This window comes from Diorhabda sublineata, chromosome 8, assembly GCF_026230105.1.
Source record: "Diorhabda sublineata isolate icDioSubl1.1 chromosome 8, icDioSubl1.1, whole genome shotgun sequence".
NCBI classification, from domain to species: domain Eukaryota; kingdom Metazoa; phylum Arthropoda; class Insecta; order Coleoptera; family Chrysomelidae; genus Diorhabda; species Diorhabda sublineata.
The window spans coordinates 21,426,877-21,571,055 of NC_079481.1; the positions used below are offsets into that span (position 1 = coordinate 21,426,877).

General features: G+C 31.5%; 3 protein-coding genes across 3 annotated transcripts; 2 read left to right on the plus strand and 1 right to left on the minus strand.

The window, feature by feature from the left end:
- Positions 1 to 6,913: 6,913 nt before the first annotated feature.
- LOC130448167 (odorant receptor coreceptor) lies at positions 6,914 to 59,513 on the minus strand. The gene is made up of 11 exons (XM_056785412.1): positions 59,315 to 59,513; positions 42,988 to 43,160; positions 40,695 to 40,829; positions 38,409 to 38,545; positions 29,157 to 29,440; positions 26,716 to 26,809; positions 25,508 to 25,712; positions 16,012 to 16,111; positions 14,615 to 14,719; positions 10,028 to 10,183; positions 6,914 to 9,378 (listed from the first exon to the last, which is right to left on the minus strand). The coding sequence occupies exons 2-11, from the start codon at positions 43,158 to 43,160 to the stop codon at positions 9,328 to 9,330; spliced, it is 1,440 nt and encodes a 479-aa protein (XP_056641390.1). The 5' UTR covers positions 59,315 to 59,513; the 3' UTR covers positions 6,914 to 9,327.
- A 17,324-nt stretch (positions 59,514 to 76,837) lies between these two features.
- LOC130448169 (alpha-tocopherol transfer protein-like) lies at positions 76,838 to 115,694 on the plus strand. The gene is made up of 6 exons (XM_056785415.1): positions 76,838 to 77,133; positions 105,799 to 105,947; positions 108,977 to 109,136; positions 112,222 to 112,477; positions 113,597 to 113,810; positions 114,806 to 115,694. Exons 2-6 carry the CDS (start codon positions 105,809 to 105,811, stop codon positions 114,955 to 114,957), a joined length of 921 nt encoding a protein of 306 aa, XP_056641393.1. The 5' UTR covers positions 76,838 to 77,133; positions 105,799 to 105,808; the 3' UTR covers positions 114,958 to 115,694.
- Positions 115,695 to 120,463: 4,769 nt separating this feature from the next.
- Positions 120,464 to 131,015, plus strand: LOC130448277 (facilitated trehalose transporter Tret1-like). Its single transcript, XM_056785563.1, has 2 exons — positions 120,464 to 120,605; positions 129,648 to 131,015. Exons 1-2 carry the CDS (start codon positions 120,464 to 120,466, stop codon positions 130,985 to 130,987), a joined length of 1,482 nt encoding a protein of 493 aa, XP_056641541.1. The 3' UTR covers positions 130,988 to 131,015.
- The last annotated feature ends 13,164 nt before the right edge of the window (positions 131,016 to 144,179 follow it).

Here is a 144,179-nt window from a genome sequence, read left to right on the forward strand (position 1 = left end):
CGCGAAAAATTCATTTTTTTACCTTTGACCTTGAATAAAATTTTTTCCATACACGGAAATGATGGGGAACATATATTTCATTTTCAATTGTATTTTAAACAATTTTACTGATTTTCAGCTAGATGGGAATTTATGTAGCTTCACTTTTATTTTTTGGTCTAATTTTACCGGATTAATATTCTACAGGATATCTAGTAATTTAACACAAATAGTAGTGCCCACCGTTTACAGAACTTTTGTATAAACCATTTTCAGTATTATTATTAATTTATAACCTAATATCATGAAATTTGGTAAATAGTGAATATTCTATTTGAGTATATTCTTCTGCAATTGTTTTGCAATTATTTCCCACTACCCTCACTACAATTTATACAAAGTAAGAATGCGAATAAAGGGCCGACTAACTTTTTGATAATTGCAGTAGAATCGGTGAAGGTCTTCTATGTCGTGACTCTATCTACGTAATTGATGTAAATTAAATAATTGACCGTATCAAAAATTGAATTTGACATGAGCTTTGTTTACTTCTTTTGGATTGAATGTGTATCTATTGTTGAAATCAGTTCTCCTGAGAACTGAATTGACTTTTATTTAATTTTAAATCGGTACGTACGGATATAATACATCATCATCATGTAAATTTTTCACATTTTATTATAGCTGAAATACCGTGAGACGGAAAGATTACATTGATTATTTTACTACAGAGTAAGTAAATGAACATATGAAAAATTAATACAATACCGTCCCATGTTCATAACCTTTAGATTAAACCTTACACTTGAAATAGAATTAGGGAAACTCAGGATTACACATCATAGTGCACCATTTGCTTAGAGCGTGGTTCTGAACAATGAAAGTTTCAGAATACAAAAAGTCCTTATATTTTTAATTTTAAGAGATAAATTATAGCTTCTACATGTGCTGTTCACTAAGTTGTGTACTATCTGTGTGTTTACTAATTTATGGTTAACTGGGTATTTCTAGGAACACAAAAATTATATAAAGAGATTTTAAAAAACATGAACTTACAAGAAAATCGATGGAAATTCACATCTAAGAGTAGAGAAAATCAATGTGAAATACCAGGTACTACTTAGATATAGAGTTTTGGGTTCCAACTAGAACTTTTCAAAAGTTCGTCTGTATTGTTTTGGTTTCTAGTACCTATATGTGTTTGAATTTGATTTCTGTTATGGATATTCTTATTTGTGTATTGCCTAAATAATGGTGATATATTTATCAAAGTATTGATTTTCAAGTTGTTTGGGAATCTTTATTTATGACCTATAGCCTATCCAAAAAAATGTTATACTATAAATCAGTTCAGTTCAGTTCAAGTGTAATTTTAATTTAGTTATGATAACAATCAGTTGCTATACTAAATATTACGTCACTTTTGTTAACTACATACATATGTCATCCTAAAAAAATCAGCTCTCCAATAATAAGCCAGCATGGTTAATATTCATTTTGGATTTTGTAACTTATACACTATACACACTAGTACAGCTAAATATGTGGATGTTAACGATATAAATAAAATACAAACAATTGAAAAAGTAAGATTTCTATTTCAATTACCAATTCATAAACGCCGAACTTTGGAATATTAATCATAGTGATTATTTTTGCTGAGTTGTCAGAAATTTTGATTGAATATATATGAATATTGTACTGACGTTTTAGTTACATGATGGAAGACCTCCATAATTTTTACTTTACACTACTGACGCTGTCTGACGCGTGTTTGATAACGTTATCGCTTTCAGAGTCTGAAGGAAAACTGACCAATTAACCAAGTAATCGTTTTCAGAAACTGAGCGCGTCAGACGGTGTAATTGTTAGTGTTGATGTAGTTTTAGTGTGAATATTGTGTTCAGTATGAATGTCACCAACGATTCTGGAAATTTTACCTTTGTATATACTTTATATATCTTTCATATCTCATCATCAACAATACTAGAATTGGAAAATAAAACCGCTCAATTGTCTATTGGTGCAAATGCTGAGAAAATTCCATTGCGGTGCTTCAAACAACGTCTATTAGATCATGATAGGCGATGAATCATGGATCTATGCATTTGAAATAACGATCGACTGACCAAAGATTATAATGCGACTGATTGGGTCTTTCAAGACGAGCCAAATCCAACGAAAGTTGTACTAGAAGTGGGAGAATAAAACCATAAGCTTTATATAAGTGTATTTCTCAACAGCGTTATTAAAATATTCCCCTTCTTGAAATCAGATGAAAATAAATTTAAAAAATATAATTATATATTCTAAATAATAAGACACATTCGAATGCACCATTATTTTTCCTTAATCTAAAATTTTAAGTGACTTAATGCAGATTATTTCCAAACTGAAAGTTTTTTTGATACGCCATTTTATGAATAAGAATATCTCATTGTCACAATCATCTTATATAATAGATCAGGAAACGTTGTGGAGTATTAAATTTGCAATATTTCCAGAGGAATTTTTAAGTTTTTTTTTGACAATACAAAAAAACTAGAACGAGGACGATTCAATTAATTCCAAGAAATCTATAAGAATATAATAAGTATTTATCACTCCATAAACTGTAAAGTATATTATAATGAAATTAGAAACAATTATGATGATCGTTGTCATATATAGGTCCCAGCGGAGCAAAGGGCACCTGTCGGTATTTCAACAGCTGTGGTAAAACGATGAGGACGCTATCCATCCTCCAGTTTTGTTGACAAGACCTCTCCATTTTCTTCTCTTTTTTTTTCGTTATTTCCCTAGCCTCTGTCTATGTTAAATTTATCTGTTGCAGTTCTCTCTCTACAGTTCTTCTCCATATTTGTACAGGTTCTACCGGTTCTACAGGTATTTCTACAGGTTTATTCCTCTGGTTTACTCATTATTTAATTAATTACAACGTTGAACAGGGATGGCGATAGAACATATACTTACCTCACTTCATTTTGATTTGCCGGGTTAATTGTTTTTCGTGCCGTATCTTGGCTGCGCAATTGTTATTAAAAAGTCGTATTATTCTGGTCCACTAATCTGATAGTTCGCACGCTTCTAAGATTTTCCACATTACTCCTGTGTGTATGTCAAATGCTTTTTCGAACTCTATAAAATTTAAACAGATACTAGTATCTTCATTCTGTTCTTATAATTGCTGCAGTATTATTCTCATTGACTCAATATGGTCAATACAAGAATTACCACTTATTAATCCATCTTGATTTTTTTGTATTTTGTCGTTCCGTGGTAGAAAAACAATAACTATATAAAAGTGTCTCTTGCCTCCATCCAAAAGTATTTTCACAAGAAATATTCAATACAAAAAACACACTATCAATAAATTTATAATTTTGAAATGATATGGGTTCAATGACATGTTGATGTTGCCGGTAATGGGGAATCTGAATAAGCCGTGATTGAGATTAAATTTGCCTTTTTTTCAAGACTTACTCGAAGATCACATGATGCATAATTGAATATATACAGATACATCAGACACTCAAGTTGAAACTGGATGCATATCATATTACAGAAACAAGAATAGAAATATGGCAATGAAACTCCCAGCTCCACTATTCTCTTTGAGGCATATCATTAACATCATCATCATTCTTCTATTATGGAAGAATTATGAAAAGGTACTCCTCATTTGAATGGAATTAAAATATTCTTCACTTAAGAAGGCATTGTCCATTCGAAGGAGAGAAATGGCTGCAAAATTCAACTTCATGATGTATATTATAGAGAAATTGAATGAGCTGTATGTACAATTGCAAGAAAAAGGAAACATACATTATACTCTGCTAGAAGACGTTTTGTTTCGAAATTCTAAAGCAGTATCGCAAGAAACCAGAGTAACTTTCGAATCGAAATACGTCAACATAAATAGACAGCAAGCAACAAACGCAAATACCCTGCTCCTCATAGTACATCATCTGAAACTCAATGCAAAAAAAACATTGAACCGTTTGCAATCAATGCTGCTTTGCTTAAAATTGGTTCGCTGGATTGGAAAGCCACTTGTGGAGTGGCAAATTTACAGAGCTGAAGAGGAAGTTAGAATAATTGGAAGCTCATGAAAGGGATTCACAAGCAAATATTAAATGCTGCAAGTCAAGATAATCATATTTGATGCTTAGAATGTAGGCATTTGAAGAGCTGAAGATCTTTAGGTGAACATATTCATGCATGTAATTGCTCCACGTAAGAAGTCAACTAACCCATAGCAATCTGGAGGCTTGCGTCTGTAAACTGAAAACAAGCTATAAGCCAGATTGAATCAAAATTTCAGAAGGCGTGCAATTCCAATACTTATATTGATGTAACTTTTCAACTATCTATCAGAAGTAAAGCATATGGAATAATAACACTTTGCAATTGTAGATAAGATCCATTCCGTGTAAGTATCTCTCATTGAATTAAATTATCAATTTTATTATTATATGAGAGCTAGCAGAAATACTTAATATTTTTGCCTTTATATGAATAAACATTATCTCGCACTAAAAGTGATTGATTTCCAATTAAAAATTTTTTGAAAATTGGGAATTTTTGTCATTTGTAAAGTCGTGGTCTAGTTAAAAAGAAGAGTCGCCCAAGTTGTCCACCGGTGATATCTCAATTTGATTTTGGACACTGTATGATTTAGAATTAAGGACCAATTGGAAAATGTATGAAATCGGTCAGAAATTATGACATTTTTCATAGAACTAACGGTAATTTTAGAACCTAGGTTAAAACTGGAGAAGTTTAAACTCTAGCTTAAACCAAGAAGAAACAATATTGCTCAATTTTACAAGTCACAGTTGAACAGATATTTTTCTGCCGGTTATCATTAGCGTGGAAATATATAATTTTCTTGATGTTTGTTTTCAACTTGAATTGATTAAGAGAGTTGTAGAAACAAAAATAAACAGAGATCAATTTGCAATTGCAATTTCTTTAAAATAACGTAGTGCTTTTGGTTGAACTTGTGAAGAAATACATAGAAATGTTTTCGATACCAGCAAAACCAATAAGTCGGGCAATTTAAATATTTGCTCTAGGAAGAATAACTTTTTGTGTTCTTGGTGCGTCGACAATGTTAATAATTTCTTCATCATCATCGTCGCGTTCATCAAATATAAAGTGTAAATCTTCAATAATTTTACCAAAACCCTTTATAATATTGTCAAAATGTAAACAATTTTCATGTTAAATTTGAAGTTTAAACTAGTTTCAGACCGCCGTTAACGTTTAAGCCGTATATAAATCACATGTATATTTGAATATATGCTTAAACTGACGTTTGAGGTGTGAACTTCATTTGTAAAGTTGGGCCTACGTGCAATGAATAAAAAATTTTATGTAACATCTGCTTAAACACTTTATGGTCGATCGTTTTTGTTGAGCGCATTGCACCGTTTCAATCTATGATGGAATATATTTTTACAGTATATATGAATGAAATGGTTCGTCCATCTGTTCAAACGGTCTTTTAATTTACACATATAACTGACACAATCAACTTCTTTTCACTTTAGTATTTTTGAGGAGATTAATCGAGATTTTATTCGCAAAATTTGATACTCCACCTAAAATATATTTTTCTAGGTAAGGCATTCTCATAATCGAGTTTTGTTTTGTTGGAAAACTCTAATAACTTGAGTAATATTTGATAAAAGATTTTAAAAGTATTGGTGTGAATGATGGGTTACTAATCATGTTCTATTGATATATATTAAATAATATATATTTAAATTTCTTTAATTTCTTGGACCTTTTGATATGTTTACGTTTCAAAATATTCTTGATTTTTGGTCCCTTCTATTTTGAAATTATTTGAAAAAACTAATCTATATCAAGTTGAATTCGACGATGGACGTATCAAAATGTGTATCATAATTTGGAAATAATTGGAAAATTAGTGGTATCACAATATATATTTATATATACTAGAAGAAACTAAGAGACTTTGAGCATACAACAGCTATAACATTACTCTAATAATATCGCTTATGATACAAAAAATACAAAAGGCTACATACAATAAATATAAATAAATTTAAAGTTAATTTTTCAGCATTGAATTATAATCAACCCATATTTTTTTTCAAAAAATAGGTATTTTCTTAAATTTATTTCATGCATCGATCATCGAGTTGGTTATCAGGAAATCTTAATCGAACTTACTTCCTGTATATACTCTCTTTAATTAGATATGAAAATTTAAGCTATATAGCCGTTAAATGATATTATTATTATACTTCATTCACAATCGCAATTCGAAACTGACTTAGTTAATATGATAGTGTAAGCAAGGAAACACAAGAAAAAGTATTGTTTTCATATAATTTGCAATCAAATTGCGAGTTTGTTGCCTTTCCACCTTTTTAATATACACATATTGGTCTTATTGGCATGGTGTACGACCAAAACGACATCTGATGGTTGCATCGGCAATAGTATAACATTTTGTAAGATCCGTATAAAAATTAATATGCATTCCAAAACACTCAGAGAGTGTTTTTTGAATAAAATAAGTGATAAAGAAGTTTTTGGTGAAACAAGTAATTATAAAAATGTTCATAAATAGCTAATAAAAAGTTTCAGAAATCCTGAGGGTTAACCAGTGAAATGTGAACAGATGTGAAACATGACAACTGCAACAATGAAAATAAATATTTGATAGTAAAAATTATTGTCTGAGATGAAATTTAGACAACTATATGTGTAGTTATTTAAACTTCACTGATACAATTTCACATGCCCGTGTAAGATTATTGCATATTACAATTTCACATTTAATACTACATTTTGCTGCTCTTGCATTAATAATCATACAAAACAAATATACCAAATATGAAACTATGAAATATTTTCTCCACACTACATCTTTCCATTTATTTATTATCCACTTTTTTATTGGAAATATGTTAAATTCATATTTACTGTTTTTATTTTTGCAATCAAAATCACAATAACTATTATGAACATTTTTTCATTTAATTTTTACGTGCTTATTCATATTGAGAGCATGATTTAACGATAATTTCACCATAACAAGTACTGTGATCGATTCATTATATAATTATTTCACATAATTTTCATAATAAATTCACTGAGTGCCAAGCTAAGTAACAATTTGTATTTGTTATTACTAATATTACCAAAGACAAATTATTGTTCTAACTTTTTTAGTGAAAATTTATATCCAAATTTCTTGAGAAATGTAGATATTCACACTCTACTATTAATTGTTATTTTTATTGTATTTATTCACCGTATTCCTTAGAAACTTCTGGTATAGAGGTTTTTGAATTTTTAATATGTACATTTTCGTGAAATAACAGATAATTTGTGATTGTGAAGTTGCAGCTTTCGATGCTGTCATACTATATTTTGTTTATTTGAATTAAAATTACTCCGTTTTATATACATGAAAGTATAGCTAAACGAGAATAATAATTTTGAGGGCATTTTAAGTAAATTCTTTTTAACCATTCTATTCGAAATTGTATATAAATCATATTCCTACATTACCTACTTTTAAAAATAAATTCACTGTGTGTCGAGCTAACCTTTTTTTTTGAAAATCCAAGTATAGAGTTTTTGCAAAATATATGAATTGTCGGAAAAAATTATGAAATACTTTGAGATTTTATTGTGAAGTTGCAGCCTTAATTTTAATACTATTTTGTGTTTACTTCTGTCATTTCAACCAATGAACTGAATTTACAATGTATATTTGTGAGACTAAAACAAATTGGAGCTCAAAAATTTGTTGACAAAGCAGAAGCTCCCACTTTTGATTCATTACCGGCAAAATCTAAATTGAGATCTGAATGGTTACAAGTTTTTTAATGGGAGCATATATCACGACTATAAAGAGTCTAAATAGTTTAAATAGTCTAAATAGTTTAAGAACACAACCAAAACCAGCAGTGACGTATAAACGTGTAAAACGTAATGACGACGAAATGAGAGACTGGAAGAAGTGGTCTATACCGGTCCATCTATGGTCTATACTGAGCTAGATGACAGATGACAGGATGCACAGACTTAATGTGCAATCGGTTCTTACTTTGAAAATATAACTGTCAAAAATACAGACTGAAATATATCATATAGGGATTGCTTTAATATGTTTCTAATACAATAATATTATTAAAATTAAGGAATTTCGGAAATAAATGTATGAATACATAATTTGTTTGTACTAAAAAAGAATTTTCTATATTTCGTAATTTGCCCAAATTGTCTTTAAAATACTTACTATAGTCGTAATAAGACTGATATCACTTGCAAGGGATGAGAAAGTAGGTTTCTTTTTCATTTATTATGTGTGAAAGTATGAAAATGTTAAATTGAATTTGTATATCGGACAACTTCCGGATCACTGTCAAAAACCTTAAAAATCACTGTAAGTTCGCACTTATTTACGTTTAGCCTGTTTTGACGCTAAAGTAATGAATGTGTATAAATTTAATGTGAACAATCTGGAAATAAATTGAATTTCTTAAAATTTGAGTGAGATCGTTATTTCATAGTTTCTTTCATCAATCTCAATTCTCAAGCTTCCAGATGGAGTCTGTATTACAAAATTGGTAGTTACGATGAAAGAGAATGTTTTTTTAAATATCATTCATATTATTGAAGGTTCATAATGTAAGCAAAGAATTAGAAATATATGTCTCAAATGCTTTGAAGCCTCTTGAAAGACCTTTGTTCAGTTTCCGAGTATATTTTATTATTTTTCAGTTTGTTATCTACAGAGTACAACGTCATATTATAGGAAGTCAATGTTAGATAGCTGCTAGATTTTCGCAACTCCAGCGCATTTGCCAGATATAATGAAGTGCTTCAAGTATACTTCCCTACTGCTATATGTTTTATAACAAATCTTTTTTCAGTCTCAGGGGATCATCATATTATCGGGACAAATATAACTATTTGAATCTTAAACTCCAGGGATTTTCACGTACTTATAGAATTCTTGTTTTTGTATAACATCATTCCTCAAGTTGAAAAATACAAAATTACGATTTTGACGATTTTTGACTATGACATGGACATTCACAGAGGATTTAGCTTCTTGGTACTACTAAAAACGAATCCTACTACAAAATTCTATGGTGTAGTAGTCCGCACAACGAATGACAATTTAACTGGTCTATTATATGTAAATACAGTTTAATAATTCCTATTTAATATTGATATCTAGCTTCTATTTTCAGAAAATATTATCCTACTCCTCTGTAGATTTCTCATTTTATGATTCAGGTACTTATAAGTAATATATAAAACATATCCGTATCATATAAACGCTTTAAAAACTTATTTAAGTTGCACCAAAACCATGAAGTAAGTAACAACGGCACCAAGTACCTGAAAGCAAATAAATATCCGATTAGAAAGAGTATATTTTAGCGATGCTGCTTGGTAAGAGAAGGCGTGCTCTGTTTACAAATGAAGGTACTTATGAGAATATTTATCTACTTTGATACTTGTGTTAGGTAAAAATCACGACAATACTGTAAACACGAACTATGGCTTCCCCGACGATAGATACTGGTGTCGTCGTTCAAATCAGCCACCCAAATAATCTCGGCTAAGAACAAAATCCGTAAGCAGCAACAGATAATTACCATCGATACCGATCTTGAACAATCTGAAGTGTTTGATGATTGAGTTTAATGCAGCAAAGATCCAGGCTCCTGTTATCATAGCAAATTTGCTGGTTGGGTGTTGAGATTGAGAGCTTCCAAAGCACGTCTTTTCCAAACACTACGGCATACAGAAGATCAAGATCAATATCCATCAGCATCTCCATACCACTGGAAGTACTCGAGTGTAATTAGGTTTACCTTCTTGTGCTTGCGTTTTACATAAAAAAGAGAAAGAAAAGGTGTGGTTTACGAGCTGTCGTATCTATTTGTCTATCAAAGCTTCGAAGACTTTAGGTACAATATGATGTAATTCAAGAGAATCTGGGAAAAGTTTAAGTAATTAATAGTTAAATCGGATTGTTACTCACCGAAGCGAATAAATCCAATGATATAGTGAAAAATTTAGCACCAGAGATAGACATTGCCTTCTGACATTGTTGACAGACGATTTGAACGAATGTCTTGGCTTCTTCCGATCCATCGTACCAATGACAACTGTATGCTGCTTCCATAACAGACGAGCTCTGAGAAAATTATTAAGTTTAACTTACTTGAATCATTTTCCATATAGTATTTCATTAAGTTAAAATTATTGGAGCCGGAGGCAAATATATTTTGCCCTTTCACTATACGAACTATACTAATTACTAAGAATGAGACGGACTCGTCGATTCAGTTGGTAGAATAATCTTTTTGCAGTCTCCTTAATCACTTCAGTACTAGCACACAATTTTCCTCCTCCATTCCATAGAAACAGCAGCTCAGTTCAGATTCGTGGTGATATCAGATTGTATCTGTGATAATCGACAGTCCACTGTGATTAGGCTTAACGATTTGATTTGGTGGTCATACTGTTCAGATTTGCACACTAATTTGGTTATTATTGAGGAGCGAATTCTCCGCGGTATGTGTTCATTAGCACGGTTTGCATAACAAAAGAGTACCTTTATGGATGGTATATGCTTCTTCATTTCCTATGCCTTTTATACTCCTGCTACCGACAGATCGCCTTTTTTGAATCTATCCGCAGTAGATACCATCATCTGAAGACAATTTCACTTAATTTTTGTCAAATTTCTCTCTAGACAGAGGCTTGAACCTCAATTTCTTGTCAATTAGCTACTTCCATAGGATCCTGTCAGAAGCCATTATAATTGTATCCTGTGCCTCCAGTTATTTCAGTCCATGTCATCTTGGTAGTTTTATCCCGTGTTTATTTTATCGCTTAGTGCGTCTTGATAGCCTACACGCGGATGCAGGAGGATCCCTGAGGCAGCCGTCGCTACTCCCCCTGTTTTGACCTAAGTACTAGGTCTCTTGAGTGCCGCTGTAATAGCTGTTTTTTATTAGAGTATATTTCGAAAGCTCCCCGCTGACAGAAGTGGTTCCTTCTCATTCTGTTCAGTGAAAAAGTGTTTTGTAGTGTACCGTGTATTTGACATTTGTTCCACTATTAGACAAATCCGTTGTTCTGATATATCATAATTTATTTAAAATAAAATCCTTTTCCGTGATATTCAACAAATCTTCTGGTAGAGCTCAAGTTGATAAACCACCGCATGAGGTTTTGGACCCAAGGATGTTCTCAGTTCCGATTCTCTGTCACCTTACACCTTACAGTCAAAATTCCTGATCCGACTTCATATAATGAGACCGAAAATACATAACGGCAAAAAAGCGTACTGTCTTTGCTATCGGTTGATCATGGTTTTCTAAATATTACTCATTTTGATAAAGGATGCTCTAGACTTCATAATTTTCACAAAGTAATACCATTGATTATTTATATTTGTGCCTAGGTTTTTGTAGCTACTTATTTTTTCTATTTGCTCTTGATTCACTGTAGCTAGTTATAATAGTTTTACTACTTATTATGTACCTCGTCTTGTTTATCTTTAAGAGTATATTACTGGCTATATTCTGTAGATCTTCTAGACTCTCTGCAGATATGCAGATATCATTTGCATATTTTCTATTATTGTTTAATCCTCGGCTTTAACAGAAATTCCAAAGTGTCTGCTTTCTAAAGCCGTTTTTACAACTTGTTCTGAGTAAAGGTTGGAGAGTAAATATGTCTCAACCCTCGTGGAGTTGTTATTTTTTCTATCGGTTCATTTCTAACTCTAATCTTAGCTGATTGGTTATAATAGAGGCGGTGCATCATTCATATTGATATTAGCTTGCTGTGTTAGGTGCTGCCGAAAGCTTTCCTGTAGTCAATAACGCAAACGTATACATCGTAGATGACATCATGACATTGTGGAACAATCTCTTGTAGTTGTGTTTTAATATTATTATATATTTTATTCTAACCTAACCTAACTGAAACAAAATCTCTCAACAAAATTATTTATCTGTATGTAATACATAAATCGCACTGTATCAAATAATTACATAAAGAGACTGTTTCTCGGAAATTTCTAGATCACTAGATTTTTGATTATAACATAAATTCAATTGCTTCTACTATAGAACAGTGATATGTACAATAAAACACAGTTTTACATGATATTAGAAGCCCAAAAAATGATGCAAACTGCAAGTAACTATCAGAAGTGGAATATTGATTTCAATTTGACACAATTAAATTTCATTTCCACTAATGACCCTTGATCTGTTAGCAGTCTATTTTAAATGTTTTTAGAATAATTATAAATATTATCTTAATCAAAAGCATCATAGCAGTAACCGGTGTTCTAATATTCTAAACTAAAAGAATTCCGTTTCGTCAAGCCTTTCTTATATGAATACAAAACATGATTGCGTTTTAAGAATTTTCAAAATATGAATACTTTGTTTATAATTATTTCTCAAGTTGACAAAAAAATAAGAATAAGTCGAAAGGCATGTGCATATTTTGTTGTGTAATTGTGGAGTTTGATTACCACCAAGGACCCAACTGATGCACCACCATGAACTCATAAAATTCAACTTCAATAACTTGAAACTCAGTTGTGGGCTTGTTTTGACATAAAAAGAGGTAGAAACCGGGAACATAGACGGAAATTACTAAAGAATGATCATAAACCTTTTCTATTTTACTCATTACGTTTCAGAAAATAAATAAGAAATGCGAATTTACCCTGAAATAAGCATCTTAATTTACTTGAAATAAAAGAAAATTATAGAAGATAATTTAAATTTTGTGAGCACTATATATAAAAACCAAAGTTAAAAAATACTAGAAAAATTTACCACCACAAATTTACAAAAATTCACTTTGATTTTAACGTTGAATAGGAATAATTGTAAAATATAAATAGAGGACGTTTTAGAACAAATAAGAATATTTGATTGAAATGATTGAAATAGAGTGGAAGGTTCACAACAAATCAATTTCTCCAAAAACTTGAACTCACAGTTAACATAAAAGTGACTACTGAGCATCAATACAGGAACAAATGACTATTTTCTTAAACCATTTTCATTTTCTTCTGTTTTGTTACTTAAAAAAAATCATTATAAACCACGTATGCGTTTTATTTCAACTTTTATGTATGTATACAATAAGGGTTCCACGAGGTGTTAATTAATAATCATCTACTTTGTTGAAAAAGTAACACACAAAAAATTTCAACGGAGGTAAATTTTGGGAACTGCTTAGATTATCACATAAGTTTTAAATTCACTAACAGTACCTTAAAACATATCGTATTCGCGGAGTGCTTTTTCAGCGTAAAATTGAAATTTTAAACAATGAAGGTATATACCCAATTATAAAAACTTATTTTAATAAATTTTCACCTCTTTAAGGATTTCTCTAAGAATTCAAAAATATTTATACCATAAGAGTGAAAAACCAAACACTATTTTACGAAGGTGTTTAATTGTTTATAAGATGTTTGTTTTGAAATTCTTTCTGGACCAATTATCTTTTCACACACAATCATCTAGACATCATTCCGGATATGAAGAGCCGATCGAAACTTGTTGACTAGACTATAGTATCCAACTGTAGTTGGATACATAAGTATATCTTTTTTGAATCGAAAAAATGGAAAGTAATTTAAAAATGGATTGCCTGTAAAATTCAGAATATATGTAATAATCTTCTCAATATTTAGAGCTCAATTAACCGATCAATGTGAATAAATTTTCTCCTCAGTAGGTATCAGCTTTTTGCCGACAATCAGGATCAGGATTGTATCGTGCAATCAAGGGAGATTATACCTTTGGTCGCAGTAGATTTCCTGAATATGTTCTGTCACCAGATTCATGCGCAGTTTAAAATTGTGCCGCGGTGTTAATGTGTGTTCGAGGAGCACAGATTTCTAATTGAGAACGTGTTCTGCATACGTCCAATGTATCCTAGGACATTGTTAAGGATTTTTAATCTGGCGCATGTGCATTCATCCTTTTTGTGATATTTATCACGAAATATGTGTTTTTTTATGTAAATGTATTTAAAAAACATGGTAGTTCACTTTTTAGGTACTTACATATATTAAGAATAAACCTTCGGTCAGTTAATTATATGCAATTTATTCTCCTAGCTGGTTATGAATTCAAATTATAATTTTAGATGTTCATAAATCGTTTATAGAGAAATGTGTGTTTAGAACATATTTTGAACAAAGCATGCGCATTTATACGTCCAAAAGATATTCAGAATATGTCCAAATTATCTACGAACGAAGTTCATGATTTTATTTTTATACATATTTTCGTAATTTTTCGTTTTCACTTTGCTTTATATATTTTGTTAGTATCTTCCTAAGTAGAATGGTAACCAGCTTAACTACTAATACTTGAGTCAGTAAAATGATTTATTCACATTACGCGGTCTTTCCATATTTTTAAATTTGATTGATTTTCAACTTAAACAATTTAAGTAGAGAAGAACTAGATCAAAGCTACTCTTACCGACATAATACTGAATTGTCATTTTAAAAAAAAAATATCAAATATCTTAAAAATTTGGCTACCTCGTAGATAAAATACGAATTTTTACATACCTCTTCAATTAGCCTATTACCAAAAATACAGAAATGAAATACTTGAGCCAAAGCATAAACTAAGTAACCAATCACACTTGCAGCATATGGATTAACACCGTTTATCTAAAAATAAAAAACTTAATGAGACTGCTACAAGTAGAAAACGCTTTATTTTAAAACAGGAACAAACTAGTAGATAAGTGCATTTTTTGTGGCATATCTATATACTTTATAGACTTCAACGACGTAGTTTTATCACCACTCGAAAGCCGTTATTCTTTGATAAAATTTATTAATTTTGACGGAAATTTTCAAACGTTCTTTAAAATTAACTCAATATGTACGAGGTGTGGTTATTAAATAAACATACTGAGGCTGTCAGCCTACAGCAATAAAATTCCAGACCAGAGTAAGCTGTCCGGAGTCCGTTAAAGAGTTTCTGTGCAAGTCTGTCTAAATTTGGTAAGTGAATCCCTAGTAAACCAATATGAACACCCTGCATATACACCGTGGATACAGGGTCTTTCTAAATTCAAGCGACAAAATAAAGGATAATATGAAATCAAGATTAATCTTTCCTATAACAGAGTCTACTTAGCTCACCCTTTTCCAAATATCACCCTTAAAAAGGTGGTAAATAAAATTGAGCTTTTTTTTCTAAACGTGTACGGCAATCCATGACACCTGGGCAACGTTAATGTATTTAGGCTAGAGGTAGTTATTTTCAGCATTTATTATGAATCGTTTTACATTTTACATCTTTACTCAATTTATTGCAAAAATTATAAATTATGGTGCTCATTGTTTTCTCTGCAGCTATTGGTTTTGGGAAAAAAATTAAGGATAAACAATATTTTAAAATCGAACAAGGATTTTATTTCAGAAAACCTTATCTCGAAAAAAGTTTTGATACAAAACAAAGTGAGGGTTGCACCATATAATTTGACAGGAAAATAAGAAAAATAACCATAGTTAGTCGCGAGTGCACGAAAATTACAGAATTTCTAGCTTTACTCAAATTTTAGAAAAAAAATAAAACAATTTTAATCGCCACTTTTAACGGTAATATCTCAGAGTGAGGTTGGTTAACGAAAGAAATTTCCTCCTAAATTTTGTCGTATGTAGTTTATGTTTTGTCAACTCTCAATTTTACGAAAACTGTTAAGCAATTTGAAAATTTCTTTATTTATGCTGCAAGTAAAATTAATATAACTATGAAATTAATAATACATAGAAAGTATTTCTAAAAAGTTGCTGTATTGGAATTTTAAAAATGTGAAATGGCAACTGACTCATATTTTTTCAACGTTTATACTAAAAAATATCAGTTTTTCCACGATTTTGCATTGAACAATTGATTTTAGCTTCAGTTATGAATTATGAAAACATATGTTGATATGATCTGCTTGGATTACCTTTGTAGCTTGATATGCCAGAAGTGTCAGCATGACAGTTGATGTTAACATATGCAGTAAAAGCGCTACACCATAAGCATCTCCAATTGCAGTTACCAATCTAAAAACAAAAATTTAAATCAAAAAATCCAAAGCCAAAAAATAAAAATGAACTATTAAGTAGTATTTACATATCTTCTTCAAAACTTTTAAACTACTCAACTCTGCTATTTTATTGTTTGTATATAACTGCTGTGAGAATATAGATAGGTTTTAAAAATTTTGTGAAAATAGTAGATTCATTGTTAATGTCTATTAAGTTTATATATACTATCCAGCTATTATTTATAATATCCATTCAATTTTGGCAAAGTGCTGAATGACACAGAATTAATGACATTAACTAGCTATTATATATAATAATTTCGAAGACTTGGTTAAAGAAATAAACGAGGAGGTACAGGTGACAATAATAAAATTGTATTTCAATGTACTTATAATTATAATGTTTAAAATAAGAATTATAATAATATTACCATAGATAAAATTTTAACTTTAATTAGCACAGTCAAATAAAGTACTTCAACTTTATATAGTAAATTTTTTTACACGAGGCTTGACTTTTCACATTTGCACTTATTATACATTAATTTTCCAGTACAGTTACAATGCTGAAGTACTTGGTCGCCAAGATGTGATTTTTTTGCATATTTTCTGATGGTAATTTCAACTGTAATAAACTGATTTGAATCCCATGCTTAGTGCCTAATTCATACAATCCTTCCACCTCCTGAGAAATTATGACAGCCATAATGTTTCTATCATCGGCTTTGGCACGGTCTACATCAGGAACTTTTACCTTTACATTATCACCTGTATTAACAACAAGATAATTTAGGGAGGTAGAGCTAATATGTTACCTGCTTGTTTTTCAGATACTGTCCGACTAATTTTCTGATTTCTTTTTATCGAGAGCAATTACTATTTATTACCTACAGTAATTCTTTGCCTGTTGGTCTCTTTATCAGGTTTTCCTATAAGGTTATTTGGTATTCCATTTTGCGATCTAGTGTTTAAAATTGTTGTTCGCTTGTTATTGTTTCCTATTTCAACTTGTTTTTCATAAATAGAAAAAAGTGTAATCCTTCAGACTATTTCGTCGTCTTGTCCTACAGATGGCCCTTGAGATTAGGTCGGGGTTTATCATTTATGATTGTTAATTCTCTCCATATTGCCCAGACATCTTTGATCACTTTGTTAGAAAATTCTGTTTCATTACCACTTTGAAAAATACTAGGCGCACGAAACGTAATATAATGTCTAGTAAATGATACGGCACCTCTTCTGCTTACTTGATTTTTAAAAAAAGGTACTGTATGATTTTGACACACCATAATGAATTTCTAGTCACCATTAGCTTGTGACTTCATGTCTATCATATCAGCTGGGAACATTGAATTATCTATTGACTAATAATCGATTTTATAACAAGGTCTTTTTTGGCAAACTGTTTTTTTCTGACACACAGATTCAAATACATTGTATTCAGAAGTTAACATTTGTACAGGGTCATTCACGACGAGCTGAATCGATATGTATATGGGAAAGTATTGAGACTAGTGTTCTGAAAATTTGATTGCACATCTAAATAGTAATCTTACTATTTGAATCCGAGGGTGAATTTTACTTCAAATTTTGGTTTATATCAGATAACAGATATCTAGAAATATTAGAAAATTATTTACACTGAATATGAATTGGATTCAGCTATGGTATTAGCACGATGGAGCCCCACTGTACGCTTGTAAATAACTTTTTTCACACTCATTTGGTGGACCGATGGATAGCACACGATGGACCGCATCAATGGCCTCCCCGTTCACCGGATATCACTTTATTATATTTTTTTCTTTGGGGTCGTATGAAAGATATCGTGTATGCTTCGCCACTAACTTCAAAAGAAAACTGTCAGGAAATAGTTCGGAATGCATTTCGAACTCTTTCACCGCAAGAAATTCGAAACGCCACTCAGCACAGGTTTTTAAGAAGAATCCATAAATGTTTGGAAGTTGGGGGCAACCATTTCAAACATTTACTTCAGTTTAATTTTTAGTTTTGTTCGTCTCCTCTTATTGTAGTGTTATTGAATATCTTTTAATTCACTGAAGTATTTTAATTTTTGATACGTTAAATTTTGTTTTTCGTTCTTCGCCATTTTCAAGTTACTACAAAAACTGTTAATTTGAGATATATGAATTTACTTACGAAGTCCCCTTAATTTAAAGCGTAGAATCCAATGGTGAAGAGTAAAATGGGGGATGCCATTTGAAAAAATTAAGTTTTAAAAGTTTTTAGATAGCGAAATTAGACACAATTTTCTGAACACCCTATATAAATTTTTGTTAAAGTTCTCACAGATTTTGAAAGCTGTAAGTGTTATTTGTTCAAATCCCAAAAATATTGGACCTCACTCACTTAAACTTAGAAATATAATTTTATTAATGGAGGGCTGCATGTGTCCAAAAATTTCGAAAATGTGAAATAATTAAAAAATGGTGGACTTTAGGTATACGACGCCTTATATAAAGTTATATTGCAATTTCGTGTAGATTCAAAAAATTTAATAATAACCATAGCATTCCGTTTAAAATAACGAGGTTTGGGTCTACTTCTGGTATAACCGAAAGTTTTAGAAAACTGAAATTATTTTAGCTGAAGCGAGCATTTCGAAAAACCCATGTATATCTTAATTTCCACTATTATCGTTATGACACTACCACCGTGTCCAATACTAATATTACAGTCGTTGATTATTTCAAAAGGTTTATCTAAATAAGCTTAGTAAATAATGGGATTCCTTTTGTTTTTAAACGTAATTATTAGTTTTTCTTACGTTCCAAGTTGACAATTTGTATCTTGCCAGCCGCTGGTAATATTCAGGTTTTCTTAGTATTTTTGTTCTTTTATTCTATTACTTTTGTAATTAAAGACAAATATTTTTCTTATCTTATCTTACTTTTATAATTAAAGACAAATATTTATTGTTTGTAAGCAACTGATTATTTTTTCTTAAGTTTATTGAAAACGTTTTTGTACTTTCTCTGCCATCATCAGACACCAATACAAACGTAAAATATAGCGGGAATTGCGGCACACGTGGCGCGAACTTTTATGACAAAAAAATATTATCATGACAGCAACGATCCCGCCATGAGCCAACGGGATGCAGAGCGGGAGGAGTAACAATTCAGTTGAGCCGCATATATTACTTTGGCTCGCCCTGGAGCCGGCCCTGACTGGATTTAGTGGAATCTCAAAATTCGGCAGACTTCAATGTTTGCTTTTCTATGTAACTTTTTATTATAGCAGGGGGCTTAGTTACATTGTTACTTTTGAATAATTTCTAGGAAGGTCTATTCATTTATTTGTTTTGTTTCTTTATTTTCTAGAACTCTTTGAATTCTTTTGGGATATATAGGAGTTTCTGAAATGCAGTATATTTAGTTTTATAATAAATAGTCGTAGTGAACAGAGAGAAATAGAGATTAATCCAAGAATCTAAACAAATTATATAAGTTAGTAAAGTGATATATGAATTATTATAAGTGTAGTGTATTGTGTTCAAATGAATGAAGAATCTAAGAGACAGCGTCTCTTAGATTCTCTTCATACCTGACACCAATGTAATGTTTTTCTACTTAATTAGTACGATATCTACTCGTGAGATGAATTAATAGATAATCTCTCTTACGTTCTTAATTTATTGCAACACTATTCTTAACATTAACTTCACTTATCACTATTACTTAACTAACATGAATAATTTATTTATATTCTTCGAATACCTTCTATTTTGGTACTTTCTAAATAAACTGCGCTGCAGAAACTCCTTACATACCTATATCCTGAAAATAATTCCAAAGGTTCTACAAAATAGAGAAACAAATGAATAAAAAGAGTCTTCCTAGAAATTATTCAAAAGAAGCAATGTAAAAAACCGCCTGCTATAATAAAAAGTTTTATAATAAAAATTCGCCGAATTTTAGAATTCCATCAAATCTAGTTAGGATCAGTCATTATGTATAATAACTGATCACAATGACTGTAACATATTTATTCGTTTTAAAAACGTTTGAAAGCAAAATGGTGAAATATCCCATAAACAATATCACACTCATATATAAAAGTTGTAACCTATGGTATCTTTTTCGGCGAATTATGTCTAAAAAAATGATGAAATTAAGTTAGCTATTATTGAGAAAGTATAAACTACGATCTCTCAGATGAAACCAATAATCGAAGTTATCAAGTTTTTTTTCTAATTTACTTTACATTATTATTAACTCATCTACTTTGCACCTAGGCAATGACATCTCTTTATTTCTTTGTCCAGCAAAAGAAGTAATTTTTTTGGACCACTCTCGATTGTTTCAGTCTATTATTTATATGGTTTTAAGCATACGGATAAAGCAATCATTTGTGAAAAATATTTTTAAGGAAATATTAGTTGAATAATTTACTGTTTGAAACCTTGGTAACTTTATCACAACAGAAACGATTTTAAAAGGAGAAAAGGGATCAAAATCAAATACTTAACCGGTACATGGTTCTCCAATGCGCGATACAACAAACAATTGCTTTTTAATGGTTCCATAGTTATAGCTAATGTGATATATTCATTTTATAGCACTAATATAAATGTTGTAATAACTATGCTGTTTTTATCCTTCTGTAAGCGCCCTTTGTAGCCGAACCTTCTATGTTAGGCCAGAGGCGGGCAACTTGCTTTGGTAATGTGATAAATTACCTAAGTGAAGAAAAGTATCTAGTACTACTAAATATCAGTGGCGCAGAAAACTGCAAATAAAGAGAAACAAAACTGAAATAAATAAATAAAATTCATAACACAAAAGTTTTAGCTTGTACCACCGATGGCACACATATGGTTGCAGCACCGGTCTCCATATACCACTGGTGGTACACGCCGACTTATTTTTAATCTGCAGTTTCTTGAGCCTTTGATATTCATTGCTTGATACTTAATCTTACTTAATTGAGTTCTTAGTGTGTATTAGGGAATTTCTTCAAAACCTCATCCACTGTTCACTTAGAAATAAAATCAACAGCATTAAATAAACATGAACATAATGAAAAGTTTGAATTTGATTTCAAACACACCAAAATATTAATTCAAAATAAAAATTAACAAAAATTAACAATCAAAGAAATGATCTTCATAAAACAAAAGAAATTATCAGTTAAGGATATATTGGGCATAAAAAACTTTATTATAATTTAATAAATTAAATTGTCAAACTTATACATCGTTAAGTATCTGAGGAAGGTAAACTAATATCTAATATTACCCTTCTCTGTCACATTATGTTATTACTTTTTGACATTTTTGAAGAAAATGATTTTAACAAAAATTTTATTTTATATTTTTCGTATTATGTCTTTTGATAAAGTGAAATGTCAATTTAAAATAAAGTCCAAATAAAAATGAATGGCGGAATTTATTTGGAAAATAGATTCCGCTGTTCTTTGAAGGAGAAAACAACTACTTTCCTGGCTAATGCCTCGAATATTGAATTACACCTCATCTGAAGAGCGGGATATCAATCGACCTTTTTGTCGATATCAACATTAGGGATGTTGAGGCAATAACCAGGAAAGTAGTTGTGAATTTCGAAATAATTTCATAGATGTATAGTAGAAATCGTTTATTTTGATATACAATTCACTTAGTGCAACATATGTGCCCATGACACTGCTTCACTTGCTTCACATCGAAATTCAAATGTGGACAGGTTATAGCAATGGTTAGAAATATAGCAAATTCGAGTCTACATATACCCACGTGTCCTTTTACAAACAGACGAGAAAATTCCGTCACAATAAACGAGCACGACATTTAACAAAGGATTGAAATTAAATATATTAGACCCCTTTGGTAAATAAATTTTCTTGGAATAACCTCTTCACGAGAAGAAAGCTTGAGATTACACCAAGAAACGCATATTGGATAATCAGGAAGAAGAACTGCACCTTTTTGTAGAGAATATAAACTGTTAGGATATAAGACAACTTAAATCTATTTATCTATGAATATATAGAATTAGCTGCGCGGTTCAGCGTCTACTTCAAATATAAATATCATCAAGAGATTTAAATCAAAAGTTGTGCAAATTATAACAAATTCTTCATAGTATGTGTCCAATAACATCATTACAAGGGATCCACAAGTTCTCAAAAGAATTATCCCGTACGACATTACTAGCGGTTTTGTTTTGAATTGACTAGAAGTGTTGATTATGTAATGCCCTCTACGTTAACTGTTATATTCGAACTAACTTCACCAATTTTGATTGATCGACTTCTAACCTAACATGTTTTGTGGCTCTCAAGTAGTTCCTTAAATTAGAGGAAAAACCACAAAGTTCTCCCACAAGACATTTTGCTTTATTCACCTTTGATTTACACTATAAATAAATTTGGTAAATAAAAAATATTATCGACCCAATAACTCCGGTATAACACAATTCATAATTTATTGAAAATATATAAAACTTTAAACGCGTCCTAATACAGAAATAGGAATATAAATAATGTTCAAAATAGTATTTAAATATTACTTGGATGGTATTGATTACGCAAAAGTTACGAATACTCATCATTCTGAGGCATTTATGATTTGATTATAATGAATGGTATAATCATAATCGATTTTAAATGATCATGACAATGAACTAAAACCCCACTATTTCTACAAAAATGAACAGTCGAGCGCTTTGGTCTGAAATTTAAATAAAGCAAATTACTAGAGAACGTTATTTTACAGTAACGATAGAACAGAATATCCGAGGGATCAGATATGAAATAAAAAAGGACGTTTTCCAGCTTAAAAGCAAATACCGTTATTTTACGAGGATTTAGGTTTTGAAAAAAAAAATGTGTTCCGGATGGATTTACGAATGCTTAAAATCATCTGTTCAAAATATGTCAGGAATGAAAAATGAAAATCTAGGGAGATACCGCCTGCTTTTTCTGAAACTTGTGTATCTTTTTTTACTGAAATAGAAAGGAATGAGGATGGGAACTGTCGACTATAATCGAGACAAGGAAGTAGGTGAGACGTTCTACTCTTTGACACTCAGACTCGATTATGAGTATGGCTACTGCATTGCTATCTACCGGAATCATATTCTTGAAACTAAATATATTCCCTCTCCTCTGTTTTCTTTCAGCTGCTTTCTATTTATTTCACAATGCTACAAATATATGTTTAGTTGTCTAAAAGATCTTCTAATGGAACAATTGTATAATAGCTGTATGTGATTCAAATTAGCCCGAACAAATCACTTGTCAAACTTACTACGATAGCATGGGAATGTCCCTTTGTTATGATACGAAGTTTTGATGTAAACAATTAAAAACAAATATTTATAGGTGGATATGGATTCATTGCTTTTTTAAATACTTTCCATTAAGATCAATAACCTTTTTTCCATTTCGATAGAGGTACGTCAAAAACATGTAATTTGAACGCATTAACCCCTTCTTCAGGGGTAGAAAAACGTTGACCTGGCAATTTATTTTTGATATACAGGAATAAAGAGAAATCATTGGATGCTAAACGAAGATTACGGCGGATGACCCATCAATTCGATGTTTTGACTGTTCAAAAACGATTTCCTTTGAACTGATATGTGAGAGTTCGCATTGTCGTGGTGGAGAATCATTTGTCTTCTGTGACTGGTTTCCCTGATTTTCTCAAAAACTTGTGGCAAGCAAATGCTGGTGTACCATTAAGAGTTGACACACGATTATTCGCTCGAAGTGCTTCGTTGCGAACAACTTTTTTTTATTCAGAACTCCTAAATCTCACAGTATGTCAAATGAGGATTTTTCAGTATCAATTCACGCACAGCATCGATATTTTTTGGCACAACAGCCTATTATGGACAACCTTCACGATATTCATCATGTAGAGAAGTGCGGGCACGATTGAATTCGGAAAACCAGTGATACACAGTGGCTCCAGATGATGCTTCATCATCAAAGTCGAAGTGAGTTGATCGGCACGTTACTGTTGGCTTAATGCACGTTAAAAGTTGAGAAAATCATCGCATGAAAATGCTCGCGATTTAATTCCATTTCTTGACCAAGATGAATGTTTCTTTTATCTATAACCAACTCAAACTGCACGCGTATGATAACAAATTCTGAGTACGTTCACCATTGAAAATGTCAAACTTTTGTTATTATATATATTTGTTCCTATTTTTCGCATGTTATTGTCGTCTATTAGGGTATTTCTGCTTGCGCTTACAACACTTTTAAATTTACACTCTACACTTATATGGTGTTCCCATGGTAACCTATTAACCATAAACGTCCGCGTAGGTTGTTGGTAATTTACGAGCATTATTGCTTTTTTAAAAATGGTGCCCGATGAATCAAATCGCCTTTTATTTCATTTCTTGAATATCGAGAGTTCTGTTTACAATATATATTGGAAAATGATCGAAAATGTGCGAATTTTATAATGTAAGTAAATTCAATTGTACTTGAATTGGGCTTATAATATGTAAGAAAGACTTGATAACTACTATTTGTTGCCTGGTTTGAAGTCGGTATCATACAATACGTCCAACGTTTGCGCCATTATTCACCTTCCAACGTTGGCTGATATGGTACCAAGGCTAGAACATTACCGAAATTTACTTAAAGAAACAAAGACGTGGCAAAAAAGTGATCAATAGCATACAAAGATATAAATTAAATTGGAATATACTGGCAACTTTGCTTTTCTATTCAAAACACAAGAGGACAAGAAGTGTGTGTAGTTGTAACTTAAGTGTTGGATCCAACTTCGTTGCAATGCTGTGCACTCCTTTATCGCGGGTCTAAGTAAATTGAGTTCCCATGACTAACGTTTCAATATCAGCGTTAGAAGCAAAACATTAACAATTAACAATTAACAATTAACAAACAATAACTTGCACATTACGACCACACGATACGTCCAATCATACCAGCTTCCAACGTTGGAAGCATTGGACGTATTGTGTGATATCGTCTTAATATAAATATAATGTAAAACAATAACAAGGTATGTGAATGCGGTTATTAGTTATAGCCAAAACGCGTTACGATTCGAGAGAAAGCTAATAATATGTTTTTCAAGTTTGTGTGGCTTGATGAATTACATTAATGATAAAAAGCTTTCACGATAAACCGCAGTATTTTTAATCACCCCCGGAATTATTTAATCCATGAAAGCGTATCATTTTATAAAATAATCGCCAAAAAATTCACATAAATAAATCAAACAGCACCTGTGATACGAACAATTAAAAATATACATAAATATCACCTCGTCTATAAATACACTCTTGTAAGTTGGTAGCTCTCCTAGCTTTCAGATAATTATAAATGGTACAATTGATAGAGACTAATGTATTTCATAAATGTCGTTGAATCAATTAACATTGAAACCAATCTTTAATCTCACCTAACAACATGCTTATGTCTTTCGACCCAGTATTTAATAGCCGATCTAACCATCAACTCCTGCTTTTTAGTTAATCCATTGGGTCCTACACCGCCTCCACCCGGACCAAACGTTTGTAATGCACCACTTCGGAAGTTCGCCCCCAGTTCTTGCCTTGTATTATAAATTCCTTTGAGATTAAGCTCCTCATTTTTCATATTATAATCTAAAAATACCACAAATATAATAAAATACGAATAATTACTACAATTTTGATCTTTAATAAAATAAGCAAAACGTTCAATTTTTAAAAAATCTCGTATCTACTACTCCATTTATGTATAGAAGCTACTAATGCCTTCAACAATAGCGATTAGTATCTCTAGGAAACAGAAGGAAATTTTGTGGTCGAAGAGTTTGATTAAGATTAATATTATTTACTAATAATTTTATAATAGTGACACCTCATTTTACAGTCATTATTTTCTCGATTATTTTGTGAGACACACCGGAGAAAGTTCGTAAGAAAAATGTTCTAATGTACGATGGTATAGATGGTCACACACCGGAAATATTAATGAAAAAGTAGATCTTAAACTAGAAAGAAAAAACTTGCTGCTGTCTTAGTACCTCATTGCTAATTTCATGCAATTGATTTTTGATGTGATAAACAAATGAGACACTGCATTGCAATAAATGCACAAACTGTGTGAGTATAGAAAAAGTCGTTGAAAAATAATGATCATATCTAAATAATACATCCAAATCCCTTTTTGAAAATGAGAAAAATACCTAACATAACATATTATATATTCTCCATTTAATGGGGGATTGAGAAAGTGGGAGTGGGGTGTTTAACACATGACAGATGTTTGTATCGTAAAACTATTCTCTCTTAGAACAAAAACTGCCATGCTTTACAATTTTCTAAAAATCTAATGAATACTGCTAAAAATATATAGGTTTGAGCTGTTCTGTAGTTCACACTGTGTATACAAAGCCAGTAATTAGGAATGAGTTACCCTATCCCACTCAAATGAGGGAGATTCTGAAAAATTTCCATTGTTTTCCATGTGGCTTTACGACACTGTTAACGAGGATAAAATTTTTCGAAAATTATTGATTTATTTGCGTATATTTCTTGGTATCTAACAAAACTTCCTGCAGAGAAAATCATCTTCATACCCATTTAAAACACTTACCTATTCATATCCATTTAAAACACTCACCGTTTTCAATGAAATTGTCCTGGGATGTGGCGCTTGTAGCTCTAAATAAATCAGCACTTTTTGGAACGTAGGTATCTAATGACGCCGAAAGTTCCTGAAATTAATTCCCTTACTTGATAATATAATTACTCATACTGTTTTCTTTTGATTATTGACTTTTGGCTAAATAGACTTTGCTCACTTGAGCATCGGGAGTGAAGGTGCCAACCGTCCTGTTTTCCCAGAACATGTCCTAGTTTTTGTAGTGCTCTGTGACGTCCTGAATAGTTTTTCAGCAGCGTCCTAGATTTTTAAATTTTAATATTCGCGCGCCCCTTCTCAATTTTTTACGCTACGAGCGGCCTCACGGCTCGCAAGTAATTGCGTTGCCGCGCAACGAGCCACTTACATATTACAGTTACTACCATCATTTAAATTCAAAATTTGGTGATATACAGATCAATAAATTAGTCATCAATCTCTTTGAGAGAATAAGAAACAAAAATATGATGAAACTTACCTGATTACAAAAAAATTCGGAGATTGTTGCACAAATACAAAATATTTGCATTACAGAAAACTATTACCGTAAAATTTAGGAGAAAATGAAGATGATTACTGACAACCCATGCAACATATCATTTGGAATATACAATTCATATCCATTTAGACATAAAAAGTAGAAGTTTGGAGTGCATGGAGAAATTAATTTTTATAAATGGTTAATAGATTAAGTTAGTCACGAAATATTTTTATTGAGATGATTATGTTTACTAATGAATGTACAAGTGCTCAGATGGGAATTACAAATACTTATGACATGATCAGAAACTTGAGAAACATTAGTCAGTTAAATTGCAGATTATTCATAATTTTGAAAGACAATTAACCATTGTTATTGTTTGAGCAAATTATATCAGCAACTATATTGAATTTATTTATAGAATCTTAATGCAAATCACTAAGAAAAAATTTTTAAGGAAGATAGATAGATTAAACTCACCTCACCGTTACAAACTGTTTAAATGAATAAGAACATTATATCATCTATTTGTTTACAATTCATTCAGGTACTATGCCCGTCCTCATCCCCGTATTATTTTTTTTGTTCTGTATCAGGGACATGTAACCACTTGTACATAATACCTTTCATTCAGATTTAAAGGAGTCAATTTTTTATTTTTGATCAGCTAGATTCGTAACTTGGACCACTATGTGCTGGCCATTCCTTCAAATCACATGACAATAAAGAATATTGGTAGTAATAAATATGAAGATCTCTTGTTACTACTTCATTGGGTATCATATTGGAACAAGCCATACTTTCAATTAATGCTATAAGGTGATGATAAATTTGACTTTCCAGGGTAAAAAACTTTCACGAGTTAAATAAATTACTGTTATGTTATTTTTCAATTTTTGAATAGTATTTTATGTTTGTTTCTCCAGGAATTAATGGAAGATGATGATCATGAGACTACAGTTTATAAATAAATTATGGATCAACTGGAAACAAAGAACAATTTGTTCACTTGAATTGTGAGTTAAAGCCATAAACTTGTCTATATTGAACACATGAGAATTTACCAGGTTTAAGAGAAGCCCATATTAAACGTTCAGTGGAAGTTAATATTTGGACAGATATTTTGAAAAATCAAGTTATAAACTAATATCCATTGACGAAACTCTTAATGAAGTATGAAATTTGATAATCCTGTAAATTGTTGCCTTAATTAGTCAATTTATTTTCTAGCTCTCTATATGTTTTTTCTTAAAGTGACATTAGGTTTTAGTAGATTGTATGTAAATGTTGAGGAGCTAAAATAATGCTTTAGATACGAGAGGAGATTAAATCGTCTCCGAATTTCTATCCCGTTTCACATTTGCCGAGCTGAAAAAATTAAATTCAATTATCTTGTCACTCAAAAAGCTGATATTTGACAGATTTATGTACACCTTCACACACCCTATGCAGAAGCAATCAAAATGTGGCACTGTATTCATCGAAATCATCATATTATCGTATTTCTTAATTGGGTCACCCTGTATATATTATTATACTATATTTTAACTCACATTTGTTGATCTATTAAAAAACACAGAAATACCAATTTTTTGCTTAATATTTACATTGATGGTAAATTTTATTTAAAATATTTATCAAAAAAATTATTATTTGAATGTATTCCAAATTGCTAGTTTTCTCTCTCTCTCTCTCTCTCTCTCTCTCTCTCTGTAGATATTGTCGTTCCAACTATATGATCGTAATAGATCAGTTATATAAAACATTCATTCTATTTCTTTTGTGGTTTAGTCTTGACTAAATATGTAGCACACCACAATTATTATACATAAAGAAATATAATTATGATTGTATTTGCATTTGGGTGAATCTTACGTTGTAGATTATTACTTCCTCAAAAAATGACCGTATTTCGAAATAATACATTCTAAACACTTACCATGAGAGGTTTCATAATTTCCTTCAGATGTTGTAATTGTTCGCAAGCGAATATAAGCCATGAACAAAAAAGACTGTCCAGTAGATTTGCATGCATCAAAGAGAAAAAAACGTAATAAATTTGAAAGATCAATGTTATGTAATAAGTCATTCCGGACATCGCATTCCAAGGATACCATGCTTTCACTAATAACCGAGGAATTTCTTCTACGATTGTCTCATTCTCGTTATCAGGATCTTTTATGTTATGAACGCTCTCACCTACGAAAGTGATGCCCGTCCAAGCTACGGATAAATTATTATCAAGTTATCATTTTAGGACGACCAACAAAATAATTTATAAAGCTAGTTTTGTAATATAACAATCAATAAAATATCAGTGACCGTTGAGCAACGTAATTTTGTAAGGAAGGAATCTGTCAATTTAACGAAGCTAATGAATTAAAGAGTTTAATGAATATTAGTATGAATAAATTGACAAAAAATGTTAATCGTTTTGAAGCCGTTCAACCAGATTGTGTGCTACGACTGAAGAGACACGTCAATCGCTATAGCGCATCCCATATCTCCTTTCTCTTTCTCTTTGTCTTTCAAACTCTGCGATATGACTATTTTTTTCGTCGCCACTCTATCCATTGAACTATTAAATTGTCACCCTATTGTTTTCGGAAGCATCCTAAGCTTACCACATCTTAATGGTAATGTTATTATAAGATTGCTACTGCTGATAAGCTCGTTCTCTTCCTTATTCTACCCAGTACTCAGTGATTTACGTTTTATATCTTACATGCTCTTCTTATGTCCTGACTTTTCTTTCCATCTAGGAAGGATTTTTCAGTTCTTCTATGAGCTATGCTCACCCCGATTGTGTCCAGTGACTGCCTTGTTTTACCTGTTTAACCGTATCTCTTACACCTCTATGAATTCACAGTATTGTTTCAAATATATACATGCAAGGCAATGGCATAATCTCGTAATTCGTGGAGAGTTCACTGCAATGTACTTGATTCTTTGCATTCTAAATAATACGCAAAGCAGTCTTCCGAAAACCCTTTGAACTTTGTTAGAGTTTTTAGCATAGTGTTTCCCTCAATTGATACCAGAAATCACTCCCACCAATTTTACAGATTTCCCTCTGGTATCTCGTTTTGCAGAGCTAAATAATATTATTTTACTTTTTACAATTTCAAGTTGTTAGAAACTAACCAAGATTTAGCTACCTCTAGATTCTCGATACTGACATATTCATTCCCTTACTCTTGGAATGTGAAGTTTCAGAGACGCCGGTGAATTGTTTATTATTGTGGTTATAACACTGAACTTTGAGGAACTCCATCGTTTACCAATATCCGACAGCTGTTGTTGCTTACGTATTGTTGACGATTTTTCAAATAAGATTCAAACAGCTTCAGCTATCTACCTCGGAATCCTAGTGTTTAATCTTATGCAACAAAATGTCTAAATACACTCATTCAAAGTTTTTAGTTAGATCACGTATAATGATATACGTGTTTTATTAACGCTAATTATGTTAGCATGGGGATTAGCTCGTAACATACGGGGCTTTAGAACTTTTAATGTACCTACGTGTGGGAGCAAAGTTTTTCGGATCTCACTAAATCTAGTGGAACAAGATGCAAAATTAATAACATGTGTTATACCAGGCGAAAAAACACGGATTTACAAAGAAACTAATTCATAATCGGTACAGCGGAAGCATTTTCACTCGCTAAAAGCAAAAAGATTCGACAGTCGAATATAATAAGAATTAAAACTACTATTTGAAATGCAAGATAAGGTAGATAATAATTTAAAACTATTCCAAAGATTGTGAGATTTCAAATTGATTTTAGTTTTCAAAGGTTCACTTGACTATGGAAAGTAGCAAGCATCTAACTTCAATAATGTAGCATTTTTCAATAATTTACATTATTAGGTACTCTAAAGACCCTGTTCACTTACACTTGTTGCATGGCTTAGCTATAAAGTCGAATCTTTTATTGGAAAAATAGAAAAACTGTATCTGAGTTTGTGGAGCAAGCTTACAGCAGAAACCCGAATTTGATTAAGTCACGTCTCAATATCGAAATGTATAGCGATAATTTGGATACATTAGCTCAGTGATTTCCAGAGTGGTCTAGGTGTACCCCCAGGGGTGGACGGAAAGCTCTAAAACAGGAGTGTAATTGAATTCCCATGATTTTTTGACGAGCTGGTAATATGTTGTACATGACCAACTAAAACTAGTAATACGTATTTTGAAAGTGGTTTTGCATTAGGGAAATCTGCGCTACTTAGTGAATAGGTGGTGTTGCAGGATCGACCTCTAATAGACAATTAGTCGAATATGGTTGTCTCTCGTACCATACATGTAGTATATAACATGCTGCTGAACTTGCATAAATGATCTCCACGAATGTACTCAACTAGTTGCGCCTAATACAACTCGATAAAATATATGGAATCGTCTCGGGATATAGTATAGACAAAACAATAGAAGGGTGATGGATCCATAACTATGATGTAGAGAAGAACATACAGAAAAAATTAAGACGCAACGGTCAGCAGGAGATAACCGTATTTTGCGATGTCGCAGTAGTAATTTTCTCAGATTACCTGCAAATGAAAGCCACAATTTCGGTTTCTAATTTACGGCAGGCAATAAAAGAGAAACGCGAAGAGAATTTTCGTAAAATTCTCTTGCATGTCTGTCATTGCAACAGATGCAACAGTTCAAACAAGCATAGAATTAGCTGAGCATCCACTATATCGTCTAGATCTAGCCCCAGCGATTACTGGCTGCTTCCAAGACGCGAAGACCATTTGTTTGGTACATATTTTCTTCGTATAAAGAAGTCAACTGCCACAAATCAATGGGTTGCAGAGCTTTGACAATATTTCTTTTGAGGCGCATTAAAATGCAGGATCATTGATAGAAAAATGTTCTAATAGAAACTCTATTAGAAAATAAAAAGTATAGATTAGGGCCCGAGCAAAAACCGTTAATTATCAATCCTTTGAATATTTTATGCCTTTTTTATCAAGATTTTAATTTTTTTAAATTCCAATAAAAATTATTTTACTCTTTTTTCTCTTGCCAAAAAAAATTTTTTTTTTCTCGTTGTTGATTTTTTTCTTCCTTCCTCTTTTTTTTTAAACAAACTTTTTTTTTTCTTTTAACCAATGATATTTGTTTTAAAAGTTAGTTACTAAATTGTCATTTCTAAATTTTTAAATTATTGTGACTTTATTCAAATAATATTATTCTATAATTTTTTTGTTGTATTTATTTCATTCCTATGTTATTAATTTTATCATTGCAGTTGTCAAAATTTTTATATTTTATCATTTATAACCTTAAAATTTATGTTGGTATGTCACACAAATTTTTGAAGTTGGTGCTCCTGTTTTTATCTGTCAATTTATGGATTAAATTCTTTGATTATACAGGATTTGTCAAAATTAAATAATAATTTAGAATATAGTGTTGACCAAAACTTAATATAAAGAATGTTATTTATTTTATTGTGATAAACTGCTCTAAATAACCGAATAACAGAACTGAACTTATTGCTTTATTTATATCTTATTATTATTTAATAATTTATTTTGAATATATTCATACCATAACAATATATATATATATATATATATATATATATATATATATATATATATATATATATATATATATATATATATATTAGAAAGTACAGAATAAGCTAGCGAAATTCAAATTTACTAAACGCTTCACATTGGTCGTGAAGTCAAATGACACGTAGTGATGAGGTCCAAACAGGGTGTTGGTTGGCTGCTTTGCAATAAAAATCCTGTTTATTTTTGTGTTCCTGAAGCGTTTTTAGATTATGATTATTTTACTGATATTCTGGTGTCCATGATGACTGCATATTTTGCATAGAATCAAGATTTGGCATTAGCTGAGGTCAAAGGAGTAGATACATAAAAATGATCATGGCGACAAAACAAACCTGGACAAAATACTGGACGTGGCAATTGATGTCATCTAAAGCACGCGAAAAATAGAGGCGTTCAAAACAAGCCAAATTTAATTGATACTTTTTTGACAGAATATATATTTTTTATTGAGTTATAGAGTTAAAGAGTGAATAAATAATATAAAAAAATACATGCATATTCCCTATTATGACAGTAGTACATTTCTGGAAAGTCCAAAGATAGACTTTGCTTTGGAAATTCATCGATCTAATTCTCTTACATACAAGGTCGACTTTTTACAAAATTGAACAGCATATGAAGAATGCTAACGTTTCACAAAATACACCAAACATTTCGATTATCGTATAGCTTTTCTTATATGTGAGCACTACTGTATCTTTTTGTTGCTGATTACCAAATTCTTGTTGTTTTCTTCTTCTTTTTTTTCGTGTACTAATAACTTTAATAGAAAGTAATTCCTCGCCGAATGTTCTGTTTTTTTTTTCAATAGAATGGGAGGTCGACAACAAATTATTAATTTCTTTCTGAACTTGAAAGTGGCCATAAAAGTCACAATAACTAATAAAGAAAATATGAGATATTTGACGTTAGAAGTGAATGGGCATCTTACACTCAGTGATAGAATATAAACATAAATGAAAATTACAATTAGTTAAATGAACATGAAGTTTTCATGTTTTTCAATAATGGATCTTTCTAGTTGCAATTCAAATGAGAGGAAATTCTTGATTGATATCATTGAGACTGATGAATAATTTTTCGTGTCATAAATTCCAACACAAGGTGTAGTGATATTCATCATTATCATCATTAATCCTTTTTTAGAGGGGGATTATTCCTCGTTTCCTATTTTTGTTTTCGTTATAGTTTATCGTTTGTCTTGGCTGCTTTTATTATTATTTTCCATTCCTTTTGGTTCCGGCATTTTCCCCTTCAGTTCTCTATATTAAATACTCTTAAGTCTTTCTCAGCCTCGTCTTCTCCTTGGCCACAATAGGGTCCATTCCGTTATTCTTTTGATCATTTCAGTTGGTTTTCTTCATATTATATGCCCAGCTCAGTTGAGTCTTTGTGTGTTTATGTATCTCACTATATTTTCCTTCTTCAGCTCTTTATCTAGCTCTTCGTTTCTCTTTGCTCTTCTTTCTCCCCCCTGTGTAGTGTTTGAACCTGTCATTATTTTTATCTCGTTTCTTTCAAGTTCGTCTTCTTTCCTTTTGTTGTTTAATGTTTTTTCCATCGCATACGTGATTACTGGTCTTATTAGGGTTTTGTACATTTTTATATGTTTTTGATTTTTAATAGGTTTCTATTTCTTCTATCCTTTTTTTATATTCTTTCTTTTATCCTGTCTCTAGTTGTTTGTCCCAACGTTATTCCTATTCCTTATAGTTAAAGTTCGATACTGTTTCATAATTTTAATAGTTAGTTTTCAGTTAGTTTGCTCTCTCTTCTGGTTTTTACCCTATTTTCATATATTTTGTTTTTACTGCATTTATTTCCAGTCCGTAATTGCTTGCTTCTTCTTTTAATTTGTTGATCACCTTTATTAATTCTCTTTGTCCATTTGTTACATGATCTGCGTATGCTACTATCTATATTACGCCTGTTATAATGTTCTTATTTTGTAATTCTGAGTTTCTCACAATGCCTTCGAATATTATATTGAATAGCGTTGGTGACATTGGGTCTGTTTGACGCCTTTGTTTATATGTGTCCCTTCTGATGTTGTGCCTTGGAATATCACTTTAATGTCACTTTAATTTAGTATTATTTCTATTAATATTTTTTATTTTTATGCAATTCCTTGTCTTCATAATATTACTAAAAGTACCTTCTTCTTATGACTCACAGTCGGCGTTCCAATTTCATCAATTTCACAATGATTCGATTATATAAGACGCTCTTATACTTTCACGATTGATGAGATATGAAATTATAATTACATTAATATTTTTAAAGGAGTAGTATTTTCTAAATTATTAATTAAAAATTATGTGAGTTTTGACTAGCAATTGCAAACAATTAAATGCGTTTCACATTTTCGAGTTTCAAGTTTCTCGCATATGATGAATATTATCTATTTCAAGTAGCAATTACAGCAAACTACATGCGGGAATTTATACTACATGAATAATTGAGACCACAGAACTAACGAAGCTATTTCGGTTGCAGTAACAGACATTATTTCAAAAATCTGCTAGATTGTAATAGCTCTAGGTCATAATCAATACATAAATATTTTAGAAGTTTAAAATCCCCAAGTTGAGTTGAAATAATATTATAAAGTATGAAAACTAACTCAGTGATTTAGTAATCTTAACTTATCATCAACTTATCCATAATTTCACTTATTTCACTTAATGATTTTATGAATAAGTGTAACTTGTTATAAGAAATATCTGTCCAAATTAACGCGGAAATTAAATATGCATAATGCAACATATGAAGCAGGTGGACTAAACGATTCTTATCAATGGTAATACGGATTGTAATGATTTAGGAACTGAAATATATTCTTGCCAAATCCAAAACAAATTGATTAAATGACTTATTCAGATATTAAAAACCTCAAAAACATAAACATGAGATTAAATTAAAATGTATGCGATTTTTCTAGATCCTCGAGACAACCAATAAACGCATCAAAGAAAAATCCTATAAAATTCTTTGATAATAATACTCTCACATAATTATTGACTTCACAAAATTGATAGTTCAAAAAGCAAATACATCGTCTTTACCCATAACCTTGGCAAAAAAGACCTTATTAATAGTAATGTTGTTCCAAAGGAATTAAACAATTTGTTTGAACGATCGCACCAGGACGAGATTGTTTGCCCTAATAATAATAATAAATGTCCTAGAAGTACCTGGCCTGACTTAGAGATGGAGTTGCTACTTCATTATTAACCGTGAAATATTGTGAAGCTGAGTTTAGACGAGGCCGTACGACCTGAGAAGGCCTGCATCGCAGTGGTCAATCAAATAAGGTGGCGACTTCAGAAATGTTGAAGAAAATCCACAAAGCGGTACTAGATGATCGTCGACTGAAAATGCACGATCTAGCAGACGCAGTAGGCATTTTAGAAAGTGCGGTAAATCGCATATTAACTAAAAATTTGGACATGAGAAAGCTGTGCGCAAGATGGGTGCAGCATTTGCTCTCAATGGAACAAAAACAGCGTAGTGAAGATGTTTTCATCGAATTTTTGGCAATGTTGTCCCAGAACTAATGGAGGGTAAGTCCATCACTTCACACCCGAAACAATAGAACAATCTAAACAATGGGCTGAAAAGGGAGAACCGGCTCCAAAGAAGGCAAATACTGTTCCATCTGCAGGTAAGGTCATGGTATCGGTTTTTTGAGACGCGTGTCATTGACTATTCTGAAGAAGGAAAAACTATCATCGCGAATATTATGCAAACTTACGAGTATTGCAACATTTTAGCGAAGGAATCAAGCAAAAACAGCCGCAGTTTGCTAGGAAGAAAGTGTTGTTTCATCAAGACAATGCACCAGCTCACATATCCCTTATGTGCAATGTTAAGAATTGATTAATTAAAGTTTGAATTGTCATCTTGTCTCTCCCTATTCGCTAGATTTAGCCTACTCAGATTATTTTCTGTTCCCATACTTGAAAAAATCACTTGGTGGTCAAAGATTTTCCAATAATGGAAATATGATTGTTAATGGCTATTTTGAGGAGCTTTACGATTCTTGTTATAAAAAGGGTATTTAACTTTTGTATTCTGTTTGAGTTTCGCAAGTTACTAACGCAACTATAGTAAACAAAACATTTGCGATGTTTATTCGGACATCTTTGATTGTCTAAATTAGTTCTCTGAATTCAGATCCGCTAATTTTGATCTTTGACTCCTCTTTATCAGGTAGAGCAACAACATTAAGAAATAACACGCCAAGAACGAAAGTAGAAACATCTATGTCAAACAATCAAACATACTTGAGCATCCTTGGTCGACTATCCTAGAAAATTTACGCAGATGGAGAGTGAGTGAGTGTTTTGGTGCCCGAATATTTGTCCGAAGAGGAGAAAGCCAACCGATTGATCACAAGCGACGTTTTGCTTTAACAGTACCATACATAATGGCTTTTTGATCACCGGAAATAAACAATGTTCTAAACAAGTTCTATATAATAATGTATTTATGTATAGATTTTGGGGTCTTGTATACACAGCGAATCAAAGGATCTACTGTGTCCCCCTTTCTTACAGCGATACTGGAGAACGCAGTGTTTACAGCTGATCCGTTAATGCCACTCATTTTAAAAAGTCTAGAATGTGGGATGGCTGTAGTTGCCAGATATCTTCGTTTTCTATTTCAAATGCTCCCAGGTGTAGTGCTCTGGAGTTTCACACTTCAAGAGAATCTGCTAAGTCTAGTTTCTTCATGTATTTGTTGAGGCGATTGTGCCCCGATAGGATTTCTGTTAGAATTCATAGATTGTTCTTACTTAGGTTGATACATTCAGCAGATCTGCTCTGGTTAAATTTTCCACAAAAATCTTTGCCTGTCTCAACACCTGTACATTATACCAATAATTTGATTTTGTTTCTATCCACCTTTTTCCAGTGCTTTTTATATTGTTCTGAAGCTGGTACTACAGAAGGTTTCGGTTCCCATAGCGATCTGCCCTGCTTTAGCAAGCTTATCAGCTAATTTCCCTTCAATCCGGTGTATTCCGGAATCCATTGTAGGGTAACTTCATTTTTCTTGCCTAGCTCGTTTAATTTTTCTAGGCAAATCCCAAACGAGTTTGGATTTTATGATATTGGAGCTTAGAGCTCTAATGGCTACTTGACTATCAGACAACTATATGATAATCCAAAACACAAAAGGCAAATGAATCCCGAGTAAGTACCACGACTTCTTTATTCGTTTCAAATGTGCTAGGTGCTTCTTAAAACGTATATTAAGAAAACACCTTGTTTGTCCAATATATTTTTGAACTTAGATATTTTCGTGAGTACTACTCTCTTCCAAGTTCACCATTCTATTTCTGACGACGATAATAAACTATATCGCGTATCAGAAAGTGTAACTGTGTTTATTGATTTGTACTCAATACTCAATATTAGGGATACTGAGTATTTAATATGAAGGAAAACAGTATTATAATAAAGTTTGTCACCATTGAGATGAAAGTCTACATATTCTACTAATTTTTTAAAAGTAAACAACTCCGCATATATTATATAGTAATTCAGTTAACTTATCAGAAAATTCATTGCTTTCATAATTTATCACTTACCCGCCGCGGATAGAATAGTTGCAGAAACAACACAAACTATCAATGTTCTCATTTTTTTCAGTGACAGAGCATGATATCTGTTATTTGATTCTAGAAATAATGGATGACTGTTCGGTTGATTCCATATTCCTAACGTCCTAAAAATAGAGTTGAGAGTATTAATGTTTCTGAATTATGTGAATTCACACAAATTTTTTTAATATATATCCAATGCAAATAGTCAGATGGCAAAAATTTCAAAAAGGAATATCAGAAAAATCATAAGAAAAAAATTTATGACATAATGGCACATATTTATGACGCAAACGTGCTCGAGTTTATTTGGGAGCTGTCGGCGTGTCTTCGGTAGTGAATTCAAAAATTTATTGCGGAAAAAATATAGTTTTTCTATAAAAATTATATATGATCTTTCCATTTATCACAAAAAAAATTCAAAAACCCAATTTGTTACAGGATTTTTCTCGAGATACTGTTTAGTAGCTAAGGAAGGAAATTCTAATATGACTAGAGACTATTCTCAAATGGAAAATTATAAAATGAATAGCATATACAATATTTAAACACCTGATTGGCTCGATCATCACCAATAAGAAAATTCATCGTTCGTTTTTCAAAATAAATGTCACCTCAGGCAAATAGTCAGAGTGCAAAAATTTGAGAAAGAAAAGAAAAAATATCAGATAAATCATAAGAAAAAAATTTATGAAATAATGACACATACTTCAAACATGAACGACTGTTAAGATTTCGTCGTTTCGTCTACTATTCCTTAAGTGCGAATTGTCTTGCTATGATGTATAATTTATCTTATTGACCTTGTTTCATTATTATAATTATAATAATTATTAGAATAGAATAATAATATCCACACACAATATATAACAACACATGAAGTTAATTGAGTGTAATAAAACAGAAATGCTTAGGTTTCTCACACTCTAATAGATGTCTGTAAGTATTAATCTCTTAAGTATATATTAAAGTAAATACCTCACTATTGAAATAATTGAATTTGAATTGGAATTGTCACAAAAATTTGAGCAGTGGACATGTCAACAAATAATTTTATGGAAAAATTTCTTCGGCCATATGTTCAACTTCCGTACACTATACTCATTTTACAAATGTGAAAGTCTTATTAATCAATTTTTTTCTGCATAAATAGTTTCAAGCTGGTGAATCACGTAAAGGATCCCGGCGGAAATCTAATAACTAACTCTCAAAAGATAGCTGAAAGATGAACCAACTGCTTTCAGGAGCTGATGAATCAGTAGCCACCGACAAGATGACATTCCTGCCGAGTACTTCGAGGGTGGGAGGATGTATGAAACGCCCTTTACGAACTAATCCCCTTAATTTGGAACACTGTTGAGATGCCAGATGAGTCTAGCGCTGCAGGCAGCACCTACAAAATACTTACCAGCTAGTGAAACCAACAGCTGGTAGAATACATGGAGAAAGAGTTGGGTAAGTATCAGTACGGTTTTCCCCGTAACCGTTCCACTGTTGATCACATATTTACACTCCGTCAGACCTTAGTTAAATCCTACGAGTACAATGTCGATCTCTACCAACTCTTCATTGACTTCCGTCAGGTGTACACAGTATCCTCAGAGACCAGCTGTATGAGAACCTGGTGGCGTTTGGCGTACTCTGGCAGAGTAAAGACATTGGTGTCCTATGCACAGTTTTCACTGTGAACACAGGCTTGCGTGAGGAAGGGCCACTGACGATATTCAATTTCTCACTAGAACCTGCTGCTAGGAGTATACGAACAATCCCGGAGCAACTATTTACAATAGGCTCACATAACACCTCGCCTATGCGGATGATGTTGACATCATGACACGAATCTCTTCGGCTCTTTTGGGAGAGGTAGAGGAGTTCAAGCGAGTAGCTGGAGCAAGATGACTAAAAAAATCAAAAATATCTAGGGGCCTTGATAACTGAAGATATTGACGTTACAACAAATATCAAGGCAGGGGTTACTGCGGGGAACAGATGTCTCTGGGTAGTCCGTTTAAGTTTAGAGGGCTCTTACGAAGGTTAAAGCTCACAATTTACAAGACAATATTCCATTCCGTAGTCACTTACGAAAGCGAGACATGGACTATGGATTAGCCGTCTATTGTTGAGAAGGCCCAGGTTCTCGAAGGACCGTAACGTCGGTCAAAGAAGACAGAAGAAGATAAATAGCTTCACTACTAGGCAAATGCCTCGACATCCGAAATCGATGACTCTGTAAATAGTTCAAATTGTTCTTCTAAATGTAGACAAAATCCTTACCTGTAAAAGAGTTTCGATCTTAAGGCGAAATAGACGAATTTTGTTATACAGTGAGAAAAGAAAAGGACTGTTATTGTGTTGGCTGCTAAATAGTTGACATCATCCTTTTCTCTTACTAGGTTACCAAGAGTACATCTAAAAATAATTAAATAATAGCGAATTAATAAATATTAGAGGTGATTTGCAAAATCAGACTTTTCCTGCATCTCCAGCCCCGTTTCTCAATTAGTTAAAAAATGTTTTTAAGATAACTAAGATATTTTGAAACTATTAAGTCTTGCAGAATGTAAGTATGAAATGATACTCCAGTTTTCAAAATAGATGAATTTAATTGGCTTCAAATCATTTAAAATATTACGTTTCATATAGATTTGATATAATGTTGAATAAAATTGAAATATTTTAGAACCTCGATTGAGTTCAATGGAGAATTGATTTTCCATGGATTTGATTTATTGAGTGTGGCAATATAACAAATCTAGAAAACTACATATCTATAATCTTACACAGTCTTACATAATCTTGGGAATTATGGAATGAATGAAATTATGCTTCAAGACATTTTCATGATCAATAGTTTTCGTATTCTGAGATATTGCAAAGTCTGAGTAAGAAGGCTCTGCTGATGTTCTAGCTATTTTAATTTATTTTCATTTTCTCACATTGACCAAGGATTCTAAAACCAACAGTCACATAAGAATGAATCACCATTAATTTCTAATTGCCAATGTGCTCCAAATGTTTTTCGGTCGAATAGTCACAGTTTGTGAAAGAAGTAATTTATTTTTTCATCTCAAATTTATTCATCAACAAATATTTCCCTCAAGTATTCTTGAATCTCCAATTTTCTTTAACAAAGCGAAGTTTTTATGAGAATGTTAATATTACCAAATCATTCAAAATGATTATTCTCAAGATCGAATGAATTCAATAATCAAGAGAAATACTATAAGTTTATTTGCTTTCGCATATTATGTACAAATATACGCACAAAAAATCAATACACACGGTTTCTTAATAAAAATAAATGTTAAAAACACGACAAGCCATGTGAGAAGAGGAAAAATTTCTATACAAAGTTAAGACCCAAACATGTAACCTAGCTCCTGTATAAAACGTTCCAATTTTTTTGGCTTATGAAATAACTTTGGAGACTTCAAATCTAATTAATTTATAAATGATTGATACTCAAAATTTTAGAATATTTATTTTCTAATTTGATATTAGATAATCATATTTTCAGACGTCCTTAGAATGACAGAATCTACTTGCTATTCGTTATCATTTGTCAAAGGATTGTTTTTGTGGAAATATCAATTTTTACTATTACTTAAAACCTTCATTAACCTTGGTTTTGAGAATTATCACATCTGATTAATCTGAGTGTTGACTTTGCTCAAGAAAATGGTATATTCTCTAAAGAAAAGACTAGATATAGTATATAGTAGAGCAGACTGTAGAAATAATAAGTTTATTCTGACGACGGCGTTTTATCATGATGTAACATGCAATTCGGCTTGTTAAGTTGTTCTTGAGATATTTTGAATATTCCTTTGTTCACGTATTGTGGCAGTGGACAGTAGTCACTTCAGATCTATTTATTCTAATATTCGAGTTTTTGAAAAAATTAATTTGTTATCGACCTCCCACTCTATTCGAAAAATTCAATAAAACCTCGAATTGAATAGAATTCTTCCTCTACCTATCTACACTTCGATTCAAAGTAAATTTTAGTAAAATTTTTATTCTTTATATTAGCCGTTCTACAGCTGCCAGGTTGAAAGTTTCAACAACAAAGGATCTAACCACCAGAATTCAAACCACTCCAACATCTGGGAATCCATGTGAGGGCTGCAACTATCCCAGATTTCCATAGTTAAGTCTCAGCCTTATCTTTAATATATAAAAAAATCTGAATTGTTTTTAATTTATAACTGCTTTTGTTCGTTGTGCTTTTTTGAATACCTAGTTAATGCGAATTCACTATTTTTTGAATAAATTTATTTGTTGCTGAAAATTTTTTTATTGTTCTTAGCAATGAATATTAATTTGGATAATCGTGTCTGCTGATTGTTTTATATTGTTTGATTGTTATTTTTATAAGGTGTTTTCAGCTTCTCCGCCTCTTTTATCAATTGTTAACGTCGTTCGTTAAAAAGCTGATGGCGTCCAATTTAATATTAATTGTTCACCCCACCTAAGTATCAGTTATTTAAATACCTCAACTTAGGCTTGAGGTATGAGAATGAGTTTCCTGCCGGGAAATTAATGTTATAATGTAAAAGCAACTTACCCATATTGAAATAGACAGAAAACCAAATGCATGCAGGAATATCCAACACGTAAAGTATGCAACGATCCAGAATTATCAGCATGGTAATTGAACATAAAATGACCAGATGCTTGAATAAGTCTTATATTAGGCATTAAATCGGCCACAAGACCGGCTACTTTGAACTTCATCATCTGTGAATAATAAATATTGATTACCAAATTTAATCAATTCCTTATGTCCTGTAAATCAATATATTTCTGTTGGATTTAATTAGATAATTAATTGAATTATTATCATTTCATTAGAAAATTAACAAATGAATGTAAGATTTTGAATATTATTTATGTATGTGAATAAATTTAAAAAAGTTGAATTTTATTTTTGTAACATTTATTTACAAATCTAAAATTGCTATCGAATAGTCTGACTTAGATTCCCCAATTTAATAAGGATTCCATATCGTCCATGATCCCAATTAACTATCTCAAAGTATTTTTCTTCTTTGGTACATGTCTTTTGTCTTAATTGATAATGATACGAGCATAAACGTAATAATGTTTGTTGAGTAATTGGAACCATTTAATTTAGAAAGTGTTTTTTTCAAACCAAGCTTCAAAAAGCTTCGCTTCCATATCGTGATCATAATCATCAAACTGTCTCGAATCAAAGAGCAATAAGCTATCATCAATATAACCGTCTTCAGATTCTATGAGTAGGATAATAAAACATCTTTATTTACCGGAATATTCTTTCAGTTTAGTATAAAGTCCTTCTAACTGGGCTACTTTTGGAGTGCTAATGTTAACCTACATTTTATTAACAGTATGGCGTGCCTTTTTCTGATGCAGATATTTCACTTTTGAGAAGAAACTAGGTATTATCTACCTTAGTAAGAAGTATTTAAGTATAAGTATAAGTATAAGTATAAGAAATATGATTCATTCATAATAGAGAATCTGCTAGAAGTTTTTGGAAGAAATTTCTCCTGGATTATTATCTTGTGTTGATAATATTTGAAACTTACCACTTCTTCAAAATAGAAAAATGAACCTTATTTCTTCTTAACTGGAGGAAATAACAATTTGTCATTTCAATAGTTAACTTACTTCTTCACTTGACAAAATACCAAATTACAAAATATACAAAACAACATATCGTTATTGAACGGAACATTAAAGATGTTGAATGTTCTGCACCAACTGTTCCTAACTCGTTATATTATTACCCCACTTTACAAATAGAATATCGTAAGTAGGTAGGTAGGAAGGTTACCTTCATTCTCAGAAGACAATAATTTGTTGAACGAAACAAGCGACAGACAGTGTGTTCAGTATGAATATCATCAATGACATTTCCAACTTCGTGATATACCTGGTATTTATTACATTTTGTGCTGTAAGATTTCCTTCTCTCTTATAGAGATAAACAGACGTGCCCATGCGTAAAACGCCAGCAACCGACAGTTATTACTGCGAAACCTTCTCTTACAAATATTGAGCCTCTAGCTCCTGTAATTAAATCGGTATATCCGTAATCTTCATTCTTACCAGACTTGTTTCCTTATTCCTCCGACAAAATGTTTGAACAACAAGAAGTTTTAAAAAATTGTTGTACTGTTACATTTAATGTTATTGTTAAATACTTGAACTCATTGGAAATGATAATTATACAATAAATAAATCGCAGTCTCTGACTTATGATCATGAAACGAGTCCGTTGAGGCTGTGACATAGAAACTGGTACGCGTTCTCAGGGAGTGGACAAACACGTTTCCAATACTGTTTCCAACATCATCATCTTCGCTAAATCAGTCGGCTTCGATGAATTTTATTGCATGGAATAAAACATTTGACATGACTACATTAGTCGAAACGAGACATCCGGCTTTATTGCTTGACAATTCCGACTTGGGTGTTAACGCGGCTTCATGTTGATAATTTCTGCACAGATTACTTTAATAATTGCAAGAATCAAACCGAATAGTAAGGATTCATAGAAATTTCAGACTAGAATTAACAATTACAAAATAACTTTGGAAAAACAAATTCTATCACGTTAGAAAATGGGGATAGTGTTCATGTGAAAAGTTGGGAATAATAAAAAACTATGCTATAGTGATTCTCTCAATTATAGGGTGGAGCAAGAAAATCTACTAGCTTCTAATACTTCCTTCAAATTATCTTCCTATGTGTGAATTGTTCAGCAAAAATTATTTAAATGTGTTGAAACAACCACATTCTTCATCAGGAAATTTGTGATGAAACACTGTATTTGGCCTGATGGAATATTTTAGTCATTTATTTCAATTTATTATATGGAAAATTTTCATTGAAACACTCTGTATGTGTCTTTATTACTTTAGATGGCAGAAACATGATGAACAAGGATATATTATAAGAGATTATACAAATAAAAATATATACAAATGTCGTCATATCACAGTTATATGTAAACTTACTATATTCATATACAAGAAATTTTCTTCTATTTCCCAAAGGGAAGACGGGATAAAAAAATGGGCACGTGGGATTCAAATCAGGTATGAAAATGTGAGAGAAGCTTCATATTCAGATAAAAATGTTAGTGTTATATAAATATATACAATTCAATGATTCTACTCAAGCGAGGAAGTATTAAGCATTGGTTTTTAAAATCAAAAAATGTAGTATTCCAAATACGTTGAATAGTACAGATTGATACTGGGATTGCTACTTAGTATCTTAGTATGGAGATATAGCAACACTGATGTGGAAATCATGAAGTTTGAAATTTTTAATGGTGAACGTACTCAGAACGTGCTATTATACAAGTGCTATTTGAGTTGTTTTGATACATTCACCTTGGTAAAAAAAGGGAATTAAATCAAGAACATTTTATGAATTTCTATGACTTTCGGGGCGGATAAATCCAACAGCATGGTGCCGATCAACTCGCTTCGACTTTTGGTGATGAAGCACCATCTCGAGCCACTCTGTGTCGATGGTTTTTCGAATTCAATCGTGGTCACATTTCGCTGCATATTGAATTTCGTGAAGATCGTCTAAAATCGGCTGTTGTGTCAGAAAACATCGATGCAGTGCATAAACTGATATTGCAAGATCATCATGTGACATACCATGAAATTGAAGCATTAGTTCTACTCGCATAGACTCACATAATTTGACAGTCGCTCAAAAAAACCCCGTGTCGATTGGTGCAAGAAAATGCTGAAAAAATTCAAACGCGGTACTTTAAAAGGCGTCTATAAAATCGCGACAGGCGACGAACTATGAATCTTTGCATATGCACCCAAAACTAAACAACAATTGGTTGTATGGGTCTTTTAAAACGAGTCAAATCCAAAAAAGTTGTCCGCTCTCGAAGCACTTTGAAGCAAATGGAGGGAATAACCGGACGTGTCGCCACCGTTCCATTAGAGAAACGTAGAACGGTAAATTCTGAATTCTAGCATTTGCATGGCAGAAGTGTTAAAAAACAGGGTAACCAATCGCAGGAGACAAATCATTCTCTACCGCGACCATGCGAGCTCTCACATATCGGTTCAAATAAAAACATCTTATTAAAGGGTCTTCAATTGGTACTTCCCACAAATCAAAAATAATTAGTGAGGTTAAAGTTTTTCTACACCTGAAAAAGTGGTTGATGCTTTTGGAGGTACCTCAATCGAAATGGATAAAATGCGTCGACAATTGGTTCAAACGCATGCAAAAGTGTATCAATATTTTGATAAAGAGTGAAGTCATTTCCATTGATAAATATTTCTTTTTATTTGTCATGTTCATCTCAAACCGCAAGTAGCAACCCTCGTTTTTTAATTTTTTTTTAATTTTCATATTTTGGGAGCCCGATTTGTACGAAAAATATCATGTAATGTCAGTAGTAAATAATTATGGCTGAGCTTTTCAAATTGATAATTCAACACTTAATAAAACTGTGGTTATAGAATTGGCTTGATACATTTAACAAGTCAAAGTATGTTAGAAATTGAAATAAAATAACGGATATGGCCACGGAGTTTCTCGTACAACTACCTGAAAACTGTTTAATAAAAATTACTAGAAATGTGGATTGTGACCTGTCAGCGAAAGATGTGCTGTACATTTAATAGTAAATTACTAATAGAACAATTATTTCTCATAGAAATAATAATCCTCAAAAGATTTTCCCAGGTTTCAGTTACTATTCTTTTTATAGTTCCTGTGTAAAATAACCTATTAAAATAAGAATTTTGCAGAAATCATTGGAGTGATCAATTCTTACAGAGAGTGCCGTTTTATAGTAAATAAAGCAGAAGATCTCGCTTGTGTAATAGATTGAGTTTTGCTTTGTTCATTATGGAAATCATAGGAGACTGCTCACTTTTTGCTTTTATCTTTTGGAATACATAATACATATATATATATAACTTTAACTTTTTCTTCCCAAAAGCGAATGAAAACAGAGTAAAATACATAATTTTATAGTTTTTGAATACTCAGGCCACTTGAAATTATGCTAGTTTTCATAACAGTTGGGTCCGTTTTAATCATAAAACAGCATTTCACAATATCACATAACGTCCAAATCGAGAGATTTTGGACATATTCAATTCATATAAACGAATCTATGACCATTACATGAATTGGCTTAGTTCGGTCCAAGCAATATATGTGTTAAACGTATCTTATTATGTTTTATTGCGATAATATCTCCTAAACATTGTGATATACCATTACAAGAGACGAGCCAAATAGTACATCTTTACATAGAGCATCTACCTGTTAGTGTATAGTTTTCCTTATTCAAATGAGATATACTTCTAGAAGTGTTGACTTCTTCGGTCTTATCAATTCTAAACCTTCAGGATAATTTAATGGTGCTACAGTACATTGAAATTAAACTCTATCACTAAATATGATTCATAAATACAGCAATGATGTGCATGGAACAAATTTCAGTATGTCTATGAAATTAGGGTGGAGTGGGCAATCATCTCAAACCTTCCTTATAATATCATCAAATATAATATTTGTAGGAAGAAAAATACTAATCTATTTATCTGAAAATGTAACCTCTTACCGTATTTCAAGAAAAATAACAAGTAGATATTGAGTGTGAGCCTCACACATCCAGTGAGGATTTTCTCTGTTCCAATATCTGTGTGTTAACTGTTCCGATTAAATGAAACGTCGTCAGAAAAAATATTTTGTTTATGAACTTCAAATCTGCGTTCATTCTGTCCTTCATCAATTCTTTTTATGCAAAACTCTCAAAATAGATGATTAACTTACATCATTTTGTTATGCGGATTTTCGTAACTTTAAATACCCAAATAACAACAGCCCACTATATTCACATCAATTGTTTATTTGGCTTTTTGACTAATATTTTAGTATCTTCAAATATTTTTTCTTGATGTTTAGCGTAACAGATACGAAAATACCTGAATAAAAATCGACCCGTTTCAGGTTCTTTTCACATACATAATAACGCTAAAATTGAATTCATTTCATATATATGGACCGCATTGTATAATCATAGTATCTCTAATATTATTAATCACAATTAGGAAATTTCGGTCTATCTGAAATATGAAGTGGTCGGCTTATCAACAAACTAAAAACTCATATATTTTTCAAGTAGATATATATCTAGAACCGCCATACTCAAACTGTGTTCCGCGGAACCCTAGGGTTCCACGAAACCCCTGTAGGGGTTTCGCAAGAATTTAGAACTCAGTCGCCACCCAGCACAGTAAAGTAATTTCATTCTAACTTGAAACAGTGCATTTTACGAGGAGAGTTTAACATCACGCCGCTCTTCAATAAAACTTTATGGCAAACCTATTGCAAGTTCTTTACTTACACCGATCCCTGTACAAAATACGAGAGTCAGAAGATTAAAAAAATATATCTCTACAGTAGCCCAAATATTTATTCAGGACGGCACGCGCCTAGATAAAAAGAATAGACTTAATACTTAAGTTTAAGGTGATTTATTTATGCTTTATGTCTATAAAAGCGACGACCGCGCTTCGACACTTGAGTCAGTCGACGATTAGCGTTCGGAGCGATAAGTACCTATTTGCTAGAAACGAAGTTTTTTTTGTTCTACTGCTGTATTCTGATTGTATCAGTTTTGTACATATCTTCTTTGGACTAAACTCTTCTACTCAGTAACGATCGTGCGTTAATTTGACCCCACCACCCTGACAAGTAATTATTAATAAAGAAGAATGGAACGTTGGCTTAAAGGCGTTAAACGTGTTGCAACAACATCTTCTAACGAAGCCGAATGTTCAAAAGCAGTATGCGCGGAGTGTACAGCAATTATCGATGATAATGATGCAACGACGTCAAGTTCCACGGTTTCAAAGGCGAAAAAAAGAAAGTATGATGAATCATATATCAGTTTCGGATTTGTTGATTCCAACGGCTCACCTCTCTGCATGTTATGTAGTAAACTGCTTCCTAATAGTTCCATGGCACCTGTCAAGTTGCGCCGAAATTTAGAAACTGTACCCCCCGAGTCTAAAGACAAAAATAGAGAATTTTTTGTACGTAAAAAAGAACAGTTATTGGAAAGTCAAAAAACTATGATGCAAGTAACCCAAACTATCAATGAAAAGGTCACAAAGGCATCATATTTAGTTAGCTATTGTATTGCACAAGAAGGTGAAGCGCACACTATCGCTGAGATTTTAATAAAACCATGTGTGTTAGACATAACAAAATGTATGCTGGATGAAAAATCTGCAAACCATCTTTCTACTGTGCCACTATCAAATAATACTGTTTCACGTCGAATTCATGATCTGGCAAGCTACGTCAAACAAGAGCTAGTTACACGTCTACAAAAAACACGATTCGTCTTGCAAATGGATGAGTCTACTGATGTCGCTGGTCTGGCTATCTTGCTGGTTATCGTGAGATATCCATATGAAAGTTCTTTTGAAGAAGACATGCTTATGTGTTCACCGTTGCCCACAAACACTACCGGAGAAGAAATTTTTACTAAAATAAATATATTTTTTGAAGGAAATAATCTCAGTTGGAACGATTGCATTGACATTTGTACAGATGGGGCCAAGGCGATGACGGGTAAAACAGCAGGAGTCGTGTCACGAATACAAAAAAAAGCACCTAATTGTGGTTCCAGTCATTGTCTCCTGCATAGACAAACACTAGAAATGAAGCAAATGCCGTCAAACCTAAAATTAGTAATGGATGAAGCGGTAAAAATTATTAATTTTATCAAATCTCGATTGTTCTCATTATTGTGTGAAGATTATGGTAGCAAACATAAAACACTGCTGCTCCATACAGAAGTGCGATGGCTGTCTCGGGGTAAAACTTTAATAAGGCTATTTGAACTTAAAGGCGAGTTACAAATGTTTCTTTCAGATACTTCGGATAACTGAACAAATTAAATTTATCATTGCAAGGTAAACAGACAACAGTGCTCCAGGCCTGTAACAAAATAACTGCCTTTAAAAGAAAATTAGATTTTTGGATTATTTGCGTTAGTAAGAGAGAAATAGAAAGCTTTGCGTTACTCAGTGAGTTTGTTAGCGATAACGAAATGTTTTAAGATGATGTATTTGAAGAATTGGTCCAATATCTCACTTCGATGCGCGCATCTTTTGAGAAGTATTTTCCCGAAGAACAGAATACAAAACTGAAACTGAATTCATGGATTCATAATCCTTTTTTACCCACCTTGCAAAAGCCCGAAAGTATGTCAAATGAGATATATGAATCTCTTTTAGAAATGTCACCAGGCACAAGTATGGAGTCATTGTTCAAAACGACATCTCTCAACGATTATTGGTGCAGAATCCTTGATGAATACCCAATGCTTGCCAAAATGGCTCTGAATATTCTTCTTCCATTTCCAACAACATATTTGTGCGAAACAGGATTCTCAACCTATGCAGCCACGAAAACAAAATACCGGAATAGACCGGACGCCGAACCTGATATGAGACTTCAACTGTCTTCTATCAAACCTGATATCAACCATTTAATGAAAAATAAAAAACAGTTTCATACCTCCCATTAGTTATTTTTTTTCTTTTTTAATATCTTCTATTTCTATTATTATACTTGTTATGTAAGTAAGTAATAAGTATATGTTACATTCTACGTTTATTATGCTTATTAATAAAGAATATACTTTTAGAGACTATTGTTTTATTGTAGGGTTACGTCAAGTATTTCGCTTTCCAAAAAGGTTCCGTCACTAAAAAAGTTTGAGAGCCGCTGATCTAGAACGTTGATGTATATTGAAGCTTGAAGCAGTTACATCTACATATGAGAATGTGCAATATTAGAGGGGTAACTATTAACTCACAAGACTGGCACTTTAATAGTATATGACGTAACAGTGAAAAAATTGACGCAAGAAAGCACGCATGAAGAATCTAAGGCTATTTCTTTAACATGCAAAGAAAACGCTAGTTAATTAGAACTTGTATAGTGTGTAGCCGACATTTAGGGGCGTTACTTCTATCCAAAATGTATTTCGCTAACGCTAGGAATTTTATATTCTTCAGTTGACTATCTAAATAGATCAAATTAAGTTGTACGTATATAAAAATTGAAGTGCCTTTAGTTTTGAAAATTATCATGTGTTTAATATGTAAGTATCATTATGTGTATATAATGAGATTTTACTACGTCCATGTTATTAATAAATGTCAAAATTAATGTCTAAAATGCGATGTTTGACGTTTACTTACATTGACGTTAAAACGATTACTTGACGCGCCGATTTAATCAGAATATTAATATTTCCGATATTGTCATGCCCTTTAAAGGTGAAATGACAATTTGGAATTATGCCCTACACTTATTTAGGTGAGTTATAATTTTGTCACGTTTAATGTCAAAACAATACGTTGTTCTGCTCTGGCAGTTGATATTTTTCCAGTTGAACTTACTCTGGTACAAATCAAGTCTATATTGATTTGTATATGGTTACGAGGGGCACTGCATTCATAAAAGGTTTCATGGTAAAACTTGTCGGTTGGGTTCAGTATCGTTATTTAAAACCTACGTCGGTCGCATCACCATACCAAATAAACTTTGATTACTTTTCAACAGAAGGAGTAACTACTTTCATGGGTATTAAAATGATTTCAATAGCAATTTATGGAATACAGGCAACGCTCTGTAATAGTTACATTAAAGTATACACTTTAAAAATAATAGCTCCTGGAGTTGATGGAATTCAAAAGTTGCGTCAAAATTGTATTTTTAATCGAAGTGGCTGCTGATTCAATATCAGTAGATGAATATGCTTCTTTCTTTTGAGGTCCATTCAACTTTCACCCTGATTTATAATCAAGTTATTGGTTGTGATTATGAAATATGAGTTCCTATTGTTTATCAAGAAAGTTTGTTAATGAGAGAGTATAAGTTGAAGCTGATTTATCCTTATGGCGTTTCAGGTGAAAATTAATGATCAACAATATTTATTTTCTTATTTAGCATATTGTAGCCTTTGTGGAATTAGTATATAGAACCAGAATGAGGTAGTATAATCTCAGGACACCCTCTTTTTATGGCTGATGTGGAAACGTTGAACAACGTCGTCAAAGCTTTAATACTTAGATGAAAGCTTGGATAAAAATATTACTCTTATCAAAATTTCGAACACAAAAATCATACAGGGTGATTCTAAATTCATGAAACAACACCAACATTCGTATAAAATTAAAATGGGTCTTTCCTACACCAAAATTTCCTCATCCAACCCTTTAAAAGGTGGTGACTGAAATTGAGTTTTTATTTTTTTTATAAAATTTCTGTGAAACTAGCAGCTCTTACTTTATTTCATATCAAAACTTTTTTTCAAGTTATATGAAATAAAATTATAACTTGAAATCATAGATGCCGTGCACGTTCAAAGATTCGAGGTGTATTTCTTATGGTCTCACATGCTATTTGAATACGATTCTTCAAATCGTTGATATCAACTATGAGTATCGTGTGGAGTAATGATTTATGGTAATTCCATAAGTAGAAATCACAAGGATTTAACTCCGAAGATCGAGGAGGCCAATGTTGGGACTCCTCCTCAACCAATCCAACGGTTGAAATGCGTTGCATCCAAATCTTGCCTAGCAGTTCAATTGTACCATTATGAATTAACCACAAGCTTCGTCTGATATTGAGTGCGATGTCTTGAAGTAGTTTAGAGAGTTCATTTTCGAGAAAACTGGTGTAAGAAATTCCATTTATTGGTTGAAGTGGAAAATTATCCCATACGTGATTATTGTGAAAATTTATCATAGATAATTTTGAATAATGTGCCTCGTCTGTGAAGAATATATTATTTGAAAATTGAGGAGTTTGCTCCATTTCGTGTGTTAACCATTCAAAAATCTCTGAGTAAAAGAACTTGACCCTGTTTGATGTGGTAAGGATATAACTGCTACTCTTTCAAAACTCTCCAAACAAATGAATCGTTGATATTAGGGGTGTTGACAATTTTTCTAGTGCTTGTTTTCGGATGTACATCTAAAATTGTTACCGTTACATTTGTAACTATCCGGAAACTACCAGTGCTGGTTGAATTTCTTATCAACATTTCAATTTCCTACGAGTGGTTGTGAATATGTGCAAATACGGAATGATGAGGCGTGATTGGTTGTGTATAGTTTTCAGCATAAATATGTCTAGCTGCTAGAGAATTACCATTTGTCATTCCATACACAAAATGTATGTCGGTCATTTAAGTGTTATAATACAGAGATAATGCCAAAATAAGAAGCTACAAACTTACAAGTGAACTTCAATTGGTCACTATCAACAACTGACATCAGCCTACTAAAATTTGAATAAATATTGAGTAAACACGGTGACTGAATTGCCAACGTGACAACAGCTTATTATTTTAAAGCTTGTAATTGAAAACAGGGTGTATGTAGTTATTTTCTGCATTTCTATGAATCGTATTACATTTAACCTTTACTTTTCTTTACTTTACTGTTTTCTACTCAATTTATTAAAAAAAATATTGCCTACGTTTTTTTTCCTGCATTGGAAAAAATTGAGGAATATAAAATATATTGAACTGAAACAATGATTTGAAGCTATTATTTTATTTCAGAAAACTTCATTTGGAAGAAAAGTTTTGATATGAAATAAAGTAAGGGCTGCTAATTTCCCTTCCGTATAATGTAAGAGGAATTTTGAGAAAACACTTGTAGTTAGTCCTATGGAAGTCCAGAAAATAACAATTTCAAATTTCTAGTATTACTGAAATTTTAGAAAAAAAAAATAAAAACTCAATTTTAGTTACCACCTTTATAGGGTGACATCTCAGAAAGTAGTGGGAAAAAGAGCCATCACCTTCCAAATTTTATTACATGGATTTAGAAGCACTATGTATATTGCTTGAATATTTAATTTACTTTCGAATTTAATTTGATCAGAGAGTCAGCAGTTGAAGTGTTAGTATCTACGGTGCTTTTGATGGTAAGCATATTCTTTTATATTCATAATTATGAGCATTATTTTCAATATTGCAGCATCCTTTTGCTTAGTAGAATTCCAAGGAGTAGTCGGACTGAGTTTTTAGAATCAATCGAAAGGGCTGATTTTTTTGTAATGAAAGGAGATTGAGTCAACGGTTCAAATGACTTCTTAGATCAATGAACACCCCTAAAGCGAAGGTCGAACTCTCCACAAATTCCAAATGTCGAACGCGTTATAATGAAATGTATCAAGTTGAAGCTCTTTAAGCTAAGAATGCTACAATTATCCATTGAGAAAGTGGAAGAAATATTACTGAGTTACCGTAATTAAATAATACTACCCTTGTCGAGAAAACTCTCTCCTTATGTAGATAGAATTGTCCAATATGGCTTATATGTTAGGGATAAATTATACGCTAAAATTCTGATTATAATTGACTGCAATGTATTATATACATTCTATATCTAAAAATTACTATCAACTACTTTCATTCTCGGAATATACTCAATCATCGTCATCGGAAATTGCAGTCTTTATAATATTGACAATTATTTGATCCCAAGCTACATTTATAGCTGGTTCCAATTTGAAAAAAATCCTTTTCCCATTTGAGAGAGACAGAGACTTGAGAGGGAATATGCCATTTATTCCAATGATGAAAAATTGTCGAAACAAAATTTGTCAATCTAATCTTATCTTTTTGTTTGTAACGAATTGTTCAAGAGACATCTTACCAAGCATAATATTATTACGAATGTCACTTTTGAAGTCTTATAAGGGGAGTATATATATATATATATATATATATATATATATATATATATATATATATATATATATATATAAATATATATATATATATATATATATATATATATATATATATATATATAATATTATATAAATACACTCTTAGCATAACACCTGAAAATGACATATTTTAAAACGTATTCAATGTTTTATTCAGTTTAATCTACATTTCATGATGAGAATTTTGTTAGTGTATCTATTTAAACTATAAACGTTTTGAATAATTGTATTTTCTAAAGAGATTTGCTACTTGATGCTCTGTCACTATGGAAATACATTGCAAACATTGCAAACAACCGATAAATTTGCATTGTTTAGAAAGAGAATGCTGTAACTGATAGATAGTACTGTGTGTAATGGGCTTGGAAATTTAAAAATGTATATTTTTAACGAAAAATAAATAGAACTCAATTTTACAAGAATAATGGTGTATCTTTCACTTCGATAGGATTAGTTTACCAATTTTACAAAGTTCAGAAGTATGGATATATTGTCACGAACAAGTCCGAGATATATGGATCTTGGAGCCGGTCCTACCTGGATGTAATGGAATTCTAAAATCAGCCAAAGCGCGGCACCTTTGATGTACGTTTCAAATACTCGTAATTCGTTTTATGTTTGTTTTATATACTCTTTTATTATGGCAGGCTGTACATTTACATTGTTTTTTTTTTGAATAATTCTATGGAGGTCTACTTATTTATTTGTTTATTTTATTTATTTTCTAGAACTTCTGAGAATTTATTTTGGCATATATAAGGAATTTGTGGTACTTTATAATAAAGAGTGGTAGTGAACAGACCGAATTAGAAAGTAATCGAACAATTTGAATAAATTATTAGAGTTAATTAAGTTATAGTGATAAGTGTATTATATTATTTAGTACAGTGTAAAGTATTAAGAATCAAGAATGTTGAGACAGTGTTTAATAATTCACCCAACGTATAGAATGAGAAAAACATTACAATCTCTTATATCGCCCGAGTTCAGTTTCAAATAGGTATTATGTCATCAGCGCCGATTGTGTAGGAAAGTGGCCTACTAAATTGACAAAATGCTACTGACTAAAGTGCTATTTTGACGACAAAGAACTGATTTGTTGATAAAAATGAAGCAGGGGTTTTTTCGTCGTTCTTCAGTTCCCTTGTAACGGTTAATAATTCTGTCACGAATAACGATTTTATGACATATTTATGGTGAAAAATCAAGATTTCATGAGGACGGAACCTCTTAATTTTTAGAGACCACGTGTAAACAAATACATTACATTCAATTTGGAGGAAATTTGACTTCGATTTTGTTGGACTTATGGTGCTTGAGTAAGAAAGTGTCCGATTTTTATAAAAATGTAGTTTTAAGAAAATTATTACAAAAAAAAGAATGTAGCATTTTGACAATTTCATCATAAAAATCAGACTAATTTTATTTTTTACTTGAAAAAATACTCTAGAGATCAAATTTGCTCCATGTTATGATATGAATTTTGTAAAATGATTAGTTCTGAGAAGCCAGTGGTGCTCCATTTTATTTAACATTAATTGGGTTGAATATGCCATTCAAACATTGAAAGTACCTATTTACCTCGAAGTTATCTTCACAACAAAACCGATTAGTTGTACTGGATAAAACAGTTTTCCTTCTACTGTCCTTTTTCATTGCATCACACCATTTTTTAGTAATTTTTCTCCCATAAGGATACTTAAAAACTTTTATGATGCAGTAATAGTGGTACATATTGGTACAACAATATTTCTAACGAACCTTTGTTGATCCTAACAAAAAATACAACTAATACGACGCGATAGGATGGTAAAACAAAAAACGAAAAAACGTGGTGTTGATACTGTTGTAGCTTGTAGCTGTTTGATCGGCGCTGGTGACGTAGACAAGCGATTACAAATTAAAAAATTTATATAACAGCATTCCCAATCATTAAAAATTTTATCACAACATTGCTTTCACATACATTGATTTGACAGTTTCCGGAGTAAAAATTTCCTTGTGAAAGATTCACCTAGCTACGGCCGGTCTTACACTAAAAACAACCTTAAAAATGTTCAACTGACCATTAATTATCGAATGTTTTGGTATAATTTTATAAAGACCGGAAAAACATAACAACTCGATATTCCGATGCACCATGAGTTACCTGCACCAAATTTGATAAACCGTATCAAAATCAACAACACTATTAAAATGTAATGAAATGTAGTCATCATCAAAATAAAGTAATTAGTAAATGATAATTTCGGGAATTTAAAATCTTTTGTAACCTTTTTAATGTCCTAACAGCTTGCAATTAACTCAATCCTTTCTGACATACTTGGTAGCAGGAAAATCCAACGTATCTACAACCCTCTACAAAGCACACCGTTGAAGACACCCCCTCCTATTTCTCACTTACACGAAGTGAGTCAGGACGTCAAATTTTTAGTTTATATTTAAAACTGATATTTCTGAAAAGAGACCTAAAATCAAGATAAATCATTCCGAATAAGTATATGGTCCAGTTCATATATTTTGAAAATTCAAAATAGCAAGATAACAAATCACAAATCTGTGAAGGTAAATATGCCCATATTAGGAGATTCAGAAATACTGACGTCGTTATATGAAGGGTAGATATGATGTGGAGAATATAAGTGAACACGATACACTGAGTAGGAATATTTATTTAAAGAGGAAGGCCCTGACGAAGCGAGGCTGTAGAAGGAAACAGAGAGAAAAAAGGGCTGAGGAATGACAAAAATCAATGCCACCACTAAATGCCAAAATTTGTCAAGAAAATGTCACCATGCACTTGTCAGGTATCATAGATATGACGGACAAGCATGTCATTGTGGGATGCATGTTTGAGAGCTACACAAAAATTATAGTGAAATATATACACGAAATTTTTACTGGATACGCACAAAAATGTGAACGTATGTCTACAGAAGTACTGTCTGCTTTGTTTCGTTCACATTGATTGCATTAAGGATCACTAGTAGGTATATCTGAGAGAATTTTGATTTTCAAGATGGATGTTATATAGATCATTTCTTGCAACAATGGCGCAACGTTGATTCTTACTCAAATGATTTATATTTGATTATATAGATACCAGAGATCAAAGAAAACATAGCTGCGAGCTTGTAGTATTTTCTAAAAAATTGATGAAAATTGTAAACTAAACAAATATGATATTAAAATAATCTCACTTATTAATTCTGAAGCATCATATTCGTCATTGGTCAGTTGTGGCTGATATTCACATTTTGAACTATATAAAAAAGACAATTCGATCTACGCAATAATTGAATGAATGTTTTTCCATATTATTTTGAATGGATGATTTACTGGAAACCACATTGTGAAAACTGATGAACGTGAGTACAATTAAATGTAGAAAAAAGAAACTTTCCCTCCAAAAGATGCAAAGGCAAGTAAGCTCTTATTTCCGGCAGTCTCATATATACCTGAAACAGCACAAATGTACTTGTTCTACAATCTAACAAAAAATGATGTAGATTTAGACACACGATTACATCCTATAAAGATTGATATAATCTTTTTATGTGGCAGAAATTAATCTACGGGGTAACAATCCCAATTGAGAATTTGCTATATGTCGACTAATATTCCAGAAAGATTTAGCATTAAAAGGAGCTCTTAGCGTACGTTACGTATCTCTAGAGCAATACGGGCTTAGATCCCCTTCTAGGCAAAAAGGTACATTGCAAATATTTCGAGAGACGCAAAGCACGTAAGTTTTGCACAATTTGTTAAAAGTGGCCCATTAAGACTTGCTCTCAGGAATGCCTTCAAAAATTAATTTACTAACCTGCATATCCTTCTATTTTTGCACATAATTTTTTAACGAATTTTTTTCTTAGTTATTTTAATAGTGTATATTTTGAAATTTACGAAACGAACAAAAATTTTAGGAAATTGAAGCTTCCTAGTGGATGAAATATAGAAACAATAACTTGCTGCAGTTTTTGCATAATTTTTTTCATAGTAAACATTCGTAATTAACAAATGCGTATGAAAAGAAATTGTGAAAAGTTTTGTATATTAAAATATCTAATTACCTTGATCAATTGTTAAATAACAGTTATTGTAGATATCAAGCACTGTTATCACAGCTGCATTTAGAAATTGTTATCCAAATATCACAGTGACATATCAAACTCACTCATCACCACACCAAATGAAATATTGTGGAGACCAAAGTTCACTTAAAGAAATTATGTCTAAACTTGCATTTATTACCAAGAGCTGAGACTCAATAAGACTCAATAAGAAAATATGGGAAAATACAATCTTCATTTAGAATTAAACTTCGTGTACCAATCAGAATGCAGTTAAGTTATGAAAAAGGCGGAGCAAGTCACATGACCCGTTATTGTATTATAAAGTAGATCTACCCTCCCCGGTGATAAAAGAGTTGCTCTATAATTTCATTCGAATGTCTTAAATTATTTATAGCTGTTAATATTAATGCGGAAACAATGAATCGTTATAAATGACAATCCGATGGAGTTTTTTTTTCTAAATCATTGGGTTGCTTCTTTGTAATGTTGGTCAAGTTACGAGCTCGATATTTGTCTATCGATTTCCATTTTAACTTCTAATAGTTGAACTTGTACTTTTTTCAACGTTTTGTGAAATGGAATACTTTGAAAATGACATGTGAAATTTATCATGTCAATCTATATAAAATTTATCAACAAAACTATATCAATATTTCTAAAAAGAAATCGGCTCAATATCCAGGTGATGATCTAGATATAATATTGAAGTGGAAAGAACAGATCACTTAAAGATGAAGTAAAGAAACATGTATTGGTTAATTGGTAGTAACATTTAAATCTTGAAGTACTCCAGCTTCTAGAAAACCAACATCTGACGTAAAGGCTTAAAGGAATTAAGCCGGTAAAAAGTGTGAGTGTGAAACCGAGCAGTAATGCTTTAGTAAAGGCCGAGAGAGCGCTGAAGATGACCACCTCCCTGTGACTGTTTCAACGCTGGAAACAGTGACCAAAATGAACCAAATTGTGCGTCCAAAAAATCTGACTCCTTATCAAAAGCTCTTGCGTCAACGGGTCTGCTCATATTTCCTTGAAAGGCTTGAAAGAGATCTGCTTTGAAAGGGACCCAATTTGAGTCGATGGAAGCGGTAAAGCAAAAAACCAAAGTTTTCAATATTTTGTTTACACATAACGTATGTACGGTGTTACAGTTAATGTATATTGTAGTGATAACAATTATTGACAGTTAAATGTATTAAAATGGAATGTAATTAACAGCAATTGTTTTACGGAACGACACTTCCATTAACATTAACATTTTTATTCAAGACTGTTGTATAATGTCCCCATTATACGTCTGCTTGCTCGATCTTAATAGTACCCATTAAACAAGGCAGTGATTAATAAATCCATTACTGCCGTCAGATGTTTTCTGGATTTAGCTATATTATATTTTTCTGATACAAAAAATTGGCTTATATAATTTTATCATGTAAAACAGGATTACATACATCCAAATTAGTTCTATACACATAAAAAAATTTAAAAAGTAAATTTTCCTAGACCAGATTGCTGTTACACGTTTATCTGTTTCTTAACGAACTATGGTTTGTGAAACAATTGATAACTTGAAATACCTTTTGAAACAAAATAAATTTGACTCAAAACTGTTAGAATTATTCTGTGTTCAGATTTCTCAGTGCAATATTTTATGTAAAATTATGTGGAAAAACCAACTAAAAACCAACCAACCAACTAAAATGGACCCAAAAAATTGAAGTGACTTTTCTTTAATACCACCAGAAATAAGGGAAGCTGCTGAAGATTCCTTATCAATTTCATTGCTGGAAGAATCAAGAAAACTATATAATATGCCATATGAATTTTGAATAGGCAACAGGGAAAATTAATAACTATGAATTAATGCCATCATATTGTGAAATTAGATACCCAGTATTTGTCAAACTAATGCATATATTTTTGTGTTGATTATTATGGAGATTTTATACGATTATTAGAATTGTTGATAACTATGTACTATATTCAAATGAACATTAAAATATTATGTGGAATATTGAAATAATATAATTGTGTTTCTGATAATCCAACAAAATTTATTAACAAAAAAACTTCAAAAAAATATTAAGTAGTCGTGGAAAAAGTATAGTATTCTACTCACGTATAATGAGTTCACTCGGTGATTAATGTTAGTCGTAGTAAACTTCACCTCGTGAATAATAAACTGTTCGGAAATAATATATTGTATCTGTTTTTATTATGGAGGATAGTTAAGAAGAATATGTGTTTTATAAAGGAGGCGCCACATTAGCATCAGGGTGAATTTGGGAGGCAGTGCCAAATATTATTGTTACATACATAATATAAAACATCTTCTGATAATTTTGTACAACCCAAATTATCGAAATGTTCAATAATAAACTGTAATATTGAATTTTTCAACTCATCGAACTTCAATTCACCTACAATTGCTACACATACAAACCACATTCTTTATCTACATCAGTGTAATTTTGGTAGGTGTTTTTATTGTTATTTATCGTAGACAGCTGAACACTTTTTCTACTTTTCTTCCATGTGAGAAATACCTCCTTCTCTCTATCCTCCATAGCCATTACCCAATAAAATGACATCAATTGTCAAAATAATAGTTTCCATGACGGCAACACTAAAAACCCTCATTGAGAATAATATAGAGTGAAGTAATTTTCGATTCCTGCTATTTAATTACCTCTGTAATTTCGTAAAAATTATACACCTCTTAAATGTACTTCAACATTCAGCATTATCATGAAACACCGCTTTCAAAATATGTTTCCAGTGAATGTATGGATTGGATTTATGAATGACAACCTTATTGGGGTAAATTTTTGTTTCAGCCATTATCAGAGTTAATTGAGATTGAGAATATCCTACTCATTATTCTTCACATCTGGTTCGTGTACGATGGTATTCCAGAATATTTTAGCTGGAATCCCAAGCAAAAATTGGATATAAATGATACCAACTGTTAGATTGGCTAAGAGCCAAAACACTGTATTTTTTTATCTCCAGAATCAAATCCACGGAATTTTTGGTTCTGGGAATAGGCCGATGCTACCTTGTAGTGCATCGTCTAACATAAAACAGTAATTTTTTTGCTCGACAAGAGCGTATTCACCATAAAACATATCGTGAAAATCGACAAAACCACGATAAATATTGCTTATAGTTGCGATTTATATTTGCTCTTCAGGACTTTCTACTCCTGACTTTGTTCATGAGTCTCGGGAATATAATCAAATATCCAAGTCTACAGTGATGAGGCACAACTAATCCTTGCATATCGCTATTTGCCTTTCGTATTGTTCATTAGTTATAACTTTTGAGACTATTTTTGCACAAATATTTCACTTTTTAAATTTGCACGTCAAATCTTTCAGATGGTTTCTCAGACAACACACGAATGCTTAGACTTAGAGACTAGTGGTAAGATGAGTTTCTTAACGTGAATTTCTTCTACTGATTCACGCTGATCTTTGACTCGCTTCGCTATTAAAACACAAGTATTTCTGCTTGCACGTGTCCTTATAAGTCAACTTTAGTTTGATATGTAAGTTGTTTTTCCATTAAAAGTTGAATTACATGGTTGCCATGTCAGTCACTCACTCACAATGAAAGAGATATTTTCCTAGTACGCAGTGTTTTCGGTTATATTTCTACAAATAAAATAAGCAGATTATTTTTCACGATATTTATCGAAAATATGTTGTCATTGCCAAGTTTATAGTGTATGTGAGAATTGTTCGAAAGGAATAATTATGTCCCATAAACATGTTTGTCATTTTTTTGCAACCTATATTTTTGAAGTAGCTGTCAAATTAAATGTATATGTGAATGAATTATTTAATTGAACTCTGAATTTTTATTATTGTTCTTAGAAACAAAAAATATGTTTGTGTCAAGTCATATGTGAAAATAATTGTTTTAGTAATTTTTCAAGGTTTAAATAAGTTTAAACATTTTTAAGACCCATTAGGTGCAAACAATTTCCATTAATTGCATATGCATACGAGTATTTTTACAAGTTTTCTGTTAAATAAAAATAGATTGACATTATCATACCTCTACTTTTACTTCAAATCAACATATCATTAAGGGTTAAGTGGTGCCTTGAACACTTAATTGTCATTTTTTCTTTGCTCTCGGACATAATAACTAGGATATATAATAATTTGTTAAAGTTTCAACACAGTATCAATTCTCAATTGCGTACTTCCGTTATTTTTAATAAAGTAGAAACATTCTAGTAGCAATATATTATTATCCAGTTGATTTTCGCTTTGTTATTGTATTAAATTATCAAAAAATTATCGGAATAATGGGAAATATATGTGACGTCGATAAATACCGTTTCATTTTAGATATATAAATATTTCACTAAATTAAAATCTAAAACACCAAAGAACAACAAAAAAATAATATTATATATCAAATGCCTTATACTAAGTGCGACGCTGTCTACATGGAGCAGACATCTCAGTATTTACTAAATAGACTAAAAGGTCATCAATACTAATTAAATTAAATTTACAGTAGTTACATTAGTCTAGTTTTTAATAATCTCTAGGTTATCATATATAAAAATATGAAATCTTTATGTAAGTATTTAATGAAAAGAGGTGATACGGGGTTAATAAACCTAGCTCTTAACTTCATTGAGCTTCAACTAAAAACTGCAATGAACCACAAAAATGTCCCCAATATGCTGGTGATCATAAAATTAGAGACACTTATATATCAGATTGAAGTTTATTTGAATGCTTCAATTGGATATCAAGGAGTTTGTCAAATACGTATAATGTATTATGCGATTTACAATGGCCATGTTTCTTAGAGCTATTCATGATAATTTATCTTGATTTTAGGTCTTTTTCGATATTAGGTCAGTCCAAATTGAAGGTAAGATTTTGCTGTTTCGATCTATTTCAAAATAGGAGAGAGATCAAAAAATCGAAATAAATCATGACGAAATACATATAAGAATGTCTAAGAAGTAGAAATTTGATATGTTGTTGATGTGATCAGGTGCAATTCTCCTTTCTAAAAAAAAATAGTTTTAATGGAAATCTGCAGTTTATTATTATCATTCATCAATCAACTTTGGTTCTATAGACTTTGATAGAGATTTGTCAATTGACACCTTAGTCATTATTTTTTGTTGAATCTAAGTAAGGGGCCACTTTATCCGACCCATCCGTGTCAGATGACCATAGGAGATGGCCATATTATTTCTTCGTTATTTGCTCTTTTTTGTTTTATTTTTAAGAAGTCAAATTTCTGCTACTTGCTTCGCACGTTTTCTTGCAGTGTTGTCAATTGACAAAGAAATTTAGAAGGAGTTTCGATAATGTTTGTAACAGATTTTAAGTATGCTGTTTGGGGTGACTTCGATTCACGACCCAATAGCTCTGCGATTTGACGACCATTAGAAACGTTAGGTTTAATTTGTTCTTCTTTTGCTTTTCATAGAAAACTGATATGAAAACATAATCAAAAATACTGAACGGGTTATATGGATTTATTCCAATAGGGCTGAACCGATAAGGAGCATTCCTTTAAGACGTTGATGAGAATTATGGTCGGAATATATTTTTCAAGATATATAGTTAAGAAGTTGAAGATAAAATCAATTTATTGCTCACAAATATACTTATTTCAGCACTGTTTTTAAGTTATTCTTTCTATACCATTATTTTGATCACGAATTTTCGCACAACTCTGTTTATAGTTATATGTTTCAACCGAATATTCAATAATTCCGATAATATACAAACTATAATTATCAATCACGTAACTGTCTAATGCTCTCGAACTGACTATTTATTATTTATAATGATTCACATACAAAAATTAACGTAGAGAAAAATTGTCAATCATATTAATTTGATACTCAGGTCTCATTATAACTGATAATGCTCAAAATTTTTACCATGAATGTAATGTATGTCCGAATATGAATGTTAACCAAAGCTGCAAAATAGATAATATTCTGTTGGTGATACATTCTAACGTCATGAGATTACAACAGAAATACATACAGGTACAATATATTAAATGCTGAGTGCCCATTATGCTAGGTAGTCATGTATAGAGCGTCACCAAAATTGATTTCTTTGGAGCTGAACATCCGTCACTCAATTCCCTGTGAGGATTTTTGGTTAAACAGTATTTTATAGAGGGTGTCTACGAAAAGGAGAAATTAATATTTGCAGTATAGCCCATCGTATCCTGTGGTTTTAACGAAACTTTGAGACCTCGGGAAAACCATTGTTTGGGTTTAGATGCAAAAAATTGTCGCATTGCATTTTCAACTTCTCTTTTGGATTCAAATCTTTTACCACACAAGAATTCAGAATGGATCTGAATAAATAGTAATCTGACAGTGGAAAGTGCAGAGTGAAGGTGGTAGGAGTTCAATACTACCAAGTTCTTCAATCTTTTTTTGCATAACTTTCGCTTTATGCGGTCTTGTTGTAAGAAAGCTCGCTTTTCGTTAACTATACCTGGATATTTCTCCGATAAAACTTCATATATTCGCATTAGCTGTCTACTATATACATCGGCATTGATAGCTCGACAATCTGAAATGATTTCGAAATACACTGAACCTTCACAATTCCACCAAATACACAACAAGACTTTTCGTTTGAATCGACCTCTTCTTACGATGTTTCTTGAATGTAATAATGATGAATGAATGTAATAATACGATCAGATTTCGACTGAACCAACTGCTAATACACCTCTACTCGACGTTTATGTCGGTTAATTCGTGTGGTACTAGTTGATAACTTTTATAGATCCTACTAAACGATTTTAAATGACGATGTATGGTATTTTTAGAAGGTTCAGGTAAGTGGACAACCTTAGCGTGAATTATATTTAAGCGTCAAATCTATAATATTATAACGATTAAACCGACGCTGTGTTATTCACTTATTAACTGTATCTTCTCTTACAATTCTACTTCTGTTCCTTGCCTCCAAGGCTGCTATAAACTTGTTTCCTATAATGTCTTAACAATACACAAATTTCATATTTATCGCAATCCAAATAAAGAGATAATGATTGAAATAAGTAGCGGTTAATAGAAGTAGAAAATAGTTTTCAATTCTTAAATTAAGATTAAGATTACATAACTTATAAGAAACTTTTATATTTTATCTTCCAGAAATATATATCTGATGAACTTTCTTCAACTGTGAAATAGAAAATTAGGTTGATATGATATGACGGTATACAAAATTCATACATAAAATATTGGCATAAAAAACTAATGAATTTACACATCCAAATTAATTAGTGTTAGATCGTTTCAACAGAATAACAATATATTACTCACGTATTGCCGTCATTAAAAATAGACTACTTTCATAAAAACATGAATCAGAAAAAATTTCTGTTCATTAAAGGTATATTCACATTCACATATTATAATAAATCACCAGACCGTTACAACAATATTTGTCTGAAAAATATAATACTTAATACCAAAATCTCGAAATCCAATAGAAGAGCTCAAAGTATCAGGTAACTTTTCAACCTGATAAGGTATAGGCTAGGATGATAACCTTACAAGACCCGATGAAGATGTAACGCACATCAATAATGAGGTCCTGGTCAGGTTTACTTTATACGGTCTTTACCAAGATTACCTCATATGGTCCTAATCGCCTCATAAGATCCTAAGTAGGATTACCTTCTATACATCTGATCAGGATTAATTGACATGATTGTTTTATAATATATATATATATATATATATATATATATATATATATATATATATATATATATATATATATATGTTATATACCTTTGTGCAAGTATCCTTCTTTCTATCCCAAATTTAAGTGATTAACAGATTAATGAACAATTATTTGTTTCATTTACTAGTGTTACACTAACTCATTACAAAAATCTTTTTTTATACATTGAAATTGGTGACAAATATTTAGTACTGAGATTAAGTTTATTTTCAGTTCGAGATTAATACATGCTATAACATTATAAGAAACATCATATTTCAAAATACGCCCTATCTATATACTGTAAAGATTCCTATCGAATAGGTAATTTGTGTCACTTTTGTAATAAAAAGTAAAATCGGCAACAATATACTGTAGGTTCGAATTTCGAAGATAAAAAAAACTTCACATTTAGTTGGGATCTTTCCAAAAAAATTTAGTTGTTGGAAATAGTGCTTTTTATTTCAGATGGCACTAGGCTACGGGTCATTTTTATGAAGAACGAGCGTAAAAGTAACTAGATGGCGTGCAAAATTGCCTCAAATGGCTTTAAAATTGTCACTGTTCTACTATCCTATTCTTTATACAATGGTAGTAATAAACACCTTATTAGGAATAAAACTAGAAGCTATATCAGGACTGAATTAATTACGAAATTCTTGGGTTTGGCGTTCATACTTATAAACGGTAACCTTCTCCGGCGCTTTCGGTTGATATCTTTTATTGTGGTATTACTATCGAGATAATATAACAGAAGTACTACTAGTTTATTCTTAAAGATAGTTACCATAATGTTTGTTACCAACAAGCTTTGCAACCACTTTATTATTTTTTGGAAACGATGGAATATATTGTTGTGTTTCATACACTAGTGGAACATTGAAGTAGACAACTAGTCTGGTTTGGACTTGCGCAGAGATGAAACACATCGAGTGAAAACCTGATGGGAGAAAAATAGGGATACCTAGAAGATGCTGAACGAGTGGAATAAATCATGGAATTATAGAAACAGACCTTGATGTTGATAACTTCAATAACAGAGAGGGATGGAGATTAGGTATTGGAAGAAAACTTTTTTAAATTGGTCTCGTCTTAATTTACAATCGATCCATTGATGAATCGCTATGTCTGTTGTAGGCTTCTAGAAATGTTAAAGATACTCTCTCATCTCAATGGTAGTCTGCAAACAATTCTTCTATCGATCCTACATGTGATGGCTTACCTTTCAATTGATAACACGAAATAGAAATAGTATTTATATTATTATCTTCATTGGCTTTCTTTATTGTAAAAAGTGTTGATCTATGACAAGCTGCTCAATAGACAATAGTAGTTGGAGAGTTGATTTGATATTGTGTAGATTTTGCTGGAATATTTTAAAAAATGTAAATTTGTTGTATGAAAAAAAAAAATTAGATGAGGATAATAATATAAGTCAGATCATTTATTATAATAATTTCAGGTTTTGTTTTTCAATCTTCTATTATATCTTTTTTGCTCAGATACGTGGTTGAACTTAAGATTATTCAAATATTGGCTGACCAAACACAGTAACTAATAATAAAAAATGCGAAGATTTTTAGAAAATGCTCGTTTATCCACACGGAAAACTGCACTAGAATGTGTGTATGATCTGCCTCTAACAGTACTAAGAAAAACTAATTTTGTCTTTATAGATTATGCTAGTACAGCAATGGAATTTTGTGGTGCAAAAGGTGGATATTTTATAAGATACTTTTTTCCGACGGAGCCATTTTGTACTAAATCGTATAGTAACCCGCCACAAAATATTGAAGTGTTATGGTTAATATATCACCAGATCATTTTTGGTAACGTAGACCGAAATATTTCGATTTGTTGAGAAATTAAATAGATCTTCCAAGAATATATGCAAAAGTAACAATTTTAATAACATTTGGTTTAAGTTGGATAAAATAACTCTAATGATGTTCTGCAAGACAAATAATTTGACACTTAATCACTCCAACATACAATCACGTATCATCGAAAGAAAATGCACATAGACAGAAATAGTGTGCGCACAATATACACAAGAGTGCAAACACACGCGCGAGTAAGCATTAACATTACACAGTGAGCAAATGATAAGGTGAGAAGTTATTTGTGGAAGTGACATGCGTGAAAGAGTAGGATTGTGGAATCTCATGAACACTCACGCGCTTATGTGCGCGTCTGAGTGTGAGAGTGGGCGCGAATATTTGCTCACCCGCATGAGACAGCGTTACTGTAGATTGAAGTGTTAACGAAGAGATAATATTATCCCTACACCAATTTGCAGCATAAATAATTGTACCATCACAATAAATAGAATGTTTCACAAATATTCCAATGAATAATTTGTTTCATACAACTTAGATTAAATTTTGATTCATATATTCTCTTCATGTCGAAAGTATAATATATTTTTGGGATAGAATAAAGAGAATGGCTACTTGTACTTCCACACACTTGCTCGGCATTTTCTATTATAAACTTTTACATTCTAGCATTTCACAACATATACTTGTTAAAATTATGATCATTAAGAAATATATCATTAAGGAATATTTTAGGTAAATAAAAATTCAATATTTGATATGTACCACACTAGTCCTCAATTTATATCTCAGAAAAAGTCGAGGATCATAGAAATCTAGATTTCAGTTTCAACTACTTAGAGCTGTGACAATCATCTATCAATCTTCATCAACTTCATCTCCTCTTCCAATGAGCATTGCTATCATAGCTAATCACTAACCCCATTTTCATGATTCATGATTATTCTTTTCCCTGAATGGTCGAATTCATTGTCCCTATCGTTGAGATATCTTAAAAGAACTTCATCATATGCAACGCACATAATAAATTACCTCTAATCTGATTTAAAATAGGAAAACTATCATAAAAATCTTGTATAGTGGGGTCTCGAATTTAAAGTTATAGTTGCTATAAACTATCATTCAACTTTCTCCATTTGTACGTTTCTCTTTATCTTTTCTACCCTTCGCCATCGATGGTTCACTTAATTTCCTATTGGAAATCATTACTATTTATTACCACAAACATGACATTAGTTAAAAATAGACAAGGGTTCAATTTATTGTCTAACAGAATTTAGGGGAAAAAAAGTTTTATCTTCTCGTACTTTTCTAAATTCATGTATCAACCTTTCTGAAATTCAACACTTTTGTGTGGAAATTTTTTCACTATTATGAGGATTTTGAATATCGTTAGTTCTATGGAAATTTTCATAGTTGCGTAGCCATATTGTCAAAGGCTAATTCACAGGAAACTGCAAAATAATCTATCTAGCCTCCTCAAAACATAGAATTTTTAAATCGAAGCTCTTTTTGATGAATGTTAAATTGATGGTGAAATTAGATATCTAGATGAAACTAAATTGTCAATCGATATTTCCAATAATACTTTCAATTAATAATTTTCAAAAATTAAATAGTTTGCTAATAGAAAAATTTGCCTAAACATTTTTATGAATAATTCAAATATATTAATGATGGATACAGGTCCAAAGTCTAGTAAAGACCAAAGTTTTATTTTTATATTAGTTGAATTATAATTACTTCCAAACAAGATGATTTATACATTTTCCAATGGTATATGTATATTTACGTAAATTATTTTGATAGTATCAGTATTCAGTTATAAATCAAGAGTAAAGTTATACATAGAAAAAAGTAATTTTGTTAATATTTCGATTTCTATCGAATCATATAATTGAGGACATCTGGATAAGTCAAATGAGTCAAGAAGTATACAGAATGCACCGTTACTCCAAAATAACCTACCAAGAGTTGTCTCCTGTATATGATTTAAATTTTTCGTAATCAAATATGGCATGATTATAATCTCATTTATTCAGTTATTTGTTAGGATAAATTAGTTACGCTAGACATACGTAGGAGATGGAGTTCCAGAGGCTTTCTACGATACGTGTGTGTTAGATGCTGTTATGATTGGACGCATCTGGGGTCGTAGGGGGCATGTCCCTCGACTATTGTTTCGCTTCCATCGTTGCAGAGTTCCAGGCTGAAGTTCTAGTTTTCCAGAAGTGTCCCCATGTTGTTCAGAGTTTTCCGCGCTTGCTCAATTCTTGATATGCTTTCGAGTTTTGGGTTGCATTGCTGGTTGACGAGCGTGCCCAGGTATATTGACAGAGATGACACTTGTTCAATGATCTCTCCATGGAGTCTTAGGGTGGCGTTTCTTTGAATTTTTGAAAATATCAATAGTTTGGTCTTGGACGTTTTCATATAAAGGCCGAATTCCTCACTATATTGAAGTTCTGGTAGGCTACTGGCCATTACCACGGTATCATCTGCCTTTCGAAAATTGTTTATAATGTTTCCATTGATCTTTGTGCCTACAGTTGTATCTCGAGGGCTTCGCTGAATACTGCCTCAGAGTAGAGGTTAAACAGTAGGGGAGACAATAGACATCCTTGTCGCACGACTCTTCTTAATGCTATCTCTGTTTGGTACCAGTAAAGTCTAGTTATCTTTAGATCTTGTGCATCGATCCCGGTTGCTTTTAGGATGCTGATCATTTTTTGATGTGACACACAGTCAAAAGCTCTCTGTTATGCTGTTCACTTTTTAGCCACGTTTTCATTTCATTAGGTAAGTTTAGGTTTCAAGCTTCCTCCAATATTCAGCCAACAGTGGAAGGTGAATGTTGGCGCAAAAGTTGGTTACATCATCTAATTGCAGCACTGTATCCAGCCTTCATTCCAACTTTTAGCCGTACGCTGGAATGCGAATGTTAGCGCAAACGTTGGACGCATCGTGTACTACCAGCTTTAGTTTGTTGTTGAGTCTTCGATTGTTTGAGCTCAGTAGTATTTAAATTTTTGAGTGTTATTCTTTGAGAGTTTGTTTTTTTCATGTTTATCTCACACACAAACATACATAATCAAACTTGGAGCACGCCAGACTAACACTCAAGCACTCTAGTCTTCGAATTTTTGGGTATTGGACTGTTTTAAGGTTTGATTGATGGATAATTTGATCGTTTGTTCATTTGAGTGTTTGAGTTTTTGGAGATTAAGAGTCTTAATGTGTTCAACTGTGATGTTTTGTGTTGAGTGTTTGGTTTGTGTACACAAGTGTGCTGTCAAACTCTACGATTGTGTATGCTTTCAAAGGGTTTATTCTCTTGTGTGTTCAATCATTGTAGTATTTGATTAGGTTTGGGTGGTAGAAGGAAGGCTTGTATAGAGCCTTGCTTAACGTTGATTAGTGGTTGTTGAGATTCATGCTTAGTAGGATCTATTTTAGATTCGGGGGTGAGAAATATGTAGGCAGATCTTCACATGCAAGTGTTTAAATGTTGTTTTGAAAATTACTTCCCCCTCTCAGCTCAGCAGAGAGTTTGATTGTCTCTGATAGTAGAGAGAAAGCTAAGAATATTCTGGTTTACCTCAAATTTTTTCAAAAATTTCACTTCTAACTTCCTAAACACGCTAAAAACGCTTTGCTAACAAAGGGCAAGGTTTTTGTCTTTAAGGTTTCGCAATTCCGAGCAAACTATTTCTTACGTTTACTCATCACTATAAATTATATACAACTTTTCATAAGCCTACTTTGCAGTTTTTCCGCTTTGATAGTAAAAGAGCCAAGTGTGGCGGAAATGGGTTCTACTTTCTACTCTAGAATGTATTTTAGACTAAAAACTACTATAACATATAGCATGGCTTCAACCTACAACAACGTTCACGGTTGTATTTGATTCTTTGAAGTAAATTAGAAGGATACCATCACTTTTTTGGTGCATTTCGTGACCTTTGGCTTTTTTTTGGTAAGAACTCTCCTTCCCACTAATTTAATGTTTTCTGGAGCGAATCAACTAGGACCAATTTTCACTTGTTCAAAATTATTCGCACTAATTACAGTCATTTTATTTTTTATTTGTGTTGGTGTTAATTCTTCTCTACTCAATTCTAGATATTTTTCAAAACAACTTGACTGAGTGGTTGCTCGATCTCAACTATAATAAAATGAATCGGAATTTTCACTGACGCGTGCATATATATTTTTGAGAATGCACTATATTTACTATATGAAACTAAAAACATGACTAACATGATTTTTCATCAGGACAATGCACCGAAAAGACACAGAAGAACGCCCAAAATGGGAGTAGGATGGAAAAAACTAAGCTAGGGGATCTGTGATGGAAGTACAAAATGGCTTTACCAGATACGATTTGACCAAAAATTGAATGTTCAAGTATTAGACCAAGAAACACACATCGTGTATTCACATATGGAGTCGTCGAAAGCCGCCTCGTTGTGGACACTAGACATAAATACTTGGCTATACTTAAAAAATAAAGAAGATAGGATATTGTTTCGAAACGAAGTCAAGATTCAAAGAAATTATAATAAATAATAAAAATGAAACCTTGGAACGTAGATGCATCGGAATGAAGACGTATATGTATGGAAGTAGATCTTCAGAAGCATGGGCATTTCTTAAGAAGAGAACAGACGGTAAGAATTAATATATAACTGATAGCAATGGAAGAGTGGAAGGAACATAACGAAAAGGAGAGGAGGAGAAAACAGAACGAAGTTTATTATTTAATGTCCCATAAGATGTACAATTCAAGTTACAAAAGAAGCAATTGCTGTAAAACAAACGAACTGTTGAACCTGGTGGTATTCCAGTAGAACTTTTAAAAAATGGAACAAACAAACTGGCATATGCTGAGCGTTCTGTTTCATGAATATCTGAATGGAGAGAATATGTCAGATGAATGGACAGAATCTTCGATTACTCCTATACTCCTATAAAAATATAAGTAAGACCGACTGCAATAACTATTGATGTGTATCAATGACTAGTTTCTTCACCAGGCTATAAGGCAAAATTCCGAAATATCTAATCGAAAATGAATATGAACCATATAAATTGGAACAACGGGCTAGGCTTGGAGCATGTATATATAATATTTTTACACTGACCATTTCCTGTTTGTTGACTTAACACAAGCCTACTATGAGGTTCTTCGTAGTAAACTCTGGCAAGTGCTTGGAAAGAATGTAACTCTTATTAGAGCAGTACAGAAACTCTATTATAAGTCCTCCTCAAAAATCGAAAAAATCAGTTTTACTTTAGCAGCAGTATAACAAAGGGATTGAGAGAAGGTTACAGCCTAGAGACTTGCAGAATATCGTGCCACGGAATGAGTACCCGACTGAGTGATCATATAAATTCTATACATACTACATTACGCAGATAATTAAGTACAAATTTTTCAAGACAAAGATGATTTGAACTTCATGACTCATTGACTAATATCAGAATATGAGAAGTGGGGGTTGATGGTTAATATACAAACAACTGAGTATATCTGTGTCGGACCAGAAACAGGAGATTCAAAACTTGAAGACAGAAGACAAATACCGGCCACTGAAGATTACATGTACTCGGGAACAAAAATCGCAAGTAGCTACAGATCGGAACCAGAAATAGAAGACCGAATAATGAAAGGAACAAAATGATTGCAGCTCTGAACTCCGTATTATGGTCCAGTGAAATCACTATAGAAAAACATCAAATATTTGACAAAATTTCAAGAGCGTTGTTTGATATGGATGTGAAACGTGGCAGCTGACGTCAAGATTAGAACAAAAACTATTATCACTAGAAATGGATTTTTGGCGGTGAGCAGTAGAAATTTCTTAACTCCAACAAATTGTGTATCACAATACGAGAAATGATGAATGTTAAAAAAACCATCTTCAGCTGGTATTGCCATGTGCAGAGGATGAATGGATGAATTGGGGTCCACTAGAACGTAGAAAACAAGGAAGTGCAATAATGACTGAATAAATTGAATGAAAAATGTGAGCAATACAACGTCGACGAGAGATCTCAGATCAGGGCAGTAGGAGGAATGAGAGAAATGGAAGAAATTAGGCACCGCAAGGCGTAGGACGCTATAGAGCAGGTGAATATATATAATATTGTTTCTAAATCATCTTGATTTTAGGTGTCTTCTGTTATAAAATTGTTTTTTTCTTATTTTTGAAAGACAGATAAAAATTTGATGTTTCGACTACTTTTATTATTAAAGAATTTTATAATTATATATATATATATATATATATATATATATATATATATATATATATATATATATATATATATATATATATATATATATATCCTTGGGTTTTATTTTATCGTTCGCATTCTGATTAGGAGCATTACCAAAAGATTTATAATTGAAAATGATAAAAAATAATGAAAAAATGTGGTTTATTAACCGCATTACATAAACATAGACAAAATGAAAAACATGAATTTGATTATACCAAAATATCAAAGTTATAAAAAATCAAGGAAATGATCTTCATAAAACAAAATAAATTATCAGTTAATGATCAAGAAGACATAAGAAAATTGAGTGAAATATTTTCTAGTTTGACCAATCAAATTTTTATATATCGTTAAGTATCTAAGGTAGGTAAATTGATATCTAATTTTAACCCTCTCTATCAAATTATGACTTTTTGATATTAAAAAAAATACTTTGAACAAAAATTTTATTTCATATTTTATTTTATCGAATTCATATTTTTTTTCAAATTTTTCGAATCTAATTTTTCAATTACTTTTAATCAATTTTAATAATTATAAGTCTTTCCATAATGCTTCTAGTCAGAATATATAATACTTTTTAACATTCGGTGCCCATCTAACTTATTTACCAGATCTGGTACTTAGCAACTTTTTCTTCTCAAATTCAAAATTTTATTTGCAGAAAAGAGCTTTATTGCATAAGTTGACGCCTAGTTTGAGGAGAAAGACGGCAACTATTAGTTGAACAGGATTAAGCATTGTTGAAAAAGTTTATAGACTTAAAATTAAAAATGATCGTGGAAAAAATGACTTGTTTCTTTCTTAGGTCGGAAGCTTTTCTGACAATCCTCAGGTTGCATCCGAATTTAGGAGTAAAGGAACTACTAAAGAAGAGAAAAAAATTTCATTTTGGGAATTGACATGGAAGAAAAGAACAGTGCTAGTTTTCTGGAAAATAACTATTTGTAACAAAAGTGGTATACCAATTTGTAGTGAAAATCTGCTCCTCAATCAATATATTTTAGTGTGAGAAATTCCAATTAGTCAAAAAGTACGTAAAACGTTATAAAATATTTGAATAGTCTAAAAACAGTAAATAAAAATTAAATAGAATAAGAATAGATTGAAAAGTTATCAACATAAAAAAATTATGAAACAGTATTTAATAAGCATGAACAGTAGAAAACATGTATTCAATTATAAAAATACAATTGTTTGAACAAAACCAAATACCGAGAAACGAAAATTTTTAGAAATAGTTTATTCACCTAAAAATTAGTATTATTTCAATGATAAACAGAACAAAAACATTTCAAACAGGATTTTACATTCTACATCACAAATTTCATATTTGTGATATACTATTTAATTATTTCACTGCCACATCTACGCAGATTATAATTTCACAATAAGGACAAATTGATTTTGATTACACTCACACAATTACGTTTAAGTAAAATAACTCAAACATCGAAAGCGGATATTGAAGAGACGATGTGAAAAAGGACAAAATATTTATAATTACTGCCTCTTCCCCAGTGTTTTTTATTTTCTAAACTACGACAAACGATAATGGAAAAATAAATGGTTCTGAAAATAAAATGTACGTAATAAGTTACAAAAGTCAATGTCAATAAGTTAATATGATTGTAACTAAATAATAATTAATATTTAAGTATACGGTAACGTTAGAGTGATTCTAAGCACTACTCGAAAATTGAATGCAACCCAGGGAAAGTGTTAGCGTCTTCATAATTGGTTGAGTCAAACCCATAAACATTTTGATTGGCTGTTACGAATTCAAATACCTGAACACGATTTTGGTATAAGAATAGGTACTTTGCTTTCACCGCATGTTGTGGTGAATTGTACCTCACTCACATACAGTGGATAAAAATTTGGAAGTGCTATAGTGCATTACGTGATTGGATTTATCTATTAGTTTCCGTTTTACATTTTTTATTTGGTGAGTGAAATCTTTTTAATATAAAGGTAATTGATATGAAATAGAAATTAATCTAATTAAAAATAATTTCTATTATAAAAATATATGGCTAATCTATATTAAAACACCACTTTTAATTAAAAAAAAAAATATATTTAGATATAATTTTGTTTGTAGATTTTGGTTTTAGTTATTCTTGAGGGGAAAACCTGGACGGAACTTTCCATTTTAATATAGAATATGATAGAAATTATTTTTAGGGTAGAATGACTTTATAATAGTACAGTTTCTTTCTAAATAGCCCAATGTGTTAATTACCTATTTATTTATCATTAATTTCGCATATATTTCAGTTTGGTAAGAATATCAAACTTTCCTTGATTTTCGTTCCAAAATTCAACCACATTCTTTACTACTAGACAATTTTATTTCACTGTCCAAGCTTTATCCACATCTATACAGTTTTGTAGAAGTGATCTATCAGCAAAAAGTTTTTTGTGAAAGGTTTCCAATAATCATACATAATTTCAATAATGATGACCATGCCAATGGCTCATTTGGAACTTCAATTTCATGAATATGTGGATAAACTTATGACGATGATAAGCATATAAAAACAAGAATTTTCAATGAGGAAGGACACATTCACGTTTTCCAACGTTTATTTATCTAGGAGCAGAATTAACTAGAAGAAATATTAAGAAAAGTATTGAAAACAAATTTATAAAGGAGCTAAAAAATATAATTAATTGATAATAAAACAACTGTGAAGAAGAGTATCCTTTAGAAAGGGTGTTCAAGAAAAAATTTTGAAAAATTAAAATATGAATATGGCGAATACCAAGCAATGAAGATGCAACCAACTCTATACCATAACAAACATAGGTAAATTAGGATAGACATAAAATGATAACGTATGCAATATGGACAAAATTTTAGTTTTCCGAAAATCTGTCATACCCATGTCCAATCTATTCATCTAGATCTTACCATTTTGCTTAGTCAGTCTAAATCAGTTTTTCAACCAGCATTCACTTCTCCTGTTTAATATCCTCTGATTCTTTTCTTTCAAATATAAAATTTATTTTCCTATATTTGATTGAGTATCCACGTTTCATCTGCGTAGCTTATTATTGTTCTTATTCTTCCATTTTATTCAATATTCCTAGCTGCCTACTTCTTTCCCTCAAACTTGTTTCCATATTCTGTGTCTCGTTGAGGGTTTCCCACAAAACCGCATTAAGATATTCAGAGTTTGTGACTTGGTCTAATTTTTTATACTTATCTTTTGAGTTTTACCGGAAAAATGCTGTTTTATTTTCTATTGCTGCTTCATAAATTTAGTTTTCCCTTCTTTGACTGGAAGATTCACTGATATTATACTGCTTCTTTGAAATAATGAATAATGTTCAATTCTAGTATGCGGCTAATTAGTAATTAAAGTTGATATTGTTCTTCGATCTCGATATATTTTTAAAAAGTGTAAATCTTAAACATTTAATACTATAAAGAATTTTTGGAACTAAGTTGAATGATTTTGTTATTAGACTATTACTGACAATGAGAAAACATGTTAATGAAAAAATTGTTGCTTGTATAATATCATCTCAAGAGAAAAAACAGTCATTGATAATGACCAGATGATTGAAAACATTCTCAATCTTCCCTATAAACGATCTTTATTTTTTGTCAAACTTGATGCATTCTTTTCAGTTGCGACCTCTAAGGTAATCTACGGCAGATTCAACGCCATTCAATTAAAATTGTTTCGAGCAACTGCTTTTTTTTGCATATTTTGCCATATTTTCAATGAGATTGAGTTTTCAATGATTCGAAGAGAATCTCTCTTGCCTTCTAACGTTGCCATTTTCACTTCAACATACATTTTAAATATGTCTTTATAAAAATTCGCAATTGAATGAAATTCTGGTTTTAGTGTATCATTAGGAAAATATGTTTTCTTCATATGAAAATACGAATTTTTCCAATTATTGATCTAAGCTAGAGGATCTTACTTTGGAATGTATCAATAAACAATGAAGATTTCAAGACAAACAGCAAGTATGTAACTATCACGACTATTTGAAAAAGATATCTTGACAGGCGGAAGAACTTAGAAGTTATGAGAGTTTGAAATTATAGAATATTACATCGAAATAATTGTGGTGAGGTTCAGATATCATAGACACATCTAGGAGGAAAAAAAACAATTAATTTAATACATTTAACAAGAGATTATGAGGCAAATAATATCTAATTTTGATTCTATTGAATAAATTCAGATTATCATCAAATTATTTTTTTACAATCAAAGACAACGACGTCATTCCAAACAATTGCACAAAATTAACGTCACTCAGAAAGCATAACAGGAAATCACTATCAATAGAAAGAGAGGAAATAATTATTTGGCGTCCAAACTACCTCCGCGAAATGGCAAAATTTCAAGAAGCTAGAATATTTGTTATTTATGCGATACTAGAAATAAAAACCAAGGCTATTTTTATGGATGATATACAACTTGACATCTTACTATCACGCTTCTCTTAGTCTAAATCAAGCATATCATTATTTCTATTATTATCCAGTCAATAATTTAGCATATTTTGGAAGGTTTCGAAAGGTTCTCCTATCCCAAAAATCATATTAATGGTAATATAATATACATTATAATTGCTTTTATATCTACTTCCATCGTACCAATTAAGTTGATTATTATAGAGAAAGCAATTAAATAACAAATTGGAGGACATTTGAATCGATATGATATTTTGTTCACTAGCCAATAAAGTATTAGATCGAGTTGTAAATGAGATTTTCAATGGTATAAATAAGGGATGGGTAATGATAGCATTGTTGCTGCCGAAATATTCAAGGGCTTCTGATAAATAAACAGTTGTGAGGTATTTTCCTTTCATTGTATTATTTAGTTCTCTTGTTAATGAAAAATTATTTGACCGACCGTTTCCAATTTCTAGCGACTGACGTGGAATTATTGAGTATGGAAAAAATATTCTGTGAGGTATCGCAAGGTTGTGTTTGAGGTTTGAACTTAATAAATATCCGAATAAAAAATAATAGTGTTAAATAATGTTTTCCAGTATTTTTCTAGCAGATTGGCTGTTCTTGCGTTTACGATTGTAGCATCGGATGTAAAAATACTTCTCTAGAAACCTAAGTTGCAAAATATTTTTTATTCAATTATAATTACCACATCTGTTTTCCAAAATTTTCTTCAATCACCAAATAAATATTAGTTTCAAAGTTAAACATATACTACTCTGAGAATAAGGTTACTCACTTTTGTCTCCTCAATACATTTAAAAATTTCTTTCATATTCTCTCCACTTAGATAATGGAAATATGTGGAATTCACATTTACTGTTTCTGTCTGTATTTTTCCAATCGACAAGAATAACTATTACGAGGGCTGCTATTTGAGTTTTTGGATATGGCATCACTGATGTGAATATGACAAATTCGACAGTGTCAACATGAAGTTTGACATTTTCAATGGTTAACGAAATCAGAACATGTTGTTATACGAGTGTTGTTTGAAGATCGTTGAAAAATTCATCTTGGTTAAAAAATGGAATTAAATCGCAAACATTTTCATGCAATGATTATATAATTTTCGACGTAGATTAAACCAACAGCAGTGTGCCGATGAACTCATTTCAACTTTTGGTGATGAAGTACCAACTCGAGCCAACGTGTTTCACTGGTTTTTCGAATTCAATGATCGCAATTCACTACATGATGAATTTCGTGAAAGTCGTCCAAAATCAGCTGTTGTGTCCAAAAATATTGATGTTGTTCGTAAACTGATATTTTAAGGTTATCCTGTGACATACTGTTAGATTGAGATATACTGAGGCATTAATTCCACTTGCATACATTCAATATTTCATGAACATTTGGCTGCTGAAAATATTTATTCATGTTGAATACCGCATAATTTGACAATCGTTCAAATAGAGTTCATGTCGATTTGTGTAAAGAGATGCTGGAAAAATTCAATCACGGTGCCTCAAAAGACGTCTATAAGATTATGACAGGTGACGAATCATGGATCTCTATGCATATGAATCTGAAACTAAACAGCAATCGACCGAAATCCATTCAAAATTGCTGGCCCATGAAGCGCTTTGAAGCACATGGTGGCCTGTTTTTTCAGAATAAATGAATATGTTGCCACCGTTCGATTAAGGCAACGTAGATTGCTCACTTTTGATTGTGTACTAACAAATGTTAACCAGAATTATTAGAAAAAATGAGGGAAACCAATCGCAGAAAACGAGTCATTCTCCACTACCACACTCATACATCAGTTCAAACAAAATATTTTTGAATAGTCAAAACTTCGAATTGATGGATTATCCGCCGTACAGTTCTTATTTGGCACTCAATTATTTCTTCTTATTCCCGCAGATCAAAAATAAATTACGAGGTCAACGTTTTTGTACACTTGAAAAGACGGCTCATATGTTCAAAACACTTGTGTTGGAGGTACCTCAATCGGAATGAAAAAATGCTTCGAAAAGTGTATAAATGAAAACCAACCATATCCAATTTTAAATATTAGTTTTTATTTGTCTATCTCAAAACTTAAGTAGCAATCCTCATATGAATAATTTTGCATTCAATTATCACGTGTTTAATTATATTAAGAGCATGTTTTGAGGATAATTTGACCACATCGAGTGCTATGATCGATTCATTTGTTCTCACTATGTACTTGGTTCCCTGCCATCCGCACTATTTCCAAAAATTGTGAAGCTATCATGTATACGGATGATACAAAATTAAGGTTAATTTTTTAGACAACAAAGGAAAGTGTTTCAGACATAATCAATTAGGAATTATCGGAAAATATCAAATAGTCGGTCCCATATCTTTTAATTTTATATAGCCACAATTTTAAGACACTTAACATAACATGCTTATATGAATATATGAAACGGGAATATGTATATTGGAAGTCTGTATTCCCTTTGACATACACTGACCATAAGACATTGCATTAAACAGTGGAAAACTTGAAATGTAGCAGAGAAAGTTTCAAGGGAGGAGTCACAATGTGAAGTTAAAAATTGCGCCACGTATGAAATAACGCTATAAATCACGATAATAAGAAAGAAAAGCGCTCACGAGAATGATATTTTCTAGTGAATGCAATCTATTCAAGTTGAGACCTATAATAGCTACTCTGGCTTAAATGTTTTCATATAACTATAATGTAGCTGTTGAATTTCATTTTTATATTATTGGGATATATTTGAGATACGATTGTGGCTAATTATTTTCATCTGTAGCTTTTTACATATAATTCATCAAAACATTTTAGTAGTTGGTAGTTCAGTAGTTACATATTGCCAATTAATATCAACTGAACAAATTATTAAAATTTACTTCATATACTTTTTATGACACTTATATTAGCGTGATATGTATGTATCTATATAATGGAATATTTCAACTTATTTTTCGATATTTTCAACACGTCAGAATTCACTGGATATTTTGTGCCTTTGAAAAATTTGTTACATTATTATTGAACTGAATTTAATTACCCAATTTATAGGAATAGATAACTTCGAAATTTTGCATATATATCAAAAACTAACGAATAAATACTCATTAAGTAGTTTTGTTTCCTATTACGAAAAGATTTTCAGGTTTGAAGATTTCTTTCCAAAAACTTTGTCTGAGAATCTACTCTACCAATGACGCTGATCAATTAATAACTTCCCCCTTTTTATTACTTACTTGTTTTTCTCCAAACTTACCAAATTAAAAACATGTTTATAGAAAATTGACATGTATCATTGTCCATTATTTTAAGTTCTATTTGTTTCATAATGAACATAATTATACTGAATATTTCTCATATTTACGTTTAATGAGTCAACATTAGACCTCACACCTCATTTAATTTTCTTTCTAATTTGTTTATTGAATTATGAACACAATATTATAGTTGTTGACCTTGCAAAAAATATGAATATAATTATGAAACATATACAAAAATATTTTGAGAAGACCCGACTCACATATTTTTTTGTGTGGTTCACTGCCCAATTCATTCAAGTTTTCACTAAATATATAATTATTTCCTATAACATATGTTTCCGAACAAACGTTTTTCTGGTATCTATATTATAGTATTACAGAAATTTTCAACTTTTGTTAAAACACGACTTATTTATAAATGAAAATTTTAGTTACCCCCGGAGCTATATATAAAAGATTGCTAAGAATATCTCAAAATTATATATATTTACAGGACTTCAGGCTTTTATGGCTCATGACTTATAGGTCTCCGTCAGTTTTCACAATTCGTCTACACAGGTTGCGATTCTCTACTTTTGCGCTCCAATTCGGTTCTACCTCTCTAATATTCTTCAAAAATACATCCAACTATTTTTTCTTTGGTCTCCTACTTCTTCTTCTAACTCCTTCTTCAATGGCACTTTGTGCAAATATATTTCACGGCATCCTTTTAGTAAGCCTCAACCATCTTACTCTTTATACTTTTATGTATCTTGTTATTTATACAAATATTCCAGTTACTGGTTAGCTCTTCTTCTCCATAGTTATTCACCTGTTTTTATTCTCTCAAAAATGTCCCCCAACATGTTCCTTTCTCATATAATCAGTTTGGTTACTTCAAACTCCGTTAAAATCCATGTTTTACTTCCGTACTTATTTATGTATGTGAATATTGGGGTATTATATACACTGCGTCCCAAAAGATCTATTGTGTCCCTCTTTCTTGCTGCGATACTAAGGAACCTTCTGTTTACAGCTGATCTGTTAATGTCACTTCTTTCAAAAAGTCCAGAATGTGGGACAACTATACTTGCCATAGATCTTCGTCTTACATTTAATACGCTACCAGGTAGTGCTGTGGAATTTCATATGTAACTGTTGAACGTTTTAATGTTCGGTATATTCTAATTTTGGCTGCTCTAGATCACTCATTTGATTTTATTATTTTACTTAATGATACAATGGCTTTACTTCCTTTGGCTATTCTCTTATGCATTTCTGATCGCTCTTCATTTTTATTTGACAGTGCTGCTTTCAGTTATTCGAATTTACTTTTTCTATCTTATATTTTTTGTCCCTTTCCGCTCTAATCTCTATTTGTTCCCTTCTTCAAATCATATTTTGTCTTAACACTTTTTTTTTCTTGGTTTATCCTTCCCTAATAGTTATAAATGAGCCCCGTTGTTTGTAACTTGATATCTCGTAAAATTTCTCCCAACACCAAATTAGAAACCACCAAGTTTATCTGATACAAATCCATCAGTCGTTACTTTACTGTGTGATTTTTCGAATATCAACTTGACTAAATTTTTTGGTATTCCTAGCAGATTAAAGGCAGCCTACAATTTATTTCTATTGACTGTGTCATAAGCCTGCGCGAAATGTATAAACATAATATGAAGGTCTAGATTTCCGTCAAAGTTGATCGTCTTGAGGGTAAATATCTGATTCGTTGTTCCTCTTCCTGTTACTCTCAGGCATTTGTTCTTCATTCTAAATTTTGTCTAATATTCTACATATTCTTTTCTGTCTATTTTCCCCGCAGTATTTGATAATTTCTGCTGGAATCCCATTCTCTCCTGCATTCTAATGGATTTTCAAATTTTTTGTTGGTTCTAGGATTTCCTTCTCACTTGGTTCCTCCACGAGAACCTCATTTTTTATTTCGTCTCCTATATCTTCTTCCTTTTTCAGACTTCTTCTTGTTCATTTAATACTTTCTCAAAGTATTGAGCCCATCTTTTATTTTTTTCATGAGGATCTATTGGCAGCGTTCCCTGTTATGAGATACTTGGTAAGTGTTCTCTATTGATTTTTTGTTCTCTGGGTGAAAATTTCTCAACTCTTTGTTTCTGGAGTGTTCTTCAATATTTTGTAGTTTTGGTCATGCATATTCTCTTTTTATGCCTGAGTATCTTTTTAGTGTTCTTTATGATTTCTCAATATTTTCTCTTAGCTGCTGTCGAGTCAAAATTATAGGTGCCATTAGTTGCGTATTACTTGTAAATTAGGCTTCTCTTTAATAGTGACATCCTGAACATAGAATCAACTCTCAGGAACTTCTCATTGGAGTTTACTTTTTTTTACTTTACTTTTTTACCCGCGACTACTTACTGGATATTTTGCTATCCAAAATAATGAGATGAAGGGGTCAAACATGAAATTTTCGTAGTGTCGATTATACTAGTTTTTAAAAAAATGGACGGCTGCACGTGCTCACATGTTTGCACGAGAAGCGTTTGATTTCTAATAATTTCGTTTTCTAATATCATTTGTAAGTTGTTTTTTTTTATTTGTTATATATTTCTATTATATTTCTATATACAATATAATTACAGAAAAGAATATATAAACCCTTTTAGTTCCTTATGTTGCTCTCTCAGATAATAGTAGCAATGTGCTTAAAATTCATTTTTTTATGAATTTTAAAATGATCACGAATTGAAAACATTTCATATAACAATAATAGCGATCGTATATTTTCACAGTTTGCTTAGTTCGACTAAGTAGGTCAACGAAAGTCTTCTGTTTCTTAATTGAGATTCTTATGTAACGAACAGCCATATATCTATTCGTTCGTAGCAGAAACTAGTAGTGGCGAAATATAGCATTAAAAACATCAAAAATATTAATAACCAGGATGTGTAACCAAATTGCAGCGTGTATTAGTCATAATTCATATGTAATATATTTTAATTACTTTGAATTAATACAATTTGATATTGGTTATAATCATAGGTTTTGAAGAAATGTTAATCCTCTATCTGGGAAATGCGTCCTGCATCATTTTCTAATGTATTTCTTTACGAAATACATATAAATATATATATATATATATATATATATATATATATATATATATATATATATATATATATATATATATATAACTTTAAAGCAATTCCCAATTGAACAAGTATAGAGGAGACCCTCATTGTAGATCAACCAACTAAAGTAGCTTTTACCAAATAGCACAATATTTACTTGGAACAGAAGTAAATATTTCATTGGCAGAACAGCTCGAAGTTAGTAGGGTTTTATTGAGAATATATTCCTCCTAAACGCTGAGCTCAAACACCACAGATAGAATATACGAGTATACGTCCAACACATAGTCATCTACTAACAACAAACAGCGTTTTGCTTTTAATTTGAAGCTTAATTTTTAACATTTCCTAGTCCGATATATGAAAACTAAAATAATAGTTTTAATAAGCTATTACAAATTAGAAGTTTTGCTATGTAATCGGATTAATTTTATTTAAGTTATGCAGTGACAGAGATGAGATAAGGTAAGTTTTGCAACATGAACCAAATCAAGCGTTTGGATTTTTGGATCAATATCTTTGGGTTCTGGTGTTCTTGGTTCACAAAAGTCTTCGAACTCATCGAAAGTACCTGACCTAACACCTGATTGACTTATGCAAGACATCCTTATCAGATAAGTTCAATAAGCAATTCTGCTTAATGCCCATTGGAATAATCTGAGCAGTTTACCTTTCCACTTTTTCTTTGGATTATAATGAAGCTCCCCACATATTGCAGCATTTCCATTATTGTGTTTGGTACATAGAACTGGAAACGAGTGAAATAATCCAAATGGGTTTAAAAAACAAGACAATTATTTTCGAAGATAATAATAGTTATTTCAAAATATCTAAATACTTGTTGGGATCGGTAATCGTTGGATGCTTTTTTTTAATATATTTTTGATTCTACAAAAACTTTGTCTAGAGGTAGAGACGAATGCCTGGTATCGCAAAAAAGTCAATAATGAGTATGTTAGATGATACATTTTGAGGTAAAAAATATGATAACGTGTCAATGGGTTTTGGTTCTGACCCCCACATCTATTAGGCCAAAGTCTTATTAGTGAAAGGTCTGTTTTATAAGAATGCTTGGATGTTTACAACACTTTGGCTTTGGCAAAAGTCTCAAAAATAGTACTTGGTTACTACGAGGTCTTCGTTCAAAATAAATTTATTAGTAATATAAAATTCATTTTTCAGTCTGGAAAACGACTACTGGCTTATAACCTTACACGGTTGAAGCATCAAAAAATGGTTTCTCTTTCTCTTGCGCATTGTTTTCTAAGGTCGCAAGCAAAATTTATGTGATTCTTTCTTAGATATTATTTTCTTCTTTGCTCTATACAAATTTTATTGCAGGATAACTTCCTACAAAATAAAATTAGAACTCAAGCAGGTAGAAACAGAAATCTGCTATTTCACATAGGAGTTCTGAAAAAAAAATGTTGATTTTCCACTAATAATCACTCAAACTTTCTTTTAACTAATTCGTCGTAAACACGTATTTAGATAAGCATCGACAAATTTGAATCCGCTCTGGTTTGTCTGTCTGGTAATATAGCCGCGTGGGTGATATTGTGTATGTCATAACTGTATTGAAACATGAATATAAAGCTTCACTCAAAGTTGAGAAAAAGTGCCAAAGAGACATACAAAATATATCTATGGCGATATCCAGTAACTCTAATACAGTTTATATGGAAACTTCGCTCTAAAAACAGAATCAATTTCAATGGAAGAAACTAGTAGGTTTTGCTTTGCTGGTAAAGGATGTACAATAATGATATGTGAATGTTACGTCTTCAAACTTGGAATATATGCGGTATAAATTGTGTACTGATACTCGATGAAGTTTGCCACTTATATTTTAAATTAGGATATCAACGAAATGATTAATTCTTCCCAATAATTTGAGTAAATTGTTGAAATAAATTGTTTTCAGTTGCCATGACATACTCGACCGCAATGTTTTCGTGGGATATAATTATTTTTTGGACACTAATTCATTGAACAAGTACACATTCGGCCATTATGTATCAAAATAAAGATTTAAAACTTAATATAATCCTTCTGCTAATATAAAAGTTGCCGCGTATAATAGTTAACAGATCTTGCACACCATAATAACCCAAAAAGACAATTGTGAATGAAATTACAGGAAATTTTTTCTACTGGTTTTGCTCGTGTTACAGTTCATGTTCTATTCTAGTTCCATTTGAATTAACTCCCCCTCTACTTAATGTCTTCCTCGTTCGGTGCTCTGGTATATCATTGTGTAGCTAAAACAAATGTCATCTTTGGGTTTTTGACCATAAAAACAAATCCTGTTATTATGTAATCGGTTTTTTCTAATCGCTGCAAAGTCCATTCGTCATCTTTTTTATTTTTTATTGCTTTTATTTAAATAACAACTTAAAAATTTTGGTAACATACATATTATTTGTAAGCAATTTTTTCATTATAATTATGTTTTGTTATATTTTATGATGACAATCAAGTACTTTAATTTCATTTCATTATTTGTATAAAATTGCGTCAGTCTCTTTGAGGTGTATATATTAAATAAAGAATAGCAAAAAATTATTAAATTATTGAGAATATTATAATGAGTCACCATTATCTCTACACGTGACAAAATTATCTTCATTATTATGTGAACTATTTGTAGATTTTTTGGTTTATGTAATACTCTCCATTTGCCCTGGAATTAATCTCCTTAAGAATCTTGTAGATTTCAGATATCCATGTAAAATCGAGCTATTATTTTTCGGCTTAAAGTTGATGGCTATGTGGTATTCAACTGCATGAAATTGCTAAAGATTATCAGCACCAACTTGCAGATGAAGGATAGATGAATTTTTGTATTTTTGTCAAACTAGATTATGTATTCAATTGTTTTCATATTTCTCGTCAATTGATAGAATACTAAATATACTGGCACACATAGAGTATTTTTCTCACCCTACCGATGATAATAAACGAGATCGTTAAGGATGGAGTCTGGTATCTAAAACAGATCTCCATCCGTTCACTTCTATTATATCCAGGTCTGCCACCACATATCTATCTGATGTGAATCATATTTGGTCTCTCCCTCTTCCCATAGGTGTAAACTTTTGCATTAAAATGTGATAGGATATTCTGTATTCCTCCGTCTTCTGCACGTAACCAAACTAACTCAACCTATATGACTTTAATTTCAATTTCACAATGTGTTCCCCAATTGATCATATCATTGATGATTATATGGTGTGCGTAAATTTGTTTCGTTCATCCCAATGTGTCCACCTTTGTTATCACTTTTCTCTCAAATTATCTGATGTTCTCTTCATATATTTTGGATAAGTTCATTTTCTACCGTTATATGTTTCGATGATTTTCTTATCCAGAATGTGTCTTCTATTCTTAACATATTCTCTCTAACGTCATCAAATCATTTAAACCTTTTATCTCTTTTAAATAGTTCACCATACATATTCAGAAGAATTACAGTATGTCTTCTTTTTACCATCGCTGATGATTTCATATATTATCATTCAAATCATTTCCAGTTATATTCTTATAATTTTCAATTCTGTATAATCCAACCAATAATATTGTTGTTGTTTGATATTAAATCAAAATAGGCGAAAGTACATATTTGTCTAGACCTTGCACAATTGGTCCTCTTCGGTAAATATACTTTAGTGCAATTAAAAAAGTGGTCCAGACAAGACGTCACCTCATTTTTCTTCGACATTGATACAAAAACGTGACATTCTCTGTTGTCTATATTCATTTTGATTTTGTATCTTTGCATATCCACCATGGCCATATTTATTAACTTCGAAAGTATTTCTAGTTCCTCCGCTGCAGACTTTTACTGTCTATGCTGTATATTGTTGAAACTTGTTTAAAGTCTATATAAAGCTCTTCTGATATTCACTGATTTTTTTCTTATCTTTTATTCTACTATTGATGATGGATGTCTTGATATTCTGAGATGTACTCGAACTGAGTTGGCAAATCTCTAGTGCCTAAAAAGGATATGGAGTAAGTTTCGGAAAATATAGGACTGAATCAAAGATAGAGGAAAGATACAACAGCACACGTTGTCAATACTCACAATATTAAATATTGATAGAATGATAATGTATGTTTCTGTATATTAGGGTACCATATACACCGCGTTACAAAGTAAGCGATATAATTGTTAAAATTTATCATTTAGAATCAGTATTTTTTTTGATGTAATAAAGTTCAGATGGGAGAGGTTTTCCAGCTCTGAAAGAGCTACATAAACTGGGTTAGTGTTTGTAGCAGTCATTTTCATTTTATAGAGATCATCTTTGGTTTTCTGTCTACTGATAAAGTTTCTCAAAGAATGAAGTGTGAAACTGTCAATTGTCAAAAGTGTAATTTAATTTTTAAAGGGCTTTAAAATTTATTATCGTATACTTCTATTGTTCTTTGGTATATTTTCCTTCAAGATTTTATGAGATATATTTATAACTAAATCTCTTTTTCCTATTATAATATATTTTCAACTTATTTCCATCAGTTTTTTTTAAGTTTTTTATTTGGTAGTTGTCTTCGCTAAAATTCGATCTGTTTAAATGTTTCATTATACAGGACTATGCGTGTGAATATTATAAAAATTAAAATATTTGTTAGAAAATTTCCTTATGTAACTGTTGAATAATTCCTGGTTACAAGTTTGACGAGGTTTTGTTGCATAAATATGGAAGACGATCAATTTTTAAACCATAATATAATTATAAGAAATCTCAACTTTTGGCATTAACTAACCTCTTCAATTTATGGTAATTATATCTGTTGTAATATTAATATGAAAAATTTCTTACCTAACACAGTCAAAATAATTTTGATTTCGTGATACATCACATTCGTTTTTGGATCTGCAAAATTTCTTAAGAATACTCTCAAAATTAACAAACAAAACCTTGAACTCCTTTAATATTTTCGGTGCGTATATTTTTACTACTACTTTGGATAATTTCTAAATTTCATTACACAGACATGATAATGACACCGTTTATTCGTCAGGTATAAGCTTCATTTTACTGTTTACAATTAATAGATTGATATATTTATATAGCATAATTTCTACTAAAACCTACAGTTACTTTTCCAACTCGGCAGTATTCGAAACATTCAGAAAAGAATTTATAAAAAAACTTAGCAGATAAATGAGGAAGCAGAAACAAGAGGACTAAGCATCAACCAAGGTTAAATTAAAAATATGAAAATCGAAGGCTGAGATATCGAAAATGGAATGAAAATTAAAATATATGTATTTTTCATTTAACAAATTAGTATAATAAAAACCTTGGAGCATTGGCTAATAGGAAAAACGAAAAGGAGTATAGAGATAAATGAGAAAATTGAAGCAGATAATAAACTATACTGAAAATAACAGCTATTTTAGAAATATAGGGATCTTGGTAAAAACACTAGAATAATCATTTACAAGCAATAATAAGGTCAACATTAACTAGTGCAGAAGAAGTATTGAGGTTAACACAAAAAGACATAGGAAAACCAAAAATAGTGGAAGAATCTCATGATCAAAACAAATCTACAATAAAATGAATATTAAACACTTCTGAACAACGAAATGGGGAACCAGAGAAAAGGAAACAACATAACTTCATATAGAAAATAGAGTACATTCGCAAAAACTTTTGTGCACGCGTCAGTGACAAGTCTCAACAAGCTGTACTCTTAGTTTCAACCACAAAACATACCCGAAGAAGAAATGCAGACTTAGTTGTTATTCAGTAGAAACAACATGGCGGATTTTCGATGCCAGTGCCCTCGATGGTAGGTGATAGAACTACTCTATTTTCGCGGTTCATTGAAATTTACAAAATTTTCATCCAGTTTCGATTTCGTAGCTTCCTGAATTTACAATCAAAAATATTTCAATACTGGGACACATTTACTCACAAAATAATATTTACATAAATTTTCAACTAAGTCCAGGAAAATTAGTAGACGTGATACAACATAGCTTTTAAAACGGAAACTGAAAAAAATACATATTTTTATACAAAATGAGATTTGTGATGTAAAAACATACTACATAGAAATAAAACAGTAATTCAGTGGAACATTAATTTCACACATCATCTTCAATGTCTTTAACGGCTCTTTGTTATTCTTCAAACTGTTTTTAATTTTGATATTTGACTGCTATATTCCGATGGACTTGATACTTGACTTCTCATTGAATATGTTCTGTGGTTTCATTATAGTAGAGCTCGAACGACCATTCATTCAAGTTGTTTTGGAAAATGTCACAAATTGAGCTTCGCGCTCTAATGAAACTTTGGACTAAAGAACGATTAAACACAAACACACATCGAAACCAGAATAGAAGGCTGTTTATGTTTACTTGTGTCCATCATATTGAACAATTGAAAATTATTTCGCTGGTGTGGAGAATGATTAAAAGATGACCCTCGTCCCGGAGATCATCCTATGACGATAACGTTGTGACCGATTTTTAGAGCGGCAAAATCAGCAAAGTTGTGCAAGAAGACTAAGATAGTTCTTGCATTCATGTATATAAATTCATAAGGTACATTAAAGATAAGATAAAATCATTGAAATTCATATTCATCCATTTACAGTAAACGTGAGTAAACACAAATTTTATATATTCTATTCATCTCTACTATATAAAATGGACTTGTCTTTTAAGAAATTGAATACCTTTTTTTGAATGCATCATTATAACCTCTTATAATGTTGAGAAGAGATAATGATCAACAACAATTATTTAGGTTCTATCCATTGTGACCTCCACTGACAGCTGTTATTATTGAAAATATTGAATAGAGTAGAAAACTCTAGCAATGTGTTTCCAAAAATTATCCAAGAAAATTTTAAATCAACAGAAACTAGAAAAATAATAGAATAGAAAACCCAAGCAATGTGTTTCCAATAATTCTCCAAGGAAATTACCAATCGACGAAAACTTAAAAATAATATAATATTTCCTGAAAAAAATGACCTTCACTCAGTTTTTGAATGGTTTTCAATTACTCCCAATTTTAGTTAGTAACTTGTTCTTGTATACTGGTATAGTTTTAAAAGTCAATATTATTTAAAAAATTTATGTGAATAATTACATCTAAATAGAACAAATATGTCTGAGGTCTCACACTCATCATTTATGTACGACTTATTAAAGTGGTTTTTCTGATACATGTAATTACTAGACATCCCCACAATACCTACTGGAATTCAGTGTAAATTGAACATTGCATGAAATTTTACGTTTTAGATAAACTTTGGTAATTTTGAAGACAATATTTTCATATTTGCAAACACATCACAGTTACTAAACTTCCAGTCAACTCAATTTCATTGTCACATATAATATGACACACCACAGGACTTGGTTATGATTTAACAATGAATTTGGTAGATATACAAGAACAAAATTAGATAGGGGTTAGATGGTAAAATTTTGGAAGCGCCTATAATTATATACTAAAAATGGCTCTAATAATATGCAGAAACTTTACAAGGAAAAATTTAGGCGAAAATCCAAGTTTCCAATCCATCGTTTCAAGTTTCTCAAAAAGTCAGAAAATGTCTTAAAACTGTACTGATACGCTTCAGAAAACCTAAACGTTTGCCTCTGAATATGCCAAAGACGCAGAGATGCCTTTGGAAGCAATTTTCGGCATTCTGTGGACAAATACTTCTTTCGAATGCCTAAAACTCTCAATTAAAAGCGAGCTAATGTCGTCGATTATAGAAAGAAAAATGTGGGAACGATTTGGTGGATGTACACAGCTATCATAAAAAATACAGAGTTATTGCTTGAAGTAGCAGGAAAAACAATACACAACCAAGTGTATAAAAGGAGCAATATAAACATGTCTTACAGCGAATATAAATAAATATAAAGTAATTCAAAAGAATCATACATGTGCATGTAGTGGTGGAAAGTATATCAGAAAGAATAAGACCTCTCGTATCTAGTGATTGAACGGGAATCCTTGAGTATTTAATAGTTTTGGATGAAAATTTCTACACCAATTCAATATACAATATAGTAACGTTGTTGGGTGGGATTAATACACCTTCCTCTATTTCATAAAACAGCTGTATGTTGTCAAGGTAATTATCTACCATGCGAAGTAAGTGAGGGGATATATTGTATTTATCTCTTAGGGGCTTCACCATATTCTCTCATCATTCAAAGCATTCCTTACATCGATGGTTGCAAGAAAGATAATCTCCTTCGATGGTGATTCTTCTCTTGTTTTGTCTGAAACGTTTATTTTAATAGTTGAACCGCATCGGCAGTTGATTTGCTCTTTCGAAAACCAAATTGCTTATCGCATGGGTCGCCACTAGCCTTTAATGTTTGAAGCCTCGGTCTCATAAGTTTTTCTAGCACCTTTCTCCCAGTGTCTAGCATACACAATAGCCGATTTCCTGATGCACTGTTTGGGCCTTTTTTTCCTTTAGCTATAAAAACTAGTTCGCTCCTTTTCCGTATCAATTAATTAATACACCATTAATAGATAGATAAAGAATGTCATTAAGTGGTATATAGACAGAGAACAAAGAAAAGAGAGTAGGGGCCTGGAAATAAACGCTTAGGATAAATATCAAGAGTATTCAAATCTTTGCCCTCTTGTAGAATCAGTTCCAACATTATTGCAAATGCTTAGACATACTTAACGAACTAGGCAAAAATACCGTAGTTTTGGATTCCAGGACATATGGGAGTTAAGGAAAAAATAAAAATGAGAAAACTCATGGAGTAGCAAACGTAGGTGCCCACACCCATTTAGAACGTCTATGGATTCGGCACTGATACAATATTAGGAGAAATTTCAGAAAAAAAGAGAAATGATGGACTTATGGGACGAAACATAAATGGTAAGATAAGCGAAGAGACTTATGAGAAGCTGTTATCAGAAGAAATCTGATGAATTCTAATTTGCAGCTAGAATTTCTAGTAAGGTTGTAACGGAACATAATTATCCTTAATGAACTCAAATTGGTTGGAAAAAACATTTGAGATTATGTATATATTTGCTAAATTTCAGGTACTACAGAATCTGAAAGCCGATGCTTAGGAGCATACTGAATAGGAAGGCAAAACTCAGCTAAGTAAAACAGAAATTGAAGTACTACTAGTTTTATAAACAATCCTGATTGGAAGTGAAAATATTGATAGAATATGAAAAAGATTTATATCAAATACAAGTTTATTTGAAGTTGTAGGTCTTGAATTGAGATATATTTGAGGGTATAAGAGAGTTTATATCAAAGTATAACAAATTCAGTATTGCGACTAATCAGCTACATTATTGATATATAAAAATACCCTAAATCAAGCCGAACCTGAAACTGTTTGATTAGACTATTTTACTCTTCTCTGCACTTGTTGAGTATACAGAAAAGAGTATTTTTGGAGTGTATCTCATAACGTTACAATTATTATTTACGATTTCGTTTTTTGTCTGAAGTTGAATATGGAAATATATAAATATTTTCTAGAAAAATAAATCTATGTTATTGAACGTTGAGAAACTGAGCATTATAATATGTACCTTTTGTCCTCTTTTTGAAGGAAGTTATTAAATTAATGAATCAGCACATCTATAAAATAGAGACTTCATCTTACGTGGAATATGCTTACTATATGTATATTCGAAATAAAAGACGAATATCATCTTAAGAATCGTGTCATGACAGAAACAATAATAGAATTTCAGTCATTCTTAGCTCATAAACATAGTTAAACTATCATTGTTGGAACTCAAACTAATATGCTAAAAAGTACAAGGTGGTTATATCGCAAATTTATTGTAACTAGAAATTCATTTTATATTTTCAATAATTTGATTTAGTCCAGAAGATACCTACTCAATAATTTTTTAAGGTATAGCAAAAGATTTCCGGAATAGTTTTTTCCAGCAAAAGTTTGATTCTAAATCTGCCTTCAACCTAAAAATGGAGATTCACGTGACAATAATACATTTGAAATTCTATTACTGTAAACTTTGAGAAAACCTAAAAATTTTAGTTTTCCACAATATTCTCTATACACAGAAGATAGGAGAATTTCAAAAATGCGAGCTTGGTGGGTATAATCCAACAAATTCTCCAAATGACCATATGCTGCTGAATGGGTTAAACTCTCATTGAAAATAAAACAGGACATGTAGAACTTCTTAATCTGCTCGACAACTTCTTATTCAAAGCTAGTTTAATTGAAATTCCGTCACAATACATTCGAAAATCTGTGATTTAATTATGGATCTACTCAAATGGACCGTCACCTCTATATAATTGAATTTGTTTCTGAGAATAATGAATTCCTCATAGTTTCACAACTAGCACTTCTATTTTTAGGTTATAAAGCTCAATTTTTGATATTTCTCTCCTAATATCAAATTCCAATTAATTCAGAAACGCATATTTCCAATTTAATTCCTTTTTTTTTATATATTTAAAATGTGTTACTTGCATTTTCTGTAGGACAACAGAAATTGTGGTCGGGCGATACGTAGCATAAGGAATCCGCAAAACCACCAGTGTGCCCGTATTTCATATTTTTTGCATGGATATTAAAAAATCGCTGGGCCGTTTAGTTATAGACTTACGAGAAAAAATAAAACTTTTATTTTTTATGAAAAATTACATTGCATTCAATACAATCAAACCCAAGTCACACTTTTTACACATAGTTGTTTATAATTCCCCGCAGGAAAAGTTCGACAACTTGTTTTTTCTAGATCCCTATCGTCAGCCCTATCTTCATACAAATTTTTTCGAGCATTATTTATATTCATGTTAGTAGTGGTACTCTCCGAATTGATAGGACCTGCCTCAATTTGGTCTTCAAAATCATAGGAAGAAATGCGTTATCTTCAGTAAGGACATTTGAGTCTAGTCGCTGTATAAATATCTCTTGTGCCTCATCAATGTAAGCCATTTTAAAGACCGCTTTCAACGTTAGGGAGCCCCTAGAAACAAAAAAATATGTTTTTAAAAATTGTTCTTTCAATTGGTGTCTGATAGCCTAGCGTTCAATTATATAACGCTCGAAAAAAGCCATTCCAAACTAACTTTTCATTAGTAATTCCTACTATAGAAAGTAACAACGGACATAAATTTAAGCTAAAACGGAAATTTTTCGTAATACTTATTACGAAACGAATGCCAACTTTTTTGTCAATATCCACAATTGTTTCAAACTCTCGTTAGCAAACAACCACGTGCACCAGCTGTGTTTGCAGAAACAAGTCGTTAACATGATAATTCAAGATGATACTGGTAGCACCATCTAGCTACAAAATGCTGAAGTGTAGAACTTATTTAATTTCAAACCGAATGCTACAAATTTAAATGTAATGCTAGGTCCTAATGGGTTAATTAGTGTCTTGTACTCACAAGTGCAAAGTTCAAACACATGCAAGACAATAATTGCCTAGTGTGTAGGTAGTTTTGAATGGGGCACGACGGGCCTATTAGGAGACCTATATGCGGCTTTTCTTTCAATTCCCTAATACTAATTAATAATGACGAGACCAAAAATTTGTTAAATGAATCGTTATATATATATATATATATATATATATATATATATATATATATATTCCAAATAACAGTTTCTCCCCATATATCATGCGATTAACCAAGCGACTACCTAAGATTTAGCTCTATATTTGATTAATACCTTTATTATTCATATATGTTCGGATTTAATTATAAAATGATTGGTAACAGGGAAATCATATCAAAGTTTCCCATCATTTACGACATAAAATTACGAGTAGGTTTACGCCGTATAAATTTAATGTTCTTTGGAAATTAATTGTGATAATAATAAAATTTCAATTAGTTCAACCCACTTCGTTCTTATTTTTTTATTTTAATTACAGAATTGTTTGGAGATATGAATTATTACTTAAGTATCTTCATTAATCTATCAATAGTAATTATTTTTAGAGTTATTGCATTTTTGATTCAACAATTTCTATTATCATAATTTCATTTAATAAAGTTTGACTAGATTGGATTGCATCAATATCACGTGAACGGCGTGCTTGACTTCTGTCATGTGTACTTTGTTTTCCGATCTTTCATTTCTTCATAAATCTAATTCACTTCATTATTTTCTATGGATAATCCTGTAACTTTTGTGTGTGTGTAGAATCCGTCAGAAGGATTTGATATTCTCTATGTTATTATCCTTACAATGAACTTTGGTATCCTAAGCGCAAATATATTGATTCTTTAGAAATGTGGTACGTCACAAGATTGTTAGGAATTCCCTGGACTGACTACTCAGTCGATACTTGAAGAGTTAAATGTAGTTATCATGCCTGAAGAAAGTGTTGCAATATTTTGGACACAGAGCTTATAGTGATAGAAAAAGTATAAGGCGAGCCCTTATTCAAATTATTTGATCAAATCAAACAAGTTACACACTAACTCTTCACGTATCGTTACAAGAGGCTGAAGATCGAGAAATATGAGAGGAGACAAAAGAATAAGGAATAGGGACATTCCAAAAAGGACAATATCCTATTAGTTGAGGCGATCCCTATATTCAAAAGCTATAAATTGATTGTCTACTATTGATAGATTAGTGAAACAGTTAAACGAATCTGCAATGGAAAAATTTTGCACAACATGAGAACATGTCACACCTGAATAAATCTTATTCATAAGTTTAAAAGAGGTACTTTATTCATGTTCATGTCTGAAAAAGGTTCACAATTGAGTAGTAAGCAAATAGGTACTTTGAAAATCATATAGTGAAGGCTTTACAAGTTATTCAATTTATTCTGTTAGTTTATTTGTTCTTTAACTGAACTTTTCTTTCGAAATTTTCACTTTTAATGAACTAATTTACTGAAGTTTCGCATACTTTCTCATATTTGATGACAACATGTTAAATAAATAAACATTTGATAATATTTCCTGAATTGATTAGAGTAGCATTTTTCTCGCATTGCATTGCATTTTGGATCAAATAAACTCAATTTATCAAATTCAAAAAATTTATTGTAAAATAAATCATTTTTATGAATATGGCTTACAATAGTATTGCAGATCGAATTTGATAAGGTGCATAAATAAAAAGGTCAATTTCCCTTAAAAACAGAAATATATGTTTTGAACTACTTGTAGCCTTTTTTTTTTAATCTACAGTTTATTAAAAATGCACTGTAAAATGAAATCATAAATTTTCGGCGTACACCTTGCTACGATTGGCATTTAAGAATGATTCGAATAATAGATGTTGATGATGACAAAATTGGACAAATACGAGGGCCGTTTTTATTTCCACCTCCGATAGGCTATAAATAAAGGACATGATCATATAAAACAATAATTTGATTACCAAAATTTTGGTACACTTAAGATTACTTTTCAACATAATCACCGAAGAGGTTGAGACATTTTTCATATCTGTGGACAAGCTTTTCAATACCCTCTTCAAAGAAAGTTGGTTGAAGACCCAACCGTTCAGTAACAATACAAAACAGATCTAGAAACTTCTGGAAATCTGCGGTTTTCTTTAACCATTCTGTCAACTTGTTGAACCAGGTCATCTGAAACGACTGATTTGTTTCCTTGAACCCCTTCAACATGCACATCATTACGGCCATCTTTAAACTTTAGACACCATTCACGCACAACACCATCACTCATGAAGTTTTCCCCATACACACGACTCATTCTCTCATGGATTTCTGCAGCACTATTGCTTTAACCCTGTAGAAAACCAATTACTCTTGACGGAAGCTTCAATAATGGCGGACATGTTTACGTGGCTGTAGCACAGCGCCGACTGACGCCTGAATGATACAATGGTGGAGTGTGTAGTGAGAGAGCTTCGCAGTCACCTAAAGCGCATGCCCGCTTTTTTCTGCCCGCGTAGTGTCTGCAAGAAACGTTTGGAGGTTGAAAAAAATAGCCCCCTTATATATGACACATATAGGTACAAATATGTAAAGTAAACTTGGTCATATAGAAAGTATTGCTTCCTAATAATCAAAAGAAAAATCTACTATTGAATGAGATTGAAATTCATTGTGAAAGAGAGTAACTCACAATATGATAAAGGTTACGGAGTCTAATATCTGGGTACGCATATGGTCAAGAAATTGAATTAGTGAAAACAGATATTTTCCAAAAAAATAAAATAATAGGGCTACGAGTTGAGGAGCATGTACTGACTACTAAATAAAAATGCAGAATTCTCAATTGGAAATAAAATACTCATTTACAAAGCCATCTTAAAACCACACACATACCTTACAGGTATTTCATCCCGAAATCCTAAGAATGATTGTCAGAGTCTCATTGTTTATTACCAATGAAGTGATTCACCAGGATTTAGGTCAATCGTACGTATGTTGGAGAAGAAATAAAGAAGTACATGGAAAACATACAGAAGAAACAACAGTGCATCCAATTGCGTTCATAAAAATTATAGTGAATAAACGACGTTTAGTTATTTAGTGCTAAGAATTTATGAAAACGTCCAATGTCAAAAAAGTCAAAACTGTGGTTATAGACTTACTTTAAAATAGATGGATGTCTTGTTTTTTGAATGGTCATATCTATCACTTAATATGTACCTCACATTGTTTGGGTTGTCTAGATAGATTTTAATATACTGGTAAATTGAAAATTGTTATAATGTGAGATCACATAATTAAAAATTAAATGAAGTTAGTAACACAATAACGTTTGGGTGTTTTATGTATATATTGATGTTAAAAGAGATATATTAACTTTTAAAATCCAACCATTATAACCATATTTAGTTCCATTTAGTTCTCTTCATATTTATATATCATGTTCACAAGACACTTTTCAGCATTTTTATCATCAGCATCGATTTGTATGTAATGTGATGTAATTGTTTCGAATAAACTAAGTTGATTAAATTAGTTTTTCTAAAATTTACCTTTAAAAAATTTTGGTAACATCACTGAGTTCGCGGTGTCTCAGCGTTAAAGCAATGTATGCGTGTTCCAATTTTATCTTATTTAAATTAATTTGTGTATTTCTTGGAATTCTTCGTATTACACTGATTCGTTACTAGATAAGTTCTTGACATTTTAAGCCAAAAATGGAAACACATTGTTTCGAAAAATAGAGAATTATGTGGCTTTATTTTGTTTTAGTTGAATCAACTTTTTTCATACAAAGTTCATGGTTCTAATTCTTTCTATTGTAGTATTTTTCTTATATACCTTGGTTTTAAATGATAATTTTTTTCATCAAAATTAGATTGTTGGTCGTAAATCAAGCATCACTAAAGAATGTAGAAAGTAGAAAAAGTATTTGTCATGCACTGCCCGTCAATTTGGTCCATTTCTCTCGAGATACGTCACAGTAGAATAAATTCAAGTTCTCTTCACTAGCTTACACTTCGTGCCGCTGTTAACGTTATCTAACAAATTGCCCTACTTGCTAACGGCTACGCTCAACTAATTTTGTTAGAAAGTAAAAGTATTGCTCGTTGTTTTTGCCAATTATAAAATATGAAATGTCATTGATAATAATGAACGTGAATTTTTGTAAATTCTTCCTAATAATAGGTAAATTAGGTTGAAAATTCTCCATACCAAACTATGGAATGTTTGTGATTTCTCTTATATTTTTAGATAGTTCAGTATGGAAATTTTATAACCTTCACCCTTCAAGAGCTATTTAGAGTTATTCTTGTCTTTGCATTAACACAAGTGAATTCTCTGAAGTCTTCTCCGAAAATGAATTATACAACTATGTGTGAACGAAGCTATCCTTAAACATAAATATCGTCGTTCAGAAAGCCATACTAACTGACGATGAAACAATGAGTCAAACCCATTTTGATATTATTTTGATTGTTTTTGCTTTGGAATAAACTTGCGTTATTTGGCCCTGCATGACAAAAACAATTTATAATATAATTTAAGTTATGCAACATAAGTTACTTAGGAAATTTTCCGGAAAACCTATCTTTCTGTGAATTGTAGTGTTTTTCATGTGAAAAATATGAAAAGTTATTGGGAAAGTTGTTTATAATCAACAAATACCAAATTTCGAAATCAACTATAGTTTCCAATTTTTATTATTCTAATAAATTCACACTTGGCTTATTCCTATTAGTTTAACACTAATTGGTGATCACAAAAAAAAACACATCAGATTAAATGTTAGATTTCTCTAATCTCTTATATTTGCACATTTTACAATTCGTTTTAAATTGTCCAAAATCTGCCTATACTTTAAGTTGACCCAATTGCGCGAATTATTCTTTTTCTATAATATTTCACTATCATACGAAATGTGATCTTGATAAATACTCTGTTTTACTCTTTCCATACCAATACAAAAAAATCCATTTATAAAATGTCTGTGGATCTAGCAAGTTAACATTTCACACTCATTCTCTCAAACCATCTTTGATCGAACTCATTATTTAGCCAATTGGTGAATTGAACAAAGCAGCATGTTGTGAGAAATGAGTGGCGAATATTTGAAAGAAGTTTATCAATTGATCTTTGCAAATATTGTTAGTAAGTAATATGTAAATTGATTCAACATTCCTTTAATGAAGAAAATTACAATTACTCCTCATATATTCACTTTTTTGAAATACTGCCGTCCTGCTTCAAGTCGCTCTAATACTAAAATATCGGCATTAGTATCATCATAAGCTTTTGTAGATTTCTTTCGTTCATTGCAGTATTTGGACATTTTTCACTGCGTAAAGCATTTATCAATATGTCGCCGATTCCATAATACTGAATAACAAAGTACTTTTCTGAAATATTATATAATAATTATAATTATATTAATATAATAATAATTATAATTATAATTATATAATGAAACAATATTTTTATATATGTATTCTAAAAGATAAGTTGACTTGACATAAGTCAAGTCTAATAATTAAAAGTTCCAACATAGACTATGCCAAGTCACGTAGTTAAAAAAACTTCAAATTATGAAAATTTGGAAAATTCGAACAATGTTGTAACGTTTTTCGTGTTTATTTATACTCTTTCTATTCATTGGGTGTATTAATAAACACTCAATTTATTTACACACTATACAATACTTACACTTACTCATAAATATCGATTAAACAATTTCTGCGATTAGTTTTACTAATTCGTTTTTTTCACTTCGACTATTAATTTAAATCTAACTAAACTGTGTTACATAAACTTATTTAATGCGTCTAAATATTCTTGATTTTAGGTCACTTCTGTTTTAAAATTTTAAAATTAATTTTTTTTTAATAATTTGGAAGATAAAATTTGACGTTTTGACTTTTCTTTATCTTTTCTTCTTTATCAAAATATTTTAAAAGAGAAGAGACTTAAAATCAAGAACATTTAGATGAATTAAAATATCAAAATGGGAAATACGAAATTAAAGATATTTAAACTTATTAATATACCATTAATAGAATTTAACAAAGTTCTGGAATGAAAAGAAACAGAAGAAATAAATAAATAGACTTTCCCAAAAATTATTTAGAAGAAATACTCAAACAAACCCCCTTCTGTAATAAAAAATTCATCAAAACGTCTGCTATTTATAAAAAAACAGATTAAAGGTGTCACGCGAATTCGCCGACTTTGTAAAAATAAAATTCACTTCAAAAATATTTACAGTCCAATTTCTTGAAAATAAATAAATGGAATATACTTTGGCTGTGAGGTACAGATGATAATGAATAAATCTGATTTAAATGTTTTAGCATCTCAGATTTTAGAAGAAAAATTTGATTACATTCATTTCAAATAAAACATGCAGATGCTCTAAATGTTCTTTTATAAGCTTTTAATGGTGTACATGGACTTAAATACGAAAATATAAAGTCAAATAAGTAAAAAATCGATTTTCGAAGGAACAAAATAACTATAATAATTTCTCAACTGCCTTAGTTCATCCAAAACTTAGAGAAAATAGGTTGTACTTTGAAATATAGAAGATAAATTTCTCGAAAATAGATAATTGGACCAGGAATAAAAAAATTAAAAACATTACAGACGCTCGAAATGAAAAAAAAATTTATAAAGGACATTCAAATAGATAATTCTATGAATAAAATTATTGTTTGTTTGAATGATTCTAGAAGTGACATAGTTAGTAAAAGTAACTTAAATCACCATATATTTATAGACTCGTATTATATAATATACTTTCTATTAAATACGATATTGAACAACAAAGAGATTATCCTTCTTTCCACTTAGTATTTTACATTTTTTTCATACGTCATTTGATGTATTATCTGCTAGATAGATATTGGGATCTCCTCAAAAATTACATAGAAATTGTTCCAAATTACATAGACTATATTATGTATATAGAATTTCTCTTCTACGATAACCTAGGCAGTTAAATGCCAATTTCAGTGAAATAAACAAATCATTTATTCATTTGAATAGTAGGATTTTCAATGGTCTGACACGTTAGTTTACATAACTTATTCATATAAGAATACTAATTTTTTCAATCAACACAAAACAAAATCTATGGTATGAACAGTACACTATAATTTTACAAAGCTCATAGATAATAGTAGTATATTGATTTATTACGAGTGAAAGAAAGACGTCCGGAAAAGTAACAAAAAAATGAACATGAACTAATATAATGAAAAATATCAAATTTTGTTTTACATTGATGAACAAATGTACGACTGTAACGAAATAGGCTTCAATTTTGGTTTGATGTCAAGAAACAAGAGTTTCTCGGAGAATGCTGCCGGATTTAAGGCTACAAAAGAAAAAAAAAGGTTTTTTATCGCTATTATTCCAGCAGAGCATTCAAAAATTTGATTAAGAAAATTTTCCAGTAATATAACGTTCCCAGAAGAGTTCATGGATGACAACTCAAATTTTCTTCCACTGGTTCAAAAAGGAATTTATGCCGTTGATGAAACGTTTTCTGCACAAAAAAAAAACTTCTTTGGCAGGCCACTGTTAAACAATGCACCATCACTCCTATTAGAAGCAAAATGAAATCAGAGTGATATATTAACCACGAAATGTTACTTTCCTTATCCAGACAGTGGACTGAGGGGTGATTGAAAATATGAAGAGGAGTTTTCGAAAAAGTCCTTCGCAATTTTTGATCAAATAAATAGTGGGAGTTATCCAACATCTAAAGATTGTCTGTGGAATTGATAGATACTGGATACTGGATAAAATTTGGGCCGATGGTTGAATGACCAGGACTTAACTGCTGAAGAAATTATTACTTACCTTAACAATACTGAAAGCGAGACTTAATACCGAGAACTAGCCCATTGGAAAAGAAATCATAATTTCTCATACGAAAGCTTCAAAAATTTTGAAGTTTTCCGATACATTAAAGCACAAGACAATGCAACTATTGCAGATATACCATTTATTAGAATGTGACGAGATAATGATGCATACAGATGAACAAAAATGAAAAATTACTTCTTATTTGATTCACCTGAATATTCTGTCCTTTCCGGTTTAACCATATATAATTTAATAACATGCATAAATATGCAAAAAATTGTTGGGCCCTATGAACTTGTTGAAATTCATGGATATACCGTAAAATCATATAATACATAATATAATACATATACCTATATAATTATCACATTATTTCTATTTTTACTTCTATGATTCCAATGGTTGAGATAGTCTTCAACAAAATATATGTACTGAACTGTGCATTCAACCTCAAGGAACACGTAAATCTAAAATAAAATTTGCATATTTTTCAATAACCCACTGGATTCTAATGAACGTATAATGACTATATTTATTTGTTTCAGATAAATAAACATGACTCTTGTTCAACCTAGTCCCGAACTCCAAATCAACATCAGGAAAGAGTTAAATGAAGATGTTAATACAAGAGAATCCGATTTAGAGCATATCAAGCAATGGTTGAAGAAGCAACCTCATTTACCTGACACCTGGGGTAATAAATTTACTTATTAATGCATCTTAATGTTCTTGATTTTAAGTCTCTTCTGTTTTAAAATTAGGTTTTTTAATAATTTCTGGAAGATAAAATTTAACATTTCGACTTTTCTTTAAGTGTCATCATATTTTGATAAAGAGACTCAAAATTAAGAACATTTAGATGCATTAATATATCAAAAGGTCTAAGAAATATGAAATTAAAGAGATTTAGTTATTAGGCATAATTTGATGGTTCTCACTTTTCTATGTGTCGCACAAAGTTGATTGTGTGTGGATTTTCTCTATGAACATGGAAGTTTTTTGATAGTAACTAGTTTTTAATGAAGATAACCATTTTACAACAGGCAAGATAAGACAGGACTTTCTATAATGCATCTCAATTTAACTAAATTAGAAAAATCTCACCCCAACATCTATATAGTGACCAATTTTTATACATTTTTTCGTGTTAAGTATCGAATGGTTTGATGATGAAAACAAAGCGGCCGTCAATAAAATTAAAAATAGAGCCTATCAAACAAGTAGAGAGTACGAAGAGAATAATTATAAAACACATCTGCAGACAAAAAAATACACAATTATAAACACACAATGAAAAACAATAAAAGTACCTGAGTAAATACAGAAATAATAAAATATGATGCAGAAACATTACAAAAAGGATATATAGAACGTGCCACACGGGTAATGATAAGAGAAGAAAATACCAGATATATGCAGAAAGAATTAAATAGGCCATATTGATAAAGAATGAGATAAAATCATGTGCAAAAATCGTAGGGGTATAGCATTACTAGGTAAGGTCTATACAATAAGAGCCAAGTAATACGAAATAGCTTAAGGTAGTATGAATACTACATAGTAGGGGAATACCAAAAAAGCTTAAGAATAAGGCGATCAACAGATGATAAAAATCAAATATATTTATGCTTAAACTGGTACAGAACAACAGTTACAAATAAAAGTAGGTTCACATCTATTTTTTTCAAATTTATTTTCGAATCAACTACGAAGTTTATTAGCGACATGGCAATTTGTGATATAATTGAGTGTCTTTTAGATATTTGATTAAGTTTGCGGTATTACAATTATTGTTTAGAAGAGAAATTATATTGTTTGAGAAGTGTTTCACGTTTAGATTCTCATTTCAAGATTCACATATTGGTGAATTTTCTCGGCTAAATAGATATGAGTATGTCACTTTAGTGTGCTCTAATATTAAGTGATTTTTATTTGGTCCGTGAGATTACATCTTCTTTCATTGATTTTAAACAGGATTACTACCCAAAACATAGTCAAAAGCTATATAAAGTACTTGAAAAAGTAGGATCACTCGAAAAATTAAGGAATTTATAGTGAAAAATGAATTAAGATAAAGTGATTCTCTCTGTACAAACATATTTAACATCATGTTCAATCTTTTACCATAAAACATATTGCGTATACGTCGATTACACAATTTGCTGGTAAAGCATCGAAATTACGTTACAATTAAATGGAGAGGACACAAAATACATGAGGATGCAGATGAAAGCACTACACTAAATAGATGGCAAGTGGAAAATAATGTAAGAAGTGAATCAATTTAATTATCAAGGAGTAACCGTAACATCTACAAATATAGGAGAAAATGAGATGAGGAAACAGAGAATCAGAAAAACTAAGAATAAAAACTCTTTCAAGGACTGTTCAAGGACATCTTCTGAATTTTTAACAACACAGTACTTATATAAAATCGGGTCGATCATCTCTATGAACATGCATGTTATATGATAGTAACTAGTTTGAATCAAGATAACCACTTCAAAAGAGTCAAGATGAGACAGGATTTTCAAAAATTCATCTAAACTTAACTCAATTGAAAAAAATCTCACCCCAATCTGGATATAGTGACCAATTTTCATATACAGTATCGAATGGTTTGTCGATGATAACAAAGATGAGAATATTCTTGAATCATGAGGAAGAAAAATATAAATACAAATATAATGTTTATATACAGAATTTCAGAATAACACACATTTTCAGAGCATAAAGAGCAAAATGGTTAGAACACTTTGCCACAATGCTACACCAAAGAATTGTGGGGAAGATATTGGAAGGAGGAGAAGGTGGGAAAAGAAAATAAGGACGCTTAAAGAAAAAGTCTATGACATGAGGTAGGTGGAGAAAAGTGGAGAAAAGAAGCAATGGACCAAAAGAAGTAAATAAGATTGAAGCTAAGGGTCTAGAAAATCTGTGAAGCTTGTAGTGAAATCAAATATTTAAACCAGTGATCTTGAACGATGAATTTTCACTGAAAATTTTTGCTCATTTATTTCTATGCAAAAAGAGAAAGCTTACAGATTCAAAGAAGAAGAAGAGTTTTTATAAATATAAATATTTTGTTAGAGAAATTTCTTTTTCTCTTGACTTGAGAATATTGTGACAAGAAAAACATAAGACTAGAGATGGTTACTAGATTTCATATATAGATTACATCGATAAACAAAAGAAATTTAATAAATTTGAGAATAGTAATTGAATAGTAAATTTTTTATTTCTCTGTTGATGAAAGTGTGAGAAACATTGATAACGCAAGTATCACCGTGTGTGATGGCAAACTGTAATAAAATTTATCGTCGAGTCGAGAAGTAATATCGAGTTTATGTAAAACCGTAAATCAGGCGCATTAATTGACTAAAATGTGACAGTGAATATTCTTGTTTTTTCTCAAAATTATCATTTGATTGATGATAAAATGTGTAAAAACAATTTTTTATAGTTAATATCACCAATTATTGTCTACTTTTTTTTCCAAGTACCTTTTGTTACCTGCTTCGTCTAATATTTTGGTCTGCACGATTTCCGCACTACTTGTCAATCAAAGCATGATAAGTGAGGACTTTCAATATTTCGTGGATAAAGAATGCTATATTACTGAAAAAAGGTGATGGATATTTTCATAAATCCACTTTACAAATAATAATAGATCTATTTTCCACAACAACTATGTATACTATGATATTGTGATTTCTGTTATAGACGAAAGTCGAATGATGACCTTCTTGAGAGGCTGTAAGTTTTCTCTAGAAAAATGCAAAAGGAAGTTAGACATGTATTTCACGATGAGAACAGCATGTCCAGAAATATTTTCCAATAGAGACATTTCGAATCCAGAATTAAAATTGGTTAGAGAACTAGGGTAAGTTGAGGATGAGCTATTATTTATTACTTTTTTAACCGTTTGGTTGGTGCGAATTATAACCAATAGTTGCATCTTAAATTTTCAAACTTACATTTTCCAGCCCACTACACAGTAAAAAACTTACCTTGAATGTATACCAGCATAACAAAAACAAAAATGTTCATATTTGAATATTATAACCAAATCGCGCTAAGTACGATTACCTATTTTATAAAACCTAAGAACTCATAAATTGCTCGCCAAATGTTTTCATTACTCGTATAAAACATCTGTAACCTTTATAGGTAACAGTGACTTAATTTTAATACCATATAAAATTTCTAATTTCCTCTTGAAACTAAGAGGTTGTCGTTATCTTTATATGTCATGTTAAAATATGTTCTATTGTCCTTGTCTAATTATTATTTTCCATTTAGCAATGGATTTCTACTTTGATATCATACATAAAAACGTTAAAAAAATATTTTATTAAATATTTCTAGAGCCCTCGGTTTGGGCTCTAACAATTTTTTCATAAAAACATGAAAATCAAAATATAGACTCATTATTCTTGTTTTTATTTTTCGAATAAATTGCACAACCTTACTTAGTCCTATGTTTTTGAAAAACTACATCTTTAAGCTTCAGTAATACTGCTTAATATGCAATATTCTTTTTTCTGCGGATATTTATGTCAATTCAAACTCAAACATAAAAATGGCTGCCATATAAAAGGACTCCATGTTTGTCATTTCGTTTTTTAATAACCTATAGTTTTATATGAAGCCTTAAGTAATAATAAAAACCTTAAAAACTTTTATAAAACTTACCTAGGTGTCATTATTCTTGCAATTAAACCTTAGGTGCTTATAGGATACTTACAGTCTTATAAATTATCAAAAAGGTATTTCTAGAAATCTTCGTTACCGGTATGAACCTAGAGGTAAACGAAAAATCAATTAAAAGATACTAGTTCTGGAATGTCAATTGCATAACCCTTCTTTTAGATCTTGGCTCTGTTCAGCATATTCGCATTAAAAACTTTGTGGACCTATTTTTTATGAAATTTTAGACAAAGCTCCTAATTGGCATTAGACAAAAAAACCACAATAACTGATTAAACATTAAGAGAACATGGAAATAATTAACATCTTAACTTCAAAAATATAGTGCCGCACCCTACTACAAAAATGTTAGTTGGGCTGGGTCCCTAACTTTTGAATCACATATAAACGATGCGTCAGCTATAGCATGATACGAAGCTTTTCATTTCTTCGATACTAGTGGAAACAGGTGGAGATGATATGTCTTCAGTCATCTATCATTTCCGCGGCATCTAGTGTTAATGAAGTTTTGTGAAATCTTCTGTCGCACTTGCTATTTGAAACAGACTGTCTGACTTTCAACACTATTCTGATCCGTGAATCTTGACAATTGAGATGTTTTTAGTATCGTCAGCCTAAACTCCATACCAGTAAATTTTCCTAAGGCGTGGGGCACTCTAGATTCTTATTTGGGTTGATAACGTCTCACATGTGACAATTTTAAAGTTGACATATCCTTTCATCCACAAATAAACCTTCTCGCTTTTTCATAAAAATTGTAGTTGGATTCTAAATGCTCCAGATCTCAATCAGTTGCCGAAGTCTATACTTATTTTGATAAAACATTTCTTCTATATGACACTATTAACTGACAAGCTTCGGAAGTTCTTACTTGAAGACCTTAATGGGAATTAAAAAAAATGTGCCGACAAAACCGGAGCGTAATATGGGTTGGCGACAAAATAATTTCATTTTTGTAGTATAAAGTAAACAATAGTTTTTGATTATTATGTGTATATTTTGCTCAACTTTCTTTCCGCTTCATAATTACGCGCTTATGAAAATTTCTAGTCCTCATCAGCCAAAAAATAAACCAGGGGCGATTGAAGGTCATCGTCATTTGTGAAAGTGTGGCCATTCAAAGAATTTTGCAAACTTCGAAATAAATGATAATCAGAGGGATGTGGCATCACTTCCCAGCCAAGCTCCAAATGTTGCCAAAGACGTGTGAGGCCTTGCATTATCATGGTGGAACACACCTTTGCGATTTGACAATTCTCGCGGTTTTTCTTTGATTGCTTCATCCAGTTTTCTTAATTGTTGGCATCAAAATTGATCGTTTAGTTCGTTGGAAGTAGTTCAAAAAACGCAATACCTTTGTAATCCCACTAAACGAGAGCATGAGTTTTTTTGTTATTTTTCAGCGTTCGATGTGGTTGGCTGATTTATCGTGTTCGCTCCATGATCGTTTTTGAACTATGTTACTATACATGATCCATTTTTTATCACCAGAATCTTTCAATTGTTGTGTGCGATACATGAAGCCTCTTCGCAACCTCTCGAACATATGACGAACCTCTTTAATTACTTTGATTTGATCATCCAGTAGGCCGACCAGAACGTTGCTCCTCTTTGAGGAAAAAATCTCCAGAACAGATTGTTTTAAACCAATTCTGCGATCTGTTAAGCAATCAGCACCATAAACTACATATATTTCTTTATGAGTTGTAACAGCTTTCTTTCCTTTACGGAAAAGTAGAATATGCCGATAATTTTCGCTTCTGCACTCCATTTAAAATTAACTGACAACTAATAGCTCTAATAGAAATCACGCACTACTTGCGTCTAAAGTTACGTCAATGTGACCAGTATCACGTGACAAACGGCAAAGTACAGCACTAATAAAAGTTATTCAAAAAATAAAGCAACGTTCTCTATCCGTAAAAAGCGAAAGTACTTATTTGCGAACCTAGAAGCGAAAAATGTGCTATCAGATGTATTATATTTTATTGTACTTGCCAGCGAAGATTCATAAATATCTTTTTTTTAATTCCCTATTCTACCTCACAGAGTATTTATAAAGATTTGTTGTCTGACTATAACGCATTTTAGTTATAAACTTGAATAGGTTCATAACATATAATACACATCTGTCTATTATATACTCCGAAGAAGGTATTCATATTTAATTAATCAAAGCAATTTTTCTTTGCAAAAATTAGAAATTGAATCTAATCAATAATATATTCAAAATTGAAAATACAATGTATTTGTTTCAGGCACATACCACCACTTCCAGGTTTAACACCCAATGGACGAAGAGTGGTAGTATTGAGATCTAAAAAAAATGATGTATACGATTACGACGTGGCGGATATTATGAAAGTAGTTCTCATGATCGGAGACGTAAGACTTGCAGCTGAAGAAACTGGCGTAGCGGGTGATGTTTATATTTTGGATGCCAGTGTTGCTACAGCTTCTCATTTTTCCAAAATTAATCCAGCTTTAATTAAAAAATTCTTAGTTATTATTCAAGTGAGTACTATTCAGTTGATATTTGAAGTATATTCAAACAAATAAACCTGAAGAATAGAAATATATTGTATGTATTGTGGTCCCAATATACTATATTATTAACACACTGTCGAAAAATTATTAGTGAACAAAATAGCTGATTTTATACTATATACGACACAAGCAATGATGTAGATCACATAAGAATAACTAAGCAAAAAATCTTAATGGAGTTATTCAAAAGCCAAAAAATTATATGAGCAAAAGAGGTCGATGAATTGAATTATCATCTTGTGATTGAGCCCAGTTTGTCTGAATTATCCAAGAAAATTGTTACCCATAACTCACAGCAGTACTTGTTGAAAATACCTTCACAACTGTAAATCAATATATCGAAATTAAACAAGTAGTTAATAAAGATCTTGTTAGTAAGCGAGTTTGCCTTAAAAGTTTTCGACCTCAATCGTATAAGTGAGTAGCTTCAGAAATTTTCCTGAAAATGTAAAAAATTTAGAATCGAGCTGTCATTAATTATTTGTTTTGGAAGGCAAAATACCTACGTAAATTAAATAAGATCTAGACACTGTATGTAGAGAATCTGCACTATAATTTAAGTTCACCAAATGCTACGATTGATCGTCGGATTTAAGCTATAAAGCAAGAAGAGGCTATCAGCATATCAAAAGAATGTATTTGTCATTTACCTGACTGGAAACTTAAGCAAGCGCAAGGTGTCAGCATGTTGGGTACATCGTATACGCTATACTTCTATAAAGAAAACAGTGGATTGCTAAAGACGATCCTGCTCCTAAAATGGCAAAAGCAGCTTTAACAGTCGGTTGCACCCGTTTTATTTTGGGTTGATCATGGCATTCATCTCGTCGAATATCTTCAAAAAGGTTAAACAAAACTAGTAACTAAATCAACAAAGTATTGTTAGGTAAAAAGGAAGATACAACCTCAATATTATTTCAAAGGTTCTGTCATGATTGTGGTTTATGATGTATAGGGATGAAAAACTATAGCTCTCTAAAGAAATGAGCTATATGACGTGCTTTTGTAAATTGTAAACGATAGATTTGGAGGAGCTTCGTACTTTGTTAAATCATTGTATATTTGATAGACATAAATTCTTTTCAGGAAGCCTATCCAGTGAAACTGAAAGAAGTTCATGTAGTCAATGTCTCTCCTTTGGTCGACAAAATCATCACTTGGATCAAGCCATTTTTAAAAGAAAAGATTAGAGGAAGGATTCATGTCCATAGCAACTTTGAATCTCTACACAAATTTATACCCAAAGATATTTTACCTGAAGAATATGAAGGTACAGCTGGACCATTACAAGTTTTTCACGGTACGTTTTATACTATTACATAACAGCTAGTAAAAAATATTTCATTTGTAACCGCTACCTTGAATAACTTCCTAACGTTTGTAGTTCAAAGTATTCTTTCATTATTTTCAAGTTCACGACACTTTCACCGAGGTACGTAGATTTCTCACCTTTCTTAAGAATTGAAATCACTTTATTCCTCATTATTCATAATTTTCTAGGAATCAATATTTTGGTAATAGTTAATAATAGAAGTTTTTTCTTCTAATAAATAGAATAAAATAATTAAGAAGTGATATGAAATCAAAAACAATGAATTTTTTCAAGCAAACAGGCGGCGTCTAACAAAAATAGAATACGGTGAAAAAATTTTTATGAGAACAATGAATCTGTTTCAATTAGTATCATAACAATCTGTGTAGAGAAAAGGTGGAACCCTTTCTGATCTGTTAGCCTACTACTACTAAGGATTTTTTAAAGGTTCACACTTCTACGTAGCAATCCTGCTTTATTTGACGACCCATCAAACAGCTGATGATTGTTTTTGTTTAGTTTAGCTAAAATTTTTTTTTCTTAACATAATTTCAACAGAATAATAAACACAAAGTATAATCATTTCAGTAGGATCAAGTTGAATCTACCAACAAACATGGTTCTTTGTTAACGCATCAACGTTAATTTTGTTTTCTAGTTCAAAGGTGATAATGTTGAAATGTAGCTATAGCTATAATAGCTGTAGTTGAAATATATATCAGTCACCAGTTACTTTTTTGACATTATTTCCAAAATTGATGAGGCCGTCACAGAGCAGATGAAAGCTATTATGAAACAAATCATTCATAATTTCACCTAATAATGAACTGAATTTTGAGATAACTATAGATATCTAATTAATAAATAAATAATATTCAAATTGTATGTCACGTAATATGTTTGTAATAATATAATTCACCTTATCGGTTTTTTGTTGCTACCTAATATTAAAGGAATATTCAATTATAATTTCATATTTTCAGATCAATGGATGGAAAAATTGAAGGAATACACTCCCTGGTTCAAAGCTCAAGAAAATATTAAGGCGGATGAATCTAAAAGACCAGGAAAACCTACTAACTATGATGATCTATTTGGATTAGATGGTAGCTTCAAACAACTCACCATTGATTAGAATTCGATTTGTTAATATTTTTTATGCTGGGTTAAATTTGTTGAAACCTCTTCTTCTGAATAATAATGAAACTAAATCTTCGACACATTTCTTTTTTTACTTGATGTTATCATGGGGCATTGGGTTACGCTTATATTATTTGCAAAATTTATATCTTCATTATTTAAGAAGTCATGATAAATTTATAGAAGGTGGTTTAAAACATCATCAATAATAATATTATGTCATATAGTTATACTTGGATCAGTGAAATATGGATATTTTTAGACATGTATGTTTATTCAACTATTACACAATTTTATAATTCAAAATGATATACGATAGGTATTTTGTCATGCATTGGTTGTTATAACTTTTACTATGATGATAACTGTAGTATCAGGTCTAAAAATTGAAGAACAAAGCCAATCAAGTGTAGCTTTGTTGCTGATATCAAGGTAAAATGGAAATCGGAACAATTGGAAAAAGTAAGATAATCTTCGTATGATGTTTAGTGAAACTTTTATATGAATTTATTTTTCTTCTTCAAATGCAATGCATTGAATCAAAATAAAAAACATGTTGTACAGCCGTTGGAAAATCTCTCTTCAATTTATTTGAACTTGATATACCAAATTATGAATCATTTCAAATTAAATAGTTGGAATATATTATCATTATTATAATTATTATCTAGTATTATATGATTATAATTATACAAATTTTATAAAACTTTCGTAATAAATGAAGAAATATCATACTGTCTCTCATTGCTCCATTAGCATTGAAAAAACACTTTTATTCATTGTACTTTATTTCTAAACCCCACTCTGATTAGGTTTCCAAAATAACTACTTAATACGAGGGTGGCTACTTAAGTTTTGAGATATAACAACACTGATGTGAATATTTCAAATCTGACATTGCCATCTTAAAGTTTGACATTTTTAATTGTCAACGCACTCAAAACGTGTTGTTATACGAGTTGTATTTGAATTGTTTACTGATACTTGAACCATTCATTTTGGTTAGAAAATGGAATACATGGCGAACATTTTTGACTTGGAATAAACCAACAGCAGTGTGTAGATCAACTTTCCGCAACTGTTGGTGATGGAGCACCATGTCAAGCCACCGTGATTCGCTGGTTTTCCGAATTCAATCGTGGTCGTACTTCGCTATAGGATGAATTTCGTGAAAGTCGTCCATAATCGGCAGTTGTGCCAGAAAACATCGATGCTATGCTGAACTGATACAGATAAATTTGACAAACTATAAGATTGAGGCATAATACGCCATTAGTTTCAGTCACATACATTCAATATTGCATGAAAATTTGATAACGTTCAAAAATAGCTCGTGTTGATTGGTGCAAAAAAATGCTGAGGAAATTCTATCGCGTTGCTTTCAAAGAAATATTTAAGATCGTGATAGGCGACGAGTCATTTATCAATGCATATAAATCCAAAACTAAACAAAAATCGACTGTATGAATCTTTCAAGAAGAACCAAATCCAACAAGGGGTTCGGAACGAAGCAGCAAATGGTCCCCTATTTATTCAGAATAACTGGACATATCGTCACCATTCCATCAGAATAAAGCAGAACGGTCAATTCTGAATTGTAAATCAGCATTTGTTTGCCATAAATATTCGAAAAATCAGGTGAACCAATCGCATAAGGCTAATCTTCCCATCACAACAATGCAAGGTCTCACACAGCAGCTCAAACAAATATTGTTCGGTTTTCGAAATACTTTTATACTTATTATTTTATTTGACGTTTCAATAAATTGTTATTGTGAAGTTAATTGAAAGTCACAATGGATCGTTTATTTGAAAAAGAACGATATTTTAACGCTATTAGGATATGGTGATAGGCGTAGAAGTCATCAAGAAACATGTAATATCTTTAATAATTTATATCCTAACCGATATCCCATAACATGGTCTTCTGCCAGTAAATTAGTCAAAAAGTTTAACGAGACTGGTTCAGTAAAAAATTTCTCCAAATTAGGGCTTAGAAAAACAAATCTTAGATGTTTGTGTCCTGTTAGAAGACGATTCATACTTGATATCCAGGGAACTTGATATTTCGCAAACATCCGTAATGAAAATTTCACGTGATAATAAATTCCATCCATACAAAGTAACATTGGTTCAAGATTTGTCAGATGACGATAAACGTGAGGAGTTTGCAGACCTAATGATGGAAAAATGTTACAATCAAAACGATCCCAATTTATGTAATGTTATATTTTGCGACGAGGCCACTTTTTGTATTAATGGAAACATAAATCGTCATAATTGTAGATACTGGTCACGTAACAATCCTCGTTAAATACTTGAATCCCACACATAATATCCCGAAAAACTGAATGTATGGGCTGGAATAAGCAACAAAATAATTGGATTCTTTTTCATTGAGGGTTCTAGTATTATACCTGAGTTGGTACTTTTAATTCCAAGTAAGTATTTTCAATTACATTTAAAAAAACTTCAGACAATAACAATATCCCAAGTGATAATATTTGGTTACAAGATGGTGCCCCACCTCATTATGTGTGTGTGGTGAGACGTAGTTATTTTATCGAATGGACCCGCGATAACCCGACATGAATCCTTTAGAGTATTTCCTGTAGGATCACTTAAAAAACATCGTTTATAAATCCAAAATCAGCCAATATTCAGGAATTAAATGATAGGAATACCACAGAGATAAGAAGGATTGAGCAGTCAGGGATGATGCAAAATATATTTCAGAGTTTTAAAAATCGCATGGCTTCTTGTATGGAAGTAAATGGACATTTTAAGCATATACTGTAATCGCCTCTACTGTATTTTCCTAAAATTCGTAATTTTTCTACTTCACAGATGTGGATCTTCTTCTAATATGACACAAACATTTAAAGATTTGTCTTCAGTTGTTAAAGGTTTTTCTGCGCCATGATTTAGATAAATATTTTACGGCACCAGTTTCGATAAACTTTTTACCAACTTACTAACACTATACCTTTTTACTAAATTTGAATTAGTACACAAATTATCAGAGAGTATTCGAATTAAATGATTTTATTCATTTGTAGCCATCTAAATCTACAATATTTATTGTAATTTTGATGAAGATAATATAGCTATAACTCTGAAATTATGGAATTTAGGTATAGAGAATATCATAAAAAATAATTAGTATTTATAAGGATTTTTAAAACCACAAAATATACAGGGTGATCCATTTGAAATGACAAAATTCATTATATTTCAAGACAGAGCAGAGATCTGACAACAATGTAGATACCACCATAATACCCGTCGTATCACAAGACCTTTGTGCACAAAATTCACATGTTCTCATCTAATATCTTCAAATTGTGACGTATTATTGCTTAAATTTAGTGATCGGGGTGTAAACTCCTCTTCAATAAATTTAAAATAAGGAAGTTTTTAGTCCCGTAAAAACTATAATCCATCCCTAAAAACGAAAGGCAAATTACACATATTCGTTGCATAATTTTATTATAATTGCTCTGGTAAATGAGTTTTAATCGGTGAATAGAATTCAAATTTGCAGCCGAAAATCTCCCCGATTTCTTAGACAAACTAAGACGTGATTCCGGATATTCTGGTAAGAATTCTTATAGAATTGAAGGTAATGAGGATGTAGAAATTATTTCTTTAGAATCCTGTATATGAAGTTTTATTCGACGAGATGAACCATAACATCCCTAGAATCTTTTCTTCAATTTGTGGATTAGAAATTGAACGAGGCCGTTCAAAAATTCCATTGAGAGAGTGAGACGTTTTAATTTGGGAATTGGAACCAAAGGGATTTCTGTATTGACCCTGATATAGAAAAGCTTTTCGTCTGCAGGGCTGTGATTGTGCTGGTTTTGATAGAGGTTCTTTCTAAAAAACATGCTCGACGAACCAGACAGCTATTTGTAGAGTGCTATACATTATATTTCATGTTGAAAGTAAATTCGAGGACAACTGAGGCTATATTTTACTATGTCGTGGGCCATTAGGCTGGTGAACGGATTCACCAAGTTACAGGAAACGTTATGAATACGACGATCCACGAGGTGGAGTTGGTATTCTCCTGATGACGATGGGAAATGAGGAAGTATCCTCCTGGGCTTAGAGGAATGGGGCCGCCTAGTGCTAGCCAAGGGGATGAGAAGAATATATTTGTCATTGGAATTATTTGATTCGATAGTGTGAATCGCATATCGGGATTGTCAATATTGACATAAACGATGTTACCGGAGCTGTATTGGAATCGACTACTCCTTAGACAAGACATTCTTAAGTAGATAATTGGGTAGGGGTGGCTTAAGTTTTCGATGAGAATAGAGATTAACCCCCCATTTCCTGCACCAGTCCGAAAATGTGGTCAATAGATTAGGTATCGTCCTCATACAAATCGATTGTATAGGGTTATCAGGATGCTAGAGTATCATACATATGAATGATGCAAAGTAGAAGGACAAGTAAGGAGTCTTGTGGAATTCCAGACAAGAGGGGTTATGGTTCAGATAAGTAGTAAACGATTTTGACACCTACGCAACGATATGATCAATGTCATAATCGGAGATGGAGTTGGATACTCAGAAGCTTCCTAACAAGTTTGGTGCGTCAGACTTGTCCAAAGATTATTTGAGCATCAATCAAAATTACGACTGCACAGTGTGTCAAGTTAATATATTCAAGAAAATGTCTCTAAATTCTTGCAATTAATTCATGATGCGATGATTAGGAAAGATTTTTCGGTAGATTCACATGCTTCACTGACTATTTCTTTGATAAAATACGACGACTAGTAATATATTATCATCTTGTTCAACTGAAAATAGCTTTCTAATATTATCGATGAATTATGATGAAACTCAAATAAAATACTTAAGATTTTAAAACAAATCCAGACTAATTATGTTATTTGGACATGTTACTGATGATGAACAAGATCATATCAAAACGTGAGTTTGAATGACATGATATGTACATGTCAAAAATTATGAAATTTTTTTTAGCCTACATTTTTGTGGGCAAAAGGATATAAGTAAATTGGGTGGATCCAACTTATTTTCATAACAAGTGTCTACAGATAAGACAAATCCCAGCCGTATACTTGATACAATGTATCCATTGATTATTGGTAATCTTATGATTACAGTACAATGACTTGATGTCAATAAATAGCTATAACTATACATAACTATTGCAAAACTAATTTGTAATTGGAATAAGTATATCTAAAAAGTTTGATTTATCTAACAACCGAGGAGTGAATAAATTTCATAAATGAAAGTTATAGTGATTAAAAGACACTGTATTTTTCAATTTTGTACATTCTTATAAATAACATGATATTATTAAATAAATAATACGAGAATATAAAAACTCATAAGCGCGTAGTAAATAAATCATTATATCTTAAGAACACCGACTTTAACGAGGTATGCTGAGTATATTTTAATATTTCTAATCAATGCCAATGAAGAAGACTGTAAGTGAAAAATAAAAATAAAATGGAATCGGCTATAGAATTAACAGAAGATAAACAAGAAATTCAATATATAGCAGATGATACAAAGTTTTCTAAACAAATCAAATCTAATCATCAAACCCACAAACCAGACTCATTTTACTTATATTGGGCAGTTTTTACAGGTGAGCTCATTTCATCATTTTGTTAACACTATTTATGTACTCATAGAAGCGGTAAGAATTGAGAAATTATTGAAAATATATTTGGAATCTTGTTCATTGTTATTTCAGTTTTCTTCGTTGCACGTTTAATAATTTTAATAAACGACGTAAATTGCCATGTTACATTTCTCTTGGTTGTGTAGCTATCAGAAACAAAATTTTCCGATGAAAATAGTAATGGAGGAATATCTGGAAATGTTCAGTTTTTTACTTATGAATAAGTGTATCTACTAGATACAATAATTAGAGACAGTGTGAAAAAGCCGATTAGATTAAAATCTCTGCTTGTTCATATTTATGAAAACAGATAACTGAAACAGATAATGATTAATTAGCATCCTTTAACGCGAGAATTTTATTTCTTTTTTCACTGGTTTCCGAATGACAGGTATAATTTCTATTAACTATATCATTTTTAAGTTAGTTTAAAATAAGAATTTATCATCAGGTCTCAAAAACTATTTGGCAACATTCTTTAAGAAGTGATGTTTTGGCAGAAAGAAACTTTTTGTACATTTTTAATAAGTAACAATTTTAATGTCGTATAAATTTGAAACGAATTCCAGCTTAGAATAGTATATTAAAATATAAGTAATAAGGATCACATATATTGAAAAAATTGATGATTTCCATTCCGAGTTCTACCCAACCGATTTACTTATTTATTTTTTTTTCCAATGAAAGGTATTGATGCACAGATCAGCCAGATTTCATCTAATTTGCACCATTCTCAAGTTATACTCAAATGCGATTTCCCCCTGTACATTATTTTTGGGAGTTTTTCTCATACACACGTTCTATCCTCAATATCTCAGGTTCTATTCAAGATAGATACTTCGTTTTGGTTCAAGAACACTCGCTGAAACACCTTCTTTCTTTTGGGTTTTTGAACACTTAAATCGGTTGAGTTGGAGAGGAGCTAGGCGCGGACATTCAATGTGGAGTTATGGATTTTTGTAGGTTTTTGGCAATTTTTCTACATTCAAAGATCTATATCTCTGGTTCTAATATAGCTACAGAGTTCGTTCTTTTCTATTATAATGATTTCTGATACTTATTTAATGGATTGTATGCGAGCAAAGCCACGGGTAAAAGCGGGTATTGTTTTGAATTTTCAAGAAAACATCCCTAATATTTCAATTGACGCAGGGGTAAACGCCACGATTTCTGTTAAAAGTTATAATAACTGCACATTGTTTAAGTTGCAAATGATTCATTACACTACATCACACTATTAAATTTCACTAAAAATTCAATTATTCTTCATGTTGTCCATTTTATCTCACTGCTGTATCAATGTTCCAAATTATCACAAAGGATAACACAAATTACTATCCAATTTTGATTAGAAAATTGTATTACCTCTTCAGAGAGTGACACTATATTTACTTTGTCAAGGAACTCACTATGATTTATTGTGAATAATATCTCAAAATTGAAATAACCTTACACCACGCTCACACATGACCGAATATTGCATCGTCCAGGTAGCTGTAAAAATGAAACTGTTATTCAGAGGCACCAACCAAGTACTGAAAATGGAGTCCATTCTTACACCAAAATGCGTTGAGAAATAACAGTTTTCTCATTGCGAAATAGAAAATGTATTTTATGTACCTCAAAATTTAAATTCAAAATTATACAGCGAGATTACAGATTCACTTACAAACAAACACACAACAAAGCAACATAAAGATAAGAATATAAATAACACATACTGATTTCAATATATTAAACTATCCATTCATTTTAAAGTTAGGTCTTTACAAGAAATTCTTCCAATGTTGATTTGTATGTTTTATTCATGTTTCACTACTGTATTTACTTTGTCTATAAACTCATTATAATCTATTGAAAATAATATCTAAAAATTGAAATAACCTCACACCACCCTTACACGTGACCGAATAATGCATCGTCCAGCTGTCAAGATGGAACTGTTATACAGGGGTACCAACCCATTACAAAAAATTACCATTCTCACACGAAAATGCGTAGGGGAATAATATTGTTCGAATACCGAAATAGGGAAAGTATTTCATGTGTATATGTACTTCAAAATTCAAAAATATACAACGAGATTGCAGATTCACTCATAAACAAACATACAACATATCAAAATAAAGAAAGAATTTAAATAACTATTAAATTTTATTTAACTTTTCTCTTATACATTTTAATATGTTCTCCGTTTTAGGTCTCTTTTGACAGAAAATCAGCTCAAAATAACAGGAAAAAATTTGATGTTTTGACATATTGAATGAACACGAATAATTATCAAATTTGTATTGTTGCCATTAAGCAAAATTAACAATGTTAATTTCTCAATTGAGGTACGACTGCTATTGGATATACTATTCCCAATTGAAGACTCTGTATTTTGATACCATTAGATACATAATTTCTGAACGCATCTAACAAAAACACTCGTGAGGGCTTATTAAAAAACCGATAGAATTCTAATGTCTAAATAGAAAAGCCCGCAACTTCCATTTTGTTTAAGGCTGACCGCAATCCCTATAAGTTTACTTGTACTGTTTTTGTCCCATTACTTTCTCGAAATTGATATTTGGCCAATATTTCCATCCTTTATTAGAAAAAAAAAACTAGTTGAGTCTTCATTAATTTTTTTATAGTTAAATTTTTGTATCTATTGTGAAATTTGGTGCTAAGAAGTTACAAAAAAGTTATACAGATGGAATGAATTCATTAAATTTAAGAATATCGAAACACATTAAAGTTAAATGATAATAATCATAAACGCTCTTCAGTGACAGGCAGATCCAATTTGTAATAGGGAAAAGTATGTATTGATAAAGTTTCAGTTTTTAATTGACTGCAATACCAATGTAAAAACGAGTAAAGTCAGGTGATTACCGAGAGAGCTTGGTATTATGTACTAGCCGCAAAGAGTTATCTACTCAATAGTGAAATTAATCAATTAATTAATTAAGTCTAATAATGTAAGATTAGGTTATTGCGCTGGCTATTTTATGGATCCTCACCCCGCTATTCGCAGATGTCTATATAGAGCATCGAGATCTGACATGTGGCGTTTGGTAAAGTGGTAGTGCTCTTGTCGTATTAGTGTTTGCAAATGTCAACAGTATATTAATGATGGAATATTGAGGTCGATGTTTCAATTACTTCAAAAGACAAATAACAATGAATAGTGATGATCTAGAAAAATATCAAGATCAATTAACCCTATAAAATGTCGAAAATGGAAGACGAGCGAAATACGTTGAAATTGTCATCAAAATGGTTATTAGTAACGGAAATAGGGATTTTTTAACATAAAAATTGAGTTTTGATATTTGATAAAAGTTATATTTTTGAATTATTATCTACACTTTCATCTAACCTGTAAAATGAAACATTGAAAAATCACTAGAATAACAGGTCTAGGTAACAATATTTGGTTTAACGAACCATACGAGAATGACGTCTCCGTTCTAGTGTAGGTATTCATCATTTTAATAGTTATACATTGGTAGTGCATTTAGAATGGTTATGATTGAATGTTTGGACATAACAAAAATCTTAAATTTTATTGCATTTATCAAGCTGATAATGTGTTTGTCGATCGAAAAATTATTCAACTATGTATATTTCATTGAATGTATTATCTTATTGAGTATTTAGGAAGAAAATGATGGAGAAGTATATAAAAATAAAAATTACAAATTAAAAGTTTTCGGAGGTTCCTTAATTGGAAATAGTTTTAGAAAAGTCATACAACTTGCCAATTATCTAATTTTCTGACCAAATTTCATGAGTTATCTCACTTGTCAGTATTTTATTTATATATACATATTATCGAAATAATTGCAAAGAACAATGCAAATTATGATACAAATAATGCGATACAATTGAAATACAGGACTCATTAACAAACATAGAATAAATCTTATGTTTGCTACCAGATGAAATGACAAAATAATGTGCTCTAGAAAGTCCATTCGATTGTAAAAGTCCTACATTTTTTGATGTTTTTTCAGAACATGGTTGGTATGATTCTTCTAGTTTTCAGTAAAAATTTTTGAAAGGTTTTCTGAAAATAATATTTTATAACTAAATTCTATGAAATCTATACCTTTTTCATATTTGTGAGTATTTTATTGGGCGATGTTTATTACTTCCATACATAAACTATTTAGATCTGGAACTTTTTCTTATCCCCATGATGAATAACTTGGTTTCAAAATTTGAATGATACAACCAACACATTTTTCAATTTCTCGATATTTATCTGTTAACTCGTATTAATGTATAACTATCAGACAACCACCTTCAAAAAACGCCTGTTTGACCTTAGCAATCGATAAAGAATTATCGTACACTTGATTTATTTTGTCTCACTTTTTGACCTTATGTCCTTGGATCTTCGATACCTCGTTGGTAGAGAAAATAAAATGTTATCAATGTTTTTCCAAAAAATTAATAATAATTTTACATCTCGGTCAAATAAAAGTGACAAAGAATCAGTGTTTAAAAAAAATAATTGTCCAATATTAGTGTTGGGAAAGAGATAACCATATCACCAAATAATAACAGAATACAAACTTACGTACATGCAAAGGATCTACTCAAAATTAACCTCAGATATTTTCAATTATTTCTATTCGTTTGGTCTTGTTAGGAAGCAAAAATCACAAGAAAATAAAAGATAGCTTATGTTTTGGTAAACATAAGACAGCATCTTTGTAAACACTATACTTGAAATGCAATTGACATTACGACCGAAGTGACTACTTCACAATAATTTTCTAGCGAATTGAAATGGAACTGACCAATTGGTATATTACGATTTGTGAACTAAATCTTCCCAGCAAGCAACATTTTGAAGGCAGATTTGAAGCCGTTTACTATATATTTCTTATACGAGGGCTATTCAAAAAGTAGGGTGTGATTTCAAATTAAAACTAAAACCAGGTACTGAACACATTCTTTACTGATACCACTACATCAATACTAACAATTACACTATCTGATGCGTTTCGCTAACCTTGTTATCATCTTCAGAGATAAAAGGTAAACTTAAATTTACTAACTTTACTGTGCTAAATTGTTAACTTGTTTACGATGTGTTCCTCGTATCGGTATACAAACAGCAGTTATATCCAACAACTTTTATTTATTAGAAGAGCAGCTATACAAAAATCTTAAAATTAAAACTGTATCTAATAGATCTACATTATATTTTTTCTTAAAAACGAAACTAAATATACGTTACTGAATTTGTGGTCAACAGGAGAACGGTAAAATAAGGTTATTAGCTAATTCTAAATGCCTCAGATCAGTGACGTCCCGCTATGAACTAGACCTGTCGAGATCAACACTAATTGCGTCCCGGTTGACCATTGTTTCATCTACAGGCAAGGTTAGGTTAGGTTAGGCTAGGACATCCCCATACTTGGTAGTTATAACAGCAAGAGAAGGGGTGTTATGCTAATCAGTTAGTATTATGTACAGAGTGAGTTTTATGTGTAGAACGCATCAATTATCTTGGAAATTTCTTGTATGAATTTTATAAATATTTGTGCCTTGGGATATACCCGGTTTTATGATGATATCTACATCTATCCCGAAAAATAATGAACCCAATATATTTTGTGTTTTTCGAGATCCTTAAGAAATACCGATTATTATTCATGAAACATTCTCTATACCTAAATACTATAATTTCGGAGTTTTAGATGCAATTACAGTATCTTCACCAAAGTTAAATAAATACTGCTCATTTTGATAGCTACGATTGAATAAACTCGTTTAATTTGAATATTCTCCAATAATTTATGTGCTAATTAAAATCTCGTAACAAGGTCTAGTGTTAGTAAGTTAGTAACAAGTTTACCGAAACTGGTGCAGTCGAATATTCATTCAAATCAAAGCGCAGAAAACCGACAACAATTGAAGATAAACAGACATTTGTGAAGTAGAAAAAATACGAATTTTGAAGAACATAAAGTAAAGGCGATTACAACAATTGCTAAAAATGTTTTCCATTTACTTAAATACAACATGCTATGCGATTTTTAAAACTTAGCAATACATTTTGCAGCATCCCTGACTACCAAATTCTTCTTATCTCTGTGGTAATCCTATCTTTTAATTCATAAATATTGGCAGGTTTTGTTTAATGAAGGATGCTTTTTAAGTGTCCCCACAGAAAATTTTCTAAAGGATTTATGTCGGGTGATCGCGGGGGTCATTCGATAAAACCACACCTTCCAATCCATTTTCTAGGAAAGACATTATTTAGGTATTTTCGCTTGGGATATTGTTATTGTCTGATGTTTTTTTAAATGTAGTTAAAAATACTTACTTAGATCGGGAAATCTCCGAGCCAACTCAGGTATAATACTATTTTTCCATAGATTTAAATACGCCGGACCATTTTGTCACCAATTATTACAGCCCATACAATCAGTTTTTCGGAATTTTGGGTATGGGACTCACGCATCCAACAAGGATTGTTACCAGTATATACGATGATGTCGATATACGTTTCGATTAATATAAAAAGTATAACATTGCATAAAAAATTTGGATCGTTTTGATTGTAACATTTTTCTATCATTAGGTTTGTCACGTCCAATTTTCATTACGGATGTTTGCGAAATATCAAGTTCCCTGAATAGTTGTCTAGTATTTAAGTGTGGATCGTCTTTTAACAAGACACAAACATCTAAAAATTTGTTTTCAGTTGATGCAGTTGCAGTGTTCTGATTTGGATAAATTGTTAACAGAATCAGAACATTAGCTGCAATAAAATGCTTAACCAGGATCCAATATTTAGATATCGATAATTCTAAGCTGAAATTTCTGGAATCGTTGGTGATATTTATACTGAACTCACTATTTACACTAACACTAAACCAATATTCACAATTACAATGTCTGACGTGCGCTCTATGACGCAGTTATAGTCTTGACTTACCTATTTAATAATGATTTTTTTCATCAATACAACTTCTCCATCGAAAAATAATTCCAGCGAGAATACCTCCTTGGCAGGAATTTTCACATACATTTCTTAACTACTAAAATATAGAGAGGGCTGTAAGGTATTGACCCTATGTCCTTATTTGAAATTTTCTTATATTACAAGGAATAAGTGTGAACATTCTCGTCAAGGAGATTTTCCCGCTGGAATTAATTTTCTCGCCAGAAGTTGTATTGGTGGGACAATTCAGTATAAAACAGATAAGTCAAGTTATTATGCCTTAATTTACCTTCACTCTCTGACGACGATAACTTGGTTATGGAAACGCCCGTCAGACAGTGTAATTGTGAGTGTTGGTGTAGATTTAGGGTAAACAGAGTGTTCGCTATCGATAATTCTGGGAAGTATTGTTAGTTTACACAGGTATTTAGTACCACATTTATTAGATGGTCTTCGGGACGCAATTCATATATAACCCTCACAGTAACCCGGATTAAAATGTGACCGTGGGACGCAACTCGTATGCACCCATTCCAATAGAACTATATTTATACTTAACAGTCTCAATACTTATAAAAGAATTATTAATATTAATTCTATGATTATGACTGATAGCGTGATCGGCAATACCCGATTTATCTATTCATCCAAACTTTAAATAAGATAGGTGCATTTTAAACCCGTAATATCTGAATTTGCTCAACAAACTTGTCGCCATTATTAAAGCTAATTTCATAAAGACTGCTCACTCTAAATCCAGGTTATTATTGGTAGGATCACTTAAAAGTTTTCTTAAAGTATTGTTGGATTTATAAAGTAATTTCTAGCTTAACTACTGACGATATGTTCTGTCTTAATTCTTTACTGTATAAGAAGGATTGAAAAGTCATGAGAAAAATTTTTCGTATTTTCATCAGTTGTAACTGCATACGTAAATGACTAATTTGAGGAAAAAGACGGCAACTATTGTTTAAAAGATTTAAAAAAGTGACAACATCACTGGACTAACTGTATACACTATGTTAAAAGATAAAAATAATTTTGAAAATAGAAAATATCTTGTTTGTTTGTTAGATTGGGAAAAGTTCAAACATACTTCGTACCTTCAGTATTAATAATTGGATTGGAATGATTTAAATGGACAAGAATTGAAATAATTTTCATGACTGCTAGGAGCAAAGACAAAGGAGATGATAATACTAAACATAACCTTTTATTTTAGAAATGTCCGGAGTTCGAAAAACGGGAATATCAAACACTAGATGATTGTACTTAAAAGTATTTTTGGCGTCTCGGATGGAAGCGGGATGATTTTTCTCCTAACCTAACTTAACCATGTATTTCAACTATTGATATTTTCTGTCTATATTTAATAAATTGAAAAAAAAATCTAAATATAGGCACTACCACTGACTAGTTTCGACGTTGTTGCGTCTCTTCGAAGTGGCGTACCGAACTCTCGTTTGGAATCTTTTTTTCGAACTGAAGACACAGCTATTCGGCGCTGTTACTTGATTCATGTAGTTCTCTTCTGGTGAAATCTTCATTTCCAACTGCACACCAACCGCCGTCTATTGCTAGAGATCTACTTGACCAATGATTCGAAAATTGAAAGTGAGGATGTCGCCAGAAGGCGTCTACTGAGGAATGTTTAACAACTTGATTCCAATTTGCAGCGACTACTAGCTGTTCGGATTAGAGCCTACAAACAAGAGTTCTCCTTGTAATTGCGATTCATTAGGAATGCCAATTTCGGTAGATTGTCTTGTGTGTATGAAGTAATATAATGAATTCCAACAAAGCTAAAGTCATATTGTCTTTTAATCGAATAGTTACCGCATAGTCGTTAATTTTTATTGTTTCATAATTTTGAACTTTCAGCAACTGTTGTCAAGTTTGAAATAAAATGTTTAAGAAAATTATATCTTTGAATTTAATTCACGTGTAAAGAATGTATACTTATATGAAATAACTGAAACTAACAATCTTCACTCATAGAATGAGGCGTATAAATAGCAGTATGTTCAATAAAATATTCAAATGTACGTTTTCAGTGCAGCTGTTGACGGTTGTGAGCGGTACATCAGTAGTATGGACATCACCGGTGATACCAAAATTAACTTCCAATGATACTCAAGTAAATCCACTGGGAACACCTGCAACCACAACAGATATTTCCATGATAGCTGCGTCACCAATTATAACAAGTCTAATCGGAGCTCTAGTACTACCTCGTTTATCGGACACTATTGGACGAAGAATGTATTTACTAACTATGGGTGTGGGTTTACTCATATCTCACATTTTGTTAGCATTCAGTGCTTCTGTATTATTGATAGTTATCTCCAGATGTATCGTAGGAACTTTTTTAGCTGGATCTTTCTCTGTTATCCCAATTTATGTAACAGAAATTTGTGAGGATCATAATAGAGCCAAGTTTGGATGTTACTTAGGCCTATTCCATCAAATAGGACATTTTTATTGCTTCATTATAGGACCTTATTTTAGTATGAGAATTTTGACACTTCTATTGATGATACCAATTATTCCATTTTTAATTTCCTTTTTCTTCTTGCCCGAATCTCCTGCATACTTACTATCTAAGGGAAAAGAGAACAAATGTAGACAAGCTCTGAAAAAATTGAGAAACACCAAAGATTCATCGAAGATTGAAAGTGAGTTTCATAAATTAGTAGAAAGTGATAAAACAAAAAACTTTGCTACGAAAAGTCCTGGTTATCTATCGTTTTTCACAAATAAGGAAACTAAAGTAGGATTTATGTTGGCTCTATTACCATGCCAAGTTCAAATACTTTCAGGTATCACTGTAATAATGTCTTTTTTGGCGCCTTTGTTTAATTCCGCTAAAACAAGCATATCAGGCGACCATGTAGCTATTGCCGTTGGAATACTTAAAATCAGTTGCTTCTTCTTAACTTCAGCAGTTGTAGAAAAGTTGGGAAGAAAAAGAATGTTGATATATTCATCAGTTGGGTCTGGGCTATCCCTATTTGGTTTGGGATGTTTCTTTTATTTGAAGCATATTAACTCACAATTACTCGACAAATTGGGATGGTTGCCTCTTACTTTGATACTATCTTATGTTGGTTTGTATTCATTAGGTATTGGTCCTATTCCAATGGCAATTATGCATGAAATGTTTCCCGCTGAATATAGGGCAGTAGCAGGTAGTTTACTCACTACTATAGGCAATATTATAATGTTCACAATTGTTTTCAGTTTTCCTTTGATAACTGCCAGTATCGGCTCTCATTGGGCAGTGTGGGCTTTTAGTAGTTTTTGTATTTTTGGAGCTTTGTTGATTCATATTTTTCTGCCAGAGACCAAAGGGAAGAGTTTATCAGAAATTCAAGATATTTTACAGAGTTATTAAAATTTGTAATAAACGTTCATGTATGAAATGTATTTTTATTTCAATTATTTAGTTTCTTTTTTATCTCAAATAAATAATATTGTAGCTTCATTGATACGTATACAATCAATGAAGATTATGCTTGATTATTTCATTCTATAATACTATTCGACATTCTTCATCATAAGCTTATGTCAAAAAAGTGATATGTGTTTACTAAAATATTATAATTTTCCTCAAATAACTTAGTTGTTTAGGTGAACGCAATTATTTTACCGGAAAAATGGCACTGTACTTTGAAATTTGGATGTTTCAATTACTGAGATTCATATTACGAGTAAATTCTAATTTGATAATGATTATCCCTACTTGAAAACAACGTATTTTATTTTCATAAAGCTCTGTATACAGACATTCGTGAGCTCCAAAGCAGGGAACATGCTTTGAGCTTATCCAGGTTCTCAAATACTTATTCTGGACAAGAACTGTAGAACGTAATCAAGTTACTTTCTTCGAAGCGATCTGGGAAGTGTGTCTCAATTGAATCGTCAGTTCTCATTTCAATGTCTCTAGAAGTGCATGCATTGCCAACCTCCGATTTGAATAGATTTTTAAGCAGTAGACATTAGTCCTTAAATTTAATACAAGATGTGTCAAAAGGAAGTTCACTTTTGTATTGCTTATTGTACGATATGATGATAGAGCGCTTTCCAACGTTTATCATCATCTTACTTTCGGATGGTGCCCATTTTCATCTTAAAATACACATCAAAAATTTTCGCTACTGGAGTACGACATATCCAAAATACAAACATCAGTAGTCTCTACTTTCGCCTAAAGTGAATTCAGAGAATTCATAGCGTTATGTACAGATATTAGAGGATTTCTTCGTGACTGAATTGCAAGACATTAATGGTTTTAATCAAACAACGGGATCAATCAGAACGTAGCTGCTTCACGTACGTCCGAAAGATCTCTGCCAAGAGCTGGTGAAATCTCCAAGAGAGGAAACATAAGCTGTTCCGATTAAACAGCTATGGACTTTTTCAAGCAGGTTTATGTCAAATTTAGAGTTTTTGCTTAGAAACTAACTTACCTGACATAATTTGAAGGAAATATCCAGCCTTAAGACGGAGAATCCGTCTTAAGCAATTTTAGTCCTCGATTAAATGAATGCCATTAGGGCAACGACTTACATTTGGACGTTGTTATTTTTGGAAAAGGAATGTCCAAGCAATATATTTTTAAATGTGACAAACATGTTTTTCTATATATCAATTTTCTTATGAAAAATCTTGTATTTTGAAATTGTAGGCGTGGAGAAAAGCTCTTCTTTGTTCCAAAGTTGTAAAGATATTTCTCTACGAACTATCTAGAAGAACCATAATACTGTTTCTTGGATTCAGATATTCAGATTTTAGTTGGTGAGTATATGTATATTAGGTTGACAGAGCATAGATCACTAGAAATTAGAAATGTATACGAGCACTATTTCGCTGGGTTGCATCACTGAATATTAATATTAGATCTTTGTATATAATACAATTGTTGATTGAGCTATTCCATAGTCCTTATTCAACATTTTTCAGTGACTAAGAACTGGAGAACCAGCCTTTATGTTCATTAATGGGTTACCATAGTTTCTTACATTTTACTAACATTTTGAATATAATCTATATTTAATTTTAAGGTTATTTTGTTACATTGTGTCAAATACTATATAATATAATATATATGCTCATCTTTAAAAAATAACGATGTTATAGAGAAAAATTGAAGCAGTACCTGATCAAAAGTGTCGAAAGCTGAAAGAAAACATTCGGGAAGAGGAAATGCTAATTGAAAACTTATGAGGTGGTTTCAATACAATGCTGAATTAGTATATCAATTAGATGAAAGTTTAATGAAAATACTATACATAACCAATTCATTGGTACCTATCTTTTATACTAATAATATTTTCTATTATAAGAATAATGTATTCCAAATTATGTACATTTATCATCAGATTATTTTTTTTATCGTAAACTTTCTTGAGTCGACTACTTCATGTGTAAACTTGAACATAATTTGCGTTGATACCATTGTAGTAAGATATAGTGAACAATTTCAGTAGTGAAGATGATGAATTACATCCTGAAAATCAAGTGAAGACGCCGGATTCCCTGTTTTTATATTTTACAGTAGCGATGGGTAATTTATGCGACTTTTTGATAATAAGTATTACAAATTGCGGTTGTTTATTGATATACAGGTGAATAACAACTTCTACTTTTTATTAATAGGGGAAAAATATGAAAGATTCCATTTGTGACATTGAAATTCCTATGAAAGTGAAAATAAAATCAGATTATATTAACAAACACAAATTTTCTGTAACTATATTTGTTCGAGACATATGATTGGTTTAACTTTCTCACTGCCAAATTTCAATTTGGTTTCGGGAAATGGAGTGATTCTTGAATTATAATTCATCCATCTACGACTGAAATATTTTTTCTTCTTAGTACTTATAGACTACAAATATTAACAGAAATTAAAAAATCACAAATCAGTCGAAATGGAATTTTCTCACTTTTCTTGCATGTTTCCATTTCACAACTAGAATAAATTTAACACGGTTTTATTATTATTATTATTATTTATTGGTATGTACGAATATATGTAACGATATCTTCGATTTTCGAGCACGTCAAAATAGAAAATTTTGTGCATTTATCATGAATAGATTCATCATCATTTACTTCAACAGGTCATAACATGTAGCAAAATCTATGGACTCGACTATTCCCCCTTAAAACAGGCAGATAAACTCATCCAGGTCAGAATATTTGGAATCGATTTTTTCCTGTCAAAACAGTGGGATGTACTTAACAGGAATCGATGAAGATGTATTAATTTTACAAATTCGTATCAATATCCTCAGTTCACTACGTGGACTTGTTTTTTACCTACCTCAAACAATCACATAACTAATCAAACACCGATGACCTTACATCAATTTAATGATTCTGTGCCATAGGTTGTGTGAGAACAGATATTTTTTTCGGGGGATATGACCTGAGAATAAAAGTTTTTACTGCACCGGCATCCTCAATAGATTAGAAACTTCATGAATATCGAATCTAGGATGATGGCATCACATCAATAGAAACATTTACCTCATGAAAATTCCCATTTTGAGTTAGACGTTACAAGTCGTTTCTTCTTTGAATGAAAATTAATTATAAGAGCCATACGCAGGAATGGTTTCAAATTCCAAATTTCTCATAGAACGTAATTCATAATCAGTTTGACGAAAGGCTACAAGGTCAAGTATGTGTGATCCAATCTAATATCTATTGTATGGGTTACAGTTTTGACAGTCTATATTTCGTTGATTCAAATGTGATCATTTATTAGAGATAAAGAAATCTACTAGCAGTTATATCTATTGAGTCATTTGAAAACAAAGAGAAGCTCAAATAAGAGCCAACGCCTATTGTAGCTTCCCATAAAAATTCATGTGTAAATTGGAAAGTAAAATTCTAGATTTGTGATTATTATTATTAATGCTTTTATAAAGTGCATATACAAAAATTATAATATTTTTTTGGAGACTTGGTAGCTATCCCAACCATCCAATTTATTTCAGTTAGGTTTTTGTTGTCAGTGAGTCACTAAATCTGGTAGGGGAACGAGGAGCATAACGAATATGCGAGGTATGAAAGGGGCACCTACACATACTAGCCGTGTTTTGTTCACGCTATTAGGGAGCTATTGCGCCCGTTTGTTTTTAATGACAAAAATCTTTTGTCTGTGTTATTTCATATAACTTTGAATGATCATAGGAGCACATGTAACTAGGTAAGTGCTAGATTGCTACTATGTATTTTTATTATGTTCTTTTTGCATCAATAATTGATGATATGTTTTGATCAAAATCACTCTAAATGTCGATTCGTTTCTGTCTTTTTTAAAACTATGGGGACTTGGCTACGGGGCGCAGTATTCCATTATGTCCATGTTGCTCCCATGGTAACCCTTGTGAATAGTCTGAAGGAATAATCTTGTACATTTGATAAAATAATTCATTCTGTTTTAGATTCACAAATGGTGCCTACGTATAAGAGGGAAAGTTCGGGAGGCAGTTGATGCTGTTTTAAGCCGTCGTCCTTCGCTAACTTGCGATTCTTACAATTTTTACCTTGCAATGAAATTGCTGGTGTAGATTGATTGGAGGGATTTTCAAAACGTCACCCCAATCTATTCATGAGAGACCTGAAGTAACATCTGCAGCTCGTGCAATAGATTTAAAGTTGCTGTTGATAAACTCCATTCATAGCGAAGAACATTATTATTGCAGAAAGCGGAAGAAAACATCTGGGCTCACTATCATCAACGGAACGAGGATTCTTCAATTCATCCGGAGCTTACGTGCTTCCAATGCTGATACCCCTCGACAGAGAATAGATTTGACAACGGCAGAATGCAGCATTCGAGGCTGGATGACTGAGATGTTTATGGCTTATTTTAACGGCTCGTGAAATTTTCTAGTGTTTCAATATCTAGTTCAGTATTACTTTATTGAAAATGCACGTGAAAATGATTTATTTTCCTTTTTCTGACCATCAAGCGCATATTATGACCAAGCTTGCTCCACCCAGGTTGAATTTTAGCAACTTTATGAATAAATGAAATATTCGTACATGATTAAGTTCAAGTCGTAAAAGTATGTATAACTATCAATACTTTTAAGAAATTAGGTATATGGTCATTTCATCAAAACAACTTCATCGATTTATATTTTATATTTATATTTTCTTGGTGCATCAACAGCAGATATACTGAGAACAATCGATGAACCTTTATCTGCTCTGCAATAACAGCCGCCTCTACCTGAAGTATTCCAACTATGGCAACTGTGCATCAAAGAACTTTTGTCCTAGACCCACAGTCTAGACCATTTATAATAAATGAAGTTAACCTAATTCGACCTCCAGTTTGGAAAAATTGTCGTGATTTAACATCTTCGTTCCAAAAATGTTTCCCTGTAATCCTCCGAAACAACAAACTAGGGAAAGCTAGCGCCGAGGGAAAGCTGATATTTTAACTTAAAACTGGATTACAAGATCTAGAATCACTTGAGCAAACGAAGAAATGTTATGATCTAAACGATCCTGAAGAAAAACTCCTTATGCCTATATACTCTTGTCATGAATCACACTTATTTGAAATCTCCGGAGTGTTGAGTGGCGTGCCATCTGTGCGGACGTTGGGCTAATACATCCTTTACTAGGGTTGATGATGGTAATAGGGAGAAAATACACATTTGCTCGTATTGTGAAGCAAATTGAATATATACTTTGTATTGCCCCAAAGTCGGTACCCCGTACTGCCACTGTCCTGGGTCACGATGTAGTTCATATAAGGGTAAAGGAGTAAAATGAAAATATTTTATTTAATTAGCGTCAATAGTAAAATATATAATTTCAATTTTTTCATTGATTATTTCCCTTAACGTCCCCATTAACGTGACATTAACAGGAAATTTGTGAATTTCACATTATACTGAATGTACAAAAAATTATACTTGAGACAATTTATCTTTAAAGTCGTAATTTAGCCACAAATGCGGTATTCCACCCATTTTAATAAACAAGATAATGATAAGGTTTAAATGAATTAAAAGACAAATACGATGATTAGTTGTGTTGATTGCTTCTTCTCTAATACAATAGTCTTAATTGAGCCACAAATTGGGTATTCCATCCATTTTACACGACTTTGAATAACTGTGTTTTAGAAGTTAAAAATTTGTAATTGAATCACAAATAAAGTAGTTAGTTATGTAGCTTGCCTCTTCTCTTCTCTGAGAGTCATAATTAAACCACAAATTCCGCGTTCTACTCATTTTGCCCAACACTGTTTTATTATATTAGATTTCACTCTATTCTTATACAATGCAGTCCATATGTATGGAAGAAATTCAATTTTAGCATTATTATGTACTATGTGAAACGAATCTGAAATAGGTCGATTTTCATTTTTAAAATGACAATATACAGTATGAAAATATTATTCTTCTCCAGTACTTCTTTTGAATTATAAGCACCCCCTCGAAAATTTTAAATAAGAAAGGGAGTCGTGTGGCACCTTGTTGGAAAAGAATTTTAGTTCAGTTCACTTCAGCAATATGAAGTTTTTCAAATTTGGTGCAATCATAAATGAGAAAATCAATAATCAGGTATTTTCGTATCTGTTCTGATAAACATCAGGAAAAATCTTTAAAGATACTAAAATATTAGTCAAAAAACTAAATAAACAATTGATATGAATCTAGTGGCTGCTGTCTTTTAGGTTTTTAAAGTTAACTAAAGAAGTCAGTTTAATATTTGCATGCGTATCAAATTTAATTAAGGTTCATTTGTCCGACACTCAAAGAATAGACATTTTAATTAAAATTGGTTGTGATAATAAAATAAGAGATCAAAAGAAGGTTTGTGACATTTTTAATAATAAATACCCTGGTCAACACCTTTCGCAGTCTACAATTAACAAAACTGAAAAAAGTTTCGTAAAACTAGACATGTAAAAAATATTTAAAAACCAGACAGAAATGTTCAAATTAAATCCACAAAAGAAAACTCGAGAACTTGCCGCCGATAATGATGTAGTAAATCATCTATTTTGAGAGTTTTGTAGAAAGAAAAAAAATCACCTTTACTAAGTGCAAATGGTTCAGGAGTTAAATGAAGATGATTTCGATAGAAGGCAAGAATTTTGTGAATTGATGATGGATAGAATAAACGCGGATTGCATTTCATAAACAAAATAGGTTTTTCTGATGAAGTCACGTTTCATTTAAACGGAATGATTAAAAAAATAGAGCTCTAGATATTGAAGCAGAGGAAAACCTCAATGGATGTGTGAGGCTCACACTTAACACCCTAAAATAGTGAACGTTTTGGATGTTATCATTAACAATCAAATTATTTGCCTTCATTTTTTTGAGGACACAGTTAATGGTGAGATTTATCTAGATTTTTTGATTAACTTTTTAGTGTCTACATTACAAAGATCAAAGGCTCACACTAAAAAAGTACGTACAACTATACAGTTAGAAATTATTTAAACGAGGTTTATCGTGGTGGTGGATTGGAAGACGTGGAGTGACCGAATGGATACCGGCTAGATCTTCCGATTTAACTTCTATCGATTATTTCTCATTATTATCTCCATTCTACGTAAAATTTCATGATAGAGACATTATCAACATTTCACATGTTAAAAATTAGTTTTGTCAGTTATGATTACACCAAATTTGAAAAACTTTATATTGCTGAACTGAGAACTGAACTCCCTTCCCAACAATATGCCACACGACTCAATTTTCGAGACCGTGTTTATAACTCAGTGGGGGTGCTGGAGGAGGATAATATTTTCACACTGTAAATTGGCAATTTGAGAATAAAAATCGACCCGTTCCAGATTTTTCCACATAGTACATAATAACGCTAAAATTGAATCTATCTACAAACTAATTGGAACTAACATTTTAATATAATTTTCAATAAAATGTGCCCTGTGCATGGCAATATGTTAAATATTTAAATATATTTTTTTTGCAGTGCAACTGTTGACACTTGTGAACGGCACTTCAATAGTATGGACATCACCGGTGATACCAAAATTAACTTCAATTATACTCAAGTAAATCCACTAGGATCACCTGCAACCCCAACAGATATTTCCATAATAGCGGCTTCACCAATTATAACAAGTTTCCTTGGAGCTCCAGTACTCTAGTATACTTATTAACCATGGGAGTGGGTTTACTTTTATCTCACATTTTGTTAGCATTCAGTGCTTCTGTAACCATGATCATACATCTCCAGATGTATGGAAGGAACTTTTTTGGCTGGATATTGCTCTATTATCCCAAATTTATGTCACAGAAATTTGCAAGGATCATAATAGAGGGATATTATTTTGGACTATTCCATCAAATAGGACATTTTTATTGCTTCATCCTAGGTCCTTATTTTAGTATGACACTTCTTTTGATGATACCTATTGTTAAATTTTTAATATTCTTCTTTTTTTATCAGAATATCTTGCTTACTTGCTATCTAAGGGTAAAGAGAAAAAATGTAGACAAGCTGTAAAAAATCACAAAACACCAAAGATTCATCGAAAAATCGAAGGGATTATTATAAATTAGTGGAATGCAATAAAACAAAACACTTTGCTACGAAAAGTCCTGGTTATCTATCGTTTTTCACAAATAAGGAAACTAAAGTAGGATTTATGTTGGCTCTGTTGCCATGCCAAGTTCAAATACTTTCAGGTATCACTGTAATAATGTCTTTTTTGGCGCCTTTTTTAATTCCGCTAAAACAAGTATATCAAGCGACCATGTAGCTATTGCCGTTGGAATACTTACAATTAGTTGCTTCTTTTTAACTTCAGCAGTTGTAGAAAAGTTGGGAAGAAAAAGAATGTTAATATATTCATCAGTTGGGTCTGGGCTATCCCTATTTGGTTTGGGATGCTTCTTCTATTTGAAACATATTAACTCACAATTACTCGACAAATTGGGATGATTGCCTCTTGTTTTGATACTATCTTATGTTGGTTTGTATTCATTAGGTATTGGGCCCATTCCGATTGCAATTATGCATTGAAATGTTCAATGACTTTTGTTCAAAAGGCATTCAGAAGTCGAATCTGAATATTTTTTTTAACAATCGACATTGTTCCTAAAACTTAATACACGATGTCTTAAAATGAAATTTACCTTTGTATTGCTTATTATGCGAACGTAGCTATTCGAAGAAGCGCGGGAGTTATATCGATCGGTAGATTTGCTTTTGGAAATTTAGTTGCTAAGGAGTGTTTTTCGGAAGTAGACAATGCGTTGAGCGTACGTGAGTTTTACAAAAACAGGAATTTGGCAACTATGGCGCGTAGAAAAATCTACAATATTCGCAATGTTCGTCATTCAAATGATCAGTCAGGCTCTCGACTGATTGGAAAATGAGAAGAGATGTTTGAAGAGACCGAATCAACACTGAATAAACAACATCCGGGCGTCCAAGGTTTTCTGAAACGATCGAAAATCTAGATGGTGTTATTTGGTCTGTGACGAACCTAACTTGTCTATTCGGAAGCGAGTTGTTGCTTTAAACGTGCATAGATTATCATCAAAATGTTGGTGAAAGGCTTGACATTGTAAACCAGATAATTGATCTCTTTCCAGCGTTTACCATTATCTTGTTTTCGAATGAAGCTCATTTTAATCTTAACATACAGGTCAACAAGCTAAATTTCCTCTACTGGAGTGCGACCAATCCACAACACGAACATCATAAATTCCTATATTCGCCTAAAAGATCGTATCGGCTGCGATATCAGTGCAACGAATCATATGTAGATCCCTGCTTCTTTTAAGTTGAAAAGAAATGCACAGTTGCAGAGAAGTCAGAGTGTTACGTAAAGATCCTAGACGACTTTTCGTACCTGAACTGCAAAAGTTTACAACCGAAGAACATGGTTCTAGCTGGCTTAGCAACTTCACATACGTCCGAAAGATCTCTGCGAAGAGTTTGTGAAAGTTTACCTGGCAAATTAAGCTCCAGGAAAGGTGACATGGGTTGGCATCCACGTAGTAGAGATTTTATACCTATAGATCCATCATAGGCAACTTTAGTGCTCCATCAAAAAATGCCGCGAGGGCAACGACATCCATTTGGACCAGGTAATAATTTCCTAAGCAATATATTATAATATGTAACATTTTTTTTAATCAATTCCTTACTTACTTAAAATTGCTTTTTTAAATATGAACTTACTTTTGAGATATCTTGTATTTGGCAAATGTAGCAGTGGTTTCTGCCGAAAAGCTCTTCTTTGATCCAAATTAGTTAAAATAATATTCCATGAATTTTCCAAGGGAACATAATAGTTTTTCTTGAATTCAGATATTTTAGTTGGTAAGTATATGTATATTTGGTTGCCAAACCATAGGACATTAGAATATTTTCTGTGGTTGCAAATATCATTGTTGATTGATAAAAAGCTATTCATTATCTAGGATTCTTGATCAACATTTTTAATTAACTAAGAAATGAAGAATTGAATAACCTGCTTTTATGTTCATAAATTCAAATTAATTTTTCTTATTAGAACATTTTCTATTTTGATTTTATTCTCATTTTGATGTTCATGATCTATTGATCAATATAAATACGCAAATTGGCAGTGTCAATATCATATTTTGATAAAGACTTAAAGGAAAGTCGAAACGTGAAATTTCATTTTTCTTAACCTAGCCAAAAATTATTAAAAAAAAATTGTAAAACAAAAGAGACCTAAAATCTAAATATTATACAAAAGAAACATGGTCTGGAAGATACCTTAATTATAACTCATGCCATCCCAAATCACAAAAAAACAGCGTCGTTATAGGATTAACATTAAAATTAACTTTTCCAGAATATCACCGTGAAGTAATAGGAAAACTAAAAAATACTTTGAAGAATAATCAATATCCATAAAATCAAATTAATAGTATATACAACGTATATATAAATAACACAATAAGAAAAATATAAATGCAACTACACAAATAAATTCAAGTAAAGGAAAAGATACATATATAGCACTCCCTTATATAAACCAACTATCAGAAAAATTGAAATACATTTTATCGAAACATAACATCAATATAAGTCATAAATCACACAACACATTAAAAAACAAAACTAAAGACACTATGAAATCAAATATTATATATTCCATACCATGTCTGAATTGTCTTAAAAATTATATACTACACAATATTTAGAGAACAGAATACGAGTAAATCGTCAAAAATACACCAAAAATGCATCGACTGCTCTATATAAACATGAAAAAAATTAACATCATGAATTTGATTAAAAAAAAAAAACAAAAATCTTAGCTCAAGACACGACCTACGAAAAATTATTAATCAAAGAAATGATACACATAAAAGTTAATGTGTGTGAATGATAGACAAGATATAAAAAACATCAGCCAAATTTACAATAATTTGATCAATTAGTTTATTTCAATCTACCTGGTATAATATCGTTTTATTGAAATTTCGAGTTAAATGCACTGATTCCAATACTATGTTTTCAATGTTCTTAAGATATCTACTAATATGGTTTTATGTATTCTACAAATATTTTAATCATCATATATTAATTATTGTTTATATTCAAATATATATATATATATATATATATATATATATATATATATATATATATTAACAATATTTAATAGAGTATAAAAAACTGTTAGTGACCAACGATTACCAATTCGTGCTACGAAATATTCGCACTTTAGTCGATCTACAATATCTACCCCACCTTTCGTGGAATTATGAAATGTGAAATGTTATAATTTCTGGCTTGTTTGCTTGTTTAGGGGACGGATCTATTGAAGCATCATCATAGTGAGTAGATAGAATCAGAACTTTTTTATTACTTCTTGGAATATACGACGCAAGAATACAGTTATTGTCATCTTTCCCGTAAGCAAACACGGTACTGCATACTGGACGATTTTTCACTTAAACAAATTCGGATGGGATCTCCCGCTTATTCTTTGGCAGTGTACTGACTATAGTCATTTTGTGATTTAGAAGTAAATCGTTAGGAAGGGGAACCGATGTGAAGTAATTATCCATTGTAACGTTTCGTCCAGCTTTATTAATAGTGAGTATCAAACGTTTCACTACGCTGGAATCATCGTTTGGCAACTTGTATGGTCCCTCTGGTTGTTTTCCGAAAATATATCCATATTGTGCGTATATAATGTTCGTGCATCTGCTAGACTATAGATTTTTATGCCATATTTTGCAGGCTTATTAGCAATATACTGCCTGAAACAGCACTTTCCTCGAAATGCTTCCAGAATTTCATCTATCGTAACATACTCGCCAATGGAGAAATTTGATTAGCATGATTTTACAAAATTGTCAAGTAGATCCCGAATTGGTGCTTGGTTATCATATTTGGCTGTTTCTTTTCTAGTATTGTTGTCGTCAAAATGTAATGCCCGAATTAGCACGTGAAATCTTCTCTCCAACATAACAGCCGCAAAGTATTTTGGCGCTGTACAATCAGTACATTAGTCGAAACGTCAATTTTTATTTATCTTTCAAAAATTTTTAAAAAACTAATTTTGAAACAGAAGAGACCTAAAATCAAGAACATTTTGAAACATATAGATAGGTTTTTAATATTTTTTGGTTGACGGTTCCACTTTTCTTCAAGTCTTTTTCAAAATATATATAAAATAACCAATTGAAAACTGAAATTAAGACATGGTAATGATAACAATTTATAGCCGGTTTGACACATATAAGTACAGAATTAAATAAACACTTATTTTTACCAAAAATGGATCTTATTCATCAATGTAATCTCCTTAAAGAGCAATACAAATATTCCAACGTTTCTCTAATTTTTAATGTCGTGCTTCTAGAAGGATTTGTCTTTTGCCTCGAAATAGGCTTCAGTTTCAGCAATTGTTTTTTTATTTGAGATGAATTCCTCACCAGGGAGGGGGGCAGATCGACTTGTGAATCGGTGCATTGTTTTGGTGAAACAGTAGTTTTTTCTTTGACGTATAAGGCAGTTTTTTCTTGATTTTTGCATGCAAACTATCCAACAACTCTATCTAGTACTCTCTATTGATTGTCTCTCCCTTTTGGAGATAGTCGATGAACAATATTCCATGCGCATTCCTAAATGCTGAAGCCATAACCTTCCCAGCTGACTGTTGTGCCTTTGGACATTTCGTTTAGATTCCGGAATGGAGAGATAGATCCATTGTCACATATCGACGCAAAAAATCCGATTCACTATGTGTAAACATGGCCATACACTGCTGTGAATCATGAACACGTTGATGTTTTCAGTCAACTTTGAGTAAACACGGTACCCACTTTGAAAAAAGTTCTGTCATGGTCAAATGTTCATGCATAATTGTGAACACACAACCTGATATCTTTACGGCCTCAGCTATGTCACGTAATTTCAATTTACTATTGTATAAGTAGATGAAATAGAAGTAAAAGATATAGAAACCACATTAATGAAACTTAAGAATTACATCAAAAAATTCCGGATGAATGGCCAGTACCACGATTTTACTGTTCAAAGGAGACACAAAGATACCCGCAAACTACCGAGGA

Excerpts from the sequence above, each read along its gene's own strand:
- LOC130448167 (XM_056785412.1), bottom strand. The coding sequence starts at position 43,160 with ATGATGAAGTTCAAAGTAGCCGGTCTTGTGGCCGATTTAATGCCTAAT. Across the intron at positions 16,112-25,507 it reads AGACATAAGCATGTTGTTAG|ATTGGTAACTGCAATTGGAG; the intron begins GTGAGATTAAAG and ends TTTTGTTTTTAG. Across the intron at positions 9,379-10,027 it reads CATTGGATTTATTCGCTTCG|GTACTTGGTGCCGTTGTTAC; the intron begins GTGAGTAACAAT and ends ATTTGCTTTCAG.
- LOC130448169 (XM_056785415.1), top strand. The coding sequence starts at position 105,809 with ATGACTCTTGTTCAACCTAGTCCCGAACTCCAAATCAACATCAGGAAA. Across the intron at positions 105,948-108,976 it reads TCATTTACCTGACACCTGGG|ACGAAAGTCGAATGATGACC; the intron begins GTAATAAATTTA and ends TTTCTGTTATAG. Across the intron at positions 112,478-113,596 it reads AATTCTTAGTTATTATTCAA|GAAGCCTATCCAGTGAAACT; the intron begins GTGAGTACTATT and ends AATTCTTTTCAG.
- LOC130448277 (XM_056785563.1), top strand. The coding sequence starts at position 120,464 with ATGGAATCGGCTATAGAATTAACAGAAGATAAACAAGAAATTCAATAT. Across the intron at positions 120,606-129,647 it reads ATATTGGGCAGTTTTTACAG|TGCAGCTGTTGACGGTTGTG; the intron begins GTGAGCTCATTT and ends GTACGTTTTCAG.